This window comes from Cervus elaphus, chromosome 22, assembly GCF_910594005.1.
Source record: "Cervus elaphus chromosome 22, mCerEla1.1, whole genome shotgun sequence".
In the NCBI taxonomy this organism is placed as follows: domain Eukaryota; kingdom Metazoa; phylum Chordata; class Mammalia; order Artiodactyla; family Cervidae; genus Cervus; species Cervus elaphus.
The window spans coordinates 16,192,599-16,303,194 of NC_057836.1; the positions used below are offsets into that span (position 1 = coordinate 16,192,599).

Below are 110,596 nucleotides of genomic sequence, written 5' to 3' on the forward strand. Positions count from 1 at the left end.
GGCAACGGGGAGGGGAAGTGGGGAAGGTGGAGGGAAGGCAGAAGGACAGGGGCCAGGGCCCTGGGAGCACTAGAACAGCCTCCAGCTCAAGACAGCCACCGTGCCTCCACTCTGCCCGCATCCTGCCCTTTCCTGGGGACCTCCACCCCTCCCTTGACCCCTGCCTCAGGCTACCTGATCTGGCTGGCTTTCCTCTAGACTCCAGCTTCTGGTCACTGGTTCCTCCCTCTCTCTCTCCAAGCCTCCATCCCTCTTTTTTCTAGATTCTCTTCCTCTGACTCCCTCCTTGCAGAACCTCTCTTTCAAACTTTAGTCCTTCCCCACTTTCCGACCTCTTCCCTTTGGAAGGCTGTGTGGTCCAGGCCTCGGGGGAGATGCTGTGCGAGGCTTGGTTCCAGGTCTGGCTGTTTCTGCAACTCCTATGGGCGGCTGCAGGTAAGATGGGGACGACTCTGGGAGGGTTGACCTCCAGACCCATAGCAAAAGTTCAGCAGGGAGCTCTCAGTGACCACACAGATGCCAAGGTCCTTAGATTGGGTGGATTCTCCTATGCCTTCCTCGGGGCCATTTTCAGCCCCCAAAGCCTCTCTTCATCTCCCCCTTGGCAGGGAAGGGGCAGAAACCCAAGGTCTCCCTTCTGCCCAGTTTCTCCCTCGGAAAACACTGAGGCTCCTTCTCTGCTTTGAAGTCTCTCGGCTTATGGCCCCTCCCCTTGGCCTCTCTTTTCCTCCCCAGTGGAGGCTCCAGAGCCCGGGGCAGAGGTCCCAGTGGTGTGGGCCCAGGAGGGGGCTCCTGCCCAGCTCCCCTGCAGCCCCACAATCCCCCTCCAGGATCTCAGCCTTCCGCGGACAAGACAAGTCACTTGGCAGCATGTACCAGAGAGGTATGCACCCCAAACTGCGATGACAGGGACCCCCAGATCCAGCGGTAATGGCTTCTAGATTTAGGTTCTAAAGCCCAAGCCAGCTCTGTAAATGCAGAGGCGCCCCCTCCATTCCTGCCCCTCCCCCCATCCTCCGCAGACTGCTACCCTCACACCTGTATCCCCAGGCACGGTTGCTTCTCCGGTAGTGGATGGTGCTGGCCCAATCTGAACGAGGGGACAGGACGGTTAGCAGTTCAGAAATCTTCCCTTTGGGTGGGCTCCCTCATCCTCAAGGTGTGGTTGGACTGCCTCTTCCCCGGGGCTTCTTCCCCTCGGATTTCTCAGTCCCATCTTTCTCTCCCGTCCAGTGGCTCCGCGGCGCCCACCCCCCGGGGTCCCGGGCCCCGCCGCTACACAGTGCTGAGGCTGGCCCCCGGAGGCCTGCGCATTGGCAGGCCGCCCCTGCAGTCCCGCGTGCGGCTGGAAGAAATGGGCCTCCAGCGCGGGGACTTCTCGCTGTGGTTGCGCCCGGCCCGACGCGCCGACGCCGGCGAGTACCACGCCGCCGTGCGCTTCGGGAACCGCGCCCTTGCCTGCAGCCTCCGTCTGCGCGTGGGCCAAGCGGCGGGTAGGTGGGGGCGGGACGCGGGGAGCGAGGCTGGAAGGAGGGCGCCCAGTATCCCGCCGCCCAGGAGGCAGGAAGGGCAGGGCAGAGGCTGCTTGTACTTCTAAGGATGCGCCCCAAGCCCTGCCGGAGAGCTTCCAGCCCAGGAGCGGAAGGGGGTGGCGAGCCTGCCTGCAGGGTGGGAGGTGCCCCCAGACAAGCACGTGTGTGGTGGGGAGGGTTCGGTGAAGAGATCGTATCACCCCTTGAGCTTTCCTTCCCCCACCCACAGCTGGAGTGCCAGGGTGGAGGAGGGGAGGCACCCCTTGGAGGGGAGATCGAGGGGCTGGAGTGACTCAATTTAGATACCTGTAACTCAGAGAGTGGGCTTAGGGAGATCCTCAAGCAAGGGCTGAAGAAGGTGAGGGTAGCCCAAGCAAAGTGAATTGGAAGCAGGGGGCGGGGGAAGTAGGCACCGGACTCTTGGGCTTGCATTTGAAGCACCTCCAGGGGCCAGGCTCTGGGCTGGGTAGGTGGTCTGGAGGAGGGTTGGGAGGGAGAAGACAAGGAGATCTACAACCAGCTCCTTTTTCCGGGAGCTTCCAGCTTAGCTGACTTGTCGTGTCGGGCAAGCGGGATGATCAACCTTCTTTGTCTTTGTCCAGTGACGGCAAGCCCCCCAGGGCCTCTGTGGACCTCCAGTTGGGTCCTCTTGAACTGCTCCTTCAGCCGCCCTGACCTCCCAGCCTCCGTGCATTGGTTCCGGGGCCCAGGCAGAGTCCCTGTTCAGGAGTCCCCCGATCACCACTTAGTTGGAAACTTCCTCTTCCTGCCCCACGTCAGCTCCTTGGACTCTGGGACCTGGGGCTGCAGTCTCACCTACAGAGATGGCTTCAATGTCTCCATCACGTACAACCTGGCTGTTCTGGGTAACTCCTCCAGTCTGCCTTCACACTTGACCACAACCCCTTCCTGCCCCCTGACACCTTCTGCTGGCTTCTGAGCCCCCAGATCAAGTCTCCGGCAGCGGATGACACCTGTGATTACTCTGGGCCTCGCTGTCCCGCCCCTTTCTTTTTCCCTTTGCGGCCTTTCCTCGGCTTCTCCCCTTCGAGCTTTTCCCTCGGCCATCCAGCCTCCCTTGCCAGCCTTTGGTCTCCTGCTTGCCGGTCTGCATTTGGGCATTCTTGGCATCCTTTGTTCATTCACCTTGTTCTGCTCCTTAGCACCCTTCAAACTGGACCACTTCCTTCGTGTTTCTGCCCGCCTCCCCTGCAGACCTAGTGCTCCAGCCCATCTGTACTCCTCAGCTTTAACTCGGGGTTCCCTTTTCTCCGCAGACCTGGAGCCCCGAGTCCCTCTGACAGTGTACGCTGGAGCCGGTTCCAAGGTGGAGCTGCCCTGCCGCCTGCCTCTGGGTGTGGGGACCCAGTCTTCTCTCACCGCCATGTGGACCCCGCCCGGAGGAGGCCCCGACCTCCTGGTGGCTGGAGACCAGGGCAACTTTACCCTTCGACTAGAGGCTGTGGGTCAGGCCCAGGCCGGGACCTACACCTGCCGCATCCACCTGCAGGGACGGCAGCTCAGTGCTACTGTCACTTTGGCAGTCATCACAGGTTAGCAGGTGGGACAAGACAGGAAGGGCAGGTTGGTGGGCAAAGACTGGGCAAGTCCACCTCATGATGCCAGGCCCCTGAGCACAATTGTGCGGGGTGCCCCCTTGACCTTTTCTTTTCTCACCCCCATATAATGAACAGAAACTGAAAATCTCCCCTGAGTCACTGGATGAATGTTCCACTCTTCTGTAAGGGACTCCCCAGCTCTGAATTGGGGGGAGGGTCAGAGAACTTAGAAGGAGAGGTCACAAAGTTTGAATGATTCCAAAGAGGTGGAATATTTATTTTCAGAATCCTTGCCCACTTTGGAGCCAGGGATTGAGTTAAAGTTGCAGGAGGCAATCTAGACTGGGGGGAGTTGATAAATCAGTCCCTTAGTCAGCAAATAGGGCTTCCCTGATAGCTCAGTTGGTAAAGAATCCACCTGCAATGCAGGAGACCCAGTTCGATTCCTGGGTCTGGAAGATCTGCTGGAGAAGGGATAGGCTACCCATTCCAGTATTCTTGGACTTCCCTGTGGCTCAGCTGGTAGAGTCTGCCTGCAATGCAGGAGACCTGGGTTTGATCCCTGGGTTGGAAAGATCCCCTGGAGAAGGGAAAAGCTACCCACTTCAGTATTCTGGCCTGGAGAATTCCATGGACTGCAAAGAGTCAGACACAGCTAAACGACTTTCATAGTCAGCAAATATTTACTGAACTAGGACTTTTCAAGACAGTGTAAAACAAACATAGGAGAAAACACCAAACTCAGAAAGTATGTGTTGATCGATCAGCAAACTATCACAGCTTGGCCGTGTCTGCAATGCTCATCTGTAGCCACTAAATAGTAGTACAACATAGGTGGCGCTAGTAGTAAAGAAGCCGCCTGCCACTGCAGGAGACATAAGAGATGCAGGTTCGATCCCTGGGTCTGGAGGATCCCTTGGAGGAGGACATAGCAACCCACTCCAGTATTCTTGCCAGGAGAATTCCAGGGACAGAGCAGCCTGGTGGGCTGCCGACTATGGGGTCGCACAGAGTCGGAGATGACTGACTCAACTTAGCAGCAGCAGTCAGTATTCTTGCCTGGAGAATCCAATGGATAGAGGAGCTTGGCGGACTACAGTCTGTAGAGTTGCAAAGAGTTGGACATGACTGAAGCAACTTAGCATGTATGTGTGCACATAGTAGGTGCTTAATAATGTATATTGGTTGAATGAATAAATGAATCTACTAATAAATAACCCATTTCTCAAAGACCAGGGCTGAATTTCCACTTGTTTTCCACATATCTCTACCTAGACATGGTACCCACACTCAGCCTCACTCTGAACCCCATCTTTTCCTTATACCCAGTCCTCCTGCTAAGTCACTTCTGCATCAGTAACTCCAGTCGTGTTCTACTCATCCTGAAACCTGGCCTCCTTCTTCTGCATCAGTTGCCACAGTCTACCAGTTCTTTCTGTCCAGGGTTGTCTTCTTTTTTATTATTATGAATTTTAAAAATATCTACTCACGTCATTGTGGGGTGTGGGGTCTTCGCTGTGGCATGCTAGCTTCTCTCTTAGTTATAGCATCAGAGCTCAGTAGTTGTAGTGCAAAGGCTTAGTTGCCATGTGGAATCTTAGTTCCCTGACCAGGGATCGAACCTGTGTCCCCTGCATTGGAAGGACAATTCTTAACCACCGGACCACAGGGAGAAATACTGTTGTCTGTGTTTTACAGAGAAGGAACTTTCTCAAAGTCACACAGCTGGGAAGAGCCAGGTTGGGGCTAAACTTGGGTATCTATGCCATCAAGTCTTCAGGGGCCTGTACACCACAGTCAGCTCAAGGTCCTTCATCAGTTGTCTCCTCTTACCCCCATCCCTCACCACATGGCTTCCAGGTGCTATCTCTAGACCTAGGGATCGAACCCAGGTCTCCTGCATTGCAGGTGGATTCTTTCCCATCTGAGCCACCAGGGAAGTCCCATCTCTAGATCAGATGGTCTGCTCTCTAGACATTCAGAAATGGGAATAGGGTTCATTTAGGGGACACAGATGGAAGCTATAGCATGGAGGCAGAAAAAGTGCAAAGTCTTCTGGGGACCAACTCACATGGCTGATATTGGGGGTTCTGAGTCTTTGAATAAAAGTCATGAAAAAGAATCTGAAAAGGTACCTGTTTATGTGATCCCTCTGGGCCAGTTTGAGTTTGAACATTCCCCTGAGGCAGTAGGGAGCCTGGAAAGTTTGGGGGTAGCAGAGTGACCTGACCAGAGCTTTGTCTTGAGATTAATTTGGTCTTGACTCCAATCTCCTCCCCTCAAGTTCACCCAGTCAGAGCCCAGGTGAATCAAGACTTGGGCGGAACCTATGCTTTCAAGGAAGGGGGTCAGATCCCCCAAAGATCTCTTCCCTCTATTTTTTCAGTCACTCCCAAGCCCTACGGATCATCTGGCAGCCTGAGAAAACCCTTCTGTGAGGTGACTCCGGCATCCGGACAAGAGCACTTTGTGTGGAGCCCCGTGGACGAGCGGTCTCAGAGGAGTTCCCCAGGCCCCTGGCTGCTGACACCGGACACCAGACGCCTCTCTCAGCCCTGGCAGTGCCGTCTGTACCAGGGGCAGAGGCTTCTTGGGACCGCGGTTTACCTCACCGAGCTGTCTCATCCAGGTCTGAGACCCCACAGCGCCACAGCCCCAACTCCAGACCAGCCCCTTCCATTCCACTTCCAGACCGACCCCCACCCCAACTCTTCCCTTTCCAACCAGGGAGCGGACTACCAGCCCTTGTCAAGGCCCAACCCACTTCCACCACAAATTAGCTGAGTGACCCTGGACACGTCCCTTAAACTCTCTGGGTTTCATTGTCTGTAAATTATGGGAGTGTGGCTAGACGTTCCTCCAGCCGAGACCCCGTGTGTGTGTGTGTGTGTGTGTGTGTGTGTGTGTGTGTGTGTTCCAATCCTGTCCTCTCTCCGTAGGTGCCCAGCGCTCTGAGAGAGCCCTGGGGGCGGGGAGAACAGGTCACCTCCCTCTCCTCATCCTTGGTCTTCTCTTCCTGCTTCTGTTGGTGACTGGAGCCTTTAGCTTTCACCTTTGGAGAAGACGGGTGAGCCGGGAACCCCCGTCTCCAGTCCTCAGCATGCTGTCTGGTACCCCTTCCTCAGGAAAATGAGCAAAGCAGACCCTGAACTTGCCTCAGAGTCCCTCTTCATGAGGCTCTGCTCTCCAGGGATGCCTTGTTCCTGAAGGACCCAAGGAAGGCTCACGGTGGGGTGGGGAGTGGCTGAGAGGCCTGGGACCAGATGGGCAGGGTGGGGGCTGGGAAGAATAGCTTATTCCCTTTCCCTTCCTCCTCCTACCCTCCATGTCTTCTTCCCGCAGTGGCGACCCAGAAGATTCTCTGCCTTAGAGCATGGGACTCACCCCTCTCAGGCTTCGAGCAAGACAGGGGAGCTGGAGCCGGAGCTGGAGCCAGAACCAGACCCGGAGGCAGAACCGGAACCGGAACCCGAGCCGGAGTCTCAGCCGCAGCTGCAGCAGGAGCAACCCTGACCTGCAGCAGTCAGCCACCCTTATCTCCGCAGCGCAATCCAAATAAACTCCCCGTCAGCAGCAAGCTTGAGTGTGGCCCCTTCTTGCCTAGGGGATGTTCTGTCTCTGCCCAGCCTCTGGGCTGCCTTCTCACACCGGCCTTCTGACCTACTTTCCCCAGCCAGGCTCACATCTTCCCCTTTTCAGTTCCTGGTTTCTTGGAGATTCTCTCTTCCTGGTCTCTCTCTCTCTCTGTCTTGCTCTTTCTGTCTCCTGAGTAGTTCTTTTCCTGAACGTCCTCACTCCTATAGCCTATTCCTCCGTCCTTCCGCTCATGTTGTGCTGGCTGTCCTGATTTCCTTTATATTTTGCTCTTTTGGCCCCCCCATGCACGCCTGACCCCCAGCCCTGTCCTCGGCCCTCTGGCGGCGGCACACACACACACACACACACACACACACACACACACACACACACACACACACACACACACACACACACTCTCTTGGAGCAGCCCTGCCGGTCGAGTCCTCTCCGAGAGGGGGGTCCCTCAACCTTCCTGGCGGCGCACACACACACACACACACACACACTCTCTTGGAGCAACCTTCCTGGCGGCACACACACACACACACACACACACACTCTCTCTTGGAGCAACCTTCCTGGCGGCACACACACACACACACACACTCTCTTGGAGCAGCCCTGCCGGTCGAGTCCTCTCCGAGAGGGGGGTCCCTCAACCTTCCTGGCGGCACACACACACACACACACACACACACACACACACTCTCTCTTGGAGCAGCCTGCCACCGGTCGAGTCCTCTCCGAGGGGGGGGGTCCCTCAACCTTCCTGGCGGCACACACATACACACACGCACACACACACACACACACACACACACACACACACTCTCTTGGAGCAGAGAAGGGGGTCCCTCAACCTTCCTGGCGGCACACACACACACACTCTCTTGGAGCAGCCCTGCCGGTCGAGTCCTCTCCGAGAGGGGGGTCCCTCAACCTTCCTGGGTGGCAGCCTCCACCCCACCCCCATGTTCCGCAGCCACGGGCGACCGGTCTGGTCTCAGGCATGAGAACACACTGCCACCCAGCGGTCACTGTGTGTCACACACCACCGGAGGTCACAGAGCCGGGGCAGATGAGCAGTGCAGGGACCCGGGACCAGGGGCTCAGCAGCCGGTGGGCTGGCTCTGTCTCTGTGGCTGCACTGTCCGTGGCCTGCACACGCGCGTCACCCGGCAGCTGTCTCCTGCATTGTGTACCCTCAGGACACATCACCGGGGCCCCAGGGGAGTCCTGGGACCAAGTCCCCAAGTGGGGAAGAAAAGCAGACACTGGCTGCTGCTGAAGCTTCAGAGGTCAGGACACCCGGCTTCTGATCCTGGATGAGCTGATGTGACCAGAGCTAGTCTCTGAGTCTCAGTTTCTTCACCTATTAAATGGGCTGATGACTCACCCAAAGGGGTTGTTGCAAACATCAGATGATCCAAGAGCCAAGCATCCACTTTGTGAAGGAGGAGACCAGCAAGCCTGCCTGTCCGCCTCCCTCTGTCTGTTTGTCTATCTAAGAGGGAAATGTTCCTCTGGGGCTTGAGAGACACACACATACACACACACACACACACCCCCCCAGAGGGACCCAACCTCCGCCTACAGTGTGTGGGCACCCAGCCTGGACTCAGGCTGAAGGGTCTGTCACCCCGGCTGAAGGAGAAACACAGGGCAAGTGGGCAGGAGTGGTTGTGCAGCGGTGCACAGACGTGGGTTGTTGCGAAGGGACAGCCTGCTGCTGTCCCCTGCCCCCACGCCCGGCCACTTCCCGACCTGCTGTGCCCTGCTCAGTGACACAGACACTGCTGCCCACGCAGCTGAAGACCTGCCCTGGGGAGGCACAATGGTCAGAGACTTGGGGACAGAACCGAGAGAGGGGCCTCTTCGTGGCTGCAGAGCCCTGGTGGGGAGGAGCATCGGTTTGAGGGCACCTGAGGTCCCCAGCCTGAGGATGGTGGTGACCCTTGTCGTGTCACAGGCAGAAGTGCACAAAAGAGGCTCTGGGCTTGCCAGGGATGGTGGCACCGTAAGGAGAGGCCTGAAGTCTCTTTGAGCATCCTGTCAAGCACCATCCCCACCCCTTGCTGGGGGGCTGCCAGGAGACCCAAGACCCACTCTCTGGGCAGGTTTTAAAGGGGCAAGGGTTTCCTGGAAAGTTCTGTGGGTGGCATTTTCCTCTCTATGGGGTGACACCGTCTTGCCCTTTGGGCTTCTGAGAGGAGTCACTGCGGATTCACGGGCTCCGTGCAGGGACTTCCCCGAGTTCCTGCACAAAGGGGACAGGGAGGGGACAAGAGGCCACCTGCTCCTCCACCCACTGAGGAAGAGAAGAGCAGAGGGAGGAAGGAAGAGCAGCCAGGGGGTGGGGGCAGGGGACAGCAGCTCTCCTTTGATTAATTCTCGCCCCCCACTGTCTCTGTGGGGTCTCTCCTAGGGAGTCTCACATTCCTCCTCCTGCCCCTCTGGCCCCCAGCCCCACTCCCCATCCAGCAAGATAAGCTTGGACACTTTTTGTGTCTTCTTAGGGCCTTCCAGGGAGCCAGGCAAATCCACCCTGTATTAGCAAGTTTATCTTCAAACCGATGTTCCAGGCTGGAGGGAGGAGAAGGGGCGACAAGGAGGCAGGGAGCCCATGGGGGCTGTGAGGGGAATCAGCTTAGGTCCTTGTTAAAAAGGAAGGGAGGGGAGTTCCCCGGTGACATAGTGGTTAGGATTCCAGGGTTTCAAGCCCTGGTAGGGGAACTGAGATCCCAGAAGCTGCATGACACAGCCAAAAAAATGAAGGAAGGGAGTGTATTAGTTGTCTATTGCCGTGTCACAAGGGTTTCAGAGGTAAAGAGTCCGCCTGCAATGCAGGAGTCGCAGGAGATGCAGTTTCCATTCTTTGGTTGGGAAGATCCCCTGGAGGAGGGCATGGTAACCCACTCCAGTACTCTTGCCTGGAGAATCCCATGGACAGAGGAGCCTGGCGGGATACAGTCCATAGCATTGCAAAGAGTCGGACACAACTGAAGCAACTTAGCATGAACACCCTAGAGTCAGTGCTCTGCAATAAGAGAAGCTACTGCCGTGAGAAGCCTGTGCACTGCAATTAGACAGTAGCCCCGGCTCTCCGAAACTAGAGAAAAGCCATGCAGCAACGAAGACCCAGCACAGCCACAAATAAATTAAGAAAAAAATTTTTTAAATGGTCCACATGAAAAAAAAAATCTTAAAAACAATAAGGAGGCAGACATTGTAGGGGCTGTCTTGCACCCTGCCATGCTGGTGGGGAACAGTGCCTGAAGGAGAAATAGGCCAAGACGGGGAAGAGGCCTCTCTGAGTTCCCCACCCCCAATCCTGCAGGGACCTGATGGCCTCCTCCAGGTCTGCCATCCAGACTTCTGGAGGCCAAATGAGGTCCAGGGCTTGGCCAAGTCAAATGTGTCAGCCGAGAGGCCACCCGGTGCTCCTTCAGGTCTGCCAGAATGTCCCCCACCCTGACCTGGTCTTCTCATCTCCTCCGGACAGGACAGTCCCAGAAAGTTCTCTGCCCCATCTATCTCACCAGCCAGAGGTATTGAGGTTCAGATGTACACAAAGGAGGTGCCTTAGGTTTCCCTGCGAGGCCCCACCCCATGACAGGGCTCGGCCTTTGAAGGGAGGGAGGTTGGGGTGGGGGCTGGGCTCTGTCTGCTCCACTCTGCGGCTGACAGTTTCTTCAGGGCCTGCAGCTGCCAGCTGGCTGGGCCCAGGCTGGGCCCAGGCTGGGCTCAGAAATGTGCCTGCTCACACCGCCTGTGGGGCTGTGGGGCGGGAGGCCTGGGAGCCACCCTCCCAGAGTTGCATAAAGTCGGGAGGAATGTGGCCTGGGCGGAGGTGGCTCAGCCTTGCCAGACTCTGCCTCCCCAGGAACAGCTTCGGTGGTGACCCCTCCCCACCTCCCCCCAGCGCCCAGCCCCCAGCCCTGCCCCACCGCCTTGCAGAGGTTGTGAGTGCAGCTGCAGGGTAACTGGTGAGGAGGTCACCGCAGGACTGCACCTGGGGCTTCCGACCCCGGGCTCCAAGAGCCGCCCTACCCCAGCACTCTGTCAGCAGCCTGGCCTCCATGTCTTGCTCCCCTACCCCAATTTGGCCTTCCCTACCACTTGGAGGGAGACAAAACACACGCAGTAAAAATAGCTTCGTATCAGGAACTGTATCAGGAGATTTCTGGAAATCCCCATGCTCCATTCCAACAGTCATGTGAGGGGGCAGAGAGCTTAACTGTGGCTTCTTCTGTAGAGTGAGGATAGTCGCATTTGCTGAAAAGATCCAGCGTGTGCTAACAAATGTGAAAGAGCTGTGAAAACGGAAAATCTCTCTCTAGGTGTGAGGGATCCTGGTGAGGTTGCCTCAGAAGCCCCGGATGACCTGATGACCTCACACCCCCTCCACTCCCTTGGCCTCATCCTGGCCTTTTTTCTTTCTTTCTTTTAAAATATTTATTTGTTTATTTATTTGGCTGTACTGGGTCTTTAGCTGTGGCACTTGGGATCTTCAACCATCATTGTGGCATCCAGGATCTTTAGTTTAGCATAAGGGGTCTAGTTCCCTGACCAGGGATCGAACCTGGGCACCTTGCACTGGGAGCAAGGAGTCTTAAGCCACTTGACAACCTTTCTTTTTTCAATTGAAGTATTGTTGATTTACAATACTATATGCATCTCAACAGCATTGTGATGCAATATTTTTATAGATTATACTTCATTTAAAGTTATTACTACCTACTGTATAGCTCAGGGCACACTACTAAGTACCCTGTGATGACCTAAATAGGAAGGAAATTCAAAAAAGAGGGAATATATGTATATGTATGGGTTCGATCCCTAATCAGGAAGATCCTCTGGAGGAGAGCATGGCAATCCACTCCAGCATTCTTTCCTGGAGAATCCCATGGCCAGAGGAGCCTGGTGGGCTACAATCCATGGGGTAGCATAGAGTCACACAGAGTCGGACAGGACTAAAGTGACTTAGCATGCATGCACGCATGTATAGATATAGCTGATTCACTTTACTGTACAGTAGAAACTAACAACATTGTAAAGCAACTATACTCCAATAAAAAATAATTTAAAAAATAGTTATTACAAAATGTTGGCTATATTTCCCTATGCTGTATAATATGTTCTTGTTCCTTATTTATTTTATACATAGTAGTTTGTGTCTTTTAACCCCATATCCCTATCTTGGAGGTCTCCCCCATTCTGCACTTTCTTACTGCAGAGGAGAGCCAGTAGGGTGAGGAGGGTACCACCCAGGGAGGTAAGTTCAAATCCATCAGCTGTGATTACTAGCTTTGTGACTGCTAGTTCCCTGGTGGCTCAGCAGTAAAGACACTACCTGCAATGCAGGAGACACTGGAGACCTGGGTTTGATACTTGAGTCAGGAAGATCCCTTGGAGGAGGAAGTGGCAACCCATTCCAGTATTCTTGCCAGGAAAATCCCAAGGACAGAGGAGCCTGGCGGGCTACAGTCCATGGGGTCGGACTTGACTGAGCGACTGGGCATGAGCAAGTCTCTTAAAATTTTCAAGCCTCAGTTTCCTTATCTGTATGGTCTGGAAAATCATACTTATGCCCGATCACTGATATAACAGTTAAATAAAATACACAACTATGGAAATGTTCTAAATGTTCAATACATTTAGAAAAAACTTGCTGTCTCTTCCCCTTTTCTTTTCCTGTTTGAAAACCCCAAGGACCAATGCCTCAAGAGCCAGGTTCTTTAGGCATCGCTTCCTGGGAATGCATCTTCACAGGCAGTCACGGGCCACAGACCAAGAGCTGGGTGACATCACACAACCTGTCTGGTCCATCGGTTGCAAACTGGTGGGCCTTGAGCTCCATCCAGCCCTTAGAAAGCTTTGGGTGATTTATTCAGTGTTAGAACAAAACGTAAAATTAGTTGCCAACATCAAAATAAGGAGATATTACATAAATGTCTGGTTTTCCACCTTCTCTTGAAATTCTGGCAGAGGCTGGAGACTCTGGGATCACATTCCGGCAGAACCTCCACTGTCAGCTCAGCTGGAGCTGTGTGGTTAGTGGCTGCCCTCATTAGCTGAGACAGGGCCTCTGCTTACCTCGGTCCTCACCCCTCTCTGCTGTTACTATCAGCCTGCTCTTCTCAGCTATAATGCCAGTAGGCTCCTACAGACCTTTAAGTCTGTGACCCTTATTTCAGCCCCTCTGCATTCATTCAGAAAGTATTCAACAGCCCAGGGCTGGGGGGAGGGGGAAGCAGAGAGTTAGGTTTAAGGGGGACAGTTTCAGTAGGGGGAGATAAGAAAGTTTTGGAGATGGATGCCAGTGATGGTTGTATAACAGCATGAAGGTTTTTAATGCCCACAGAAGTGAACACGTAAAAATGGTTAAAATGGTAAATTTAATGGGATGTGTATTTACCCTCATAAATTTAATATTGATCAATATCAATAAAATTTAATATCTAAGAAAGTATTCAAAGGGCATTTCCTGGTGGTCCAGTGGTTAGGACTCCATGCAGGGGATATAGGTTTGATTCCTGGTCAGGGAGCTAAGACTCCACATGATGTGTGGAGTGGCAGAAAAAGAGAAAAAAATATATATATATATATTCGACAAGAATTAACAGTCTACCAGGCCCAAGACACTGTGCTGGGTGCTAAGACAGACAAGGTCCTCCTGCAGCCCCTGAAGTGAACTGAAATGAAGTGAAGTTAAAGTCGCTCAGTCATGTCTGACTCTTTGCAACCCCATGGACTGTAGCCCACCAGGCTCCTCTGTCCATGGAATTCTACAGGCAATAATACTGGAGTGGGTTGCCATGTCCTTCTCCAGGGGATCTTCCCCACCCAGGGATTGAACCCAGGGATTGAACCTGGGTCTCCTACATTGCAGGCATCTTTACCACCTGAGCCACCAGGGATGAAGCCGGTGCAACAGACACTAAACAGGAATTTCATAATTATTTCACTTGGACAGTTGCTTCCATGGGAGAAGTTACACAGTGTTCTGGGAGATCTTACCATAAGGGGACCTTCATTCAGCTGGGGCGCCTTGGCATCCTTCTCAGACTATGAGGAGGGGTCACGTGGAGGATGAGGGTGTGGAGCAAGATACAAACAGCTGATCCTGCTGCTGGAGTCGGTTTGCTGCTTGCCACCCCTACCCCGCACCTCTGGATCACCCACCTCCAGGCTTCTTTCAGAGGAGAAATTAATTTCAGTCTCATTTTGGCCTCTGTTGTATTGCATTTTCTTTCACTTTTACCAGGGCCCACATGGTTACTGGGACATGTTTTCTGGAAGCTTTTCTCAACCCCCCCGGTTGAAATAAAGCTCCCCGGGACTTCTCTGGTGGTCCAGTGGTTAGGAATCTGCCTTCCAATGTAGGAGTTCTGGGGAACTAGGACCCCACATACTGTAGGGCAACTCCTGAGCCTGTGGGCTCTGGAGCCAGCCCCTGTGCCAAAAGAGCCCACACACTGAATCTAAGACCCGACACAGTCGAATAAATATTTTTTAAAAAAAGAAAGGTTCCCTATGATAAGCTGCCCTAGCACCCTGTGTGTCTCCCTTTATAGCCCTTCTCCAGTTGTGATGGAATTATTAAATACATAGGGTCGATGCCACAGGCTTGAGAATAATCATGTTTGGTTTATTTAGCATCACATCCCTGGGTTCCTTGGGCTTCCCCTGTGGCTCAGTGGTAAAGAATCCACCTGCAATGCAGGAGAGGGAGGAGACGCAGAAGACGCTAGTTTGATCCCTGGGTGGAAAAGATCCCCTGGAGGAGAGCATGGCAACCCACTCCAGTATTCTTGCCTGGAGAATCCCATGGACAGAGGACCTGGTGGGCTACAGTCCAAGGGGTCACAAAGAGTCTGACAGGACTGAAGCGACTAAGCACAACAGCATACTCTGGGTTCCAGCAGATGCCTTGGGCTGGTAAACATGGCATGCTTGTTGAATACACAAATGAATGGAGAGAATTGGGACGGGTCAGGGGTCACAATCTTGAATACTTACAGGAGCCTGCGAGGTCATACAAATGAGAAAAGCAGGCAGGCAGTATGTAAGATGGATGTTTGCATTCCTGCCCAAAGGAGGACACCCACACTCCCTTGACGGACATGCCATAGAGCTTGCACTTAACAACTTATATCCATTAACCTAAACGGAGTCATTCAGGGACTTCCCTGGTGGTTCAGTGGCTAAGACTCCTCACTCTCAATGTAGGGGACCCAGCTTCCATCCCTGGTCAGGGAACTAGATCCCACCTGAAGCAACTAAGAGTTCACATGCCTCAGCTGAAGACCCCGAGTGTTGCATCAAAGACAGGCCCAGGCAAATAAAAAAATATTAAAAAAAAAAAGAAAGCCCAGAGTCATTTAGCCATACCCAGCTGCAAAGGAGGCTGGGAAATATAACTTAAATATAACGTAAATCTGGGCAACTATGAGCTCAGCTAAAAATTGAGACTTCTATTACCAGGAAGAAGGAGAAAATAGGTTTGGGGGATAACTAAAGGTCTGTGCAGAGGGATAACTAAGACCTGAAGAGTGGATACAAAATTTCCAGATTAGTGGGGTTCCCACTGTGTGATCCATGGGGGACCCTGAGACCCTTTCAGGGAGTCTGCCAGACCAAGCCATTTTCATAAAAATAATAGGACATTATTTGTCCTTGTCACTATGTTGACATTGCAGAGATGTTGCAAAAACAATCTAGGTTAGACTGCTGCCTTAGCACAAACCAAGGCGGTGGTGCCAAACCATGCTAAGGTCATTGTACTTTCCACTGTCAGGCACTTGTAGCAAAAAAAAGAACACAAACTAATGCCAGTTTCGATTTAGAATGCTCTTGATGAAGCAATATATGAACTAATGTTATTAACTCTCAACCTTTGGGTATACTGTGTTATGAAAGGAGAAGTAGCAGAAAGCGCTTCGGCTGCAATAAAGCACAATGGTTGTCTCAACAGAAACACTTGTATTAGTTGTTGGAGTTGAAAACTGAACTAGCCACTTTTGTTGGCAGTGGGGGAATGCCATGATGACAGGCGCGTACTGGAATGATCACTCAGGCTGTTGAGCAGATGATGGTCTGCAGGCAAGGCAGGAGGGAGACACCAGGAGACCAGGGGGAGGCAGGAGCTCTTAACCAAGTGAAGGATGAAGATGGCACCTTGGACTCGAATGGTGGCGGTGGGGCAGAGTGACTCTGACAGACGTCAGAGCTACTTAGAAGGTGATGTCCCGGGGAATTGGGAAACAAATACTTGGGAGATGCTGGCTGAGGAACGAGTCAGAGATTACACACAGGGACTTCCCTGGTGGTCCAGGGGTGAAGAATCTGCCTTGCAATGCAGGGGACGTGGGTTCAATCCCTAGTTGGGGAATTTGGATTCCACATGTTGCCTGGAGAAGACCCTTGAGAGTCCCTTGGACAGCAAGGAGATCAAACCAGTCAATCTAAAGGAAATCCACCCTGAATAGTCATTGGAAGGACTGATATTGAAGCTGAAGATCCAATCCTTTGGCCACCTGATGCAAAGAACTGACCCACTGAAAAAGACCCTGATGCTGGGAAAGATCAAAAGCAAAAGGAGAAGAGGGCAGCAGAGGATGAGATGGTTGGATGGCATCACTAACTCAATGGACATGAGTCTGAGCAAACTCTGGAGATAGTTAAGGACCAGGGAGCCTAGCATACTTAGTCCATGGGGTCGCAGAGTTGGACATGACTTAGTGACTGAACACCAATGTCATGTGGTATGGCAAAAAAAGACAAGAACCACACAAAAACTCAATCAGACAAACAAACAAAAAAAAAATCAAATTAAAAAAAAGAGAGAACAGGGGGGCTTTCCTGGTGGTCCAGTGGTTAAGAATCTGCCTCGCCATGCAGGGTTTGCGGGTTTGATCCCTGGTTGGGGAACTAGGATCCCACAGGCCATGAGGAAACTAGGCCTTTATGCTACAACTACTGAGCCCAAGCACCATAATGAAAGATCCTGCATACCCCAACTAAGACCTGACGCAGCCAAATAAATAAATATTAAAAAAGAGATTATACCCAGTTTCTTGTGTTTGAACCCAGTTCCTTGGTGGGCCCCTCACTGAGTGGGAAACTTGAAGAAGGAGTAGGTTTGGAGGGTCGTAGTATGGAGGTGATGGGTTTGGTTTGGGAGGCTATGCGCTGGGTTTGAGTTTGCTATGTCTGCTGAACATCCAAACGGGGAGACCCCCATCTGGTGCTCATGAGAGATCTGAACCAGAGAGAAACATTTGCGGATTGGCCAGAAATGAAGGCTCACAGGAAAGAAGCCCAGTCCATGGTCACTGTGATTGTCTCAGGTGCCCCTTCTTAGCCCTGGCCCTTTCTGCTGCACGGGCCCAACTATGATGGCTTTGGTGAGGGAGCCCTGAAAGCAGCTACTGAACAGATGTCCTCTGACCCTGGAGTTAGATGCTGTGTGCGGCTGACCACAGCAGCTACTGTGGATCCTCCATCTGCTTCCCACTTCTTGTTTCCCTGAAGCCCTGACCAGACTGTAATATCACTGATCCAATCAATGTTTTTCTTGCTAGCCACGAAAAGCACATTGACGCTTTTTCCTGCCATCCACCCAGACGCGGGGCCACATTCTGGGCTCCGGCCGGGTTCTGCTAAACTTTTTCCCTTGACTTTGTCATTTTCATTCTGACATCTTCCCCAAAAGGCAGAGGGTGGGGACCCCAGCCCTAGATGGTGACGTTGGGGGCTGGCCCAGGCCTGGGGAGTGGAGGAGACTTGCTACCAGGCTTCCTGTCTCTCCGTCTAAGCATATCTCTGCCTGCAGAAGTAACAGGCGCCCTCCCCAGTGGGCCTCTGCTCCCAACCCTCACAGAGACACACCTGTGCAAGAAGCAGAAGGGAAGAGAGACCCAGGCCGGGAGGTAAGAGGGACAGACCAGGCTTCGTTCCTTTCTGAGGGTCGGGAAGGGGAGGGGTGTGAGGCAGGAGATGTGTTGGCATCACAGGTCTTGCCCAGAGCTCCGGCAACCTTCTCTGGCATTTCCCGAGCCACACTCTCTCCCTGGAAATGTGAGCTTGCAGAAGCGAAGGGACTCTGCCATGCTTCTCTTCACAGCCCACTGCACACAGCTCAGTTCCCGGGGCGGAAGGGTGTCAACTTGGACTTGGAGATCAGAGAAGAAATGGGCGCTTCAGGGCCCCGGGCTGAAAAAGGCCACTGGTCATGGGCAGTAGAGGAGATAAAGACAGGGAGAGGGGAAAAGAAGGAAAAAAAGGGGAAAGAAGAAATGGAAGAGACATAGAAAGAACCCACAAATATTAAAAGAGGGAGGAGGCCTAGGAAAAAGAAAGGAAAAGAAAAAACAATATAAAAGCAAGAGAAAGAGAAGGAGAACCTGGTGTAGAGACATTTCTCCCTTCAAATTAATTTTCCCAATAACTCACTCACCAAAAACTCACACCAGAAATCACATTTGCAGCATTTCATAAGCCATATGACTGATGTAGCCTCTTTCGACTCTCAGTTTATGTTTCTACACTTTTGTTTGTTTTTCGTGCCTTTTTAGGATTTTTGAACAGTATATCTAAAGACACTTCCACTTTAGCTTTAAAATGATTAATGAGATGATTGAAAGCTAAAATTCTGAGAAGGGGGTGAAACCTAGCTCCTGGGTATGACATGCGGTAAAAGGGAGAGATACGTATTTTTAGGCCACCACGTCATTAGAAAAATTGGTTCTAAGAAATCAGTGTTAGGTGTCTCAGCTGCTCTAGGAAAGGAGGCTGTTGGGGGCGTTAGAGAAGGACTTGCAGACCCTCCCTGGGCTTGGTGGGGTGTGTGGGGGACACACAGGAGGTGATACCTCTCTAGCAGAATGCTCCGAAGGACCCCTGCCTCCCACCTCCACATTCTCAGTCCTCTCCTCTCTCCTGAGGCCTCCTTGGCCTGCAGCCCTGTTCCCCAGGGTGTCCACTGTCCTCCCATCCTGGCCGGATTCTGTGTGTGTGTGGATGGGGGCCTCCTCCCTACAGTCAGACCCCTCAGAATAGAAAGGCCCCACTGTCACTCACTCAAACATCGCGCTCTGGGTGGGACAGCTCTTCCTGAATGTCCTGCCCTTTCGGGGTGGGCTTTTCGGGGTGCAGGACTGAGGGTAGAGCCTGATGCCGGGGAGGTCACTGCACTGCGTGTTTGACAATTTCTTGTGCTGTGTAGAGTCTGGGCTGGAACAAAATGGCCGCCCTCCTCACCTCAGAAGAAGCGGTTCCCAGAGAACCGTGGGATGTCTCCCTCCTTCAGTGTGGGCGCCCTCAGGTAGAAGAGGCCCACTTGAGATAAGACTCCCTCCCATCAACTGGTCTGGGCAGAAGCCCCATAGGCCTTGGGCCCTGATCCTGGCCCTGGCATGGCATCAAGGATTTGGGTAGACAAGGCCCTGGCCGCTTTAGAGCCTCCGTGAGTCTTGGCTGAGTGAAATGCCTTTGATGAGGCTGGGTGTGCGGAGGGGACAAGCAAGGGGCTGGGGTTTGTGGGCTCCTTGGCTGAGGTCGGCTCTGCACCCCTCCGGGGATCGTGGAAGGAGAGGGGGCGCTCCGTTCCCCCCATGTGGGCAACGGAGGCAAAGGAGAGGATGGTGGAGGTTTGCAGCCACCGAACCACAAGGGTCCCTTGGAGGGACCAAGTCTCTAGGAAGTTAAGTTCGCACGAAGCCGGAGTGCAGCAGACGGGGCGCGTGCAGTGGGGGGCACATCCGCGGCGGGCTGGAGGGGGCTGATGGGGGCCATGCGGAGGAGATAAAAGTGCCTGCGGGACCACAGACTGTCACTGCGGTGGGGCTGTGCCCTCCTCCCCCCAGCCCCGAGCCTCTCCCTTCTCAGCCCTGCCGGGGGTGGGGGGCGGCTGGGGCCCCGAGGGCAAGCAGTGCGTTGCCACCTTGACCTCTCCTTTCGGTGTCCTGCTCCAGGCCTGTGTCTTGTGTCTCAGAATCTCCTTCTTTCCCTCTGCCCTACCTCGTTTTTGCTACCTGGGGCATTGTGTGTGATCGTGGACTGTGTAAATGTAGCTGCTGCTTTAATGAGCTAATCTGGGTCCCTCCCTGCCTTTCTGTCCCACCCCCCCACCATCCTCCCATCATCCTCCCTTGGGTCTTCTATGTATTCCTCTGCAGAATCTGTCCTTTCTCCTTTGTCCACCCCACAGCCATCTCCCTGGCATCTATCCTGGGCCCCAGGCTGTAGTCTGCAGGCTCCCTTCACACAGAAGCTTGTGGGGAGACTGCAGCCTTCCACCCAGAGGCCAGGATGCTGGTTTCCAGGCCAGGAGGGACTGGAGCTTAGTGGCTGCTGGAGAGAGAAGGGATTCTGAGGGGAAAGAAGCAAGGGGCCCTGCAGGCAAGCCAGGAGAGCTAGAATTGCCTCATAGCAGAGGAGGAGAGACAGACACAGGGAGCTGAAGGTAGAGGTGAGGGGAAGCACAGCTGTGAGCAGAGAAACAGGGAGAGAGAGGAGCCAAGGCCTCGGGGACCCGTGGGCCCTCCCGCCGGCCTCAGGAGCCTGCGGTGTACAGTGTACAGGATGCTACTGTACCGGGGCAGAGCGCTTCTGGGGAGGCTGAGGATGTGGGGATCAAAGGCCAGCTCTCTGGGGCGGCAGCGGAAGCCCCAGGCATCAAAGCAAACAGCAGCTGGAAACCCAGAACCTCCTCCACCGACCAAGCTGAGCCCTGGGGTTGTGGGTTGGGGCAACACAGGGAACTGGGGGTGGTAAGTGGGCCTTGCACTGAGGCCAGGATCACGGAGTGGGGAGGAAAAATTGACCACACCCGGGGAGGGACAAGAATGGCCCTAGTCTTGCTCAGGCGTCTAAGCTGACTCTGAACCTCAGGGAAGGGCATCTCACATGGAGACTCCCTCACTCTCTGCTCACCCAGGGCACGGTGAGTCTAGGATGGGCGGACAGTGGGACCTACTCTCAGATGTAAGAGTGCCCCGCCCTACTTTCTCACCCCAGCCTCCTGCTATGCGCCTTGTGGTCCCAGGCCAACTAGTAAACAACTTCACCCGTGACCTAGCCTCCCTCTTCCTTTCCTGGAAACCTCCTCCTCCTTTTTTTTTTTTTTTTAAAAGATTTATTTATTTATTTTATTTTTTTGACTGTGGGGGGTCTTTGTCGCCACATGCAGGTTTTCTCTAGCTGCGATGAGCGGGGACTACTCTCTAGTTGCGGTGCGTGGGTTTCTTACTCCGGTGGCTTCTCTTGTTGCAGAGCTTGGGCTCTAGACGTAGGCTCAGAAGTTGTTGTGCACAGACTTAGTTGCTCTGCAGCACGTGGAATTTTTCCGGACCAGGGACCAAACCGTGTCCTTTGCATTGCAAGGCAGATTTTTAACCACTGGACCACCAGGGGAGCCCCCAAAACCTCCTTCTTGACCACTTTTCTTCTTATTTCCCTTATTTAAAAAAAAAAAAAATTCTAGCAAGTTTCTACCAGGCATTAGGCCCTGAGTAGTTCCTCTTTCAGGCAGACAAAGCAACATCAGGTTGGCTCTTTCCCTTCAGGACTCTGCCTGCTGCTTTGGCATCTGGTGCCTCAACACCTCTTGAAGAGGAGGCTTCCCCTGCCCAAACCTCACTAGGAGGGTCAAGCCCTTAGCACGCACTCAAGTGCTGCCTCCTTATCATGGATCATTGGCCAACAGGAAATGGAATCCATCTCAGATGGTTCAAGACCACCTGCAGAAAGAGGTTTTGAGGCACCAGATGCCAAAGCAGTGGGCAGAATCCTGAAGGGGAAAGGGCCAACCTAGTGTCTCTGGAACCCAGTGAGGGCTTGAGTTGCTATTAGGGGGCCACCTGGCAAGAGCTGTGGTCACCATGGGAAGGAAAGGGCAAAGGAGGGAATACAGCTGATGCCAGAAAATATGCCCCGAGCCAGGAGAGAACAAGGATAAAACACCCCAACCTCTCTCCCCAGCCCTCTCATCTCTTGTGGGTGCTTCCCATTGGCCGACCCCAACTAGGAGCTGAAGGCCGAGGGAGCCTGGGTGACACAGTGTATAAGGTGTGCAGTGGTCAGCCTCCTTGTGGAGAGCAGGGCAGAGACCATGGGGAATGCCTGGGGGTTGGGGGTTTGGGCTTCCCTGATGGTCAAGTGATTAAGACTCTGTGCTTCCAGTGCAGGGAGGTGCAAGTTTGATCCCTGATTGGGAACTAAGGTCCTACATGCTTCGTGGTGTGGTAAAAAAATTTAAAAAATAAAAGAAGGAAGGTGGAGGAAGTGGGAGGGAGGTTCAAGAGGGAGGGGACATATGTATACCTATGGCTGATTCATGTTGATGTATGGCAGAAACCAACACAACATTGTAAAGCTGTTATCCGCCAATTAAAAATAAAAAGAAGAAAGAAAAGAGAATGCCTGAGAGGACGGGCACAAGAGTAGGCCGTGTGGATGGGGACGACTTGATGTCATCCAGGCCAGGTTTGAGTGTGTACAGACACTTTTTAGTAACAGAATTACCATGTTGAGTCCAGAAAAAAGTAATCAGTGATTTCCCCTCTCTGTTCAATTCAATTTGGTTTAAGTTAACCAAACACATCCCAAGACCCTTCTCTGTACTCCAGATGGGGCCAGTGGTGGCCTTGCTGGCTGGACCATCATCTCCAGCCTAGAGATCAAGTTGGTGGAGGAGAGTTGTTATTGTTCAGTTGTGTGCAACTGTTTGCGACCCCTTGGACTGCAGCATGCCAGGTTTCCCTGTCCCTCACCATCTCCTGGAGTTTGCCCAAGTTCATGTCCATTGCATCGGTGATGCCATCCAGCCATCTCATCCTCTATCACCCCCTTCTCCTCCTGCTCTCAATCTTTTCCAATGAGTTGGCTGTTCACATCAGGTGGCCAAAGTTTTGGAGCTTCGCTTCAACATCAGTCCTTCCAATGAATATTCAAGGTTGATCTCCCTTAAGATTGACTGTTGGTGGAGGAAAGGCAGGAACTGAAACTATGGTAGAAGGTGGGATGTGCCCATAAGGGGGTCAAGTTCAGAGTGGGAGACTCTGGGAGTTCAGAGCAGACAGCTCACTGAAAGGTGGTCCCCAGCAGAGAGAAAGACCAGCCTGGGGTGGGGGTGGGGGAGAAAAGTAGGTCTGGATACACAAGCTGCGCGCCAGGTGTGCGCTGACAGCCCCAAGGCTGTCACTGCTCTGGGGCCCACCCTCAATCTGGGGCCAAATTCAGACACTTAAAAAAAAAAAATTGAAGTACAGTTGATTTACAATGTTGTGTTAGTTCCTGGTGTACAGCGAAGTGATTCAGTTATATATACTATACTCTTTTTCATATTCTTTTCCATTATGATTTATTGCAGGATATTGAATATAGTACCCTGTGCTATACAGTAGGACCTTGTTGTTTATCCATCCCGTATGTAATAGTTTGCCTCTGCTAGTCTCCCAGACTTCTAGTCCAACCCTCCACCACCCCCTCAAAGACACTTGAGCCAGGTCCCGCCTGCCTGCAAGGCACTGTCTGGTGGCCTTCCTTTTGGCTCTACTTCCTCCATGTCATCTGGTCCCCTTACCATCTGATTGAGCTTCCTAAAGCTCTCAAAGACCTCATTACATCTCTGCTCCAAAATGAGCAGCGGTTCCCAGTGCCCTGCAGAGCCAAGCCCTAACTCTCTGGCCTGTCCAGCAAGACTCGAGATCAGGCTCCACCCACCAAGACTTCCCTCCAGAGCCACACACTCCCCCCCCACCGACCCCGACTCTGCAGACTGTGGTGGGGTGCCCTCCCCTTTCCTTTCCAGCTGGCTTGGGGTTGTCAGACTTGAGTGTGCACCAGTCCCCCAGAGGGTTGTGAATGCAGATGGCTGCACCCAACCCCAGCTCCTGATCCCGGAGGTCTAGGGTGGGCCCCAGAGGTTGCCTGTCTCACAAGTTCTCGGGTGATCACACGTGGAGAATCACTGCTCCAACCCAGTGCCACCCATTCCTCCAGGTCCACGCAGAGCCCTTCTGCGACCCCCTCCCTCACGGCCCTGTCTCTCTTCCAAGCCCACAGGAACTCCGGAGCATCACCTTTTTGCTTGTCCCACTCAGAGGCCTTCTAGGGAATCACCCTCTGCCCTTTCCCTAACCGCACCCCTCATGCCAAATCAAACCCCAGGAACTGGGGGTTTTCTTTCAGAACTCCTCCCTTAAGTCTGTCTGTCTGAGTTCAGGCCTCATCTTCTCTCACCAGGATTCTTGCAATCCTGCCTCCCATGCTTGACCTCCTCCAGGTCCTCTTCTGCTCAGCAGCTGGAGGGATCCATCCTATAAGTCTACTCCTGTCCTTCTCTAAGTAAAGCTCCCTCGAGCGCCCAGGGTCATGGCACTCTGGGACCTTCATGACCTGGCCTGACTCCCTAGTCCCAGTTCCTATCAATTTGCCACCTTCTCTGAGGCTTCTTCTTTTTAAAAAACTTTCATTCGCACCAGAGGCCATTCACTCATTTTATTTTGTAATTCATTGATTGATTAATTAATTTTTGGCTGTGCTGGGTCTTTGTTGTTGGCCACAGACTTTCTCTAGTTGTAAGGAGTGGGGGCTGCTCTCTAGCTGCGGTGGGAGGGCTTCTCATTCTGGTGGCTTCTCTTGTTGTGGAGCACGGGCTGTAGGACGTGTGGCCTCAGTAGCACATGGGCTCAGTGGTTGCAGCTCCCAGGCTCTAGAGCACAGGCTCAATAACTGTGGTGCAAGGGCTTAGTTGCTCCATGGCATGTGGAATCTTCCTGGACCAGGGATTGAACCCATGTCCCTTGCCTTGGCAGGCAGATTCTTAACCACTGGACCATGAGGGAAGTCTTTTGAGAACCCTTTTCTGGTTCCCCCTGGCAAAAAACCCACCCCTGGCCTGGGCACAGCATGCGTGGCACGTAACCCATGGGTGTCTTGTTCAGAGGCCTGCACGTCTAGGTTCGCGCCTGGCTGTCTGGGTCATGAAGGGGACCCAGCCAGGTGAAAGCCTGCTAACTGCTGACTGGTATCTCCCCCAGGCCCTGCCCTTTCTTCGGGGGAAGGCTCAGGCCCCCTGCCTGCCTAGCAGAGCCGCAATGTGCCCGAGGACTTCTCTTAGGCACCTGTTCTTGGTGCTGCAACTGGGTGAGTGCTCAGACTTGGGGTCCGGGTGCAGGTGACTTGGGAGGAGGGGCTGGTTGGGGACTGCCGGGTGGGGGATGGGGCAACCACAGCCTCAAGGCCTGACCCCCCTGTTTTTCCACCTAGCGATGCTCCTGGCTGGCACTCAGGGAAAAACAGTGGTGCTGGGTAGGGCAGGAGACCAGGCGGAGCTGCCCTGCCAGACTTCTCCCAAGAAGAACCTGGCCTTCAGCTGGAAAGATTCTTCCCAGTCCAAGATTTTGGGGAATTATGGCACCTTCTTGCACAAAGGTAGGTGGGCCCTGCTCCCTGTTTAGAGAAGAGAGCCCTGGGGAATGAACATACCTGTGGCATGGCCCGGCTCCTAGTAAACGCTGGGGTTCTGGAGGGTTCTGCCGTCAACCAGAGTCTCAGGGACTCCCCAAGTCCAGACCCGCCCTCTGCCAGCTACTGGTGGGCTGGGGAATGGCTTCTGGTGGTCTATTATAATTTCATTATTTTAATATTGATGGCCTTATTTTAATGGATATTAGAAAAATAGCTATCATATGAAACCCATGATTTCATGAACGTTTTTGTTACAGACCAATGATGATACTTTGTTTACTTCCATTAAGAGCAACAGAATGTTTTTTTCCTAGCTTTTTAAAAAAATTATTTATTTTTGACTGGGTCTTCATTGCTGCTTGGGCTCTTCTCTAGTTGTGGCAAGCGGGGGGCTACTCTCGAGTTTAGGCCACACTATTCTCTAGTGTGGGCTTCTCATTTCAGAGGCTTCTCTTGTTGTGGAGCACAGTCTCTAGGCAAGGGCTTCACGAGTTGTGGCACGTGGGCTCCAGAGCTCAGGCTCGGCAGCTGTGGCACATGGGCTGTTGCTTCTCAGCATGTGGGATCTTTCCCCACCAGGAATTGAACCCATGTCCCCTGCACTGGCAGGCAGATTCTTATCCACTGCGCCACCAGGGAAGTCTTTTTCTAGCTTTCAAAGTGGAAAGAATTAAGATTTCAAAACTTCTTAGGAACATTATTTTGCAATCTTATTTTTTCACGTAAATTTTACCTTCATGCTCTTGTTTAAGTAACTTCTTTCTTCTGGGTATGGCTTCTAATATTCAATACATTATTGAATGGGAGAAAGTCATATAAGTCAAAAGTAGAAAAATGCCACCAGTGTGAAATGTATTTATTCTTTATAAGTTTATTTGATTTATTATTATTTGCATTTCACTGCTTATTTTGACATTTTCTCTTAATTCAAATGTATATAGAAGTTGAATAAGTATATGATGAACCCCTATGTATCCTTCTCAGCTTCAACAATGATCAGTTCATGAGCAATATTGGTTCATATAACTGAATCACTTTTCTGTACACCTGAAACATTGTTAATCAACTATATGTGGATTTAAAAAACACATCTATAATACCATCATCAATGCTTAAAAATTAATTCCTTAATGACAAAAAATATCCAGCGTTCAAATTTTCCCAAATGCCTCATAATATTATTTTTACATTTGGTCTATTTGAATCAGAATTCAAATAAAAATTCATGCATGGTATTTGCTTGATATGGCCCTTAAATCTCTTTGAATTTATACATTTACTCTCCTTTTTCTGCCCCCTCTTGCAACTGATATTTGAAGAAACCAGGCAATTGCCCTGTAAGTTTTGCACTGTGGTAGCATTTAACATGTGTCTCTGTCCCTTAAATCTCCTAGAGATTAGCTCTAGAGACATGATCAAGTTCACGTTCATTTTTCTCTCAGTGACTTATTTAATAACTGTACTCCATATTACAAAGCATTATAGCCCCATCTTTTTTTAAAATTGAAGTATAGCTGATTTACAGTGTTGTGTTCATTTCTGGTGTGTAGCAAAGTGATTCAGTTATACCTACACACCATTCCTCCTATACACCATTCCTCCTACACACCATTCCTCCCCTTTGGCAACCATAAGTTTGTTTTCTTTGTCTGTGAATCTGTTTCTGTTTTGTAAATAGGTTTATTTGTATCACATTTTAGATTTCACATATATGTGATATATGATAGTTGTCTCTCTTTCTGACTAAATTTACTTAGTATGACAATCTCTAAGTCCATCCATGTTGCTGCAAATAGCATTATTTCATTCTTTTTATGGTTGAGTAATATTCCATTATATATACCTTCTTTCTCCATTCCTCTGTTGATGGACATTTAGGTTGCTTCCATGTTTTGGCTATTGTAAACAGTGCTGCCATGGACACTAAGGTGCACACGTTTAATCTTTTGATAAGACCATTTTATAGATGGTATTATATTACCAATTTCATCACATTAGGAGGCATGCAATATTTATTGCTCCTTTTGTACTAGTAATACAAAATAATCAGAGGCTCAAGTTTAGTTTATTTATTTGTGCTTCCCAGGTGGCGCTAGTGGTTAAGAATCCACCTGCCAATGCAGGAGACTTGCAGGAGACTTGGGTTTGATTCCTGGGTTGGAAAGATCCCCTGAAGTAAGAAATGCCAACCCACCCCAGTATTCTTGCCTAGAGAATCCCATGAACAGAGGAGCCTGGAAGGTTACAGTCCATGGGGTTACAAAGGATTGGACACAACTGAGCAACTAAGTCATTAAGAGATCTTAATAAATTGAAATATTAAGAAGTGTTGGCAAGAATACACAGAAGAACTATACAAAAAGATCTTAATGACCCAGGTAGCCACAGTGGTTAAGTCAAGTGGGCCTTAGGAAGCATCACTATGAACAAAGCTAGTGAAGGTGTTGAATTCCAGCTGAGCTATTTCAAATCCTAAAAGATGATGCTGTGAAAGTGCTGCACTCAATATGCCAGCAAATTTGGAAAACTCAGCAGTGGCCACAGGACTGGAAAAGGTTAGTTTTCATTCCAATCCCAAAGAAAGGCAATGCCGAAGACTGTTCAAACTACAGCACAATTGCACTCATCTCACACGCCAGCAAAGTAGTTCTCATAATTCTCCAAGTCAGGCTTGAACAGTACATGAACCATGAACTTCCAGATGTTCAAGCTGGATTTAGAAAAGGCAGAGGAACCAGAGATCAAATTGCCAACATCCGTTGGATCATCGAAAATCAAGAGAGTTCCAGAAAAACATCTACAATAGTGCAGTCAATAAAATCAACTTTACTGACTACACTAAAGTCTTTGACTGTGTGGATCACAACAAACTGTGGTAAATTCTTAAAGAGATAGGAATATCAGACCACCTTACCTGCCTCCTGAGAAATCTGCATGCAGGTCAAGAAGCAACAATTAGAACTGGATATGGAACAACGGACTGGTTCCAAATTGGGAAAGGATTACACCAAGGCTGTATATTGTCACCCTGTTTATTTAACTTATATGCAGAGTACATCATGTGAAATGCCAGGCTGGATGAAGCACAAGCTGGAATCCAGACTGCCAGGAGAAACATCAATAACCTCAGATATGCAGATGACACCACATTAAGGCAGAAAGCAAAGAAAAACTAAAGAACCTCTTGAGGTAAGTGGAAGAGGAGAGTGAAAAAGTTGGCTTAAACTCAACATTCAAAAAACTAAGATCATGGCATCTGGTCCCAATACTTCATGGCAAATAGAAGGGAAAAAATGGAAACAGTGACAAACTATTTTCACGGACTCCAAAATCACTGCAGATAGTGACTGTAGCCATGAAATTAAAAGACTCTGCTTGGAAGAAAAGTTTTGACCAACCTAGACAACATATTAAAAAGCAGAGACGTTTCTTTGCTGACAAAGGTCCATCTAGTCAGAGTTATGGTTTTTCCAGTAGTCATGTATGGTTGTGAGAGTTGGACTATAAAGAAAGCTGAGCACCGAAGAATTGATGGTTTTGAACTGTGATGTTGGAGAATACTCCTGAGAGTCCCTTGGACTGCAAGATCAAACCAGTCAATCCTAAGAGAAATCAGTCTTGAATATTCACTGGAAGGACTGATGTTGAAGCTGAAGCTCCAATACTTTGGCCACCTGATGCGGAGAGCTGACTCATTGGTAAAGACCCTGATTCTGGGAAAGACTGAAGGCAGGAGGAGATGGGGATGACAGAGGATGGGATGGTTGGATGGCATCACTGACTTGATGGACATGAGTTTGAGCTACCTCTGGGAGTTGGTGATGGACAGGGAAGCCTGGCGTGCTGTAGTCCATGGGGTAGCAAAGATTTGGACACGACTGAGCGAATGAACTGAACTGAGCTGAGCTGGATGATACACAGTGAGATTAATCTCCCTCTTACTCCTGATCCCCTGTTACTTGGTTCCCTTCCCCAGAGTCAACTGTTTTAATCAGTTTCTATGTTTCCTTCAGAAGATGAACTAGGACTTAACTGAGCTGAGTTCTTAGACTAGATACCAATGCACAATCCATAAAAGGAAAAATGGATACATTGATCTTTTTTTATTTTTATGTTTTGGCCGTACTCCACTTGTCTTGTGGGGTCTCAGTTCTCCAACCAGGGATCGAACTGGTGCCCCCTGAGGTGGAAGTGCCAAGTCCTAACCACTGGACTTCCAGGGAATTCCTGACATGTTGGTCTTGACCAAAATAAAAAAACTTTGCTCTGCAAAAGACTCTATTGAGAAGAGGAAAATTGTCTTAATTTATAAAATATGAGAAAATATATTCAAACTACATATCCAACAAAGACTAGTAGAATATGAACACAACTCTCAAAATTCAATACCAAAAAACCCAAACAATCCAATTAGAAAATAAGCAAAAGACATGAAGAGATATTTCACCAAAGAGGACATAGAGATGGCAAACAAACACATGAAAATGTGTTCATTGTCATTAGTCATCAGGGAAATGCCAATTACAACCACAATGAGATATCACCACACATGTATCAGAATGGCCAAAATTAAAAAAAAAAAAAAAAAAAGGTAACATCCAGTGCTGGTGAGGATGCAGCCACTGGTTACTCTTATATTGCTGGTGGGAGTATAAAATGGTACAGCTGCTCTAGAGAACAGTTCAGCAATTTAAAAAAAAATTTATTTACTTATTTTTGACTGTGCTGGGTCTTCATTCCTGCTCAGGCTTTTTTTTAGTTTCAGGGAGTGGGGGCTACTCCCTAGCTGCAGTGTGTAGGCTTCTCATGGTGGTGGCCTTTCCTGTTGGGTAGCAAGGGCTCTAGGACTTGGGGACTTCAGTAGTTGCAGCTCCTGGGTTCTAGAGCACAGGCTCAGTAGTGGTGGTACATGAGCTTAGTTGCTCCATGGCATGTGGGATCTTCCTAGACCAGGGATCAGACCTGTGTCTCTTGCGTTGACAGGCGAATTCTTTACCACTGAGCTACCAGGGAAGCCCTGGAAATTTCTTTAGAAAGCTAAACTTGCAACAACCTAGCAATTGCACTCCTAGACACTTACCCCTCAGAGAAAGAAAGACTTATGATCACACAGAAATCTGTGTAAAATTGTTGACAGCAGTTTTATTAGTAGTAGCCAACAACTAGAAATAACCTAGATGTCCTTTAATGGGTGAATGGTTGTATGCATGCTATGGACTATTTTTCAGCAGTGAAAAGAATGAACTATAGTTTTGAATCACAACCTAGATGACTCTCCAGAGGATTATGCTGTATGGGAAAAAAAAAAGCCAATCCCACAAAATAACATACTAAATAATTTCATTTATATAACATTCTCTGACAAGTTACAGAAATGGAGAACAGATTAGTGACTGCCAGGAGTCAGGGCAAAGGGGTCTGGGAGGGAATAGGAATTGGCTGGAAAAGGGTAACATCTTTACAGTGCTAGAAATGTTCTGCATCTTGAATTGTGTCCATGCCAATATTCTGGCAGCAATACTGTGCTATAATTTTGCAAGCTGTTACATTTGGGGTGAGCTGGGTCAAGGGTATTCCAGATATTTCTGTGCTATTTCTTATGGTTGCATGATTTTCTCAGAAGAAAATGTTTAAAGAATCATCAGAGTAAAATGATTAGCTTCCATAATGTCAAAACAAAACAAACAGAATGAAGAAGCTCCACACACACACTTAGAAGGATGTCAAGCACATTTTGTTAAGTGGAAAGTAAGCTATGTATATATCAATAATAGAGTCCCATTCTAATTTAAAAATTCAATGTGGGGGTTTCCCTGGTTGGTCCAGTGGCTAAGACTCAGTGTTCCCAATGCAAGGGGCCTGGGTTAGATCTCTGGTCAGGGAACTAGATCCCCCATGTGGCAACTAAGACCCAATGTAGCCAAATTAATATTAAATAAAAATAGATACTAAAAAAAAAGGAAAATTCAATGTGTGTAAATATATGTCTACACAAACAGAAAAGAGCATGAAGAAATCCACACTAAGTTGTTTGCAGTAGTATTGAGGATGGGCAAGGAAGGAGAGAAATGTTGAGTCTGTGAGTCTGTATAATTTTTGTAGTTCAAATAACTAACCAAAAAAGTAAAGATGATCTTAACACAACTTAAAAAATGTATATTATGAATGTTTTCCATTTCATTGAAAATTATTTGTAAATGTCATTTTTAGTGCTCACCTAATAGTCCATCAAGTTAGTATGCTCTAATATGCAGCCATTATCTTTTCATCTAATCTTGCACCCTATTAAGAACACTGTAATTATTATTTTTGTACTTACATTTTGGCTTGAATTTTAAACTTATTAAGGATAAAGTTCTAGAAATGAAATTAAGGATATGAGCTTTAAAAAAAAAAAAAAAAAAGTTGGTGTATACAGCCAGATTGCTTCCAGAAAGGTTCTATCCATTTACAGTAAGTCTAGATAATAATGTCACTGTGTGTGTCTTTCCCTGGAGCCCTTGCTGGCACTGAATACTAATATTTAAAACCTTCTCTCTTTTATTTTTTGCTAATTTTGATAATTGAAAAACATATCGTCGTTGTTTTAATTTGCATTTCTGTGCTCGCCTGTGAGCTTGAAACAATGTGCTCCGTTCTAAAAATTGTCACCTCTTTTGTGTCGATGTTTTTGTTCTGTTCCTAAGATCTCAACTTCTTTCAGAATGGCTTCCCTTCCCAGCTTCCTGATCTCTGACAACAGCAGGATCACTCTCCTGACCACTCCCAATTTCTGAACCAGAGTGGGACTCTTTCCCCCCACTTCAGTCCCTGATTTCCCCTCAGTCCCTGCCTAGGGCCATTCTTTCCGGTGGATGTGTTCTTCCGTTTCACCTTCTTTGTTCTCATGGGAACGCCTCCATCATTGGCCAAGGCCACCTACCCCTCCCCTGGGTTACTGTGGGAGCTTCCTGGCAATTCCTTTGCTACTGGTCTCTTCTACTTTGCTTCTCTTCCTCCTACGGCAGCGCTGATTCCCAACAGTGCCAGTCACTCCCTATTCCACTAGACTAAGCCTGGAAGAGCCTCTGCCAGACATTCATTCCCTCAGGATGGCTTCCCGCAGCTCCTCAGCCGGACACCTCACACCCAGGTATTCTCACTGCTTTGAGGTGGCTGTCTGTATGACTTTCCAGGAACTTTACCCGCTTCCTAGACATTCTTGCTGCAACACTTTCCTCTAGCTTACTTCTTTTTTTTTTCTAAAGAAAAATATTTATTTATTTGTCTGTACCGAGTGTTAGTTGCAGCATGCAGGATCTTCAGCCTTCGTCTGGCCTGCGGGATCTTGAGTTGAGGCAGGCAGAATCTTACTTTAGTTGAGGCAGGATCTTTAGTTGAGGCATGTGAACTCTTAGTTGTGTCATGTGGGACCTAGTTCCCCTCCCAGGGATCAAACCCAGGCCCCCAGCACTGGGAGTATGGAGTCTTAGCCACCAGATCACCAGGGAAGTCCCCTGCCTACCCTTCTTTTAAGGCTTTGTTCTGTACTGGTCTCCTCCAAGAACTGATCCCAGATTCTCTCACACTCTTAGAACTTTCACAAAGTAGAATTGCTTTTACAAAGTATAGAACAGTCTGGACAAGGGGGTCTTGATGAGACCCAGAAGAGCTTTTAGCAGGGAAGCAAGGAAGACAAGTTATTTTAGGGAAAGGTTGTTAGGTTTCATTTGTAACCAGTTGAGTTTTGGGGTGATGTCAGGACATCCAGATGAAGTCATTCCTTGGGCCACTGGAAACGTGGGCCCAGGAGGAAGGCGAGAGGTTAGGGCTGGGAGTTATCTGCTGAGCAGACAAGGGATGCAGTGGAAGTTTTTTTCTTTTAATATTCATTTTTATTTATTTGTTTGTGCCAGGTCTTAGCTGTGGCATGTTGGATCTAGTTCCCCATCCAGAGATTGAACTTCCTGCATTGGGAACTCAGAGTCTTAGCCACTGGACCACCAGGGAAGTCTCACAACAGACTGAATTTTAATCCTGGCTCTACCACTTACTGGAGTCAAAATTTGAACAGTAGAAAAAGGCATAAAATGAAAAACTCTCCTACACCTGTCTCATGGGGTTCACTTCCTATCCCCAGGGACAACCAAGGCGACCATTTCCTTGTGTTCACCGCTAGAAATATTTGTTCGTTTAAAAGATAGATGGATAGACAGTTAGAAATATAGGTAGATAGATGATAAATAACTTTCTCCCTCCTTTTCAAACAGTGATAGCTTTGAAAATATCTTTCTTTATTCAGTTAACAGTGTTTTTCAGATATTATTCCATCTCAGAATATAAACAGCCTCCTCATTCTTCTCTTATAGCATTCCACTGAAAGAGTGAGTCTAACTTATTTAACCTCTTCTTTCATGGTGGACATTTCAATCTGTATGTGCATTCGTAATTCTGGGAGTATTATAAATTACCTTCCAGGGGAACAGATAAATTGGGAGATTGGAATTGACATATACACACTACTATATATAAAACAGATAACTAAGAAGGACCTACTGTATAGCACAGGGAACTCTACTCAATACTCTGTAACGACCTGTATTGAAGAAGAATTTTTAAAAAGAGTGTGGGGACGCGGGGGAGGGGTGGCAAAAAAAAAAAAGAGTGGCTATGTGTATGTGTTTAGCTGAATCACTTTGCTGTACAGTAGAAATTAACATAGCATTTTAAATCAACTATACTTCAATAAAAACTTAAAAAATAAGAACAAAACAAATTACTTTCCAATGAAATTGCACTGGTTTATGTTCCTGCTGATAATGTGTAAACAAGAGTTTGGACAACTACTTAATTTCTCTGAGCCTCTGCTTCCTTATCTGCAAGATAAGCAAAACGGTACCTATTTCTCAGACTTGTGATGATTACCTGAGATGATGTGTGTAAAGTGTTGGCCTGTAGGAGCTGGTGGAGCTTCCCAGGTGGCTCAGTGGTAAAGAATCCACCTGCTAATGCAGGAGACTCAGGAGACATGGGTTAGATCCCTGGGTAGGGAGGATCCCTTGGAGGAGGGCACGGCAACCCACTCCAGTATTCTTGCCTGGAGAATTCCATGGACAGAGGAGCCTGGTGGGCTACAGTCCATGGAGTTGCAAAGAGTCAAACATGACTGAAGCAACTTAGCGCACATACATGTAGAGGCTGGTGCTCTCTAAGGGAGGTTACGATTTTATTTGGGGTTAGTGAGATGCTGTCCTGGCCAGGTAAAGGAATGTGTTTGGACCTCCTCACCAGTCTGGGGTTCTCAGATTAGGACCAGGGCAGATTTTATCGGAGATCAGCAACTCAGATCAGAAGAGTCGTGGGTACCACCCTTGCCAGGGCTGCACTGTCTCCAGGGTACCCCAACCTCCTCCATACGGGATCTGCTCCCAGGTAACAGTGAACTGAGCCATCGAGCGGAAACCAAATTAAACCTGTGGGACCAAGGATCCTTTCCTCTGATCATCAAGAATCTCCAAGTAACTGACTCGGGGACTTATACCTGTGAAGTGGACAACAAGAAGCTCCAGGTGGAACTGCAGGTGTTCAGACGTGAGTGGGGCAGCCTGGGACCTTCAGCCAATTTCCCTTCCTTCTTGACTCGCATCCTTGCACCCAAACCAGGGCCTGAGCTGCTGGCATTTCAACAGTCTGAAGACAGATCAGACAGGCCACTGTGTCTTCTCAGTGCCGCCTCAGGCCTTGGGTCAGGCAAGCGAGACAGAGACCTGGGGGCGAGTAGGAGGTGCAGGGGTGGAAAGGCAGGAGACAGAGGGAGGAGTGAGAGAGACAAGGAAGAGAGGTGAGCGGGAGGGGAGAGGAGACCCTGCCTTGGGCTGGAGGTGGACAGAAGGGAGATGTTGGAACAGGGTAACTGCAGATTCTCAGATGGCTCAGTGGTAAAGAATCCACCTGCCAATGCAGGAGACGCAGGTTTGATCCCTGGATTGGGAAGATCCCCTGGAGAAAGAGATGGCAACCCCACTGCAGTGTTCTTGCCTGGGAAATCCCACGGATAGAGGAGCCTGGTGGGCTACAGTCCATGGGGTCACAAAGAGTCAGACACAGCTTAGCAACTGAAACAACAAACAGACAACAGAGCAATACCCTAGGCTTCCTGGCTTCTTCTCTTCTTGGGGAGATGGTGTGTGTCTGCTTGTGACACAGTTCGCCTGCTCCCCTCACAGTGACTGCCAGCTCAGACTCCCGTGTGCTGATGGGACAGAGCCTGACCTTGACTTTGGAGAGTCCCTCTGGGAGCAACCCTTCAGTGCAATGCAAGGATCCAGGGAATAATAGGAAGGAAGACCTCAAGAGCCTGTCGCTGGCCCAGGTGGGGCTGCAGGACAGTGGTACCTGGACGTGCACTATCTACCAGAGCCAGCAGACACTGGAGATCAAAATACCCATCATGGTGCTGGGTAAGAGGGGCTCCCCCTCCCCCGCAGGCACCCCCTGCCTGCCAGACCTTCTTCTGCCCTCAATGCTGTGCTCCGGGAGGAGGGGAGTTTGGGGGGGGGAGGGGGAGGCTGAAGCCAGGATCCCCTAGAGCAGAAGTCTGCCCTAAGGGACACGCTGGCCTTCTCTTCCTCACAAGCCACTCCTTGGGGAAGCGAACATGGAAGAAAGAAGGGACAGGGAGTGTAAGGATGTCAGGGACCCCAGAGACCCAGGAGGAAGCCCCACAGGAGGGCTGTCAAGGGCATCTGTCTTTTTGGTTGCCTCAGCTTCCCCCTCCCACCAAGATGCAAGTCCACTAACTCAGAGATGCTCACAGCAACAAGCCAGCCCTGATGAAACTCAATGTTGCAGGTTCAGAGTCCTGAGTAGGCACTGGGAAGGAAACAAAAAAAGAGCCTAGAAGACAGGTGCTACCCCAAACCCTGTCCTCTGGGTGACTCACGTGACACACAGGAGGGTAGCGTGGTAATGAAGTTCATGGACTCTGTCTGAAATCCTGGCTCTGACTTGACTGTGTGGCCCCGGGCAGGTCACTGAAACTCTCTGTGCCTTGGTTTCTGCATCTGCAGAATGGGGATGATCTAACCTACCTTGTCGTGTCATGAGGACAAGTAATGTACTAAGTGCCCTTAGAACAGCGCCTGGCATGTAGTCAGCCAGTGTCTGCGCTTACCTCGAGAAGGGTGATGAATGTGGTACCCATGTGGTACAGGCCAGATGCCCTCTGTGCTCCGGGATCCTGAGGATCCCTGTGGCTGGGCTGTTCTAGGAGGGCTTCTCCGGGGAGGGGGCATTGCTGTGGCACCTCCCTGGGGTGCAGAGCAGAGAGAAGAGAGGAGATGTAGAAGGGACTTGAAGGGTTCAAGTGGCAGCCCAAGTGTTTGGACTCACCTGGCCCCCTTTCCTGCGCCTGCCTTGCCCTGTATGGACCCAGCTTCTCTCCCTCCCCATCCAGCCTTCCAGAAGGCCCCCAAAACAGTCTATGTGAAGGAGGGGGAGCAGGCGGAGTTCTCCTTCCCACTCACCTTCGAGGATGAAAATCTGGATGGGGAGCTGAGATGGCAGCAGGCGAACGGGGATTCTTCCTCCCAATCCTGGGTCACCTTCACCTTGACGAACAGAGAGGTGAAGGTGCTCAAGACTGCCAAGGACCTCAGGCTCCTTGTGGGGGAGAGGCTACCGCTGCGTTTCACTCTGCTGCGGACTTTGCCTCAGTACGCGGGTTCTGGAACCCTGACCCTGGATCTCACCAAGGGGAAGTTGCAGCAGGAAGTGAAGCTCGTGGTGATGAGAGGTGAGGAGCTAGTCTGAGACGGTGAGGGTGGGGTCAGGGGCCAAGGGACCTGGCTCAGCGCCCCTCCAAGTCATGACAGACCCTTCAAGAGGGTGCCTTGGCCCTGGATGCCTGATGGAGCCCATCAAAGGCCCTCTGGTTGGGGGAATTTTTTTTTTAAATGCGGCTATGTTGGGTTCATTGTGGCATGCAGGGTTTCTCTAATTGAGGCACAAGGACTTCTCTTGCAGAGCATGGGCTCTAGAGCATTGCAGGTCAGTCGTTGCAGCCCGAAGGGTTTAGTTGCCCTGCCGCATGTGGGATCTTAGTTCCCTGACCAGGGATCCAACCTGCGTCTCCTGCATTGGGAGGCAGACCCTGAAGTCCCTGGGGGTTGGTTTTGAACTGAAGTTGGAATCTTCTGTCCCTCCCTGACATCCAAGAGCCGGCCTGGGGTGAGCTCCACTAGAATTCCCGAGGGCCTCACTGAGAACCAGGCTCTAGTTCTACCTCTGCCGGGGCCCTCTCAGATCCCGACTAAGCCCCTCCCTTCTGTGGGTCATTTTTGTCCTAGGGAGGATAACAGTGTGACAGTGATGGTGACAATGTCAGGCGTCATACTGAGTTCTTCCCCTCCTACCTCCTTAATTATCATAACAACATCACCAATAATAATGGCTTAGATTGGGTGTTTCGTACAAGCCAGGCCCCATTCAAGTGCTCTGCGTGTATCTTTCCATTTAACTATTGTGTGGGGCTCTCCCTGGTGGCCCAGGTGGTAAAGAATCTGCCTGCAATGCAGGAGACCTGGGTTCGATCCTGGGTGGGGAAGATTCCCTGGAGAAGGGAATGGCAACCCACTCCAGTATCCTTGCCTGGAGAATCCCATGGACAGAGAAGCCTAGTGGGCTACAGTCCATGGGGTCACAAAAAGTCGGTCACCACTGAGCGACTAACACCTCACTTCAGCTTGGGAAGTAACTTCTTCAGAGACTCCTCACAGATGGTAAGCAGCAGGGCTGAGGTTCAAATCTAAGACTGCTGGATCTCAGAAGCTGTGCTTCCTCCATTATAACTGTATGAAAATGTGCTCTGAGAGGCTAGCAGAGTGGTGCTGATGTAAAGCACCATCGTCACTGTTCTATGGAATTCCTGGAGGTCCAGGGTCCCGGGCTCAGGCTGTTGTCCCTCTGCAGTGACCAAGTCCCCAAACAGTCTGACCTGTGAGGTGCTGGGGCCCAGCTCACCAAGGCTGACCCTGAACTTGAAGATGGGGAACCAGAGTATGAAGGACTCAAATCAGTCGAAGTCGGTGACAGCGCTGGAGCCTGAGGCTGGGACGTGGCAGTGTCTGCTGAGTGACAAGGGCAAGGTCCTGCTGGAATCCGAGATCAACGGTGAGTCAGGGTCCATGTTCCATGGCCTAACCCCGAGCCCCTGCCTCCTCAGCTGGGGGACCCTCCCAGTGCTGGTGGAGACCACCCAGCCTCCCAATTGCTCTGAGATGGGTAGGGTGGTAGGTGAGGGGCCGAGGACACAGGGCTGATGAGGTGAAGTGGAGTGTGGCCCTGAGCTCTTGTAGTCCTACAAGTTCCCACTTCCCTAAGGTCTACCACCCAGGAGTGGGGCTCCCCTGACCAAAAGCCCCCCTCCCTGGCTCCTCTTCAGACCCAGACATACGTGCACACCCAAACGTACAGACATTCGTGTGCATGGCAAGGGTGGGGACTGTTGGTCTAGTTCCCCAGAAAGCAGAGTGGCATCTAATCTTAAAACCCTTTCCCCAAGGGAGCTTTGGGGTTGAATGGATACACGTATATCTGTAGCTGAGTTCCTTCCCTCTTCACCTGAAACTGTCACAACAATGTCTTTTTTTAATTTTATTTTTAAACATCAAAAAATAAAATGTTAAAAAACAACAACAACAACAAAAAATCCTTCCCCAGCCTTTCCCTTCCAGTCCTGGTGGCCCCTAAGGGGACCACGTATCCTGCCTCGCTCTCTCAGCCCGAGGACCAGACCCAAGTGTGGCTGGGCAGTGAGACCCTCTCTCCTGGGCCCCCTTGTGTGCCCCTTGCCCTGACGGTGGGCAGGGAGCTGAGCACGCCTCTCTCTGTCTTGCAGTCTTGCCTTCAGACCTCACCCAGGCCTGGCCAAAGCTCCTGCCCGTGGTGTTCGGGGGAATCACAGGTCTATTGCTTCTCCCTGTCTTCTGCATTGTCTGTGTTAAATGCTGGCACCGCAGGGTGAGTGAGCCCTCCCCCGACGTCCTCGCACCCCCACGGGACACTCAAGACCCTGAGGCCGGTCCGGCCACGAGGGTGTCCTGTGTCTGTGACCCACTTCTCCTCTGGCTCCCTCTTCCCACTGCTCACTCCCTCACTGCCGGCTGGGCCCCGTCCCAGATCCCATAAGGAGGGAGAGAAACGAAGGCGCACAGTCAATTCTGGGACAGATGGCCTACTCGGCCACAGCCCTGGCCTCTCCCCTCCCAGCTTTCCCCCCATCCCCACCCCCGCGCCTCCCCTCCAAGGGGCAGCTCCCTTTCAGAGGCCCAGGGACCTCACAACTCGCCTCCTTCTCCCTGGACAGCGCCAGGCAGAACGGATGTCTCAAATCAAGAGGCTCCTTAGTGAGAAGAAGACCTGCCAGTGCCCCCAGTAAGGAACTGGGTGGGGGGAGCGGAGAGGGAGGGAAGGGTGGAGAAGGGAGGAGGGAAGGAGATGCAGGCTAGAGGGAGGCTGTGCAGAGGAGAGAAGCGGGTGGGGATGGCCCAGGAGGCAGGAAGCAGGCTGGAGGATGGAGGACCAGGTGAGGGGTAGGGGGCCTGGGGTGTGGCTGGAAGCCAGCCCTGCACTGGAAGGGAAAAGCAGGCTCTGGGAACCACAGAGGGCCTGGAAATCAAAGGGCTGGGAGGCACAGACTTGTTCTTCTTATTCTTTGTCCCCCAGCCGGCTCCAGAAGACCTGTAATCTCACCTGAGGCCCCAACCAGGAGGAGTTTTTCACCTGCAACCTCCACACACCTGGCTCCTCCGCCCCCCAACCCCAACCCCACCCCCGCATCTCCTATCGGGCCCCTGGGCCTGGGGACCAGATGAATGTAGCCGGGCCCTCTGGCCGCCTGCCGCCCTCCTGGTTGAGGGCACCTTGGGTCTGCTCTTCCAGATGCTCGCCCCTTCTTCCCCATTTTCTTTCTACTCCAACTCTAACCCTTCTCTGATGACTTCTCTCTCCACTCTCTCCCTCACCACTGGCTCGGATCCCGGGCAGCACAAGGGACTAGCCCAGCCTGGCCTGGAGGATGAGGCTGGGTGTCTGCAGCATGAAGCCCAAGACTGTCATTGTACGGGGAGAGGACCCTGGGACTAGAGAGAGGAGGGACTAGCCCAGGATCACAAGCTAGTCAAGGACAGATTCAGATCCAAAGGTTCCTCCTGACTGCCCGCCAGTAGCATTTCATTCTGCCTGCATCTCACTCTGCCTTGGCAGAACCACAGACTCACATCCTGACCTGGCACAAACAGGCACCCTGGGCACACTTGTTCACAGATGTGATTCCTTATCGCCCCAGCAGCACGGCTCTATTTACAAACCAGTTCCTTTGTTTGTCTATGGGCTTCCCTGGTGGCTCAGATGCTAGAGAATCTGCTTGCCAGTGCAGGAGACCGGGGTTTGATCCTTGGGTTGGGAAGATCCCCTGGAGAAGAAAATGGCAACCCACTCCAGTATTCTTGCCTGGAGAATCCCATGGACAGAGGAGCCTGGCGGGCTACTGTCCATGGGGTTGCAGAGTTGGACACGATTGACTGACTAACAATGTCTATTTCAGCCTCATGAAAATTCTGCAAGGCTGGTAGTGACAGGACCGAGACTAGCATCTCCAGTTTATAGACCAGAAACAGAAGACAGAGAGGTACAGCTAGTGTGTGGACTAGCCCCGGTCTCTTGACTGCTAGTTCCACTTCTATCTCTTGAACAGAGGGAAAATACCACGCAGGTCTCTGCAGCTGGCTGGTCACAGATGCCGGGTATGTCCCTTGTCCCTCCATGGGAGTCCTTCCTGGCAGGGAGTTTGCCTCAGAGAGTTCAGGATCAGGCAGGAGGGCCTCCCTGCCTAGAATCCCTCCTTCGTCCCCTGCTGGCTGCAGAATCCTGTTACCAGGGAACAAAACCTGCAGTTCTCCTAATCAGGGCACAGGCCCTGTGGGAGAGGGTGTCCACTGACCACCACTCACCCTCTCAGAACCTTCTGGAAGGTGAGTTTTGCCTGGGGGAGAGGTGGGAAGCTGGCTGGAAACAGCCCTCTGAGGGCGCCTCCTGTGAAGGGTGATACCCCTGGGCCTCAGTCTCCCCACCCTGCGCCCCCTTCTTCCTTCTCCCAAATGACTCAGGATACAAGAAAACCTCAGGGTTACAAGTTTTCTTCTTCTTCCTCTTTTCGATCCATTTCTCTCAGTATCCCCAGCCTCCTCTGCCCCACTCTCCTCCCTTCCCTTTCTCATCACCTCTTGCAATCCCTACCCTTTTCCCTTCTTTTCCTTCCAATTTGCCTCTTTGAGGAAGAACACCCAGCTGTCGACAGGGGTCCCCGTGGCTTGCTTGTATTCATGACCTGTCCCCACCCCTGCCTCCCTGAGCTGAGAGAAAAATACAACAGACTTAATTTTAAGGAAGATGCTCTTCATTTATGTGTGTGTGTGTGAGAGAGAGAGAGAGAGAAAAGGGTGGGGGAGACATTGCGTGCCAAGTCTCTTCAGTCGTATCCTACTCTTCCCGACCCCGTGGACTGTATCCCGCCAGGCTCCTCTGTCCATGGGATTCTCCAGGCAAGAATACTGAAGTGGGGTGCCATGTCCTCCTCCAGGGGATCTTCCCGACCCAGGGATGGAACCTTTGAGGGGGAGGCAAAGGTGGACTCTTTCCTGGGGATCTGGAATCTTCTGATCTGTGGGGTCAGACCCAGAGGACAGGTTGCCAGGTTTGCCCCCAAGAAGCAGACCAAGTTTCCCTGGGGAGGGAAAAATCCTCTGGCGGTGGTTAGCCACCTCCCCACCCCACAGGGCCCTGAGTGTGCGTGCTTGTGTGTGTTCTACTGAAAAGGAGAGACTGCAGGGGCCGTGTGTGCGCGCCACGTGAGAAACTGCGATGTGTGCGTGAAAACTGTGTGTGTCCCCCACACAAGTGTGAGTTTGTGTCCCAGGAGGAGGCAGCGGTATATTGGGGGGAGGTGCATCCTTCTAGGCCCCTGTCCCCCCACCCTCACCCCCTGTATCCCACAAGCAGCCCCAGCATGGCCACCGCCCCTCACTCCTGCAGCCTCCAGCACACGCCCGCGTGAGCCCTCATCCTGGGAACAGCCCTTAAAGATACACTGGGTGACACACGCGTCCTCCTCCCCGGGCCATACCAGCGGCCTCTCGGAGCCTGAGTTCGCCGGGGGGAAAACCGGGTGGGGTGGGGGCAGGACTCGAGCCGGGTCACCAATGAGACGGTTCCCTTCCGGCACCTGCCTAGCCCCTCCCGCGCCAGGTCTCCACCGTCCGGTCCCCCGGCCCGCGCTCACCCCGGTCCCCCCGGGCTGGCCTCCATCTCGACCCGGGGCTGCGGGCAGTGGCGGGACCCCGGGAGAGAGGGGCCGGCGGGCATCTAGGGGGCCGAGCCGAGAGGCTGGGACAGGCGGGAGGAGGGAGGCCCTGGGGGGAGGAGGGAGGAGGACTGAGGGCGGCGAGCTGGAGCCGGCAGGCGGCGGGAGCCCGGGCGAGCCGCGTCGCTCGGGTGTGCGGTCTCCATAGCAGTGCTGGGCGCAGCCCGAGGTAAGGCGACCCCGGCCCGCTTCCCCGCGGGCCTCCCCTCTCTCTCCCCGCACCACCCCCCCCACCGGCTCCTTTCCCCTCCGGCTGGCCCCTCCTCCCCGGCCACCTGCTGTCTCTGCCCTGGAGACCGCGGTGGGTGGCAGGCAGGAGGGGGGAGCCGCCTGACCTTACCCCTTCACCCCGAAGGGCGAGGGACCCCTGTCCGCCCCGGAGTCCCTCCGCACGCCCTCCCACCTTCCTCTGATCTCTCTCCGTCCTTCACCTCCTCTCTCTGTCCTTCACATCCTTCCTGCCTGGCTCCCTCTCTGAGTCCCCGCTGTTTCTTCCCGAGCCCACCCTCTGGGCCTGGGTGGGGGTGGGTGGGAAGGGGTCCAAAGCTGTAGCGGAGGGTGGGGGGGGGGGGCGCTCCTGACCAATTCCCTCTATCTTCCTCTGGCTGGCCATTGCCATGGCAACTAGGGTGTACTGGGCTCCCAGGGAAGACAAAGGTGGGGGATGGACGAAGGACCTCTGGGGGAGGGGGCAAGGGTCTACAGGAAACAGACCTTCCACTGCTGCACCCCATTTTTACTCCATTTACCCCAAAGCCGCTATGCCCATCTTTCCTGCTTCCACTCTATCCAGGGTTTCCTCTTAGCCTCCTTGCCGGGGCTCAGTAAGGCTCAGAGTCAACACATCCAGGACACCTTCCTTCCCGTCAGAGTAAGACGGAGGCTCGGGGCAGGGGAGGAAAGAGTGGGGGTCCATGGGGTGGGGGGGAGTCCGAACCTTTTTGAACACTGGGCTTTTCTTCTCAGCCTCCCTCCCCCCTGCTCCCTCCCTCCACCCACCCCCGCATCTCCAGGGGTCTTGCATTTCCTTTTATTTTCAGATACTATCACTTTGCCCCCTCTTTCTCTCTCTTCTGCTCAAACTCTCCTCCTTCCCCTGGTTCCCCCTCTTTCCATTTCTGGATGCTTCTGATGTCAGCGGTTTCCCTGCCTTTGGGTTCCCTAACCACCCCCCCCACTCAGTCCCTGCCCCCTTTCTCCCGTCTTCCCAGCTCCCCGGTGAGTGGGAGGGTGATCGTGCAGGCTGGGGAGATGGGGCTGAGCATCAGGACCCCTGGATCCGGGAGTCTGGAAAGCGGGGGAGGGGCCGTACACCCCATCCCAGTTTCCCGTGAGCCCTCGGGAAGAAAGAAGCCGTGCCTCGGCCGACGTGGCTCTGGGGAGAGACTGGGGACGTGAAGATAGCGGCTGGGTAGTATTGGGCAGAGGACAGAAAGAGGGGCCTGGGAGGGAGGAAAAATGGCTGACGATGGATGGGAGATGGGAAGTCAGAATACCTTCTTTCCTGGAGGTCTGGAAGACAGGGCTCTTATCCGTGTGGGGTGTTGGAGTGACCGTCTGGTTTAGGGCAGGAGAGCGTTCTGAACGACCCTGTGACCCAGAGTAACCAGTCGTTTCTATAATTTCGAGAGAAGGGGGGATTCAGAGCCACTTGGAGACCAGCTCAGGCTCTGCCCCTTCCACACCTCATCTCTCCCTTGCAGTGAGTCCAGGAGGCTGAGCACCACCCCCAGGATCCTTGGGGGCGTCCAGAGGACCCGGAGTGGTCAAGAACCAGAGGAAGAAGAGAGCTGGAAGTCCTGGCATGAGGACCGGGTCTCCCCAGCCAGTTTCCTAGTGGGGGAGCTATCAGCTTGTCTCCCGGTTAACGACAAGAATACTTCTGGAAGGGCCCCACCCAACATGGAGGCTGAGGACCACCTCCGCTGACCCTCAGTCTCCTCCCCCACCCTCCCCGCCGGACCTCAGCTGGGTCATTCATGCAATGCTGAGCAAGAGGGGCGGCCTAGGGGCGGCCCATCTCACTCCGGGGCAAGGACTGTGGGCGTCATGGGGGTGCGTGTGAGCGGGGCTCCTGGGTGAGACCCAGCCCCCACCCCCAGGAGTTCAAGGGGGGTGGGGGGACCGAGGAAGGATGGCTCGGGGCGGGGCGGGGGCAGAGGAGGCCTCCCTCCGCTCGAACGCACTGTCCTGGCTGGCCTGCGGGCTGCTGGCGCTGCTGGCCAACGCCTGGATCATCCTCAGCATCTCGGCCAAGCAGCAGAAGCACAAGCCGCTGGAGCTGCTGCTCTGCTTCCTGGCGGGCACGCACATCCTCATGGCGGCCGTGCCCCTCACCACCTTCGCTGTGGTGCAGCTGCGGCGCCAGGCCTCCTCCGACTATGACTGGAATGAGAGCATCTGCAAGGTCTTCGTGTCCACCTACTACACGCTGGCCCTGGCCACCTGCTTCACCGTGGCCTCCCTCTCCTACCATCGCATGTGGATGGTGCGTTGGCCCGTCAACTACCGCCTCAGCAACGCCAAGAAGCAGGCACTGCACGCCGTCATGGGCATATGGATGGTCAGCTTCATCCTCTCCACCCTGCCCTCCATTGGCTGGCACAACAATGGAGAGCGCTACTACGCCCGCGGCTGCCAGTTCATCGTCTCCAAGATCGGCCTGGGCTTTGGCGTCTGCTTCAGCCTCCTGCTACTTGGGGGCATCGTCATGGGGCTGGTCTGTGTGGCCATCACCTTCTACCAGACGCTGTGGGCCCGGCCCCGGAGGGCTCGGCAGGCCCGGAGAGCAGGGGGTGGGGGTGGGGCCAGGGGGGGTGGGCCAGGGGGCTTGGGTACCCGTCCGGCCTTCGAGGTGCCAGCCATCGTAGTGGAGGATGCCCGGGGGAAGCGGCGGTCCTCGCTGGATGGCTCCGAGTCGGCCAAGACATCTCTGCAGGTCACCAACTTGGTCAGCGCCATTGTCTTTCTCTATGACTCCCTCACAGGAGTGCCCATCTTGGTGAGACTGGGGCTCCCCCAAACCCACTCTCTCTCCAATATCCAGACCCCCCAGCATGATCACCTGACCTCTGACTCCATCACAAGCAGCTCCATCATCCATCTTCTCATCTACTCAGCCCCGCTGTGAGCCCCTGTCTCCATTGTCCATCTCAGCTCCTAGTTCCCACCATCCCCAGCTCCATAGCATGTTCCCTGGTGACCAGTACTCAACTTCGTCACCTGTGCTTCTGTCCCACTCCCTGTCCTCTGGTTTCATCATTTATCTTGCTGTGCCACTATTCAGCCTCTAGAACTATCAACCCAGCTGTTAGGCTCCTCTCTCCACCCCCGAATTCCCTCTGGACACAATAGGGTCTTGAGCACTCCTGGGTGGCAACCCCACAGAGCTCACCCCACTCCACCCGCAGCTTTCTGCACTCCTGTGTGTGTGCGCTCAGTTGCTCAGTCGTGTCTGACTCTTTGTGACCGCGTGGACTGTAGCCCGCCAGGCTTCTCTGTCCATGGGATTCTCCAGGCACGAATACTGGAGTGGGCTGCCATGCCCTCCTCCAGGGGATCTTCCCCATCCGGGAATCAAACCCATGTCTTTTACATCTCCTGCATTGGCAGGTGGGTTCTTTACCACTAGTGCCACCTGGGAAGCCCTGTGCATTCCCCATCTAGTCTTTATTTCTGAATTTCAACTTGTCTTCAAGTTTTCTATACCACCTCTGCTCCTCCTCTCTAGACCCCTGGGCTTTCTCTCTAGAACTCTTTCCAGATCGTCCTCCCACTAGGTTCATCCATCTTCACTCCAACTTTGCCTCTGTGCTTGTCCTATGTGATCTGGACCATCCCTTCCTGACTTCCTCCCTCCCTCCTCCCCCAGCTGCACCAGGATGTGGGGTCTGGGGTCGAGGAGGAGCCACCTCGGCTCTGGGCCCTGACCCGGCGCCCTTCCCCCTCCTCCTGCCAGGTGGTGAGCTTCTTCTCCCTGAAGTCGGACTCGGCGCCCCCCTGGATGGTGCTCGCAGTGCTGTGGTGCTCCATGGCACAGACGCTGCTGCTGCCGTCCTTCATCTGGTCCTGCGAGCGCTACCGCGCCGACGTGCGCACGGTGTGGGAGCAGTGCGTGGCTATTATGTCCGAGGAGGACGGCGAGGACGGTCAGAGAAGGGGCTGGGCTTTCGCTTCGTCTAGGCGTCGGCTCCCTTTCCTGCCCTTTTCTACCAGCTCATCGCGGGGGTCGGGACGGGCTGCTCTGGAGTGCCCCCTGCTGGACAGAATCTGCGGTTTCCCCTGGGTGGACTCCTGATTCCCTCTCCCCAAGCATCTCCCCATGCCCACCCACTGATTCCTCCACTCTACTTCCCCTGGAAGCCCCACACTACCCAGCCCTGCGTCCGCCGGGCAGAGAGACCGAGAAACAGTCCAGCGTCCTAACACAGCCATAAATGAAGGCTGTGGAACCAAGAGGAAGCTAAGCCTCCCTCCTGAGACTTCCCAACTACAGGGAGAGCGCCTGGGGGTGGGTGGGTAACTATTTCAAGTAAGTGTGCCTATGTGTATGAATCACTAGAGATTCAGCACTGAACGCAACAGACACTAGCCACTCTTGGTTCTTCTTGGGGCTCACTAATGGAAACAGGAGGATTCTCCGGGGAGCTTCTCAGGGAGTGGGAGCTCTTAAAGGGGGTGGGGAGGTGGGCATTCTCTACCTCGAACCACTCTGCCCCTTTTCTCTTCTAGATGGGGGCTGTGATGACTATGCGGATGGCCGAGTGTGTAAAGTTCGCTTTGACGCCAATGGGGCCACAGGGCCAGGGGGCAGGGACCCCACCCAAGTAAAGTTGCTACCTGGACGGCACATGCTCTTTCCCCCTCTTGAGAGGGTTCACTACTTACAGGTACAGGACACGTCCCGTTCTGGGCATCCCCTCACTACTTTTCTCCAGTCTGTTATCCTTCACACCCCTCCCCCATCCCCTAGCCCTGGCCTGCAGGGCGCGGATGGGGAGGTGGAAGGAAGGCCTGGTTAGGGCGGTTCCCCATCAGTCAGACCACTCTGAACCAGGTCTGCCCCTTAGAGGATGTTTTACAAAAGTTTAGGGGGTGGAGCCACCTTGCAGGGTGGTCCCGCTTTGTCCCTGCAGCACCTGAGGGTCTATTTGCTCCTCTCCCCAGGTCCCTTTGTCCCGCCGTCTGTCCCACGATGAGACCAACATCTTCTCTGCTCCTCGGGCACCAGGCTCCTTCCTGCACAAGTGGTCCTCCTCTGATGACATCCGGGTCCTCCCAGCCCAGAGCCGGGCCCTCGGGGGCCCCCCTGAGCACCTGGGGCCAAGGCAGAGGCTGGAGGATGAGGAGGATGAGGAGGAGGCTGGAGGTGGGGGGCTGGCCACCCTCCGCCAGTTCCTGGAGGGTGGGGTTCTGGGCTCAGGTGGGGGACCCCCACGGGGTCCAGGCTTCTTCCGAGAGGAGATCACCACCTTTATTGATGAGACACCTCTGCCTTCTCCAGCCGCCTCACCGGGGCCCTCTCCTCGCCGGCCCAGGCCTCTGGGGGTCTCACCCCGCCGACTCTCCCTGGGGTCCCCTGATAGCCGAGCCATTGGACTTCCTTTGGGGCTGAGTGCAGGGCGACGCTGCTCCCTGACAGGAGGAGAAGGGAGCACAAAAGCTTGGGGAGGATCCTGGGGCCCAGGAAACCCCATCTTCCCCCAGCTGACTCTGTGAGCCCAAGTGGGCCTGCTGGACTCAGAGAAAGGGGCCTGGGTGGGGAACACCTCCTTCCATTCCTGAGCCTCCAGACTCTGGGGAGATGGGCAGGAACCGGGGCCCAGGGACGCCAGCTGGCTCCCATCCCAGTCACCAGACACCCGCCTCACCTGCCATCCTCTCTAGCAAAATGTATTAAAGTCAAGTGTTACCATGGAAACCTGTGTGTCCAGTGTGCTGTGGTGGCAGAGGGGATGGTCAGAGGCTCGGTGGGTGGAGTGGCTCATGAAGGACAAAACAGAGCAGGGGCAGTGGATGGAGGCCCAGAAATACACCGGGAGAGAGACAAGTATGCAGACAGTCACAGAGATGGGCTTCTGGGAGCGTCTTGGGCTCGGGTCGGGGGCGCTTGGGGATACACTTGAGTTTGCTGATTTGGGTGTGAAGGATCTTTGCTGAGATCTGTGAAGGTGGTTTTAGAGGTTGTCTCTGTCTTCCCTGGGCTTCCCTGGTGGCTCAGAATGTAAAGAATCTGCCTGCAATGCAGGAGACCCGAGTTTGATCCCCGGGTCGGGAAGATCCCCTGGAGAAGGAAATGGCAACCCACTCCAGTATTCTGGCCTGGAGAATCCAAAGGACAGAGGACCCTGGCGGGCCACACTGCATGCCTCAGCTCTCCTCCTTTCCCCAAATGTGTATGTGCCTACTTTCTGGGCAGGAAAACGTTTGAGCAGACTTGGTGTCACGCCTGGAGTTTACCCTCTGCCCTGCTGCATTCTAAAACTCTTTTTCTTCTACAAGTGCGGGTGGGTGTGCGGGAGGCTTCCACCCTCCTTTTCCTGGGCCCAGAGTGGAAGGGGAGCCCAGTCCACCCTAGCGATTCCCGCACGATGGGCCCCCAACCCCCGGGGTTGGTCAGGGGTCCTAAGAGGTTCCTCAGGCCTGCTCCAGGGCTGCCGTCTGCCCTGTTCTCTCCACTGTCTGTTTCTCCCTGGACGCCGCCCCCACTTGTCCTAAAGCCCACGTTCTCCACGTTCTGCCGCCGCCGCCGGGCGTCCTCTGACTCCAGTCTCTCTCTCACCCCGGCCTCTCCGGGCTGGGGCTCGGGCGCATCAGCTCCCTGCGGCGCTCCTCCCTCCTCCCCTCCCTCCTCTCCATCCCTCCTTCCTTTCCCCTCCCTCTTCCTTCCCCCTTTTCCTCCCTCTCGCTCTCGGCTCCCGCAGTTCCCTCCTGCAGCCGGCCGGCGGCTCTGGCACGATGCTCCGGCTCCTCCGGTGGCTGCTGCTCCTGTTGCTCCTGCCTCCCCCGGGGTCCCCCGAGCCCCCAGGCCTGGCCCCGCCGTCCCCGGGGGCGCCTCCCCAGGCCCCCGACTTGCTCTACGCGGACGGGCTGCGCGCCTACGCGGCGGGGGCCTGGGCTCCGGCAGTGGCGCTGCTGCGGGAAGCGCTGCGGAGCCGGGCGGCGCTGGGCCGCGCGCGGCGGGACTGCGGGGCGTACTGCGCGGCCGAGCCGGGGGTCTCGCTCCCCGCCGCCCCGGGGCCCGACTCCGGGCCGGGGGCCTGGGAACCGCTGCTCCTCCGCGCGGCGCTGCGGCGCGCAGAGTGCCTGACCCAGTGCGGGGCGCGGAGGCTGGGCCCGGGGGGCGCGGCGCGGCTCCGCGTGGGGAGCGCGATCCGGGACGCCTTCCGCCGGCGGGAGCCCTACAACTACCTGCAGAGGGCCTATTACCAGGTGAGCGACCCGGCCCGGGCCCCGGGCGTCCTCCTCCAGCTCCCGGGAAGGGGCGGCGAATAAACGCCGGGACTCGGGTGGGGCTGTGTGGTCAGGACCTCGCCTTTGGAGTCGGTCCTGGCAAACCGCGACCAGTACCTACAGAGTGGGGCACGGCCTCGGGAGGGTGGGAGCAACGTTGGAAGGGGGTGGAAGCCGATCGAAGATGGAGGGCAGGGGCCTGGAGTTCGAGGAAGTCTTATGAGACCTACGTGGAGTGACAGAGCCTCTTCCCGGGAATGAAGGGGGGCGGGGACCGGGGCGAAAGACGCGGCTGGAGAGTGAGAACGGGGGGGCGGGTAGGGGGTGAGCGTGAGCCTTCGCTTGGGGCAGGAGGGAGCTTCGGGAAAGAAACAGGAGGTGGGCAAGGCTGAGGGCTCTGGTGTCCGGTCGTGGGACCCTGCCCAGCTACTGGTGCGATAGCTGTTGCCTACTAACGCCTACGTGGCCGGGGAAGGGGGGCGCCGGTCACACACACCTCAGCTCAGGGTCCTAGAGACCTGCGGCTTTTGCTGGCGGCTAGGGTCACCCCTACGTCCCCACCTCGCGTGGCCATCACTTCCGCCTTATCTCACCAGTGAGGTCCCTCTGCCCACACCCCACCCACTCCAGTTTCTGAGACCCCCTTTCCATGGCTACCAGACTCCTGAGAGTCCCCACTTACTGGGGGTCTGGAGGTTGGGTGATGGGCAGCTGTCACCTACTAGTCTTCCAGAAGGCTTGGGTGGGGATGTTGGGGATGGGCAGATTCTGACACCCCTGCCCCGGGGGCTGACTCCCGCATCCCTCCCGCTTCTCAGCTGAAGAAGCTGGACTTGGCAGCAGCTGCGGCGCACACCTTCTTTGTGGCAAACCCAGCGCACCTGCAGATGCGGGAGGACATGGCTAAGTACAGACGGATGTCAGGGGTTCGTCCCCAGAGCTTCCGGGACCTGGAGACGCCCGCATATTGGGTGAGACCCTCAGCTTGACCCCAGCCTTTGACCGATGGGATACACAGGCCTCGCCCAGCTGTGCACTGTCTGCTGGGCATCGGGAAATCTGGGTATGTCCTCTGTGACCCTGATGGGAGGGTCCCTCTCTGGGACCTAGTTTTCTTCCTGAGATTCGCAAAGTCTCATGTTCTAACATTCGGATTCTCAGGCATGCCCTGTAGTTCCCAAGGTGACCTGAGACCTGGAATCCAGGCCCCCAGTGAGGTCAATGCCCCTCCCCTTCTTTTTGCCTCCCAATCTATCTTGGCACCCTCCACCCCCCGCCCCCAGGATCTCGAGTGACTGACCTCTCCCCTCCCCAACAGGCAGCCTTTGACACCGGCCTGGAGCATCTTGGGCGCCAGGAGGCAGGCCTGGCACTGCCCTGGCTGGAGGACGCCCTGCAGGAGAGCCTGGCCCAGGTGGAGAGCTGCCGGGCTGGCTGTGAGGGGCCCGAGGAACAGGAGAGGGAAGCAGAGGAGGAGGAGGGGACCGGGAGCCAGGGGGGCCTGTATGAGGCCATCGCAGGTAAGGGGCTGGAGCGCGGGGGGCAGGGATTCACAGTGCAGTGGGGCAGGGGGAGGCATATCACTAGCTGAGTGAGTCCCCCGTGTGTCCCCCACAGGGCACTGGACCCGCGTCCTGCAATGCCGGCAGCGCTGTGTGGGGGACGTGGCCACGCGTCCTGGTCGCAGCCTCCCTGTTCCGGACTTCCTTCCCACCCAGCTGAGGCGGCTGCACGAGGCCCACGCTCAGGGTCAGTGAGGGGGAAGGGTGAGCCCTGGGTGGGGGGACTGGGACTGGAACCCGGAGAGTGAAGGTCTGTCTCTGCTGGTACCCGGAACTCCACCTCTCCATCCTTCCATCTATCTCTGCATCTGTGTAGGTCGGGGCTCCCTGGGGACCATCACCTCAGAGGACTCTGGCTCTCCATTGTGGGAAGCTCAGGAGCTGGGTCACAGGGCTCCGTCTGTCCTCGCTGCTTCTCACTTTCCTTTCTTCTCTCCTCTCTTCCTCCCCTCTGAACTCTGCCTGTACAGCCCAGGTATGTTCCAGGAAGCTTTGGAAAGAAGCAATGGATGAGCCTGTCTGCCGGGTGGGATGGGTCACTGGGAGACCACCTTCTCCGGCTCTGCTTCTGTCCCCCCCGGCTCTTGGCCCTGCCCTGGGATGACTGGGGTGCTTGTCTCTGGGCCACACCCCCACGCTGTTGCTCTGTCCCCAGTGGGGAATCTGTCCCAGGCTGTGGAGAATGTCCTGAGCTTCCTGCTCTTCTACCCGGAGGATGAGGCTGCCAAGATAGCTCTGGACCGGTACCAGGCCCAGCTGGGGGAGCCAAGACCTGGCCTCGGGCCCAGAGAGGTACCCCCTACTCACTCACCCTGTGGATGTGTGCTAAGTTGCTTAGTCGTGTCCAACTCTTTGGGACCCCATGGACCATAGCCCACCAGGCTCCTCTGTCCATGGGATTTCCAGGGCAAGAACACTGGAGTAGGTGGCCATTCCCTTCTCCAGCTCACCCTGTGAGGTCGTCCTAAATCAGACAAATACAGTGGAGAAGTCACCTGGGCCCGCCCCCCATTCTGGCCGAAGGTGACCCCAAGTCCAGCATCTGGCCTTGTCTCCACTCCCTGCTCCCCACTTCAGGCTATCCTTCTTTTTTTCCTAACTTATTTCAACTGCACTGGGTCTTCATGTGGCCCACAGGCTCATCTCCTTGGCACATGGGTTTTCTCTAGTTGATGCATGCCTTCTCTTGTTGCAGTGTGTGGGCTTAGTTGCCCTGCGGCTTGGGGGATCTTAGTTCCCTGACCAGGGATCGAACCCACGTCCTCTGCATTGGAAAGTGGTTTCTTTTTTTTAGCAGAAACATTACTGACAATGGTTCGTATAGTCAAAGTGAAGTGAAAGTGAGTCACTTAGTCGTGTCCCACTCTTTGCGACCCCACTGACTGTACAGTCCATGGAATTCTCCAGGCCAGAATACTGGAGTGGTAGCCTTTCCCTTCTCCAGGGGATCTTCCCAACCCAGGGATCAAAACCAGGTCTCCTGCATTGCAGGCAGATTCTTTACCAACTGAGCTATCAGGGAAGCCCTCCCATATAGTCAAAGCTATGGTTTTTCCAGTAGTCATGTATGGTTGTGAGAGTTGGACCATGAACAAAGCTGAACACCAAAGAATTGATGCTTTCAAACTGTGGTGCTAGAGAAGACTCCTGAGAGTCCCTTGGACTGCAAGGAGATCCAACCAGTCAATCCTAAAAGAAGTTAGTCCTGGATATTCATTGGAAGGACTGATGCTGAAGCTGAAGCTCCAATACCTTGGCCACCTGATTCAAAGAACTGACTCGTTGGAAAAGACCCTGATGCTGGGAAAGACTGAAGGCAGGAGGAGAAGGGGACGACAGAGGACAAGGTGGTTAGATGGCATCACTGACTCAATGGATATAAGTCTGAGCAAGCTCCAGGAGTTGGTGATGGACAAGGAAGCCTGGCGTGCTGCAGTCCATGGGATCACAAAGAGTTGGATGTGACTGAGCAACTGAACTGAACTGGGTTGTTTATTTGTTTATTTATTTATTTTGGCTGTGCTGATTGCTGCATGGGCTTTGGATGGACCTGTGTCTCCTCACTGGCAGGCAGAATTTTTTGTTGTTGTTAAGATTTTTTTTTAATGTGGACCATTTTTTTTTAAAAAGCCTTTATTGAATTTGTTACAGTCTTGTTTCTATTTTATGTTTTTTGCATTTTGGCTGCAAGGCATGTGAGATCTTAGTTTCCCAACTAGGAACTGAATCCTCACTCCCTGTATCAGAAGGCAAAGTCTTAACTACTGGACCACCAGGGAAGTCCCCTGGCTCTACTTCGGAGTCCAAGCCAGGCTTCTTCCCTTAAACTCACCCCTGCTTGCCCCAGCCTGTGCACAAGTGGGCACGTGTGTGTACACACACACACACACACACACAACCCCCAGTCTGAGCTCGGAGACCCTGACTGCTGAGGGAGGAGGGTTGGACAGAGGGGCAGGACCAAGGTTAGGGAGCCTGTGGGCTGCCCTGCTCTCTTCCAGCCTTAACTCTCCCCCTCCTGCTGTCCCCTCCTGCTGTCACCAGGACATCCAGCGCTTTGTCCTTCGATCCCTGGGGGAGAAGAGACAGCTGTACTATGCTGTGGAGCACCTGGGGGCCAGCTTCAAGGATCCCGTGAGTGACCCCGCTTCGTCCCCTGGCCGCCCCCAGGAGGGGAACAGCAGCAGTGCCCTACGGGATGTGCCACGTCCCTCCTCAACAGCACCTCTCATTTCTCCACAACCCCGTGAGGCTTGGAGAGGACTCTGTGCCCCAGGGTCACAAGACACAGGCAGGTGCCTGTGGCCACAGGCAGCTTTGGGATCACGCAGGCCTAGGTGTTGGTCTCTCTGCTGCAGATGAGGTCTGCACCTTCGCTGGCTTGGTCTCAACTTCCTTCCCTGTAAAATGGGAACACCATACTTATAGCTCTGTTGAAGCCGTGCCACTTGCTACAAAGTACAGGAAAGTCTGCTGCTGGTTTTCATACTCTTCTTTCTGTGGTAGTTTTGAGGGGAAACTAAAAGGCAGAGGTTATTCTCGCTAGGGCTCCAGGGTCAGGCAGACTCCCCCAGCCTTCTTGGCTATCTTGCTGTTTTTGAAGCCAGTATTTCCCAACTGGGAGAAAAGGGGCTGTGCCTACTCTGCCCAGTAGGTGTCGCTAGCATCCCTGAATCGTGGCCGTCAGAGATGTTTGCAGACATTGCCCTGTCCCCTAACGGACAAGTCTCTCTGGGCACCGTAGCTTAAATCCCAACCCTGTCCTTATGGGCTGTGTGACCTTGGGCATGTTACTTTATGTCTTTGTATCTCAGAGCCCTCAACTACAAAATGGGCACATTAATACGACCTGTTTGATAAGACTATTGTAAACTTTAAATGTTAAACTCCACATCCGTATAGAAAGCTCTTCCCTGGTGGCTCAGATGGTAAAGCATTTGCCTGCAACGCAGGAAACTCGGGTTCCATCTCTGGGTGGGGAAGATCCCCTGGAGAAGGGAGTGGCAACCCACTCCAGTATTCTTGCCTGGAGAATCCCACGGACAGAGGAACCTGGCGGGCAACAGTCCATGGGGTCGCAGAGTTGGACACGACTGAGCGACTAACACACATATAAAGCTCTTAAAAAAGCACCTGGCAAGCAGTGCTTTGTAAGTTGTTGTTATTATTATTGCAGTGTTTGGCCCAGTGCCCAGGGCTTCTGACAATGAGTCCAGGGCTTCCCCACCTCCACCTTCCCCTCGGGAAGCAGGAGGACTTTACTATGGTAGCCCATGGTCTACCGTCAAGGACTCATAGGTGGACTTGGCAGGTGATGGTTCTTTTCCTGACCATCCCAGGACCCCTGGACCCCAGCTGCCTTCATCCCTGAGGCCCTTAGAGAAAAGCTCAGGTAGGAGGGGCCTTGCGGCGGGAGGGGCGTGGCCTGTGTGGAAGGGGCGTGGTCTGGTGGAAGGGAAGGGGAGGGGTCCTGGGGGGAGGGGTCCTGGGAGGCGGGGTCTGAGAAGCTGGGTCTGGGCCGCCGATGTTCACCGAGCATGTTTCTCACCCCTGAGAGAGGATCAGGAGAAACGGCCGTGGGACGATGAGCCTCCGCAACCGAAGCCCCTGACTCACTGGAAGGGTGAGTTCCTGGGACAGCAGGAGACAGGAGCCTGGAAGGGGCTGGGTCTGCCCCCGGGGGACCGTCAACCCCCTGCCCTATCCTTCCCCCGCAGATGTCCTCCTCATGGAGGGAGTAACCCTGACCCAGGACGCGAGGCAACTGAATGGGTCAGAGCGAGCCGTGTTGGACGGGCTGCTCACCCCGGCCGAGTGTGGGATGCTGCTGCAGCTGGCCAAGGTGAGAGGACCAGTAAGGAAGTAGCACAGTGCTACTGGGGGACCCTCAGGCACAGCTGCCTGCCCCCTTGCTCTTGGCCTGTCCCCCCCTCGCTGCCCTCCCCACTCCCCTGCCCTCTCAGACCCTCCAGTGGGGACTGCTGATGTTGCCTCCCTCCTATGGACAAGTTCCTTTTCCTCTCAACTGACATGGGGCTTCCCCAGTGACAGCTCAGTGGGTAAAAAGAATCCACCTGCAATGCAGGAGACACAGGAGGTACAGGGTCAATCCCTGGAAAAATCCCCTGGAGGAGGAAGGGGCACCCCACTCCAGTATTCTTGCGTGGAGAATCCCATGGACAGAGGAGCCTGGTGGATTACAGTCCAAAGGGTCGCAAAGAGACGGACACAACTGAGCAACTAAGCATGACATGGCATAGCTGGCATGGGCTGGACATCTTACAGAAGTTTGCTAGAAACTGATAGGAAGAACAAAACGAAAAAAGTAAATGCATCAAAAAGGGTGGGTGTGCAGGTGAAGACGCCTTGGTTGGCTGAGAGCTTAGTTATTGGCTCTGCAGAACCACAGGCTGCTTCTCCATCATGATGTCCCTCCTAGATTGGGCTGAATGATCTGTATTCACCAGGTTGAGTCTGCCAATTTATGAAACTTCATCTCACTCTGGGTTTGTTCCTTTCTGAGTCCCTGGTGTGTACTGGAAATACCCAGGTTCCAGGGAGAGGCAGATAAACACAGACTGTGCATTTGGGAACTCAGTGTACTGAGAAGGCATCAGGCATGGAGATATAATCACAGCAGGTGGTGAGTTTGATAAAAGATGTACTCATCCAATTAGAAGCACCAAGATGAAAATCATAGAGGAATTCCTGGAAGGGGTGGCATTTGAGCTTAATCTTAAGCATGAGTTAACCAGACAGCATGAGTTGCCAACATCCGTTGGATCATAGAAAAAGCAAGAGAATTCCAGAAAAACATCTACTTCTGCTTCATTGACTATGCTAAAGCCTTGACTGTGGAGAAACAACAGCATGCTGTGGAAAATTCTTAAAGAGATGAGAATACCAGACCATCTTACCTGCCTCCTGAGAAACCTGTATGCAGGTCAAGAAGCAAAATTTAGAACCAGACATGGAACAGTGGACTGGTTCAAAATTGGGAAAGGAGTATGTCAAGTTTGTATATTGTCACCCTGCTTATTTAACTTATATGCAGAGTACATCATGTGAAATGCTGGGATGGATGAAGCACAATCTAGAATCAAGATTGTCGGGAGAAATATCAATAACTTCAGATATGCCAGTGATGCAACCCTTATGGCGAAAAGCAAAGAGGAACTAAAGAGCCTCTTATGGGGACTTCCCTGGTGGTCCAGTGGCTAAGACTCCGTGCTCCCAGTGCAGGGGCCCCGGGTTCTATCTCTGCTGCAAATAAGAGTTCACAAGCTGCAACGAAAGATCCTGAATGTCACAACTAAGACCCGGCTCAGTCAAATAAATAAGTAAATAAAATATTTTTTTAAAAAATAAAGAGCCTCTTATGAAGATGAAAGAGTAGAGTGAAAAAGCTGGCTTAAAACTCAACATTCAGAAAATGAAGATCATGGCATCCGGTCCCGTCACTTCACAGCAAATAGATGGGGAAACAATGGAAACAGTGACAGACTTTATTTTCTGGGCTCCTCCAAAATCTGCACCACTGCATCTGCAGTGGCAGATGGTGACTGCAGCCATGAAATTAAAAGATGCTTCTTGGAAGAAAGCTATGACAAACCTAGGTGGCATATTAAAAAGCAGAGACATTACTTTGCCAGTAAAGGTTGGTCTAGTCAAAGCTATGGTTTTTCCAGTAGTCGTGTATGGATGTGAGAGTTGGACCATAAAGAAGGCTGAGCACCGAAGTATTGATGCTTTGAACTGTGGTGATGGAGAAGACTCCTGAGAGTCCCTTGGACTGCAAGGAGATCCAACCAGTCAATCCTAAAAGAAGTTAGTCCTGAATATTCATTGGAAGGACTGATGCTGAAGCTGAAGCTCGAATACTTTGGCCACCTGATTCGAAGAACTGACTCACTCATCAGGGAAAAGACCCTGATGCTGGGAAAGACTGAAGGCAGGAGGAGAAGGGGACGACAGAGGACAAGATGCTTGGATGGCATCACTGACTCGATGGACATGAGTTTGAGCAAGCTCCGGGAGTTGGTGATGGACAAGGAAGCCTGGCGTGCTGCAGTCCATGGGGTAGCAAAGAGTTGGATACAAATGAGCAACTGAACAACAACAACCAGATAGAGAAGGGAGGGAAGTCAGGCTGCAGGGAAGAAGAACAGGGCGGAGGTGGGGGGGGGGGGGGCGGGGGAGCGGTGGTTGGGAACTGGAGTGGAGAACAGGAGTTCAGAGCATGGGCATGCCCAGTGGGAATTACCTGTGTGGCCTTGGGCCATGTATTTTAACATCTGTGAACCTAGTTTCCTCCTCTACAAAATAGGGATAAACACAGAGGTTTTGTTGTAGGGCTGTTATGAGGATTAAATTAGTCAATACATGGTAAAGCTCTTGGAAGAATGTGCAAATACTCAGTATGAGCTGTTGCTATTATCATCAGGCTGCATATTTTCCAGGGGCAGGAATGGGGAGGAGGCGCACGGTGAGAGATGGGTGAGAACCTCTGTACCCTGCCAAGGAATTTGGGCTCTCTTTGTAGATGGTGGACAGTTTACTGAAGGATTTAAAACTCCCAAGTGCAGGGCCTGGAGTCTTCGTCCTGTAGGACCAGGAGCGCCCTCTAGTGGCAGCACTGAGAAGGCAACAGGACAGGGAAATAAGGAGGAGCTTACGGGTGACGGCCCTAGGATAGGTCTCATTTCAAGTCAATGAAGACGAGGACAGATGAGAAATATTTAGAAACTCAAAGAAAGAGAATTTAAGGACTAAATCTATGTGTGTGTGGGGTGCTCAGTCTTGTCCAACCCTTTGGGACCCCATGGAGCCACCAGGCTCCTTTGTCCATGGGGTTGTCCAGGTAAGAATACTGGAGTGACATGTAACTCCGTGACTGATTCATGTCAATGTATGACAAAACCCACTGCAATGTTGTGAAGTAATTAGCCTCCGACTAATAAAAATAAATGGGAAAAAAGAAAAAAAAAAGAAACAAACAAACAAAAAGAATACTGGAGTGGATTGCCATTTCCTCCTCCAGGGGATCTTCCTGGTCCAGGGACTGAACCTACATCTCTTACATCTACCTGCATTGGCAGGCGGGTTCTTTACCACTAGCGCCACAGAGGAAATCTATGTGGGTGATGAAGAAAGAATGAACTCAAGGATAACTCCCCAGTATCAGCTATCCCCTAACCTCTGCCAGGGCACTTGCAAGGTTGTAACCCTGCTTTAATTTTCCATGTAATACATCACTGAATTGACCTGGTTTGTTTATCTCAAAATGTAAAGCCCGTAGTAGCAGGAAATTTTCGTGTTCACCGTTGAGTCCCCAGTGCCTAGAACAGTGCCTGGCACACAGTGCTCAGTGCCTACTGAATGGATGGATGCATGAGTGAAAGCTTGAGTGACTAAGCGGCCTCTCAGAGGTGAGGCTTATATATGGCGTAACTAGATAGTGGTACTTTGAGCTTCAAAAAGCAGACTGAATAGAAAAAAGAAAGAAAAAGCAGACGAAATAGGTGTCAGTAAAGGGTGATGAGACTTGTGGAGGCAGCTGGGGAATTCGGAGTCAGCATCAAGGGTTCCCACATTCTCCAAGAGTGTGTTGGGTGAGAAGGGATAGGAGAGAGCTGTGTCCGCTGGTGCCACGCCCCCACCTCAGGTCCGTGAGGACCTGGCCCAACGGTCGAACCTCCTGCCAGGGTCTTGCTCCAGAGAGACTCCTCTGTTCTCAGCCCATCAGAACAAGCGATCGAGCCCTTTCTGCCCCTTTCTCTGCTGTCCTGACCTCCCGGAGCCCCTTCCCCACTGTAGGAAGCTCTCCAGAGTCCTATGCACAGTCCCCTCGGTCAGTGGGGTTCCAGATATTTACCAGGAGTGACCACACAGACATGGAGTTAGTCATTCTCTGGGAAGGGCAGCAGCTCACAGAACCACAGGAGCTTCCAGCCTCTTCCAGGGACTGGCTGGTTGGAGGGAAGGCCATGTGGCCCTGTGAGGTGGGTGGTAGCCTGGGACTGGGCAGGGTGACCCCACAGCCAACTCCCTCTCTGCTTAGGATGCAGCTGAGGCTGGAGCCAGGTCTGGTTATCGGGGTCGCCGCTCCCCACACACCCCCCACGAACGCTTTGAGGGGCTCACGGTGCTCAAGGCCGCCCAGGTGAGAGGAGACACAGAGCTGGAGAAGAGGGCCGGCCTCTCCTGCCTGTGGAGGGCTCCCCTGGGACTCAGAGGAGGTCTCGGCCCAGGACTGATGGAGGAGGTTCCCCACAGAGGGACCCGGGTCCTTGTCACAGAGACGATGGAAAGAGTGGTCTGGGCTGATGGGTGGGTTGATGGGGCAGCTGGCTGTTGAATTCCAAACCATGGGTGGAGGGCAGTGGAGGTGGGGTAGGGGCTGGGACCAGCCTTACCACACCTCCCCTTCCCCACCCTTTATTCTCTGCCGCAGCTGGCCCGGGCTGGGGCGGTGGGCAGTCAGGGTGCCCAGCTGCTCCTGGAGGTGAGCGAACGGGTGCGGAGCCTAACCCAGGCCTACTTCTCCCCCGACCGGCCCCTGCACCTCTCCTTCACCCACCTGGTGTGCCGGAGTGCCATAGAAGGTAACCGCCCGGGCCCCCCCATCTCAGGGCCCCTTGGGGCCCTGCACACCCTCAGCACCCCCGCTGTGTGGGTTTCCATCTTCACTGCAGGAGGACTGACTCCCCTGCCCAGCAGGGGCTCAGCTGTGACCCTGGATCTACAGGGTGGGTGTGGGTGGGCGCCCACCAGGCCCTTGGCTTCCCAGGGGAGCAGGCGCAGCGCATGGACCTGAGCCACCCAGTGCACGCCGACAACTGTGTCCTGGATCCCGACACCGGGGAATGCTGGCGGGAACCCCCAGCCTACACCTACCGAGACTACAGGTGGGCGGCCCTCCAGGGGTCGGGTGGGGCGCCTGGCTGGGGTCTCACTGCCTCCTGTCTTCCTCTCTTCCCAGTGGACTCCTCTACCTCAACGATGACTTCCAGGGCGGGGATCTGTTCTTCACAGAGCCCAACGCCCTCACAGTCACGGTAACTGGAGCCGGGGGGTGGGGTGGGGGGCGCAGTAGGGAGCCCAGCCATAGGCTGGGGATTCAAAACAGAGGGTGCCCAGAGGCAAATGCAGGGAAATGGCTGGGGCCACCTTTGTTGTTGTTGTTTATTTGCTAAGTTGTGTCCGACTCTTTGTGACCCCAAGGTCTGCAGCCGGCCAGGCTTCCCTGTCCTTCACTGTCTCCTGGGATTTGCTTAAACTTATGTTCATTGAGTCAACCCTCTCCTTTCCGGCTTCCGCAGCACCTCCCTACTCTTGTCTGTTCAGGGGCTCTCCTAGCCCCTCCCAAGAGACCTCCAAGGGGCCCCTCCAGGCCCTGCCTTCAGTGATCACCTCACTTCTTATAGGAGGGCAGGTGAGGGACTTCCCTGGTTGGTCCTGTGGCTGAGACTCTGTGCTCCCAATGCAGAGGCCCAGGTTTGATCCCTGGTTGGGGAACTAGATTCTGCATGCTGGAACTGAAAAATCCCGTGTGCTGTTACTAAAACCCGGTACAGCCAAATAAATCAGTAATAAATAAAATAGATATTATAAAAACTCAAAAATAAATAAAGGAGGGCGGCTGAAGCACAGGGCCCCAAGCCTCTACTCCAGGTAGAAGCTCAGGTCTAGGACCAGCAGAAGGACTGGAGCAGTGATTTTTCATTGTGCATTGCTCTGCCTTATCCAGTTAGCTCCTTCTCTGCTCACCACCAGCAGCTCCCTGTCATCCAAGCCCTCTCTGGGGTGGAAAATGTCCCCGAGACCCTGATGCCCAGAACCCAGAATCTGGTTGGGCAGAGGGTGGGCAGGAGAAGCGGGGCACGGGGGCGGATAGAGTCGCTTCTCCTTTTGGCTCCAACTCCTCCAGCCTCCAGTCCGGCATTCGCTGCTCCCAAGTGGAGGCCTGGTTCCCACTTGCCCCAAGATCGTCCCTGAACTAAGGAGGGGACGCGGTGGGCAAGAGAGCTGCCGCCGTCTGAGCCCCCTCCCGGTCCTGCTCCAGGGAGTCAGGGTCAAGGTCTCTGAAGCCCTGTCCCTGGAGCTGAATCTGCCATCCGCCCCCCCACCCCAGGCACAGGTTCGTCCTCGCTGCGGCCGCCTCGTGGCCTTCAGCTCGGGCGTGGAGAATCCCCACGGCGTGTGGGCTGTGACACGGGGGCGGCGCTGTGCCCTGGCGCTGTGGCACACCTGGGCCCCTGAGCACCGGGAGCAGGTGAGCGGGCGGCGGGGCGGGGCGGGGCCGCGTGAGGGGCGGGCACGCTGGCGGGCGAGGGGCGGGGCTGAGATGACCCCGGGAGAGTCCCGGGGCGGGGCGGATGCTGGGGGTGGGGGCGGTCAGCCTCGACCGTCCTCCTCGCCCCCCAGGAGTGGACGGAAGCCAAAGAGCTGCTGCGGGGGCCGGAGAAGGATGAAGACGACGTGACCAGCAGGGACCCCGGCCCAGAACCCCCCAACCGCAGGCTTCCGCGGCTCCAGGACAAGGCTGGGAAGCCGCCTCGCATTCGAGAGGAGTTGTGAGGGGGCCGGCCCAGCTCCTCGGGGATATGGCCACTTGACTTGTGGAGGGTCTGCCTTGATGCCGGGGACCCCCGGGAAGCCCCCGTGTGACCGCCACAGAACAGCGAGCCCTCGGTCCCTGTATCCTGCCATCTTGGGGATCACCTAGGGCCCCGCAACCCTGGGCTCGGAGGACCCTGCAGAGACTTAGCCTGGGGACTGGCCTGGGCCCAGCCAGGATGGACCTCCAGGCCTAGGACAGACAGAAGACGGGCAAGGCCGAAGTGGAAAGAACTGGCAGTGGGTAGGGCCCCAGCAGGCGCTGTAAATGAGGAAGATGAGAGAGAGGGTCACCCCCGCCCTCCCCAGCCTGTCAATAAAGATCCTGACCATCCCTCAGCTGGGGCCAGTCAAGTGTATCGTGGTTTCCATGGTGGCCGGAGGTGGGAGAGGCTGTGGCTGGCCTGGGAGGAGACAGGTATCCTGGGCCTCCCGGAGATGGGCCCCTCCAATCTGTGATTTGTCAGGGAAATCTCAACCACCTGCCTCCCTCATGCAAATGAACCCTGACCCCTGACAGCTGCTCCCTGGGCCTCTTACTCTAAGCCAGCGTCTTCCCTCTCTGAGCTTGGCTGAGACTTAGGGCAGCCTGATCCCTCTGCTTCTTGCCTTCACGGCCCCAGCAGAGCCTGGCGAGTTATGAGGGCCCAACACCAGATGCAAGCAGTGGATGGGCTTGTTCTCCACTTCCATCCTCTCTGCACCCAAAGCTGGGCCAGGCCCGTCTGTCCTCCTCTTTGGGTCTCCTGGACCTCCTCCCAACCCCCCAGGATCAGCCCCCGGGGGCAGCTGGTTGGGGTTTGTCCTGAAGAAGGATTATCCAGATCAGTGCCTTCTAATCTCAGCTCCTGCCTGTACCTCCCCATGGTCACCACAACCCTCTCCCCCACTACCCTGAGCTCGGGAGCACAACTCGGGGTGTTGACAATGGGCCATCTCTCCTGCTCGCTCTCTGGCTCCGGGGCTGGTTGCTAGGTAGGCCCTGACGGCCAAGATCATCCCCATGGGATGGGGGGCCAGGCCTGGGGGGACCCTGGAGCGTGGTCGGGCTGCTCCTTTGCACCCTCCCAGACCCAACCCTTAATCCTCACAGCTTTGCTCTAATCCCGTGGGGCCTGATGCTCTGCTCTCTGCCTGGAGAGGGACTGCACCCCAGGGAAGCACCCCACCCCTCCTCCCTCCAGGGCTTGTTGCGGGTGCCGGGGGAGGGGGGGCACTGTGCCCCGCTGTAGCCCCACACTCCTGCTCCCACCCTCCCCGGGCTGGGCCTAGGTCCCTCTACAAGCCGCACACCTCCCTCCCCATCCTCTGCTCCCCCCACAACCCGCCAGCTGATTTCATTTGCCTGACAGTCGTCATTGGCCCTACCCTTCGCTGTCTGCACCCCCCGCACCCGCCCCAGGCGGGGCCAGGCCAGGCCAGCTCCTCTGGCAGCAGAGCTGGGGCAGGTGACGGGCGGGTGTCGCGGCTGAGGGAGCCAGGAGGCGCCTGGGGACCAGAGCTGGAAGCCTAAAGTCAGAGCCCAAGTAAGAGGGGCTGGCCTGGCTCTGCCCTCTGGGGCTGGGGGCTGCGGGGGGCGCGGGGGTGGCCCGGGACTCCAGATGTGGAGGGGCTGGCAGGGGAGGCGGTGCAGACCACCCAGTCCTGGCCCAATGTGGGGAGGGGGCTCCAGCCCCCCATGGTGTGGGATGTGAGGAACAGAAATGTGGGGGTCCCCCTACACACACCCCGTGTCCCCGGCAGGAGACTAAGGAGCCACCCCTCAAGCCGTCCACGATGGGGGAGATGGAGCAGTTGCGGCAGGAAGCGGAGCAGCTCAAGAAGCAGATCGCAGTAACCCCAGAACCCTCCCTTCCACCAGGGGACACGGGAAAACTAGGAACGGGGCCCATGCGGGAGTGTGGCCCCCAGGGGAAGGGCTGGCTTCACCCTAACTGACATCTCAGAGACCCCTGACCTGGAAGCGGCCAGAGACTTCCTGAACTTGGAGCTCGTGTTTGAGCTGTGCCCCACCCCGCCCCTCAAAACCCTAGAGCCCCAAACCCACCCACCTAGACACCCGCACACACACCCTGCCCCTACCCACACCCATGTCTGCTATCCCCCCCAGGATGCCAGGAAAGCTTGTGCCGACACTACCCTGGGAGAGGTGAGCCCCCACCGCCCCCCAACAGGGCCAGAAGGGAGGGATGGAGGGGAGGGGATGGCGTGGGAGCCCCCTGACCAGCCACAGCCTGGCGCCCAAGCTCCAGTACAGTGTGTCCTTGGAATGAGGAACGACATGAATTAATTCATTCAACATTTTGTGAGGTCTGCTATGGGCCAGGCACCGAGTCGGAGACTAGGGAGGCAGACCCTGTCCTCATCCACAAAACAAGAGCACCAACCCCTCCTGGCTGGCTGGCCAGGATGAAGAGGACTAGGGCTGTTAAACCAGAAGCTCTTGGAGACTAGTTGTTGTTGTTTAGTTGCTCAATCCTATCTGACTCTTTTACGACCCCAAGGACTGTAGCCTGCCAGGTTCCTCTGTCCATGGAACTCTCCAGGCAAGAATACTGGAGTGGGTTGCCATTTCCTTCTCCAGGGGATCTTCCCAATCCAGGGATTGAACCTGCATCTCCTGTGTGTGCAGGTGGATTATTTACCACTGAGCCACCTGGAAAGCCCAGACAAGACTCTAATTACAAGCTGGCTGATACTGCACTTTTTCAGTCCTGGATGAATTTTGTTTCACATTTTGACATCCTGGAAATTGACATGCATCTAACAATGATGCCTTACAGTTATAATCAGCAGCACTTTTTCTTTCTTAGTGATCCATAAAAGAATGGTGCTTCTTGGAGCCAGTGCCATCTTAGATTGAATTAAATGTTAATAATAAGAGTAAACATTTACTGAACATGAGCCAGGCACTGGGTTGCTTAAATACATAATTTCATTTAATTTTCCTGACAACTCCATAAGTCTGGTGCTAAAAATTTCATTTTACAGATGGAAAGGGGGGCTCAGAGAGGTTAAGTAATTTGCCTGAGATAACAAAGCAAATAAATGGCAAGTCAGGTCTTTTGACTCTGGAGCCCCAGTCTAATGTCTAGAAGGTCAAAGGAGTCTCAGGGGCATAGGACCCCAAGTTTCAGGAGGGGGCAGTTCAGTGCCATGGTGCTGTTCTGGATACCCACTTAGCACTGGCCGAGCAGCAATGGTGGGTTAGGGCAGGCTCCTAGCGGCTGGGTTCAACCAAACGTGTGCATATTGTCCCAAGTCCATGTGTAGTGGACTCACATTGGCAGCTTGAATCGGTCAAGGTGGGGGTGTTTACATGGTGGAACCCCTCTTCCCCTTCACCTCCACCCCTGGCCTACACAGGAGAGGTGGTGGTTAAACCCTTAGCCATATACCCTGGCCTTGCCCATGTCTCTCTCTACACCCATCTAAGCCATGCCTGGGCTGACTTCTCAGCCCTTAGTCGTCCTGGAGGCCTGACTTCGAGCTGGGCATGCTACAGAAGCTCACACACAATCCTGGCTCAGACGCTGACATGTAGGCATGCGCCCTGCTCACCCTGATTTATTTTTATCTGTGCTGTGTGATGTGTAGGATCCTAGTTCCCCAACCAGGGATTGAACCCATGGTGCCTGCATTTGGAGCACAGAGTCCTAACCACGCACAGGGAGGTCCGCTCCCCCTGCCTTCTGACACCCCCTTTCAGCGCTTCCCTGGTGGCTCAGATGGTAAAGAATCACCCTGCAATGCAGGAGACATGGATTCAATTCCTGTGTGGGGAAGATCCCTTGGAGAAGGGAATGGCAACCCACTCCAGTATTCCTGCCTGGAGAATTCCATAAACAGAGGAGCCTGGCGGGGTACAGCCCATGGGGTCGCAAACAGTTGAACACAACTGAGCTAACTAACTTCCTGCAGCTGGTGTCTGGCCTTGAAGTCGTGGGACGCGTGCAGATGCGGACACGGCGGACCTTAAGGGGACACCTGGCCAAGATCTACGCCATGCACTGGGCCACCGACTCTAAGTGAGGCTTAAGAGGCCTGGGCGGGGGGCGTTAGGGGGAGACAGGCAGGAAAGGGGGGTTGGGTGACACGTGTGTCTTCTCCTCTCCCCAGGCTGTTGGTAAGCGCCTCGCAAGATGGGAAGCTGATCGTGTGGGACACATACACCACCAACAAGGTACCAGCCCAGCCTCCTGGCCCCGCCATTGCCCGCCTTCCTGGGGGCATCCCACGCCCTTCCTGTGCCCCCCACCTGGGAGCTCAGCCCAGGCGCCTGCCACCCCACCCCTGCAGGTCCACGCCATCCCGCTGCGCTCCTCCTGGGTCATGACCTGTGCCTACGCCCCGTCAGGGAACTTCGTGGCCTGTGGGGGGCTGGACAACATGTGTTCCATCTATAGTCTCAAATCCCGGGAGGGCAACGTCAAGGTCAGCCGGGAGCTGTCGGCTCACACAGGTGAGTGAGAGGCCAAGGGTACCTGCGGGTTGTGCCCGGCAGCCAGGGCCCTGTCCTAACCGCCCCCACCCCCCGACCCAGGTTATCTCTCCTGCTGCCGTTTCCTGGATGACAACAACATCGTGACCAGCTCCGGGGACACCACGTGGTGAGGCCCAGGCGCCCGTGGGTGCGATGGCCGGGGAGGCGCCTCTCTGCCGGCCTCGCTGGGTGACAGCGTGTCCCCCCACCCCACAGTGCCCTGTGGGACATCGAGACTGGGCAGCAGAAGACTGTGTTTGTGGGGCACACGGGGGACTGCATGAGCCTGGCTGTGTCCCCTGACTTCAGACTCTTCATCTCGGGGGCCTGCGATGCCAGCGCCAAGCTCTGGGACGTGCGGGAGGGGACCTGCCGGCAGACTTTCACCGGCCACGAGTCGGACATCAACGCCATCTGCGTGAGCCCCCTCTGAGCTCCCCCAGGGAGCCTTCATCCCCTCCCACGGCCCCCTGCCCCTTTCCTTTTGACTTTTCACTTTGAAATAATTTCACTCCCAGAAAAGTTGCAAGAATAACAGAAACGGTTCCCGTCTGCCCTTCACCCATAGTCACTGTCCCCTTTTTGCCACGTATGCTTTATGGTTCCCTCTCTGTAGGGGAAGGGAGGGAGGGATGGACGGACACACAGATACACACCCACCTAGATGTAGGTATAGATACACTTGGTTATTAATTTTTTTCCCTGGGTTCTTTGACAATAAGTTGCAGGCCTCATGCCCCTTTAGCCCTTCAATCCTTCAGTGTATTGGAGAAGGAAATGGCAATCCCCTCCAGTATTCTTGCCTGGAGAATCTCATGGACAGAGGAGCCTGGTGGTTTTTGGTCCCTTGGGTTGCAAAGTGTTGGACATTACTGAAGTGACTTAGCACATATACACTTCAATATATACTTCCTAAAATCAAGGCCATTCTCTTCCATAGTCATAGTCTAATTCTTTTTTTTTTTAACTTTTATAAATTTCTATTATTATGTTGTGATTTTTATTTTTATTTTATTGCCACACGACTTGCAGGATCTTAGTTCCCCTGTGCCCCCTGCAGTGGAAGAACAGAGTCCTAACGCCCAGACCACTAGGGAATTCCCGGCAGTCTAATTTCTTAAAATGAGGAAGTTTAAATTGATGCAATACTATAGTCTACAGTATGTATTCAAATTTCACCAGTTATCTCCAAAATAGCCATGTTTTCTCTGTCCACGAACATGCATCGCATTTCCTTGCCTTGTTTTTTCAATTTCTTTTAAACTGGAAACCTTTTTTGCCCTTTTCCTGTGTTTGGTGACATTGACACTTTGGACGAGTACAGGCCAGTTTTCTGTAGACTTTCCCTCCATCAGGTTATGAGACATTTCCTGAGAATGAGATTCAGGATATGCTTGTACACTTGGCCCTGTGCTGATATGCTGATCCAGGGCCTAGAGATGCTGGCGTCTGGGACAGCCTCCACCCTTCTAACCGTGTGACCCTGAGCACGCTGCCCACCCACCCTCAGCCCTGTGCTGTCCCCTGCCATGTGGCAGTATTGTGGAGCCAGGGAGGGTGTAGGGAGCCCAGCTGCAGCTGGCAGGCCACAGAAGGGATGGAGCAGGAGCTGGAGAGGCCGAGGGAACTAGCCTGGAGCCGGGAGAGGGCAGGAGAGGTTGAGGGCTGCCCAGGTCTGAGTCCTGACCCTCACCGCCACCCCCCGCCCCACCCCGGCCACCTGTATCTGCAGTTCTTCCCCAACGGAGAGGCCATCTGCACGGGCTCAGACGACGCCTCCTGCCGCCTGTTTGACCTGCGGGCTGACCAGGAGCTGACCACCTACGCCCACGAGAGCATCATCTGCGGCATCACGTCTGTGGCCTTCTCGCTCAGCGGCCGCCTGCTCTTCGCGGGCTACGACGACTTCAACTGCAACGTGTGGGACTCCATGAAGTGCGAGCGCGTGGGTGAGAGCCTGCCCACCATGGCCACCTGGGCACCCTCTTACAGCTGCTCCCTCATTACTGGCTGACTCTGAGCTCTGCCCCTAGAGCCAGTCCCCTTGGTTCCCAGTCCAGAACCATCTCCTCTCAAAGTGAAGTTGCTCTAAGCAGCCTTTCGCCATGGCCCACTGCAGCTACAGCTGCTCCCCGCCAGAGGAGCTCCTTCCAGTCACCCCCAGACCTGTGGACCCAGACTGTCCAGTCAGGGATGGGTTTCAGGGGCCTCCACGGAAGGGAAGGGCCACCTTGGGGACTCTGCAGTGACAAGAGTCCAGGGGATGGGATGTGACTTGAGGGCCCTGACTCCAACCTGGGTGCTTCTCTGGGACTGGCCTGGTCTGAAGTTGAATCAGTGTGTCTTCCTCTCTCGGGAGAGGCCGGGTGCCCAGGGAGAACCCTGGCCAGAGTCAGGATCCAGACCTTAATTCCACTGCTTACTGTCTGAATGCTCTTGGCTGAGTCACTTGTCTCAGGGCCTGTCTCCATTTGGAAGCTCCCCCTTCCCCGTTTTCCCAGTCAAGGTGCCCTTGCTTTTCTCTCAGCAGCTGACACACCCAACCCTCCCGTCCCTCACCCAGCCCAGATCCTGGACGGGGAGATTGGCCTCGAGGGAAACCCCACCCCTTAGGGCTAATCCGCTTTCCTCTTTTAGTCGGATGCCCCGCCCCCCTAACCTCTAACCCCAGCTCCCTAACACCTGCCAGGCTGACTCCTCTCCCTTTTTCAGGCATCCTCTCCGGCCACGACAACAGGGTCAGCTGCCTGGGGGTCACAGCTGATGGGATGGCTGTGGCCACTGGTTCCTGGGACAGCTTCCTCAAAATCTGGAACTGAGGAGGCTGGACGAGGGGATGTAAAACGCCATGAAGACACTCACTCAGCTGCCCCTCCCCTGCCCAGTTTCTTAAGGTTTCTTCGAGCTTTTCTCTTCTACACCCCAGCTTTCCCCCTTTGAGGGCAGTGGGGAGTATGGGGAGCGTGCCTTTGGGAGGCAGCATCAGGGACTCATCAGGGGCAGGGGAACTGCCCCATCTCCTCCCAGGCCTCCCCGCTCCATGGTCCTGACAGCTTCTCCCTTCGTGAGCAAGGACAATGGACCCCCACCCCTCCCTAACCCTAACCTTGGCAGGCCTAGCAGGCTTCATGCCTGAGGCCGCAGGCCCTAGGATTCCTCCCCCAGAGCTACCACCTTTGTCTAGACCTGGTTGGCACAGGGTGCTCGGCCCCGTGACTGTGGCTCTGACACAACTAGGGTCCTGGCCCCCTTCTCCTTCATGCTTTCTCCTTTGTCTACCTTCTTGCCTCTCCTCAAGCACCTGCAATAAAGTGTAGCGCCTTGTATGTGTGTGATGTTTGCCTCCCAGCTGCTTCTCTTCTGAAAAGACACAGGTCCCACTTAAGTAATGAAGTATTATAGGTGTGGTGATAGAGCTTGGGTACCAGATAGCTGCAGGCAGAAAGGTTGGAGGCAGAAACCCAAGCCTCATGGGCAAGGCCTGAGATGGGTTAGGAAAAGGTGGTTGGAGTGGGGTGGGATCTGCATGACAGCTCACCACTGCCTGCCTTTGGTGCATATGAGTGTGTTTGCACAGAAAAGTTATGTTGAGAAAGAATCAGATTACAAAAGGCCTATAGAAAGCTACTCTACACCTTGTCCTAAGGGCAATGGGGAAGAGTTTCGAGCAGAGTAGTAATAATCAGTGATGCTTCTTGGGAACATCGCCCTCATAGCAATGTAGGTTGATGAAATGGAGGAAGGGGGAGCCTGGAGGGAATGGAGGTAAACAAGGTAGGAGGCAGCAGGCAAGAAATGTAGGACAGAGTGGGGAGGGAAGGGACAGGAAAGAGATTAAAGATATAGAATCACCAGGAGGAAGTGAACAAGGGCTAGGATATGGGATACTCAGAGGGGAAGATTTGAGATGATAGCCAAGGTAGGATTTGGCAACCGGGTGGAGAGTGCTGTCATTCACAGGGTGAAGGGAGGAGGAGAAACTCTGGGGGAAGAACACACATTCAACTTTAGACAAGTTGACTCTGAAGTGCCTCTGGGGCAGCTGAATGAAGGTGAGGGTTAGGTACAGAGACCTGGATGTTACCAGAAATCGGGTGAAGGACAGTTGAAGCCCCAGAAGTGGGGGAAGGGGTGGTGGTGGGATGAATTGGGAGATTGGAATCGACATATATACACTACTGTGTATAAGATCAAACCAGTCAATCCTAAAGGAAATCAACCCTGAATATCCGTTGAAAGGACTGATGCTGAAGCTGAAGCTCCAATACTTTGGCCACCTGATGTGAAGAGCTGACTTACTTTCCCTGAAGCTGGGAAAGGTTGATGGTAGGAGGAAAAGGGTACGACAGAGGATGAGATGGTAGAATGGCATCGCCGACTCAACGGACATGAGTTTGAGCTAACTCCAGGAGACAGTAAAGGACAGGGAAGCCTGGAGTGCTGCAGTCCATGGGTTCGCAACGAGTCAGACTTGAGTTAGCGACCGAACAACAGCAATGTATAAAATAGATAACTAACGAGAACCTACTGTATAGCACAGGGAACTCCACTCAGTGCTCTGTGCTGACCTAAATGGTAAGAAAATCCAAGGAAGAGGGGATATATGTATATGTATGACTGATTCACTTTGTCGTATAGCAGAAACTGACATGGCAGTGTAAAGCAACTATACTCCCATTACCAAAAAAAAAAAAAAGGCCCCAGAAGTAAACGTCCAGGGACAGCAAGGGGAAAGGGCCAAGGACAGCACCCTGGGGAACACTAGGATTTAGGGGAGGTGTGTAGATGAGGCTTGGAGGTACCAGCATGGGGACAGTCAGGCCAGGGAACACAAGCCCCCTCCAGGCTTTCTGCAGACAGGAGACCCAGTGCACGGTTTAGGTACAACACTTAAAAATATAACTTAAAATCACTTGCTTTAATATACAGAAATATGTCAGACACAAAGAAAACCAACGAAGCTCTGAGTCCCAGAGTTGGCAGTTTAGGGGGAGTTAAGAAAATGAACTTTTCCAGTCTCCCAGGGCAAGAAGGGGCAGGAGGACACAGAATGGCCAGGCCCTTGGGGAGTCTGGTACTGGAGCCATGCACGGTCTAGCTCTCCACCAAAGCAAAGTGCTGATTTTCCTTGTCATGACCCTGGCCTTGCTCCCATGCTCGTCCTCCAGTTTTCAGAGGTCGTCCAGTTCCCAGAATGGCCCCTTCCTTTAGTTCCCTAAAGTTTTCACTCAGGGAAGGCTGCTTACCCTGCAAAAGGCATTGGGCAAGGTGAGGGAGGGCAGGAGGCTGTTCAGGGGACCAAAGACCGGGTGGGGAAAAGGCCCCTATCTTTACTCTGGGTTTCCTAGTAACAGCTTTCACCTGCTTGCCCTTTACCTGTCGTGGAGTCAGAGTCCCGGGGGAGTTGTCATCCTGCAGGACGGTGAGAGGAGACCTCCCTGGAACCTTGTTGTTTGCTTTCCGCCTGCTGCACTTAGAACCTGCGCAGGGGACACAAGAGACACGGGTTTGATCCCTGGGTTGGGACGATCCCTTGGAAGAGGGCATGGCAACCCACTCCAGTATTCTTGCCTGGAGAATCCCATGGACAGAGGAGCCTAGCAGGCTACAGTCCACAGGGTCGAAAAGAGTCAGACACGACCGAAGTGAATTAACACACACACACACATACACTCACAGGCACACTTAGGACCTCAGGTGAGTAAGGAATTAAAACAAGCAGCCAAGGTTAGGGGCTTTCAGGTTATTCTTCCTCCGTCCACCTGTGGACGTTATCCCAGAGTGTTCTCCCAAGTGCTCTTCCCCATCCTGTGCCCTTAGATTCTGTACCTGAAGATCGAGGAGTCTCGGGGTCTCGTAAGGGCTTGTCTGAGCCCTGGCTGGCCACAGGCGTTTCTGAGACATGTCCTGTTTTCTCCCTGGCAAACACCTGCTCGGCAGGGAGTTCAGTCTGGCTCCCAGGAGGCACCTGGTCTTCAAGGGAAACCTGGGTGCCCAGAAGCAAGTCCAGTAGAGGAGATGAAGGTGTCTCTCGGGGCAGAATAGCCTCGGGCGGAAGGCTTAATTTGGGGTCTTCGGTCTCAAATACATCACTCAGTTGTTTCACCAGTGGACTTGGGGGCTCTGGGGAGGGGAGAAGTGATATGAGATAGTGACCATCTGTCACAAATCATTCAGCAAGGAGGAAGGGATACATGGGCCTTAGGATTCGCGTCCTGGTCAGTGAGGGATCGGGAGAAGAGGAGTCACTGAGAGACAGCAGTGTTGAGGAAAGAAGGACGTGGGTTCAAAGCAGGAGGATGACAGCATTGGGCCAACACTAACCTCCGCTCGTCTTCATAGGTGTCCGTGCAATGCCAAGGGTAGGGGAGCGGGGATCTGAGTCCTGGGCCAGCTTAGGTTCCTCCACTTGCTCCCCTGCCAGCAGGCTTGGCTGTGGGGAGCTCTCTACCTGTCAGGACCAAAGGCTAGAACGAGTTTGGGCCCTCAACTCTCCCCTCCCAGGTCTGTAGCCTTAGATCCATACTGCAGAAGGGAATTGCAAAGGCCCTCACACATTCAGCCTACTTCACCGGGATTGAGAATATGGAAAATAAGGCCTCAAAGGCGAGGGGTACTGGGGGAAGGGAGAGTTCTCTTAGATTAGGCAGCGACTCCGAAACTGAGACAGATTCGCTGCCTCCTCCATGCCACCCCTGTGTACCTGGATGGGAGTGCGCAGGATGCCGGCGCTGGGTGAACGGGGGTCCGCCACTCGAGACAGAAGCTTGTTGTGCGGCGGAGGCCGCGCTGGAGTGACGGGGACGCTCTTAGCTGAGCCCATCGCAACCAGCAGAAATAGGATGGGGCAGGGCCCGGCCCGGGAAAGGAGGGGATGCCTGCGAGAAATGACTCAGGTCTCAGCCCTTATGGCGACCACGTTCGACCTTTGACTCCAGACCACCCATCTCCCCCCGTTCCCCGCTGAGAAACTGCCTGGCCGCCGGGCCAGAGGTCTCTGCGGGGATGATGACTAATACAGTAGACAAGACAACTCCTTCAGGGCCTGATGGGCCCTCTAAATTATTCACTATTTATTCAAATCCCTTACCGGGCCCCAATTCCACCTCTGGGTGCAAAGCGGCTCAATCCTCAACTCCCGAAGCTGAGTTTCAAACTTCCCGCCACGCCCCTGCCCCGACCCTATTGGCTGAACCGGTGCGGGCTCCTATAGGCCCTCTCTGTGAGTACCGCCTCCAATCAAGGAAGCCATTGGGCTGCGTGAACGTCTATCATGGGTCCGTGGGGCCAACAGGCAGCGGTTTGACTCGCCGGGGTGACGCTTCCTTGCAAAGGGGACTTTTGTTCCGTACCCGGCTGCCAGTTGTGAGATTTTGCGGGATGCTAATCTTCGCGTAAGAGACCTTCGGTTTCAAAATGAAGTGATTTTATTAAAAAATAGAATCATGAGTTAGTACGCTATTATTTACATATCCCGCTGGAGACGGAGTTACGAACATTTTTTTCCTAAGGCCAGAAAGATAGTAATCCTCATTGGTCGACGTAGTTATCAATCACTCAACACTAACCCTCTCGAACCCCGCCTCATTGGACAGCCCATTTTCAAATACCAAGACTACAGCTGCCCTTTAATTTTCCCATTGGACAGGTCTCCCAGGAAAGTTTCTGGGATTGACTGGTTTAAACAACCATCAGTTTCTGCTCTTCAGTAGAAGATACGCGAATGCACTGTAAGGTCCCAAAGTCTCGGCAGCAAAACTCCTGGGCCCACCTCGCTGATCTACGTGCGCTCTGCCCTGGAGGAGTGGGATTGGCTCTTTCGACCATCGATTGCATTAGAAGTGCTTTTCATTGGCGATGGTCAAGAGGCGGGCAGAGGGCGGAGCACTAGCGGGCAGGCTCGGTCCAACTGCCATTCTCGCGCGTCTTCCCTTCGGCGCATGCACCTAACGAGTGGTGCTCATTGGATGGAAGGGTAGGGGGGGACTAGAAGCGGTGAGAACCGCTGTGTGTGGAAGAGCTGGTGCCGGTGTCATGGCGGAGCTGAGTGAGGAGGCGCTGCTGTCAGTATTACCGACGATCCGGGTCCCCAAGGCTGGAGACCGGGTCCACAAAGACGAGTGCGCCTTCTCCTTCGACACACCGGTAAGCCCGTTCCCCACGCCCGCAGCGAGCACGACTTCCATCTCCCTGGTCATTCTGCCGGGGCCTGCAAGGCTTGGGCCACCGCCTCCTTGCGGTGCACCATGGGGCTTGTAGTCTTCCACGCTACTCCTGCCGTTGCTTTGAATTCGCGCGAGCTGTCGTCTGACTACCACTCCCGAAAGCAGCCGCGCCCGCCCCACCCGCTCCTCGTCTCGTGGAGCACTGTGGGGATTGTAGTCGCTCACTCCCCTCATTGCCGTTCTAAACTAGAGGCTCCACCCAGTTGCCGGACTACATCTCCCACGTGGAGCCCTGCGAAAGCCTGGGAGTTGGCCTTGCCTGTCGCGCATGGCTCTCCGGGTTTTGTAGTCTCATGTGGGAGGGATGGGGCGACCCCCCCCCCCCCCCGCTGTTCTGAGCCCGGGTTGGGGGTAGTAGGGTGGGGACTGCAGTTCCCAGGCGCCCAGTAGCCTGGAAGTGGCCTTGAAGAAGACTGGTTCTGCGAAAGGCTGAGTTATAGAGCCTCCACCCATGGTTAATTTGGTCAGGGGGCGGGGAGGTGGGTCATTGGGTGGGGGTGGGGGGAAGAGGAGAGGAAAGCTCTAGTCGTTTCTCCTTTGAGGTGAATCATGGCCGCAGTCCCCTTTCTTTCTCCCGTCCATCAGAGAACGCAGAGGGAAACCTTTGGAAAGTATTCCCAGAGACATGGTTTCTTTCTTGGGGGACACTAAGGCTTCTTTCCCATCCCACTCCCACTCCTGACTAGTTAGACAAAGCCACCACCCACACCCTGCTTCACGTTTGGCAGGCTCCACCCGGTACCTCCCTTCCTGCAGTTCTGCCTTCCTGTGACACCGTCAGGCAGACACAAGCCTCCCGCCGGGCCACAGCCTGAACTGAGGGCAGCAGCCTGGCTGGGATCCGCCCCCTTCACCACCCCTCCCTCAAGCCGCTGTGGGCCCTGCCCAGGGTGTTCAGCCAGACCAGCTCATGGCTGGGAAAACTGCAAGTCAGAGTGGAAAGGCTTCATTAATGCATCGCCAGTGCTGAGTATAGCAGGGTGATCTGAGGCCCATTTCAGGGTCATCACTGTGATTTGTGGGTTGCTTGGATTGCTAGGCTTTGATCTGGGCCTCAGACAACATGCTGCTTCTCTGAAGTCTGGCTTTGGCAGAATGTAAAGAGGACAACTGCTCAGAGCAGAACTCTGGGGTTCCCAGTCCTTGGTGGAATCAGCATCTTTTATTGGCAACAGAGGATTTTAATCACTGCAGAGCTCCCACAGGCCTCCCAGTTTATCAAGTGCATGGATGGTGAAGTGCTGTCTTTCTCAGGAAGAAAAGGTTTTTTTCCCTTAATTATCAACAGATGGTAGAAGTCTCCCTTTCTGTACTCCTGTCTCCCTCCTTAGTAATGGTTTGAATAATCCAAAAGGGGTTTTGATCTCATTACACTTTTTTTCCTCTCTTCCCTGTCAAGAGGTCTCCATTGGTTGTCTTTGCTAACCAACTTCTGGCATATTTGATTATCTTTAAATTGGGTTCATGATAGAAAGAGTTTATGTGACTTCCCTGATGAGAAATGCTCTATTTGTCCATAAATTTTGTAACCCGCACAGTTCTCAGGAGTGATACAGAGCGATCTATGGGATGGAGAACTGCCCTATTTTTAATTCCCAGCAGAGAATTTTTCAAGGCCACTGAGGCTTTAATTCCAGGAAGAAGATGCCTGTTGTTGCTTGGATCTGAGAGAAGACTCTGTTGTCTCCAGTTTCCTCCGCCCCCTTCTCCAGCACCCTCTTCACAAGGGCACTGGTAGACTCACTCAGTTGGGGAAAGCCCATGTCCCCTCCTCTGCTGTGATTTACAGTGGACACTTGTCTTTTCCCTGGTTTCTTCTTGGGCTATGTGTATTCTAGCTGTCTCAGAAAGTGTTGCTAGATTGTTCCAGAAGAGGAGTGGCTTTGAGGTTGGAGGCTGATGGGACTTCTTGGAGATTTGGTTATGGGGCTGGGAGGGGGGAGGCATCCGGGTGGTGGCTGGAGAAGGCTGGGCTTCATGTCCTTGCCAGACGGGGTCCTGGTTCAGCTGTGAGCCCCAAGCAGCACATGGTTCCCTTGGAGCCAGCCTTTAGCAGGAAAGAGGAGCCGAAACCAGTGTGGGCCAGGGTTTGATCATCTGGTAGAGTGAGGTAAAGGAAAGGTCTGATCTTGCTGGCAAGCCCACGGGTTAGATGTCTTGTTCAGATGCTAGTATCTCTTCTCCTCCAGCCTGGAAGGTTTGCTGAATCTTGGTGGTCAGGTGGGGTTGGTCATGGTGTTCCTGGTTTAGGTGCAGTGTCTGACATGGAGTTCTTCCCAGGTCTGTAGTAGTTGATCCCGATTCACTCTGGATCTCAAGGCTCCAGGAAGGAGATCAGGGAGTTCTCTGCATTGACTGGAGGGCTTCAAAGAAGGAAGAGGAGTGGTGACTGACAGGCATTGCTCAGCCCAAGTGTCCTTGTTGGCCATTACCAAAGTCATAGGAGGATGGGGAGACTCTTAGCCATGTACCAGGTCCTGAAAGACTAATAGGTGACTTGCCAGAGGCCACACAGTGCTTAAGAACAGACCTTGCTTCCGGAAGCCACTCATTTCTAACCCCAGGTCTTCCCTTCCCCTGGCCAAGCTTCATCCCACCTGTTTCCGCCCCTGCCTCTTGTCCTGCAGGAGTCTGAGGGCGGCCTCTACATCTGCATGAACACATTCCTGGGCTTTGGAAAACAGTATGTGGAGAGACATTTTAACAAGACTGGCCAGCGAGTCTACCTGCACCTCCGGCGGACCCGGCGCCCGGTAGGCAAGACCTGCTGCCCTCAGGCTCATCCTGCTGGGCCACCAGGTTGAATCTGTCTGTCCCATCCTGACCTCTCAGGGGCCTCATTTCCGCCCCATACCTGCTTCTGCTGGGGCCATTAAAACTCAGCATGTTTGATTTTTTTTTAGCTCTTATCTTTTCTGAGATTAACCCACTCCATCCCCGTCCATCCATTGTCCATTTGTCCCTTCCCTGGTGCTGGGGCTGATCGTGCCCTTCCTGCCTCACTGTAGAAGGAGGAAGACGCGGCCGCAGGCACTGGAGACCCTCCCCGCAAGAAACCCACCCGACTGGCCATCGGTGAGTGTCTCTTCCCTGAGCTGGTTTTTCCTGCTCTCAGAGGTGCTAGGAAAGCCCCCGAAGGAAGGGCCTGGTCAGTGGCCCTGGGACCCTGGAGGGGGCAAGGTGAAGCACTATATCAGAGGACGGGGGTCCCCCTGCGGTGGTCATCCTACCCGCACTCCCTCCCCCATTACCCCACCCCCCCGCCCCAGCTCCTTCCTTGTCTCACCAGGTGTCGAAGGTGGGTTTGACCTCAACGAGGAGAAGTTTGAATACGACGAGGATGTAAAGATCGTCATTCTGCCGGATTACCTGGAAATAGCCCGGGATGGGCTGGGGGGACTGCCCGACATTGTCAGAGATCGGGTACAAACACCTTCCCGCCCTACTGAAGATTCTGGGGCAGGCGGGGTCAGAGCAGCGGGGTGGTGGGCAAGCTCCAGGAAAACTGAAGACCGAGGGGTGGGTGGGGCTGGGAACTGGGTCCCGCCTCTGACCCTCTGCTTCCCCCAGGTGACCAGTGCAGTGGAGGCCCTCCTGTCGGCCGACTCTGCCTCCCGCAAGCAGGAGGTGCAGGCCTGGGATGGGGAAGTGCGGCAGGTGTCTAAGCATGCCTTCAACCTCAAGCAGCTGGACAACCCTGCTCGGATCCCCCCCTGGTGAGGCCTGCCCCACCCACCGCCACCTCGGGGCGAGACCCGCAGGGCAGGGGCAAGCAGTCACCCTTCTGGGAGTCTGGAGGGAGAGAGGCTCAGGAGCAGGATAAGGAGGGAGACTCGCGGGGAGCTGGACTGGGGGAGAGGATGTCCCGAGGAGACGAGAGTAGGCCTTGGACCAGCGGGGGAGCTGCAGAGCCCCGTCTGTCCGTCCACCGCTCCCGTAAACTGCCGAGCTGTACTCGGCTCGTTTTCTTCCCCGGGGTCAGTGGCTGGAAGTGCTCCAAGTGTGACATGCGGGAGAACCTGTGGCTCAACCTCACGGACGGCTCCATCCTGTGTGGCCGGCGCTACTTCGACGGCAGCGGGGGCAACAACCATGCCGTGGAGCACTTCCGGGAGACGGGCTACCCGCTGGCCGTCAAGCTGGGCACCATCACCCCCGACGGAGCTGGTACACCCCGCCCCCTCCACGTGGACATCCCTGGGTCTGAACCACTACTCATTTCACATGACACGAACAAAACATGAGTCTAGTCTCCTGATAAACAATGAAAATATTGCAGATGAAACAGAACTTTCAGATAGCCCCCTGAAACCCCAGTCCCCATCCTAGTGATGACTGTCATTCTTTTGTAAGTAAGAGAGTAAGTCTTCTGCCAAACTCACTTCACTCTTGAACCTCCTCCTGCTGGGTGGAGACACAACCAGTTCCAGCCCTCATCCTGTTTGACTGCATCTTCTTTGACAGCCAATCCAAGAAGGGCTTGAGGCCTCTCTGATGCTCGAGGGAGCCAGGAAGGTTGCCCTCTGGGCTTGTCCTGCTGTCCCACCAAGGCCTCTCGGAGCAGGGGGTGGGCTCAGTGGTCGGGTGGGACCTGAACTGCCCGCCCCCTGACACTGTTCTGCCTCCCACACTAGATGTGTACTCGTACGACGAGGATGACATGGTCCTGGATCCCAACCTGGCTGAGCACCTGTCCCACTTCGGTATTGACATGCTGAAGATGCAGAAGGTGAGACTGCTGTCCGCTCAGATTCTCTCGTCCCTGCCCGTCAAGCCCTCCCTCTTTGCCCGAGGCTGAGGTTGAGGTAGCAAGGAGGGAAGAGATGCCACGGTGACCCCAGTTCCCAGGATTCGTGGGCTTCCTGTGAAAAGCCTTGTAGAATCATTTCATCATTCAGCGACTATTACTGAGCGCCTGTTGTGTGCTGGTCACTCTGTGAATGAGGCAGGGGTGGTCCTTGGCTTGTAGGCTTCTACCAGATGAGACACAGGCATCCTTTGTGTGCTTGTGCAGGTCAGGGAATAACCACCGACTGTAGGCAGAGCCGCCAGAGTTTCCAGCAGGGGCCGCCGGGCCCAGGGGACTGAGGAAGCGATGCTGGGGTGGAGATCTGAGGGTGAGAAGGGGTGGCTTCAGAATGGAGGAACACTTCAGCTAGGGGATGTCATGTTCACTTCATCCCCTCATGTGGGCAGAGGCCTGCTGCCTGATGGGCCCCTGGAGGTTGCCTGTGGCCTTCCAGAACTTGCACCGGAGGATGCCCAGTGGGCCTCCCATGTCAGGGTCCATAATTCAGCACGTTCCAGGCTCCAGCTGGCTCTCATCCTAGACTATGTTTTAGAACATAAAAGACACAGGTCTGGGGCTTCCCTGGTGGTCCAGCGGCTAAAAACCCATGCTTCCAGTGCAGAGGGTCCGGGTTCAATCCCTGGTCAGGGAAGTAGATTCCACATGCCCCAACTAAGACCTAGCAAAGCCAAATTAAAAAGAAAAAAAGACGCAGGTCTGAAGTGCCTCCTCCCCTGCAGACGGACAAGACGATGACAGAGCTGGAGATAGACATGAACCAGCGCATCGGTGAGTGGGAGCTGATCCAGGAGTCGGCGGTGCCGCTCAAGCCGCTGTCCGGGCCCGGCTACACCGGCATCCGCAACCTGGGCAACAGCTGCTACCTCAACTCGGTGGTCCAGGTGCTCTTCAGCATCCCCGACTTCCAGAGGAAGTGAGTCCTCCCTTCCCCCGCGGCCAGCCCTTGACCCCAGGCCCTCCGCCCGCAGCCGGCCCCCTGGCTCTGCCCTGACCCCCAGCCCTCTCCTAGCAGCCAGCCTCTGGGCGCCCACCTCTGGTGCCCTCAGGACCTCTGTTCTAGCTCAGTCTTGGCTCTTGGTACATGCTGGGGAGCAGGTTGTAAAGTTGCTTATACAAGAGCCCACTGGTGGGGCCAGATGCTCAGTCCCAGGGTTCTCCCAGGCCTCCTGATGGACTCAAGGGCCAACAGGTGCTCTTTATTTTGGGCCAGTGACATCAGATGAGCACCTAACCTGGGCATGGCGCATTTGGGGAGAAGGGAGGGCTGGGACATGGAGACAGAAGAAAGCCAAGTTAGGGTTAGGGAAGTGAGCTTCCTGTCTGAATAGGAAGGCCTGAGACACATGTGAAAATTTAGGATATATTGATGTGTTCTATTTAAAGAACATGAGCTATATTTATCCTTCTGAGTGTCTTCTCCCACCCTGTGGCTCTGTCTCGGGGCAGAGGCTTGTGTACCCAGCATGCTGACCGGTTTGGGAAGGGGAGGGAAGGCGGGTTGCTGGAAAGACGTGGACCCCAAGTGTCAAACACATGTCTCCCCACTCTGGAGGGACCTGTTCCCTGAACGGTCCCTTCCCTTTTCCTCTGGGCCTGGCCACAGCCCCTTCAGTGATCCTTCCCTTGGCTCAGGTACGTGGATAAGCTGGAAAAGATCTTCCAGAATGCCCCAACGGACCCCACCCAGGACTTCAGCACCCAGGTGTACGTAGCTGGGCCTGTGTGCCCTCTTTCTTCTCCATGACCCCCTGAAGTGAGCAACAGTGTAGCCTCTGGCCAGCTAGACACTTTCCAATGGCTGTCTTGCAAGCATGCTGTCTGCCTTGAGTTGGGTTCCCATGGAATCTAAGGTGGTTCACATTTAAGAGAGTTGTCTTAGGGGGTTTGAGCAGGGGTCGAGTTGGGGAGATAAGGGGTAGATTGGTGGTGTCAGACGGAAGCTAAGTGGTTCTCTCGGGTGATGACACAGGGCCAAGCTGGGCCACGGCCTGCTCTCGGGGGAGTATTCCAAGCCAGCACCAGAGTCGGGCGATGGGGAGCAGGTCACGGAGCAGAAGGTGGGTGTGGACCTCCGTCCCTCTCAGGCTCTGGAATGGTAGGGGAACTGAGATCCATCTGGGAGGTGTCTAAAGAAGGCCACTTGGTGGCCTCTTGGGCCCCGGCTGAATGGCTGCCCCAATTCTGCCTAGGAAGTCCAAGATGGCATCGCCCCTCGGATGTTCAAGGCCCTCATTGGCAAGGGTCACCCCGAGTTCTCTACCAACCGGCAGCAGGATGCCCAGGAGTTCTTCCTGCACCTTATCAACATGGTAGAGGTGAGGGCAGGGAGGCGGGGGCAATCTTCACTCTCCTCCTGCCTACCTGCACCTTGGCTCACTCCTTCTTCTCGCTGCTCACTTGTTACTCCTCTGTCAGCCCCAACCCAGCCCCACCCCAGTGACCCCGAGCACTGAGCCTTTCCTGAGAGTGGCATTTGCACCTGAGGACACTTGTCAGGCTTGCAGCCTAATGAAGGATGCTCCCAAAGAAAATGATAGGCCAGGACTTAGTGCTTAGAAAGAAAGTACAGGGGACTTCCCTGGTGTCCAGTGATTACGACTTTGCTTTCCAGCACAGGGGGATGCAGGATCAATCCCTGGTCGGGAACCTAGGATCCTCCAGGCCAGGAAACCAGAACCAAGCAATGTTGTAACAAATTCAATAAATACTTTTTTTTTTTTTTTAATATTTATTGACTCGGCTGTGCCGGTCTTAGTTATGGCACACGGGATCTTTGATCTTTCATTGCGGCATGTGAACTCTTATTAATTTCCACAAGTGGTATCCAGTTCCCTCACCAGGGATCAAACCTGGGCCCCCTACATTGGGAGTGCAGAGTCTTAGCCACTGGACCACCAGGGAAGTCCCCAGTAAAGACTTATTTTAAAAAGGAGGTCCACATTAAAGAAAAATAGAAAGTACAGGCACTTTCCCATGCCGTCCCGCAGTGCCAGGATGGGCCGGAACTGGCGGGTTGATGAGGGGACGTTTCTGCTCTGCTCTCCCGTCCCTGCACCTCTTTGTGCCCCGCTCCTTTCCATTCCCCTCTCCCCCTGACCCCCCAGTGACTCTTGTAGGTCCCCACCCCAGTGCTTGGCTGTCCAGACCTCCCCACCTCCCTCTTCCCCATAGAGGAATTGCCGGAGCTCCGAAAATCCTAACGAAGTGTTCCGCTTCCTGGTGGAGGAAAAGATCAAGTGCCTAGCCACAGAGAAAGTGAAGTACACCCAGCGAGTGGACTACATCATGCAGCTGCCCGTGCCCATGGACGCGGCCCTGAACAAAGGTGGGTGCTCTGCTACCCCCCGGGGCCTGGGGGCTGAAGCCTGGCAGCGATGGGGCTTGGGCACCTTTTAGGAGCAAAGCCCGAGGTATCCCTGCTTCCCTACCAGGTGGGGATGTGGGGTTGACCTTGCCCGCAGCTGGTCAGCTGAGCTGTGCTGAGAAAGAGCCCAGGTCACAGGCAGACGTGTGTCCACTGGGTTTGGGGAGGCAGAGGGCGGGGCTGAGGGGGGCCGTGGCACCCCCTCTGAAGGGTCGACCCACTGCTGCTGTCACCAGAGGAGCTTCTGGAGTATGAGGAGAAGAAGCGGCAAGCTGAAGAGGAGAAGCTGCCTCTGCCTGAGCTGGTTCGGGCCCAGGTGCCCTTCAGCTCCTGCCTGGAGGCCTATGGTGCCCCTGAGCAGGTGGACGACTTCTGGAGCACGGCCCTGCAGGCCAAGTCAGTCGCCGTCAAGTAAGTCCTGTGGGTCCCGGCCTCTGTCAGGGTCATCCCCGAGATGCTGTCAGCCTCTTCTGCGTTCTCTCATCCCTTTGTGGTCAGAACTCAGGCTTCCATCAGTTGAGGCAGGTAACCTGGGGCTTGAGGGGAACCGAGAGGCCCTGGCAGAAGTGGACTTGGATAACTGCTACCTGTTACCTTGACCTGCCCCTGCCAGTCTTCATCTTTCTTGGGATGGATGGGGTCACTTTTCAGGAAGCCTCTGCTCACTTCCCCAGTGCTGGCAGAGCACGGGCACTTAGGAACAGTGGTGGACAGAACTGAGATTTCTAGCACATAGTCTTACTTTTTGCTAACCTGTCACTGGTGTGAACCTGAGATCTGAGAGAGTACTTTGGTCTCCAAGATTTCAGCCACCTGCCCCTTTGCTGTTCCTGCCCCTAAGACCACCCCCCACCCCACCCCCCCGCCTCGCCGCTCCCATTCCCCTACTTCCTACCTTCTGCTGCTGTTCGTCTGCAGACACTCTTGATGCCTGTCCAGGTCAGGAAAGGAATATAAATTATCTTCAGGGCGGTTAGTTCTTCTACCTATGAGAGGCTGGACCCGGGTGGGGCTTTCAGGACAGCTTCTCTGGGTACCAGGCCATTCTCTCTTCCCTAGGACCACACGATTTGCCTCGTTCCCTGACTACCTGGTCATCCAGATCAAGAAGTTCACCTTCGGCTTGGACTGGGTGCCCAAGAAACTGGGTATGGCGGCCTGGACGAGCAAGGGAGGCTCAGCAGAAAATGCTAGAAAAAGAAGGGGCCTTGACATGTAAACTAGTGCTTCTTTAGCTTTCCTCTGAAAGGGGAAATATTATTAAGACTTCTTTGATTTAAAAAAACTTTTTAACTACCTTTTTAAATTGAAGTATCATTGACTTACAACATGGTGTTAATTATTGCTGTAGAGCAAAGTGATTCAGTTATATTAAATACATATATATTCCTTTTTAAATTTTGTTATGGTTTATCATAGGATATTGAGTATAGTGTGCTGTGCTATACAGTAGGACGTTGTTGTTTAAGACTTCTTTGATTTTATAGTTATGACTTACACAGGCAAAAGTGGTTTTCATAGTTTTATACAGTTGGTAAGATGTTTTCATTTTGATAATCTTGAAACAGTTTGTTTTCACGGGTCTCACAGGCCCCTGACGACTTTGCAAACCCCAGAACTAGCTTCATTTCCTAGAGAAGTTGAGCCCCACGGAAGTACAGAATCGTTCAGTGGCACAGTCAGAGACCCCTCCCTGGCTCGTGGCTCATTGGTGGTAGATCTAAGACCGGAATCCTGTTCACTTGCCACCCCACCCCCACCCCCACCCAGCCTGTGGTTATTTTTATCACACGGCGATGGGTCCCTACAATGGGTCCTGCTCTGCGCATCATCTGATTACAGAGCAAGATGGGGGCAGGGGCCTGAGATGCCCAGAGTGCTCTTCCCAGGAGGGCCTCGGGGATCTGCCGAGGTGAACTTTGTCCTGCCATACGCTTTCTAGATGTGTCCATTGAGATGCCCGAGGAGCTAGACATCTCCCAGCTGAGGGGCACAGGGCTGCAGCCTGGAGAGGAGGAGCTGCCCGACATTGCCCCACCCCTGGTCACTCCGGATGAGCCCAAAGGTAGCCTTGGTTTCTATGGCAACGAAGACGAAGACTCCTTCTGCTCCCCTCACTTCTCCTCTCCGACATGTTAGTGACTCTTCTTCCTGCCTGTCTCTTTCCCTTGCTGATGGGGGTCTTCTCTGCCTGCCACCCCTTGGTCCTGTCCTTTGTGCTCCTCCTGTCCTCCCTTTCAAATTGTCTCTGCCCTCCTGATGGACGTGAGGACTGAGAGAGCACCCCAGCCGTGTTCTCTGTGGGTGGAGCAGCGCTGGCTAATTGCCTCTGCCCCTGTAACCTCGTGGGCTGGGGGCAGGGGCGGGGGCTCATACTCCAGAAACAACCTGTTGTGGGAGAATGAACAGGGAAGGGGCGCCCTGGGGCACCTCTGGCCTCAGTTCTGCAGACCTTGAGGATAGTACCGGCCCCTCATGAGGTTGTGTTGCCATTTTAGTTCTGGAATAAGGTGCCAGGCTGTGGAGGGAAAAAAACGCATGGAACGGGTGGTTGGGAGAGGGCTGGGGGGAGGCTGTTGGGGACGGGCAGGCAGTGGCCCAAGGAGTCAGGCCCCTGTGCCCATGCTTTTCCCCCGCAGCGCCCATGTTGGATGAGTCAGTCATCATCCAGCTAGTGGAGATGGGCTTCCCCATGGATGCCTGCCGCAAAGCCGTCTACTACACGGGCAACAGCGGGGCCGAGGCCGCCATGAACTGGGTTATGTCGCACATGGATGACCCGGGTAGGCAGGGCTGGGGGTCTGGAGCGGGGGAGAGGGGTGGCAGGCAGGGCCAGCATCTCCCCCAAACACTTGAACCCCTTCCATCCCCAGATTTTGCGAACCCCCTCATCCTGCCTGGCTCCAGTGGGCCCGGCTCCACGAGTGCAGCCGCTGACCCCCCACCGGAGGACTGTGTGACCACCATCGTCTCCATGGGCTTCTCCCGGGACCAGGCCTTGAAAGCCCTTCGGGCCACGGTATGGGCGCCCCCCCCAGCTGAGGACAGGTCCGCTGGGAAGATGAGGGCGGGAGCGAGGTTTCATCCCTCAGGAGCAAGTGAGGACTACCCCTGTGGTTTGGCCAATCTGGGGCTCCACCCTTGAGTGGCTGTGATGAAGGAGCAGAGGCCTTCACTGGGGGTTTCTCAACCCTGACCTTGCTTTTTAAAAAAGTAACACTTCCTCCTTCCCAAGAACAACAGTTTAGAACGGGCTGTGGACTGGATCTTCAGTCACATTGACGACCTGGACGCAGAAGCTGCCATGGACATCTCGGAGGGCCGCTCAGCTGCTGACTCCATCTCCGAGTCCATACCAGTGGGACCTAAAGTCCGGGATGGTCCTGGAAGTGAGTGTCGCTGGGAGAATATAGCCAATCCGCTCCACTAGGTCTTCACCACCAGGCGGCTCTGCTTCCCTCGGGAGGGTGCAGAGTCAGAAGTTTCATGGACGTAACTCCTGAAGCTGGGGTCTGGGAGGCTGAGATAGACTTGGCCCCAGCCTGTCTGCCATCTCTAAAATCCCACCCTGGGCATGAGCTGCTGGACACATCCCCCTCCCTCACTGTCTGCTCTGCCCTCTCTCCCCTTCCCTAGAGTATCAGCTCTTTGCCTTCATTAGTCACATGGGCACCTCGACCATGTGTGGTCACTACGTCTGCCACATCAAGAAGGAAGGCAGGTGAGGGGCCAGCACGTGCCTTCTGAATGGGGGAGGGGGTGGTGGGAATGGGTAGGGGCATCCTGGAAGACCCTAGAATATTCCTGGGTGGCGGGGGAACATAGGGAACTGCTGGTGCAGGCCACAATTCACCAGAAATTGATAGAAAGCCTGAGGGCAGAGATGGGCAAACTAGAGCTCCAGGACTGAATTGGGCCACTCGCTTTTATAAATAGTTTTAACGACCACGGCCACATTCATTTATGTATCATCTGTGGCTATTGTCACGCTGCAGCAGGCAAGTTGCATAGCTGCATAGTTGCATAGACCTGATGGCCTGCAAAACCTGAAATATTTCCTGTCTGGCCTTGACAAAGCTTGCTGACCTCTACCTAAAAGGAATAGGTGGGGGTGGGCTGTAAAGACAGCACAGGGGTCCAAAGACACAGAGGAGAAACGACCCTGTGAGATGGGACACTCCCTTCAGGCAGGAGGCAGCTGGGCTGAGTTTGGGGGCCCAGGCAGAGAAGGTTGCGAGCCTTTGCCCCCGAACCACCAGGGTCAAGTCCAGGGAGCACGTCAGAAAGACAGACTTGAGGATGCCCGGGTTGTTCACCCTTCTCCCCACCCCATTCCCCAGGTGGGTGATCTACAACGACCAGAAAGTGTGTGCCTCTGAGAAGCCGCCCAAGGACCTAGGCTACATCTACTTCTACCAGAGAGTGGCCAGCTAAGAGCCTGTCCTGAGGGCGCCCCGGGGACAGACCACCCAGCATGAGGAATGGGGCTGAGGGATGGACGCCTCCCTGCTCGGTACCCCTTTTCTTTTCGTCCCCAGCAGCAGGGAAGAAGCTAGAGGCCAGGAGAGAATGGCCAGGCAAAGCATAGGGTGGGGGGGCCTCTGGGGAGACTTTGGGAATGGAGTTGGAGGGGGCAGGAGGGGCCGGCCGCCTGTCTGTGAGGAGACTGTTGCTTCCCTGCCCTTGACCCCACAGCGCTCTGCTTCTCTGTGATCCCGCCCGCCCGGTGTGGAGCGGGCTTGTTCGTGTGTGTGCGTGGGTGTGGGTGGGTGTGTGGGTGTGTGTAGCATGGGTGTAGCTCTGTGCCGCCTCCTCCACTGAGGGGGCTTCTGTGCCTCCCCTCCCCCTTTGTGTGTGCTCCCCGTGTGGCAGGGCCAGGAGGGATGTGAGGGAAATGGGGAGCCAGCCCCCCCCTCGCCCTCCTGCCTCAGTCTTTGCCCCACCCTGTCTCTCCCCGTCCTTCTCTGGAAAATGCCAAAATACAGGATGTGAATAAAAGTACAGTGGCTCAAGCGTGTCCTGTTTGATATCTTGGGGGAGACTGCCTTTCCTGGGTTAGCAGGGGGGTCAGGCTTTGAGAACTGCGGGCCCTGCTCCTCCATGCCGCTCTGCGCTCCCTCCGGCCCCCCTGGCAGGCAGTTCTATATTTTTTACTTCTATACATTTTACTGCTCTTGGGAAATTGGGGGCTGAGTGAGGTGCTCACGGGGGCAGGAGAGGGAGGCTGAGGGGTGGGGGCTGTCAGATGCAGGGAAGTCGCATGAGAGGGGGCCCAAGTGGGTTCTTCTCGAGTGTCCCCAGGTGCCTGGTGGGGAGCCCTGGGCACCAGGCCTTGCAGTCCCTTGTCTGGCCCTGGCCGCTGGAGCAAAAAGTGATGTACTCCTGGAGGCAGGGCAGACCTCTGAACTGCCTCTTTAGTAGTTGCACGGTGTCCAGCCCATGTGGGACGTCCCTCCGCCTGTGAACCCTGTTACTTGCCCAGTTAACTGTGGGGCTGGGCCGGCCCTGGGTAGGTCAAAGGTGCCTGCTCAGCAGTCAGGGATGAGGCCGCTCCGATGGGGGCAGGGGGGGTTCCATTTCCCGGAGTTGGAAAGATGCCCCTCACGGCCCTGAGGCCAAGCCTAGGGGTGGAGTGGAGTGTCCACCAGGCGTTCAGCCAGCCAGCGAGCGCCCCTGGGGATCCTTCTAGCCCTCTGGGGGGTGGGGGGCTGCAGCCGTGAAGCAGGGGTTCCCCTGAGCGCGGGGCGCACAGTTCGCGCCTTCTCCCCAAAGTCAGGCAATTCAAGCTGAAGGCGACCCGAGCGAGCCCGCGACGGCAGTGGAACGTTGCTACAAGAAAGGGGGTAACGTCAGAACCTCGCAACGCGGGCGGCGGGCGGGATAGGGGGCAGGGCGGCGGCGGGCGGCAGGCGGGGCCGGGGGCAGGGCTCCCGCGGGCCCGGCCAGCCATGGACGAGGACGCAGAGGGGGCGGGTTTCTGCATCTCGGCGCTCTATATAAGCGGCCAGTGGAAGCGGGGGCGCGCTGCTCCTGACCTTCAGCGTTCCTGCTCCTCAGCCATGGCGCCCTCCAGGAAGTTCTTCGTGGGGGGAAACTGGAAGATGAACGGGAGGAAGAACAACCTGGGGGAACTCATCAACACTCTGAACGCGGCCAAGGTGCCGGCCGACACCGGTGAGCCCTGGCTGGGGAGAGCCGGGGTGGGCGGTCGGGCGTGGTCGCCCTCTTCGGCACTCTCTTAGCCCGGGTCCGCGTGGCCCTGGGGTCCAGGGCTGTCGGGATCCGGGCCTGAGCTCCGCGGCTGCTGAACTGGGGGTGTGTCGGCGGGGAAAGGCGGGGCCGCATCTCATGGTGCCCTCTGGCTGTGGGTCGTGAGGAGGATAGTGGCCCCGGGGCGCAGACGGGGCCTGCACGGGCCGGGAGTGAAAGGTGAGCCCAGCCCCTGCGGGCGATCGGGAGAGGCCGGCTGCTGCCCGGTGAGTGGGGGTGGAGGCTGCGTGCCGGCTCCGGCTGCCCCCTGGGCGCGGGCTCCGTGCGCCGCCGCACGTAGCCCGCCGGAGACTCCTCCCCGCGCCTTGCCGGGGCGGCAGAGCTCCCCTACCGAGCCGCGTCGGCCTACTGAGCTATCGCTCCGATCCAGTCCGCTCAGCGGCCTGTAGGACTCCGGCCTTCCGCGGAAAGGGGCAGAGCCATTTGGGAATGAGGCGCGCTCCTACTGTTTTCTCCAGCCTAAAAACGGGAAAGCGCAAGGCCTCTATGAGCTGGTCGACTTGCTGCCACCCACGGCCTGCGTCCTTGTCCCCTCACCCACCTGTCACAGAACCTTGAGGCTGATCGAGAGGCATCCTCTTGTGGTTTATTCTCCCAAAGATCCCAGTACAAACCCCAGGAGTTGGCTCCTTCTGCTTTTGCTGAAAATCCTGGCCTGGCCTAGGGGAGGTGGGGATGGGCTATTTTAGAAGGGAGGCGGGGTTGGCCCCCAGAGAATGCTGAGTCTAAGAGGTGCCCAGGCCCAGAATAGCCTGGGGAAATCAGAGCCACAGCTGCTAAAGAGCAGAGGGCAGGGCAAGGGCCATGGCCTCTCAGGGGTACCTGGGAGGCTCAAAGACTTGGGTACAGGCCCAGCCTGGGCTGCAAAGTGGACAGAGATGATCGTGCTGGGGTGAAAAAGGGCAAAAGCAGAACTAAGAAAGTGGTGAAGGCGAGGCGACTCTGGAGCACGGGATGGGGTCTGGGGAATGAAGATTTTCCTGTGATCTCATCCCGTCTGTCACATCTCATCCTCAGAGGTGGTTTGCGCACCCCCCACTGCCTACATTGACTTCGCCAGGCAGAAGCTAGATCCCAAGATTGCAGTGGCTGCGCAGAACTGTTACAAAGTGGCCAATGGGGCCTTTACGGGGGAGATTAGGTAAGATGCTGGTGGCCGAGGGGTGGGAGGGGGACCCCCAGCCCTCACTGTCCTCATGGAGGGGACAGCGACAGGGTGGGCTCCCTGCTGAACCACGGCTTTTACTCTTCCTTTAGCCCTGGCATGATCAAAGATCTTGGAGCCACGTGGGTAGTCCTGGGGCACTCTGAGAGAAGGCACGTCTTTGGGGAGTCAGATGAGGTTAGTAATGGGGGGAGGAGACGAGGGCTGGCTTGTTCCCAGACGGGTGATCACCAGGTCTGTTCCTCAACAGCTGATTGGGCAGAAAGTGGCCCATGCCCTGGCAGAGGGACTTGGAGTGATCGCCTGCATTGGGGAGAAGTTAGATGAGAGGGAAGCTGGCATCACTGAGAAGGTCGTTTTCGAGCAAACCAAGGTCATCGCAGGTATCTCTGGAGAAAGGGGCCCTTGAGCCTAGCCAGGGCTGTGAGACACAGAGGGTGGGGTCGGATGCCCTGCAGCCTGAGCCTATCTGGTGCTGATGCAGGAAAGGGGAGGGTGGGAATCCTGTATCCTTTGGATTACCTCTACTCCTGCCTCTAATGTCACTTTCCTTTAATAGCCACCAGGGGGCAGTAGGCCACCAGCACTCATTCTCTGGGAAACAACTGGTTATGTTCTTCCTTGTTTTCACCCTGCCACCTGTGATCTCTGTCCCACAGATAATGTGAAGGATTGGAGCAAGGTTGTCTTGGCCTACGAGCCTGTGTGGGCCATTGGTACTGGCAAGACGGCGACACCTCAACAGGTAACCAAGCCCAGGAGCCCTGTCCTCATCCTCCCCTGTCTTGATAGAAGTGGATGGCCACAGAGATCACCTGGGCCAACCCCTCATTTAAAAGACAGGAGAGGGACTTCCCTGGAGATTAAACCTCCACTGCAGGGGGCACTGGTTTGACCCTAGTCAGGGAACTAAGATCTCGAATGCTACATGTCAATCCTGCATGCTACAGGTCAAGACTAAATAAATAATAAAAGGAGAAAAGAGAGTTACTTGTCCCAGGATACCCATTCCAGGGCCTGGGTAGGATCGAAGCCCCAGTGTTCTTGCCCACAAACCACATTGCCTGTCTCCACTGGAGCCCAGGGTTTTTTCCCCAGTGAGTGAAGGTCTTAGTCTGGCTTCTTGTTCTAGGCCCAGGAAGTACACGAAAAGCTCCGGGGATGGCTTAAGTCCAACGTCTCTGATGCAGTGGCTCAGAGCGCCCGCATCATTTATGGGGGTAAGTGGGTTTTTGGCTCCAGCCTAAGGTGGGGTGGGCTGAGAACCAGACCGAGCCCTCCTTCAACCTGGAGGTCGGCGTGGAGTACCCCCATCTCATCACTGACCACTCCCGCTCTCGTCTCCCTTCCCAGGTTCTGTGACTGGGGCAACCTGCAAGGAGCTGGCAAGCCAGCCTGATGTGGACGGCTTCCTTGTGGGTGGTGCTTCCCTCAAGCCTGAGTTCGTCGACATCATCAATGCCAAACAATAAGCCCTGTCCATCTCTGCTACCCTTCCTGCCGAGCCAGGGACTAGGTAGCGCAGAAGCCCAGTAACTGTACTGCCCCCGACCTCCACACATGCTTCTTGTGATGTCGCCTGACCCCTCTCATGGCCGAATCCAAAGTATCTCTTCCTTTATCGTTTACACCCTACCTTGTCATGGTTGGGACCAGAACAATCCCGCCTCCACTTACTGTACCCGTTGGAACTAAACCTGTTGTCAAGGTGGCTTCTTCTTGGCTGAGAGGTGGGAGGGTGGTTTGCTCGTGGGTCCCCTCAGTCCCCAGTGAAGACAGGAGAGAGAACCGGTCCTGTCCCGTCTCCCGCCATGAGGCCAAGGGCTGAGAGAAAGCCCTGTCCTCCGCTGAGGCCAGGGCGCTGCTCCCTCCCACGGTGCCAACGCCTGTGTGTGTTGTGTCTGAGCAGTCCCGCGTGTGGGGGAATAAACACCTGGCACTGAGCCCTGTGGTGTGTTCCTCTTCACTGAACTTGCCCCCATCATTTCTTCGCCTTTCTTGCGGCAGCCGGGGGACCCTTGTGCCCCAAAATACCACAGACCAGTTTCTGTAGCAGCACATCTCTTATAATTTTTACTTGCAAAAATGTCTTGCGTACCAGGCTGCCACAGCCTTGACTAACAGCTCCGTCCCTTCCACCCTCTGGGTGGTGGCTCCAGAGCGGTGGCACTCAGACCTGAGTTGGGGTGGGGGTGGAACCCAGCCTCGCCTGCCCCCAGCCTCCCTGGCGGTAGGTTGCCAGTCTCGGCCAGCAGTGCCTCCTGCCCCCGAGGGGTGAGTCAAGGCCCCAGGGCCACGTGTGGTTCCCCCGGGGTCACTGGTAGAGCAGGTAGCGCTTCAGGGCAGGGGGCAGGGGCAGGGCAGAAATGTGGCCTAGCCCGGTGTCCCCCAGGGCGTGGCGCACGCTCAGGCGGCTCAGGTGCAGAAGGGAGTGTGGTTCTGCTGGGGGAGAGAAGGAGGGAAGGTGAGTAGTGGTGCAGCCTCCAGCCAGAAGTCCTCAAACCACAGGGTCCTGCCTGGGCTCCCTCTGTTCTCTGGCTGCAAGTCCACTCCCACCACAGTTGAGCGGGTGGCCTAAGGTGCCCTGAAGTTCTGTATCTGCTCTGGGGGAGGCATCACAGATCTCACGCATCCTCAGTCAGAGCTGGGGTGACGCCCTAAGGCCCTCTAAGCAAGGGGCCACGGCGGCTCTGACAGTGGGGTTGGCCCAGGCTTTGAATCCAGAGAGGCCTTGGCACTGGGGCTGATGAAAAAGGCAGGCCCTCTTCACTCTACAATAGTTTCCATGGGCCACAGTGGGGAGAGGCAGCCACCCTCTGCTGAAGACTTTGCAACTGCAGAAAGGCCTGGCTCCCTAAGAAGGCCCCTGCCCACAGCCCCACCCCGAGGCCTGCCTCCTTCACTGCTCTCCTTCCAGGTGCCCCAGCCTCAATGGCTCCTTCCTGGGGTTTGACTGAGGAAGGAAGTAGGTATGTGTCACAGAGTCAGAGCCCAGAGAGTCAGGTACACGCCCTGGGCGCCTGGCGCCGCAGGTCCTCTTCCTCCTGGAGTTGGACTCCTAGCCCAGGACAGATTTAACCCTTTGCACCTCTTCTTCCAGGGGCTGAGCTCTCCTGGGAAGCCCTAATCCCTGGGGTGTGTCCCTCCATTCTGGGGACTCGCCACCTACTATGCTTTCCCAACTTTTACTTACTTTTACCTCTAGGACTGTTAGGAAGATGAACTTAGGTAACAGCTGTTAAGTCCCTTAGCCATTCCTGGCACTGAACTGGGTAGAAGATCAGTCAGATGATGGCCCATTCCCTCTGTGGTTCTAAGGTGCTGAGCATCCATCCCAAACCACAGCCACCAGGGGCCAAACACTCGCCCCACACCTGTCCCAGGCCTCACCTCTCCTTTCGCCCAGGTAGTTGATGCGGACCTGGCACTGGCCCCAGACCGCGCTTACTGCTGGATAGAGGGTCCTGCCCTTCAGTCCGCGGAACGCCGGCCCCAGGTAGGTGCCCCCGACAGCGTAGCCCAGGGTTCCCTCCTCCATGTCCAGTACCACCAGCAGCCTCTCTGGCACCTCCAGCGGCTCACCCTGAGGTCCGGGTGGATACTGAGGGGCCCCAGGCCCCTTGCTCTGATGGTACAGTTTCCCCCGCCCAATGTCCCAGCCCCACGACTCGCTGTTGCTGCCCAGCAGCGCCGCGTAGTGGTCAGCCTGCAGCGGGGCGTGGGCTGTGGCCACGCCCACCACGGCGTGGGTGCCCCTCTGTTCCCGGGGCCAACTGATCTCCCAGGCGTGCAGGCCCCTCGAGTAGCCCCTCTTCCCTCGGGCCCCATCAGTGCTCTGGGCCACGGGCCGCCGCTCAAAGCACAAGCCCCCTTCCTTGACCTCGATGTTCTCCGAGCAGTCCTTAGGGTTCCAGCCGTGGCGCCGCTGGGCCCCCAGGTCAGGAGGGGGAGCAGACAGCAGCTCCTCCAAGCCTTCGGGACGAGACCGGTCAGGGTACAGGGCCTGTGGGGTGGAGGGGCCGCTGCTGCCCCCTGCCAAGGCCGTCTGGCCCATGGAGGTGAGGAGCTGGACGACTCCCCGAGAGAGGTTTGCTGCGGCGTCTCTTCTGAAAGTTGAGCTCCGGGTCGGGATCGACCTAGAGAGAATTTGGGAGAGAAGAGGGTGTGAACCGAGGGATCCTGGAGGGGATTCGTCACTCAGGTTCGCACCCATCCTTGTCCCCAGGTTTGCTCACCGCCCCGCTCCTCCGTCTTCGCTCCCCCCGAAGCTCCCAGGCCCATCATTACCCTGCCCTCACCCACCTGTCCGGGTCTCTCGAGACTCGCGAGTTCGCCGCCTTTGGGCCTGCCCAGGGACCGTCCCCTTCGCCCGCTACGTGCCCCTGTCACCGCCCCCGAACCTCGCCCGGCTTCGGGTGCCCGGAGGTCGCCGGCCCCCCGGAGAAGCCAAGCCGAAAGTTACCGAACCCCTGCCGCTTCCGCCTCCGGCCCCGCCTCCGGACCGCGCCCCGCCCCCAGGCCCCTCCCATAAAGCCCTACGAGCGGTTAACCCTCTCGTCGCCGCGCCAGGTCGAGTCGCGCCCCGAGGCTACGCCCCCGGGGGCCCCTAGAGGGTAGTTAACACTTGGCTGGGGCGGGGGCCGTCGGGGCCCCTTGTTGCGTAGAGGCCACTCAAGGGCAGTTAACCTCTGTGCAGCGTGCAGGCCGCCCCCGAGGCGGTCTGCCCGGCGCTTAACCCATTCTTGGCCACTAGGGAGTCCGCCCCTGGCAGCCCAAGCTCAGAATTAACCCTTTCATGGTATCGTCGCTTTGAGGTCCCTAAAGGTCTGTTCTCAAAAACTTTGAGTCGCCTGGGCAACCAGCTCCTGAGCCCCTCGGGATACGGGACACGAGGTCAAGGAAGGACCTCCATTGTGGTGCCATCTATTTCCGAGTGCTGCTGATTCTAGGTCATGTTACTAGGCTGATCTTTTTCTGACCTGGGGTGTGAGTCAGCCGGCTGTAAGCCTGGGGTTCTGAAATCTGAGTTTCTGGCTCTGAGCGGCAGGTGTCAGAGGTCTGCATGCATCACCCTACACATGAATCCACTGCTGAGCTAGTGGCCTCATCTAGTAGTGTAGTGGTTAAGACCTTGCTTGTTCGTGAAGCTACCGCTCTAATTAGCTCTATGACCTTGGAGAGGTTGCCAAACTTCTCCAGAGCTGTTTTCTCTTATGTGATATGGGAATAATGATGGTGCTTACTTCACAGGGTTGAGATAATCCAGGCAAAGTCTGCTAGTAGTATGCACTCAACTAAGCATAGCTATTTCTGTTTCCATAACATTTACTAAGGGCCCATTCTATCTTTTTAGAAATGTTTATTTGACTGCGTCAGGCCTTAGATGAATTATGAGGAATCTTTCACTGCAGTGCACAGATTCTCTAGTTGCATTGCACGGGCTTAGTTGCTCTGAGACATGTGGGATATTACTTCCCTAACTAGGGACTGGACCTGTGTCCCTTGCATTGCAAGGCTGGTTCTTAACCACTGGGACACCAGGGAAGTCCCAAGTGCCCATTTTATAGAGATGCAATATCCGTGGCTCACCAGTAAATAATTTCCCAATGAGGGAGACACTGATCTGATCCCTGAATTGGGAAGATTCCCTGCAGGAGAAAATGGCAACCCACTCCAGTGTTCTTGCCAGGGAAATCCCCATGGACAGAGGCACCTGGAGGGCTACCATCCATGGGATCACACAGAGTTGGACACAACTGAACGACTTAGCACAATATAAGATAGTGGCAATACCTGCTGTGGAGCCAGGCTGACTGGATGTGAATGCCTGAAGGCTGGTAGGCAGGGGACCTTGGGCCAATACTAACTTCCTCATGCCTGTTTCTCTCTCTGTAAAATGGAGATACTATTGGTTTATCTACTGCATAGGCTCTAGCGAGGATTCAGAGGTTATTCAGTAAAGCACTTACAACAGTTTCTGGTTCAAATTTAATCATGTGTGCTGAGCACTAAGGACTAAGCATTGAATCCTCAAGGAAGTTTACAAGAACATTTATAAAACAGTTTATCATGTGTTAGATAAAATTCTGGGTATCTAGAAGGTACTAGGGGAGTAAAAAGGCTAGGACTGCTAACCAGGGATCAAGCAGTTCAGAAAGGAAAGTGTCAGATGACAGTGGACTGAATCTTTAAGAAGGACAGGAGGAGATTTCCCTGACTGTCCAGTGGTTAAGACTTCATGCATCCACTGCAGGGGGCACAGATTCGATCCCCGGTCAGGGAACTAAGATCCCTCATGCCACACAGTGCGGCCAAAAAAGAAAAAAAAAAAAAAAAAAGACAAGGAATTTATCTGACAAGTGGTTCTGCAGGACAGAGATTGGATTAGAGTCACTACATGAAGAAGACATTGAGACTGAGCTGTCAACATAAAAACAACAACAACAACAACAAAAAAAACACAACTTCCCTGGTGGTACAGTGCATAAGACTCTCCCTGCCAATGCAGGGCATATGGGTTCCATCCCAGGTCCTGGAAGATTTCACATGCCATGGAGCAACTAAGCCCATGTGTCACAACTATGGAGGCCCACGTGCCGACAGCCTGTGCTCCACAACAAGAGCAGCCACTGCAATGAGGAACCCGTGCACCGTAATGAAGACCCAGTGCAACCCAAAAAAAAAAAAAAAACCAAAAAAAACAGAAGCAGTAGCACTTGGAAGACTTCAGGGTGGCTGTAGCAAGAACGGAAGCTTGAGACACAAGCCTAGGGAAGTGGGTGTGAGATCAGAAGGCCTAAGAATGCAAACGTTCGTTACCTGGTAGGACAGATGGGTAATGGGGAGCCACATAAGAAAGAAACTGGGGAAGAACATGGTGGAAAACTCCTTTTAGAAAGATCACCCTGGCAGCAATGGAAAGCAGGATTCAGGGAAATAGATGGGAGCAAGGAGATTGGTTCCAGTGGCCCAGGTGACAAAGTGTTGAGAGCCTGGAATAGGGCGGTTGAAATAAAGATGAAAAGAATTCAAGAAACACTGATGAAACGGCAAGATCTGGTGACTGATTAGATGCTAAGGCCAGGAGGAGGAAAGAGAGAAAGGAAGGTTTTCTTTTTTCATTTTGACCACATGGGCGGGGCTTCTCTTTGTGGAGCATCAGCTCTAGAGCTTGTGGGCTCAGTGTTAGGGTCCACAAGGGGCTTATAGGGTATAGTTTAAAAATGGTCCATTGTGGTAACCTGACAAACAAGGGATGAAGTCACAGTGGCCATATTGCCCTGGTGGCATCCTATTTTTCCCTGGTGGCATCCTATTTTTCCCTTAAGGCGAGATCCTGTTTTTCCCTGTTGGTGCCAGTTTCTCAAGACTACGTGACCACCCAACTGTGACAGCCCTCAGACTATGTGATCCCAAGACCCCAGCTGTGGACTAAAGATAAACTAAGGCCCCCTGCCTTCAGGGCACAATTTCCCACCATAAGAAGTTTGGCTGTAAAGGGAGGGCACTGGTTTCTCTCTAAAGCCAGTCATTTTCTCTCTTCTATAATAAATTTCTCTCTGCCTGCATGCCCGGTTCGCTCTCTTTTTCTCCACGCTCTCCTTACACTCAGTAGTTGTGGTGCTAGAATTTTGTTACCCCGAGGCATGTGGGATCTTAGTTCCCAGACCAGAAGAACCCATTTCCCCTTCATTGCAAGATGGATACTTAACCACTACACCACCAGGAAAATCCAAAAGGGAGGTTTCTAGCCAGGAAGACTTCGTTAGAAGGTGGTGCCACAAGTGAAGGTGGAGACGACAGAAAGAGGAGCTGTTGGGAACAGGGGCAGGAGGGTGGGAGAAAGAGGTGGTGGATTCACTTTAGGACGTGTTTTTGAGGTGCTGGAACAACTCAGTGGAACCATCCAGAACATGCTTGACAATGGCAGGTCTGGAAAAGAAAAAGAAAGTGGCAGGCCTGGGGATGGGGGTTAAGGTAGTGAGAAGCCTGGACTAGAGATATAAATTTGGGAAGTGTGTCAGCCAGGAGTTGAACTCCGAGAATCAAGAGGGGCCCTCGAGAGAGTGTACAGAGTAAGAAGACGAGGAGGACACAGCACAGCAGACAATTCAAGTCTGATTACATACACAATTTTTTTGGTCATTGGCAGCTTCAGTGAGAGAGCACATGCGTATTGTAGGAGGTGGGGTCCAGGCTGAAGGTACTTCCTGTATGTCAGACACTGTGCTACATGATTCACATTTTTAGGAAACAGAGAAGGAAAGGGCCAATTACATCTCATAGTTAAAATTACCCTTGAAAATCCCTTACTCCATCTATTAGGTACAGCAGATGTTCAGTCACTAAGTTGTTAAGTTGTATCAGACTCTTTGCAGCATATGTTAGCTTCATGTAAAATACAATACAGGGCAGTACACATACAATGATGTACAGAATATAATTTTCTTTTCTCTTCTTTCTCTGCCACACCCCATGTGGGCCCTTAGTTCTCCTACAAGGGATCAAACCCACACCCCCTGCACTGGAAGCATGAAGTCTTCACCACTGGACCATCAGGGAAGTCCTTTATATTATTATAACTAAAGAGAAAGAACACATATTAAAAAGAAAGATCCCACATGATGCAATAGAGATCCAGTATGCTTCAATTAAGATGACGCTGCCAAATAAATATTAAAAAAAGAAGAAAAAGAAAAAATTATAAAGAAAAAGAAAGATGTGAACCTGAACACTTGTCATCCATCCAACCTGGGTATTCTTGCCAGTGTGACAACAAAAATAAAGATATGTCTTCGCGGACAGATACCAAGCCTAATCCAAGGCCAACTCTAGCTCAGTTTGAAAAGCTGCACCTGCTCAGCTGTTGGTAGTTTCAATGCTTCTTCGCCAGTTGTGCCCGCTGACTCTTGAACTGCTCAATTTGCTGGTAATAGCTCAAATATCCCACAGTGCTACAAGTAATTTTAACTTTTTTTTTTTTTTTTTTTTACTGAAATGTAACATATACAAAGTACACTAATGTGAAACTGCTCAGGGAATTTTACATATTTATATACAGCAAAAAGATGAAAATGTCCAGCATTCCAGACAGCTCCTTCATGCCCTGACACAACACCCTAAAGGTACCTCCTACTTGAGCTCTATAGATTAGCTTTACCTCTTCATCGATACTTTGGCTACCTGATGTGAAGAGCTGACTCATTTGAAAAGACCCTGATGCTGGGAAAGATTGAAGGTAGGAGGAGAAGGGGATGACAGAGGATGAGATGGTTGGATGGCATCACCAACTCAATAGACATGAGTCTGAGTAAGCTCCAGGGGTTGGTGATGGACACGGAGGCCTGGTCTGCTGCAGTCCGTGGGATGGCAAAGAGTCAGACAGGACTGAGCGACTAAACTGACTGGCTGACTGACTTCAATGGTTTCTTGCAGTTGAAACAATACAGTATGTATTCTTTGTATTCTTTTGTGTCTGACCTGTTTTTTTCTCAACATTATGTCTGTGAGAGTCATCCATGTTGTTGCATGAAATGATAGTTGGTTGAGTATTCCATTGTATGCGTGGGCTTCCCTGATGGCTCAGCAAGTAAAGAGTCCACCTGAAATTCAGGAGACACAGGAGACTTGGGTTGGGAAGATCCCCTGGAGGAGGAAATGGCAACCTACTCCAGTATTCTTGCCTGGAAAATTCCATGGACAGAGGAGCCTGGCGGCCTACCGTCTATGGGGTCACAAAGAGTCAGATGCAACTGAGCACATGGCACATGCAGGCTGTATGGATTACCACAGCTGTTTCCATTTTTAGCTACTATGGAGAAAACTACTGTGTACAGTTATCGGGAATCTTTTGATGGACCTAGGCAGCTCATTTTTGTTGGGGGCATACTTATGTGCAGAATTGTTGGGTTATAAGGAATTACAATGTATAGATTTAACCACATGTAATTTTCAGGTTTCTCTCCACAGAGGGATTTTGTTCAGAAATGAAATCATTCAGGTATTTTACAGCATGGAACACTTTAACAAGTTTATGAAAATTTGAGCTGTTCGGTTCTTCCTCTTTATCAGTTCCTCAGCTTTTCTATTACTGTTTTTCGGTTCTTCAGGTTTTTCAGTTTCTTCCACAGAGCCACCATGATCCCTCTGCTAGGCCGCTCAAACATTGAGTTTCACTTCTTTGTCAATAGAAAACCCTTAAAGTTCTAAACACATTCTTCCCAACATGCAAGAACTGTTTGAGGCTTGTTTCCATGCCTGCTTACTATAAAGGATGCAACTGGAAATACTGGAGCATCTTCAAATCTTTCAACTCATGACCACATTAAGCCGAGGATCAGCTCTCACTGGCTCTCAAGGAGGAATCTCAGTCTCATGCATATGACTTTGAAACAGAAATTCACTCTTACAGCAGAAGGAAGGATAGGGGTGATGATAGGGGGAGGAAAACTTCAATGCCTTTATGAGCACATTCATAAAGTGTGTGGGGCTGCAAAGTGGTACTGCTGCCTGTAAGCAGCAATGACAAAGCCAAGGCCTTTCTCTCTGATGTCCAACTTTGCTTCTACGAGGTAAACTGTAAAAGCAAATCAGGAAAAATGCTACACTACCCAGGACTTTGCATTTGAAACGCTGGAGTACAGAAGAAAAAAAAAAAATTTTTTTTTTTTTTTTTTTTAAGGACACTGGGATTTGTATCTTTGTAGAACTCTTTGGCTTTGTGGAAGAGGTGGTCACGAGCTCATTTTGTTGTTGTTCAGTCGTGTCTGACTCTTTGAGACCCCATGGATGATAGCCTTCTTTATCCATGGGATTCCCCAGGCAAGAATACTGGGGCGGGTTGCCATTTCCTTCTCTGGGGAATCTTCCTGACCCAGGGATTGAACCCGAGTCTCCTGCATTGCAGGTGATTCTTTACCACTGAGGCACCAGGAAGCCCCTACAAAGTCTTTCCTTACTTTTAAACCAGGGTCTTGGGCTTCTAGTTTGGAAACGTAAAAGCAGTTGGGCAAGTCCCCCTTAGAAGATACCAACCTCACTATATTCTGGAGGACAGTGCTTTGGCCAATACTACTTCTTCGTCCTGGGTAGGTTCCACCACAGATACAGCCTCATAAACAGTTGGAACGTATCTGGTTTCTAAACCTGTTATGCCATCCTTGGCTAGTTGTGAAATCCTTCCATCCCAACGCTCTCTTGTCTGGCCAAAGTGTGAACTGTGACAAGACTAAGTTTTTCTTTTTCCTTTCCTGCCATGTATGGCCATTGTGAGGCACCTATTTCTGCTTCATTTCTTCCAGGAATAAGTTTAGTGTGTTTTCATTCCTCATTAAAGTTTTATCACCCGTACTTTGCTGTCCCTGTAACAGTTACAGGAGAACCTGATGACCTGGCTTCACATATCTATTGAATCTCAATTGCATGTGTGATTTCTTGAGGTCATACTCCTGTGCCACGTTGGAGATGGCCCTTGGTAAGTAAGCCTGTTTTCCTCCCAGTGCAAGAAGGGACTGCTGCCTCTCTGGGTGGGCGCCAGATGAAATCGTTAGATTGCCTTCAGGTGGGTCGTGTTATACGGAAAAGAGGCAGCTTAAAACACTAGTTTGAAAAGCAAAAGACTAGAACCGCAGTCAGGCGCAGGCGCAGGGCCAAGGGCACAGTCCAGTCCCCCGTTGGTGGGGAGCAGTACCTGGAGACCTGCCACCCTATTTAATCTGAGAATTGGTGTGTTTGTGTGCACACTCCCGTGTTCAGTCGTGTTCAAGTCTTTGCGACCCCTTGGACTGTTGCCCACCAGGCTCCTCTGTCCATGGAATTCTCCACGCAAGAGTATTGCAGTGAGTTGCCATTTCCTCCTCCTGGGGAAGCTTCCCCACCCAAGGATGGAACCTGTCTCCTACATTGGCAGGCAGATTCTTTACTGCCGCGCCCCCACGGAAGCCCTGAGAATTGTTGAGCTCACTTTAAGTGTGCCTGATGCAACCCCATCACCTCTCATTTAATCCACACAACTAAAACGGCCCAGTGTTTACAGATTCGTACACTGGGGCTCGTACACTAAACGACTTGTCTGTGACTAGACCTGGTAAATGGCAGCGTCGGGATTCAAAAAATAAGCCACTGCGCCAGACCCAAGGGTGGTGACCAAATGGCGACTGCTGGTAACGCTTCCAGCTCTCCGAGCCAGACGCGCCACCCGCGCCGCCGCCGGGGAACTGATTATGTAACGCGCGGGGGCGCGGACTCCCGGGGGCGGCGGTCACGTGCGCGGCTATCTGCGCAGGCGCGGGGGCCGGGCGGCCGCAGGGGCTCGCGCGCCCCCTAGCGGCCGCAGCGGTGACGCGGTCTTCGCTCCACCCGCCCCCGGTTTGCTGGTTTGCAGCTCCCGCCCCCGCCCACATCCCTCAGGCGTTTGAGTCTGGAACATTTTGCGCCGGAACAAAGGCCCCAGGGCGGAACCGAAGGCCTTTAAGCCACGGCTGTAGCTTTGGGCTCCAGAGGGGAGTGAAGGAGGTGGTGCTTCGGGAGATCGGCTTATCGAGGCTAACAGCCGGAGTTTCCGTACCTATGAAGGGCTCCCTTCGTCCGTCCCTCAAAAAACTGTCCTTACCTCCCCATCTCTCTCTCCTTCCTGTGGTCAATGTCTCTCTGTCTAGGGACCCTCACCACAGGAGAGTCTGCGACGTCCACCTGGGAGGTGCGAGGTCACAAGATGCAGACAGCCAGGTTATGCTAAAAACTGCAGCCTAAAGGAGCTCGCCTGTTAAAAAAACCACTCTCTCAAACTCTGCCAGCCTACATCAGCCTGTTATTAAAAGTCTTGCTTGCCAAGTCAGTGCCCGTTTGTGTATCATTGGTAAGTTTTAAAAGACTGGCTCAAGTTTGTCTAGTTTTTCTTCACCTTTAAGGCCTCCACTTTCCAGTGACTCATAAGTGGGGATACCTGCTGGCTGGTCCTTCCTTTATGCCTTGTCAGGGATTCTCAAAGTGGAGGGAGGAACAGGGGATTTTATCTGTAAGGTAAATCCAAACTGAGGGCAAGGTGTCCTTAATTACTTTTGAAAAGCACATTTACTGTTAGTTCTGATGACATCCCTGGCGGTCCAGTGGTTGGGGCTCTTTGGTCCCAATGCAGGGTGCACAGGTTCAATTTCCTTGTCAGGGAATTAGGATCCTGCATGCTGTACATGAGCCTGGCTTAAGACAGCAAATAAAGAAAGGTGAGATGGTTGGATGGCATCACCGACTGGATGGACATGGGTTTGGGTGGACTCCGGGAGTTGGTGATGGACAGGGAGGCCTGGCCTGCTGTGGTTCATGGGGTCGCAAAGAGTCGGACATGACTGAGCGACTGAACTGAACTGAAAAAGTTTCTTTAAAAAAATTATTTAGGAAAATAAAATTGTGGACTTCTCTGGTGGTCCAGTGGTTAAGACTCTGAAATTCTACTGCAGGGAGCTTCTACTGCAGGGAGATTCTACTGCAGGGACTCCTAGTCCGGGAGCCAAGAACCCTCACGCTGTGCTGTGTGGTCGCACATAAAAATTGTGCAAGCATGATTTAAAGAAATTATATTTTTTAAAAAGTACTGAAAACTCATCACAGTCTGATTATTGTACTACCTTTTGTAGTTTGCTAGGACTGCCATAACAAAAGGCTTAAGTAGTTTAAGCAACAGAAATTTATTTTCTCACAGTTCTGGGGGCAATGCAAGAGCAAGGTGTCAACAGGTTTGGTTTCCTGGGAGGCCTCTGTCCTTAGCTTGTAGGTGGCTGCCTGTTTCTATGTCCTCACACTGTCCTTTTCTCTGTGTGCCTGCATCCCGTGTTCAAATATCCTCTTCTTAGGTTGATACCAGTCCGATTGAATTTGTGCCCACCCCACTGGTCTCATTTTAACTTAATCATCTCTTTTAAGGCCTGATCCCCAATAGAGTCACATTCTGAGGTACTGGGGGCAGGGTTTCAACTTATGAATTTGGTGATACACAATTCAGTCCTTAACTGTTTTGCTATTATTTATGCTCTGAAATTATTTATCTCGATTATATCTTCATGAAGGAAACACCACATTGCAAGTTGCTAGCTTAAAATTGGTATTTATAGGAGAAAAATCAGTACATGCTAAAAAGTAGGGCATTTTGTTCTCCCTGGAGAGCCTGTTGTTAAAGATTTACCTGAACATCACAGCTGTAGATGTTGTTTTGTTTTAGAATATAATTTGAATGTGAACAATGGGGAACACACATGCAAAAGATAGACTTTTTAGTTATTAGAACTAGTAAGATAGGATCAATTATGTATAGAGAAAAATCAATAGTTATGGCAGTGTGGCACTAGATCAGAAATAGCTATATATTGAATATATTATATATGGATGAATGGAAAATAATCATCCAGGATTTTATATGTATATATAATGGCATTTCAGATCAGTAGATAAGGGTGGGATTAATCATTTCTTTAAGGTGACATGCTGTATAAACAAAGTGAAAAGGAAAACATTTTCAGTATTTATAAAGAAGAAAAAGTTAATGTATCTGCATGTTGGTTTTAATACATGCCCACCAATTCTTTGATATTCTTCACTTCATGGAGTGGAGCCTATTTCCTCTCTACTTGAGTGTGGCCTAGACTTAGTGACTAGATGCTGAAAACAGAATAAAGTGGAAGCAATGTGTATGTTTTAGTATAGGGGCTTCCATCTTAGTCTCTTTCTCTCTTGGGGGAAGCCAGTTGCCTAACTGTGAGGACATTCAGGCAGTCCTGTGGAGAAGTCCATGTGGTAAGGAACAGTCCCTCCAACAGCCATGTCACTGAACCATCTCCAGCCTCAGTCCATCCATTGGATAACTGTAGCCTCAGCTAAGATAGTTTTAGACTGCTGATTCACAGAAACTGATATAATAAATTCCCTGGTATGAAAAATAAATGACCCAATCAAAAAATGGGGCCAAAGAACTAAACAGACATTTCTCCAAAGAAGACATACAGATGGCTAACAAATACATGAAAAGATGCTCAACATCACTCATTATCAGAGAAATGCAAATCAAAACCACAAGGTACCATCTCATGCCAGTCAGAATGGCTGCTATCAAAAAGTTCTACAAACAATACATGCTGGAGAGGGTGTGGAGAAAAAGGAACCCTCTTACACTGTTGGTGGGAATGCAAACTAGTACAGCCACTATGGAGACCAGTGTGGAGATTCATTAAAAAACTGGAAACAGAACTGCCATATGACCCAGCAATCCCACTGCTGGGCATACACACCGAGGAAACCAGAATTGAAAGAGACACGTGTACCCCAATGTTCATCGCAGCACTGTTTATGATAGCCAGGACATGGAAGCAACCTAGCTGTCCATCAGCAGACAAGTGGATAAGAAAGCTGTGATACATATACACAATGGAATATTACTCAGCCATTAAAAATGCATTTGAATCAGTTCTAATGAGGTGGATGAAACTGGAGTTCATTATACAGAATGAAGTAAGTCAGAAAGAAAACCACCAATACAGTATACTAACACATATATATGGAATTTAGAAAGATGGTAACGATGACTCTATATGTGAGACAGCAAAAGAGACACAGAGGTAAAGAACAGTCTTTTGGACTCAGTAGAAGAGGGAGAGGGTGGAATGATTGGAGAGAATAGCATTGAAACATGTGTATTATTATATGTGAAACAGATTGCCAGTCCAGGTTTGATGCATGAGACAGAGTGCTCAGGGCTGGTGCACTGGGATGACCCTGAGGGATGGGATGAGGAGGGAGGTGGGAGGGGGGTTCAGGATGGGGAACACATGTACACCCATGGCTGATTCATGTCAATGTATGGCAAAAACCACCACAATATTGTAAAGTATCCAAGGTAAGGAGCAGTGGCTGTGCTTTGCTGGAGCAGCTGTGAAGAGATACCTTACGTCCAAGGTAAGAGAACCCCCAGTAAGACAGTAGGCACTGAGAGAGGGCATCAGAGGGCAGACAGACTGAAACCACAATCATAGACAACTAGCCAATCTGATCACACGATGACAGCTTGTTTAACTCAATGAAACTAAGCCATGCCATGTGGGGCCACCCAAGATGGATGGGTCATGGTGGAGAGGTCTGACAGAATGTGGTCCACTGCAGAAGGGGATGGCAAACCACTTCAGTATTCTTGCTTTGAGAACCCCATGAACAGGATGAAAAGGCAAAAAGGTACGACAGTGAAAGATGAACTCCCCAGGTCGGTAGGTGCCCAATATGCTACTGGAAATCAGTGGAGAAATAACTCCAGAAAGAATGAAGGGATGGAGCCAAAGCAAAAACAACACCCAGTTGTGGATGTGACTGGTGATAGAAGCGAGATCTGATGTTGTAAAGAGCAATGTTGTATAGGAACCTGGAATGTTAGGTCCATGAATCAGGGCAAATTGGAAGTGGTCAAACAGGAGATGGCAAGAGTGAACATCAACATTCTAGGAATTAGAGAACTAAGATGGACTGGAATGGGTGAATTTAACTCAGATGACCATTATATCTACTACTGTGGGCAGGAATCCCTTAGAAGAAATGGAGTAGCCATCATAGTCAACAGAAGTCTGAAATGCAGTACTTGGATGCAATCTCAAAAATGACAGAATGATCTCTGTTCATTTCCAAGGCAAACCATTCAGTATCACAGTAATCCAAGTCTATGCCCTGACCAGTAAGGCTGAAGAAGCTGAAGTTGAACGGTTCTATGAAGACCTACAAGACCATTTAGAACTAACACCCAAAAAAGATGTCCTTTTCATTATAGGGGACTGGAATGCAAAAGTAGGAAATCAAGAAATACCTGGAGTAACTGGTAAATTTGGCCTTGGAGTACAGAATGAAGCAGGGCAAAGGCTAATAGAGTTTTGCCAAGAGAATGCACTGGTCATAGCAAACACTCTCTTCCAACAACAGAAGAGAAGCCTCTACACATGGACATCACCAGATGGTCAACACCGAAATCAGATTGATTATATTCTTTGCAGCCAAAAATAGAGAAGCTTTATACAGTCAGCAAAAACAAGACCAAGAGCTGACTGTGACTCAGATCATGAACTTCTTATTGCCAAATTCAGACTTAAATTGAAGAAAGTGGGGAAAACCACTAGACAATTCAGGTACGACCTAAATCAAATCCCTTACGATTATACATTGGAAGTGAGAAATAGATTTAAGGGACTAGATCTGATAGACAGAGTGCCTGATGAAACATGGACAGAGGTTTGTGATACTGTACAGGAGACAGGGATCAAGACCATCTCCAAGAAAAAGAAATGCAAAAAGCAAAATGGCTGTCTGAGGAGGCCTTATAAATAGCTGTGAAAGAAGAGAAGCAAAAAACAAAGGAGAAAAGGAAAGATATACCCATTTGAATGCAGAGTTCCAAAAAATAGCAAGGAGAGATAAGAAAACCTTCCTCAGCATCAATGCAAAGAAATAGAGGAAAACAATAGAATGGGAAAGACTAGAGATCTCTTCAAGAAAATTAGGGATACCAAGGGAACATTTCATGTAAAGATGGGCTCAATAAAGGACAGAAATGGTATGGACCTAACAGAACCAGAAGATATTAAGAAGAGGTGGCAAGAATACACAGAAGAACTATATAAAAAAGATCTTCATGACCCAGATATTCACGATGGTGTGATTACCCACCTAGAGCCAGACATCTTGGAATGTGAAGTCAAGTGGGCCTTAGTAAGCATCACTACGAACAAAGCTAGTGGAGGTGATAGAATTCCAGTTGAGCTATTTCAAATCCTAAAAGATGATGCTGTGAAAGTGTTGTACTCAATATGCCAGCAAATTTGGAAAACTCAACAGTGGCCACAGGACTGGAAAAGGTCAGTTTTCATTCCAATCCCAAAGAAAGGCAATGCCAAAGAATGCTCAAACTACCACACAATTGCACTCATCTCACACGCTAGTAAAGTAACGCTCAAAATTCTCCAAGCCAGGCTTCAGCAGTATGTGAACTGTGAACTTCCAGATGTTCAAGCTGGTTTTAGAAAAGGCAGAGGAACCAGAGATCAAATTGCCAACATCTGCTGGATCATTGAAAAAGCAAGAGAGTTGCAGAAAAACATCCATTTCTGCTTTATTGACTATGCCAAAGCCTTTGACTGTGTAGATCACAATAAACTATGGAAAATTCTGAAAGAGATGGGAATACCAGACCACCTGACATGCCTTTTGAGAAATCTGTATGCAGGTCAGGAAGCAACAGTAGAACTGGACATGGAACAACAGACCTGTTCCAAATCGGGAAAGGAGTATGTCAAGGCTGTATACTGTCACCCTGCTTATTTAACTTATATGCAGAGTACATCATGAGAAATGCTGGGCTGGAAGAAGCACAAGCTGGAATCAAGATTGCTGGGAGAAATATCAATAACCTCAGATATGCAGATGACACCACTCTTATAGCAGAAAGTGAAGAGGAACTAAAGAGCCTCTTGATGAAAGTGAAAGAGGAGAGTGAAAAAGTTGGCTTAAAGCTCAACATTCAGAAAACTAAGATCATGGCATCTGGTCCCATCACTTCATGGCAAATAGATGGGGAAACAGTGGAAACAGTGGCTGACTTTATTTTTCAGGGCTCCAAAATCACTGCAGATGGTGATTGCAGCCATGAAATTAAAAGACACTTGCTCCTTGGAAGGAAAGTTATGACTAACCTAGACAGCATATTAAAAAGCAGAGACATTACTTTGTTCACAAAGGTCTGTCTAGTCAAGGCTATGGTTTTTCCAGTAGTCAAGTATGGATGTGAGAGTTGGACTATAAAGAAAGCTGAGCACCGAAGAATTGATGGGCTTTTGAACTGTGGTGTTGGAGAAGACTCTTGAGAGTCCCTTGGACTGCAAGGAGATCCGACCAGTCCATCTTAAAGGAGATCAGTCCTGGGTGTTCATTGAGAGGACTGATGTTGAAGCTGAAACTCCAATACTTTGGCCATCTGATGCGAGGACCTGACTCATTTGAAAAGACCTTGATGCTGGGAAAGATTGAGGGCAGGAGGAGAAGGGGACGACAGAGGATGAGATGGTTGGATAGCATCACCAACTTGACGGACATGAGTTTGGATGGACTCTGGGAGTTGGTGATGGACAGGGAGGCCTGACGTGCTGCAGTTCATGGGGTCGCAAAGAGTCGGACACGACTGAGTGACTGAACTGAACTGATTGTAAAGTAATTAGCCTCCAATTAAAGTAAATAAATTGATTTTAAAAAATAAAATAAAATAAATTCCTTGGTAGTTCAGACGGTAAAGAATCCACCAGCAATGTAGGAGACCTGGGTTTGATCCCTGGTTTGAGAAGATTCCCTGGAGAAGGAAATGGCAACCTACTCCAGTATTCTTGCCTGAAGAACCCCAGACAGAGGAGCCTTGGCGGGCTACAGTTCATTGGGCTGCCGAGTCAGACACAACTGAGTGTCTAAGCACAAGCTACTAAATTCCTGCAAGCCATGTGGTCAGCCAAAGGGGGGGAAAAAAAAAAGAATTGCAACATAGATCTTCCAAATCCTGCGGCTTACCAATTTTTCTCTCATATAAAAAATAAGTCTGGG

General features: G+C 53.3%; 9 protein-coding genes across 16 annotated transcripts in view; 7 read left to right on the forward strand and 2 right to left on the reverse strand.

The window, feature by feature from the left end:
• The window catches only part of LAG3 (lymphocyte activating 3), a 7,991-nt gene extending 1,323 nt beyond the window's left edge, over positions 1–6,668 (forward strand). The window contains exons 1-8 of the mRNA XM_043881712.1: positions 1–435; positions 736–883; positions 1,234–1,493; positions 2,135–2,398; positions 2,810–3,085; positions 5,478–5,720; positions 6,031–6,158; positions 6,434–6,668. The exon at positions 1–435 is cut by the window's left edge and continues 1,323 nt beyond it. Of these exons, the coding sequence (XP_043737647.1) occupies positions 375–435; positions 736–883; positions 1,234–1,493; positions 2,135–2,398; positions 2,810–3,085; positions 5,478–5,720; positions 6,031–6,158; positions 6,434–6,604 (1,551 nt within the window). The 5' untranslated portion in view covers positions 1–374 and the 3' untranslated portion in view covers positions 6,605–6,668. The remainder of the gene's footprint in view (positions 436–735; positions 884–1,233; positions 1,494–2,134; positions 2,399–2,809; positions 3,086–5,477; positions 5,721–6,030; positions 6,159–6,433) is intronic.
• Positions 6,669–17,301: 10,633 nt separating this feature from the next.
• Positions 17,302–41,570, forward strand: CD4 (CD4 molecule). 2 transcript variants are annotated; one of them, XM_043882354.1, is made up of 10 exons: positions 17,302–17,604; positions 24,718–24,823; positions 24,947–25,111; positions 34,559–34,717; positions 35,353–35,586; positions 36,582–36,920; positions 38,096–38,296; positions 39,024–39,089; positions 39,492–39,559; positions 39,851–41,570. In XM_043882354.1, exons 2-9 carry the CDS (start codon positions 24,775–24,777, stop codon positions 39,530–39,532), a joined length of 1,254 nt encoding a protein of 417 aa, XP_043738289.1. In that variant the 5' UTR covers positions 17,302–17,604; positions 24,718–24,774; the 3' UTR covers positions 39,533–39,559; positions 39,851–41,570. The 2 variants fall into 2 exon arrangements, with proteins under 2 accessions (XP_043738289.1, XP_043738288.1); XM_043882353.1 differs by having other exon boundaries at positions 17,305–17,604; positions 39,024–39,145.
• Positions 41,571–42,321: 751 nt separating this feature from the next.
• GPR162 (G protein-coupled receptor 162) lies at positions 42,322–48,465 on the forward strand. The gene is made up of 5 exons (XM_043882352.1): positions 42,322–42,714; positions 44,249–45,546; positions 46,504–46,693; positions 47,277–47,434; positions 47,712–48,465. Exons 2-5 carry the CDS (start codon positions 44,680–44,682, stop codon positions 48,261–48,263), a joined length of 1,767 nt encoding a protein of 588 aa, XP_043738287.1. The 5' UTR covers positions 42,322–42,714; positions 44,249–44,679; the 3' UTR covers positions 48,264–48,465.
• Positions 48,466–49,400: 935 nt separating this feature from the next.
• P3H3 (prolyl 3-hydroxylase 3) lies at positions 49,401–63,016 on the forward strand. Of its 2 annotated transcripts, XM_043882350.1 has the most exons (15): positions 49,401–49,976; positions 50,816–50,968; positions 51,316–51,517; positions 51,615–51,746; positions 52,215–52,351; positions 54,104–54,193; positions 55,399–55,451; positions 55,615–55,682; positions 55,777–55,901; positions 60,120–60,221; positions 60,513–60,663; positions 60,849–60,966; positions 61,041–61,116; positions 62,193–62,333; positions 62,486–63,016. In XM_043882350.1, exons 1-15 carry the CDS (start codon positions 49,503–49,505, stop codon positions 62,636–62,638), a joined length of 2,175 nt encoding a protein of 724 aa, XP_043738285.1. In that variant the 5' UTR covers positions 49,401–49,502; the 3' UTR covers positions 62,639–63,016. The 2 variants fall into 2 exon arrangements, 1 of the variants encoding a protein (XP_043738285.1); XR_006336767.1 differs by lacking the exon at positions 61,041–61,116 and having other exon boundaries at positions 49,447–49,976; positions 62,486–62,626.
• Positions 62,946–70,486, forward strand: GNB3 (G protein subunit beta 3). 2 transcript variants are annotated; one of them, XM_043882356.1, is made up of 10 exons: positions 63,154–64,203; positions 64,421–64,510; positions 64,788–64,826; positions 66,599–66,705; positions 66,797–66,860; positions 66,977–67,139; positions 67,221–67,287; positions 67,377–67,578; positions 68,893–69,109; positions 69,873–70,486. In XM_043882356.1, exons 2-10 carry the CDS (start codon positions 64,454–64,456, stop codon positions 69,977–69,979), a joined length of 1,023 nt encoding a protein of 340 aa, XP_043738291.1. In that variant the 5' UTR covers positions 63,154–64,203; positions 64,421–64,453; the 3' UTR covers positions 69,980–70,486. The 2 variants fall into 2 exon arrangements, with proteins under 2 accessions (XP_043738290.1, XP_043738291.1); XM_043882355.1 differs by lacking the exons at positions 63,154–64,203; positions 64,421–64,510 and adding an exon at positions 62,946–63,095.
• A 1,573-nt stretch (positions 70,487–72,059) lies between these two features.
• CDCA3 (cell division cycle associated 3) lies at positions 72,060–74,348 on the reverse strand. Of its 3 annotated transcripts, XM_043882358.1 has the most exons (6): positions 74,251–74,348; positions 73,864–74,038; positions 73,485–73,611; positions 72,990–73,283; positions 72,537–72,640; positions 72,060–72,407 (listed from the first exon to the last, which is right to left on the reverse strand). In XM_043882358.1, the coding sequence occupies exons 2-6, from the start codon at positions 73,981–73,983 to the stop codon at positions 72,255–72,257; spliced, it is 798 nt and encodes a 265-aa protein (XP_043738293.1). In that variant the 5' UTR covers positions 73,984–74,038; positions 74,251–74,348; the 3' UTR covers positions 72,060–72,254. The 3 variants fall into 3 exon arrangements, with proteins under 3 accessions (XP_043738293.1, XP_043738295.1, XP_043738294.1); XM_043882360.1 differs by lacking the exon at positions 74,251–74,348 and having other exon boundaries at positions 73,485–73,607; positions 73,864–74,002; XM_043882359.1 differs by lacking the exon at positions 74,251–74,348 and having other exon boundaries at positions 73,485–73,627; positions 73,864–73,991.
• A 721-nt stretch (positions 74,349–75,069) lies between these two features.
• Positions 75,070–88,572, forward strand: USP5 (ubiquitin specific peptidase 5). Of its 2 annotated transcripts, none has more exons than XM_043882348.1 (20): positions 75,070–75,305; positions 78,013–78,138; positions 78,394–78,460; positions 78,675–78,808; positions 78,956–79,101; positions 79,368–79,552; positions 80,020–80,114; positions 80,915–81,108; positions 81,828–81,899; positions 82,165–82,252; positions 82,385–82,510; positions 83,367–83,520; positions 83,796–83,970; positions 84,619–84,707; positions 85,502–85,693; positions 86,199–86,342; positions 86,433–86,578; positions 86,795–86,948; positions 87,196–87,280; positions 87,900–88,572. In XM_043882348.1, exons 1-20 carry the CDS (start codon positions 75,195–75,197, stop codon positions 87,991–87,993), a joined length of 2,577 nt encoding a protein of 858 aa, XP_043738283.1. In that variant the 5' UTR covers positions 75,070–75,194; the 3' UTR covers positions 87,994–88,572. The 2 variants fall into 2 exon arrangements, with proteins under 2 accessions (XP_043738283.1, XP_043738284.1); XM_043882349.1 differs by having other exon boundaries at positions 75,072–75,305; positions 85,502–85,624.
• Positions 88,573–89,473: 901 nt separating this feature from the next.
• On the forward strand, positions 89,474–92,937 carry TPI1 (triosephosphate isomerase 1). The gene is made up of 7 exons (XM_043882357.1): positions 89,474–89,733; positions 90,847–90,970; positions 91,087–91,171; positions 91,245–91,377; positions 91,654–91,739; positions 92,127–92,214; positions 92,348–92,937. Exons 1-7 carry the CDS (start codon positions 89,508–89,510, stop codon positions 92,464–92,466), a joined length of 861 nt encoding a protein of 286 aa, XP_043738292.1. The 5' UTR covers positions 89,474–89,507; the 3' UTR covers positions 92,467–92,937.
• A 101-nt stretch (positions 92,938–93,038) lies between these two features.
• SPSB2 (splA/ryanodine receptor domain and SOCS box containing 2) lies at positions 93,039–95,486 on the reverse strand. Of its 2 annotated transcripts, none has more exons than XM_043882362.1 (3): positions 95,297–95,486; positions 94,385–95,130; positions 93,039–93,433 (listed from the first exon to the last, which is right to left on the reverse strand). In XM_043882362.1, the coding sequence occupies exons 2-3, from the start codon at positions 95,046–95,048 to the stop codon at positions 93,309–93,311; spliced, it is 789 nt and encodes a 262-aa protein (XP_043738297.1). In that variant the 5' UTR covers positions 95,049–95,130; positions 95,297–95,486; the 3' UTR covers positions 93,039–93,308. The 2 variants fall into 2 exon arrangements, with proteins under 2 accessions (XP_043738297.1, XP_043738296.1); XM_043882361.1 differs by having other exon boundaries at positions 93,039–93,436.
• Between the last annotated feature and the right edge of the window lie 15,110 nt (positions 95,487–110,596).

Excerpts from the sequence above, each read along its gene's own strand:
- CD4 (XM_043882353.1), top strand. The coding sequence starts at position 24,775 with ATGTGCCCGAGGACTTCTCTTAGGCACCTGTTCTTGGTGCTGCAACTG. Across the intron at positions 25,112-34,558 it reads TGGCACCTTCTTGCACAAAG|GTAACAGTGAACTGAGCCAT; the intron begins GTAGGTGGGCCC and ends ATCTGCTCCCAG. Across the intron at positions 34,718-35,352 it reads GGAACTGCAGGTGTTCAGAC|TGACTGCCAGCTCAGACTCC; the intron begins GTGAGTGGGGCA and ends CTCCCCTCACAG.
- GPR162 (XM_043882352.1), top strand. The coding sequence starts at position 44,680 with ATGGCTCGGGGCGGGGCGGGGGCAGAGGAGGCCTCCCTCCGCTCGAAC. Across the intron at positions 46,694-47,276 it reads CGAGGAGGACGGCGAGGACG|ATGGGGGCTGTGATGACTAT; the intron begins GTCAGAGAAGGG and ends TTTCTCTTCTAG. Across the intron at positions 47,435-47,711 it reads AGAGGGTTCACTACTTACAG|GTCCCTTTGTCCCGCCGTCT; the intron begins GTACAGGACACG and ends TCCTCTCCCCAG.
- P3H3 (XM_043882350.1), top strand. The coding sequence starts at position 49,503 with ATGCTCCGGCTCCTCCGGTGGCTGCTGCTCCTGTTGCTCCTGCCTCCC. Across the intron at positions 60,222-60,512 it reads CGGTGCTCAAGGCCGCCCAG|CTGGCCCGGGCTGGGGCGGT; the intron begins GTGAGAGGAGAC and ends TCTCTGCCGCAG. Across the intron at positions 62,334-62,485 it reads CCCCTGAGCACCGGGAGCAG|GAGTGGACGGAAGCCAAAGA; the intron begins GTGAGCGGGCGG and ends CTCGCCCCCCAG.
- GNB3 (XM_043882355.1), top strand. The coding sequence starts at position 62,946 with ATGAGGAAGATGAGAGAGAGGGTCACCCCCGCCCTCCCCAGCCTGTCA. Across the intron at positions 66,706-66,796 it reads CACTGGGCCACCGACTCTAA|GCTGTTGGTAAGCGCCTCGC; the intron begins GTGAGGCTTAAG and ends TCCTCTCCCCAG. Across the intron at positions 69,110-69,872 it reads CATGAAGTGCGAGCGCGTGG|GCATCCTCTCCGGCCACGAC; the intron begins GTGAGAGCCTGC and ends TCCCTTTTTCAG.
- CDCA3 (XM_043882358.1), bottom strand. The coding sequence starts at position 73,983 with ATGGGCTCAGCTAAGAGCGTCCCCGTCACTCCAGCGCGGCCTCCGCCG. Across the intron at positions 73,284-73,484 it reads ACCTATGAAGACGAGCGGAG|AGCCCCCAAGTCCACTGGTG; the intron begins GTTAGTGTTGGC and ends TCCCCTCCCCAG. Across the intron at positions 72,408-72,536 it reads GGACTCTGACTCCACGACAG|GGTAAGCAGCCTTCCCTGAG; the intron begins GTAAAGGGCAAG and ends TGCCTTTTGCAG.
- USP5 (XM_043882348.1), top strand. The coding sequence starts at position 75,195 with ATGGCGGAGCTGAGTGAGGAGGCGCTGCTGTCAGTATTACCGACGATC. Across the intron at positions 82,253-82,384 it reads AGCAGGTCACGGAGCAGAAG|GAAGTCCAAGATGGCATCGC; the intron begins GTGGGTGTGGAC and ends AATTCTGCCTAG. Across the intron at positions 83,971-84,618 it reads GCCAAGTCAGTCGCCGTCAA|GACCACACGATTTGCCTCGT; the intron begins GTAAGTCCTGTG and ends TCTCTTCCCTAG.
- TPI1 (XM_043882357.1), top strand. The coding sequence starts at position 89,508 with ATGGACGAGGACGCAGAGGGGGCGGGTTTCTGCATCTCGGCGCTCTAT. Across the intron at positions 89,734-90,846 it reads CAAGGTGCCGGCCGACACCG|AGGTGGTTTGCGCACCCCCC; the intron begins GTGAGCCCTGGC and ends TCTCATCCTCAG. Across the intron at positions 91,740-92,126 it reads AGACGGCGACACCTCAACAG|GCCCAGGAAGTACACGAAAA; the intron begins GTAACCAAGCCC and ends TTCTTGTTCTAG.
- SPSB2 (XM_043882361.1), bottom strand. The coding sequence starts at position 95,048 with ATGGGCCAGACGGCCTTGGCAGGGGGCAGCAGCGGCCCCTCCACCCCA. Across the intron at positions 93,437-94,384 it reads CTACCTGGGCGAAAGGAGAG|CAGAACCACACTCCCTTCTG; the intron begins GTGAGGCCTGGG and ends TCTCTCCCCCAG.